Source organism: Spea bombifrons, chromosome 3 (genome assembly GCF_027358695.1).
Source record: "Spea bombifrons isolate aSpeBom1 chromosome 3, aSpeBom1.2.pri, whole genome shotgun sequence".
Taxonomy (NCBI): Eukaryota; Metazoa; Chordata; class Amphibia; order Anura; family Pelobatidae; genus Spea; species Spea bombifrons.
In genome coordinates, this window is record NC_071089.1 from 6,627,207 (window position 1) to 6,743,408 (window position 116,202).

General features: G+C 40.9%; 3 protein-coding genes across 3 annotated transcripts; 2 read left to right on the forward strand and 1 right to left on the reverse strand.

The window, feature by feature from the left end:
* Positions 1-2,471: 2,471 nt before the first annotated feature.
* On the reverse strand, positions 2,472-4,101 carry CCDC185 (coiled-coil domain containing 185). The gene has a single exon (XM_053460021.1). The coding sequence runs from the start codon at positions 4,099-4,101 to the stop codon at positions 2,476-2,478; it is 1,626 nt and encodes a 541-aa protein (XP_053315996.1). The 3' UTR covers positions 2,472-2,475.
* An 8,354-nt stretch (positions 4,102-12,455) lies between these two features.
* On the forward strand, positions 12,456-73,901 carry SUSD4 (sushi domain containing 4). The gene is made up of 9 exons (XM_053460022.1): positions 12,456-12,651; positions 13,169-13,317; positions 44,272-44,484; positions 53,850-54,029; positions 59,434-59,622; positions 67,356-67,547; positions 67,906-68,050; positions 68,524-68,882; positions 73,731-73,901. The coding sequence occupies exons 2-9, from the start codon at positions 13,203-13,205 to the stop codon at positions 73,766-73,768; spliced, it is 1,431 nt and encodes a 476-aa protein (XP_053315997.1). The 5' UTR covers positions 12,456-12,651; positions 13,169-13,202; the 3' UTR covers positions 73,769-73,901.
* Positions 73,902-93,969: 20,068 nt separating this feature from the next.
* Positions 93,970-100,012, forward strand: TLR5 (toll like receptor 5). The gene is made up of 2 exons (XM_053459144.1): positions 93,970-94,046; positions 97,399-100,012. Exons 1-2 carry the CDS (start codon positions 93,970-93,972, stop codon positions 100,007-100,009), a joined length of 2,688 nt encoding a protein of 895 aa, XP_053315119.1. The 3' UTR covers positions 100,010-100,012.
* Positions 100,013-116,202: the final 16,190 nt, after the last annotated feature.

The following is a 116,202-nucleotide window of genomic DNA, read 5'->3' on the forward strand; positions in this document are numbered from 1 at the left end:
CTTTACATACAGCCCATGCTATTTAAGACTAGATTATAACGCACACCTCCGCTCTAACCCGTTGTACAGTGCTGCGGAATATGGTGGCGCTATATATATATCTATATATATATATCTATATATATATAACAATAAATAATAACTGTCCTATAAAAGGAAAAAATACTTTCAATTCACATATCTTCAACCTCTATGTTAAAAGAATATATATATATTAAATTAAGGTTCCTTTGCGTTAAATCCGCCCTCCCTGTGCTATGGATCGGTTGCCCCCTTAAAAGCAGCACAATGTTGAATTCACTTCATTGCTTTTTCAGAATCATTTTCAATCATGTAAAATATCAACTTAGTGGTAGGGGAAAAATTCACACAACAAATTAAAATGTGTCCTATCTGTACAAAATACAATGCTTCCAAGAGTATCATTCATTCATTATTTTAACAATTAACAGGACAGTATTTTATAAAAAAAAAATAAAAAATTAAGGTGCAACGGAAATATGCGCGGGACCCTGTCCTGATGTACTCAAAAAATAAGAGAAGAAATATAAGAAGCTTTTGTGACTCAAAGATATAATTTAGGTTCTAAGAACAAGAAGGAAGTAAGAAATTTTTTTTACATTGTAAAGGAATCTTAAAAACGTCCAACTTGTCAACGCTGGTTATATAGAAGTTTCAAAGTGTCAATGAACATTTGTTTTTACACTTAAGGAAATGATCTAGCAAACTTTACTTTTATTAAAGAAAGCGTTGCACAACCGTTCCCTTAAGTGGCTAGGAGACAAAAACCCCTCTTGCCGAAGCTCACTTTTGCCTGAAGTCATGGCCGGCCCTACAATGGAGCAGAGTGGGGCAATTGCCCCAGGCGGCACTTTTGAAGGGGCAGCACTTTGCCGCCCCAAGCGCTTTTTTTTTTAAGCGGAGGAGAGAGAGGGGCGCCGAGTGGTTTTCGCTTACCCGTTCGGCGCCCCTCTCTCTCTCTCTCCTCTGCGGCGAGTCTCCCTGTTCGGTCCCGGTGCCGGCTTGTAATGCAGAGCGCCGGAAGTGACGTCAATTTCCGGCGCTCAGCATTACAAGCCGGCACCGTGGCAGAGCAGGGAAACTCGCCGCAGGACTGTTTAAAGGTAAGTAGAAAGGGAAGGGGAGGGTAAGGGTAAATAATGCCGTCAGCGAAGTTTAAATCTTTGGCCGGCCCTGCCTGAAGTCTTAAGGGAACAACTTCGACGTGAGTAAAGATGGTCATTGTTTTCTTAAGCGTGAAAAAAAGTTACGCCACTTTGACAACTAGAGGGGTGAAAAAGAACGCATTGCTTTAGCTGTTTGGCACTGGAATAGCACACAGGGCTGGATGATCAGATTGCCCATTTCCCCAGAGAACCCATAGAGCTTACATGTTGCTGATGTGCATGTGTAATGTGCTGCCCCCTGCAGTATGCGGTTGGTATAAACCCACATTAAGGAATTACTTACTCGCTTATGCCCCCCATATACTGCAGGGGCAGAAACAGGTACAATTTATACATGTAATGGGGAGAGAGAGGGGTTTATTTACTAAAGATTGAGAGTCTGAAGGAGAGTTGGCGGGAGAGCTGTAGTTTTAATTCCCTCGCTTCACTATTAAAGGGCAACACTGGTTAATTTCTCCAGAAACGGTGGCTCAGCTGGCCCTGTGTAAAGTATAATTCAATGCGTAACGAGACTGAGGAAATCCCACTGATTTAGTTATACATTATACATGGCCAGCCAAGCTCTTCCTGCAGCAGAAGCTCACTGGGGTTGGCCCTTCATAATGCACAGGAGTTAAAACTACAACTCTCCTGACAACATTCCCTTTTAGTGAATAAACCTCGGGACGTGTGTCGCACACAAGCAGAATTCAGAAAGGATAGCCTCAAAAATTAAAAAAGGGCATCACGAGGTATCATGTGTCTCTCTGCGGGCTTCATGAACAAAGAAAGTTCTTTCAAAAATAGCTGCTGGGAATGTTTAACCCCTTAAGGACAATGGGCGGTCCCTAAACCCATTGAAAACAATGCATTAATTGTCATTAAGGGGTTAAAAAAAGACAACAAACAAACAAAACCATTTTAGGCTTCAAAAAGTTCCACCACAACATGAAGTTGGTTTCTTGTTACAAATCTGCAACGATCTTGCTCTGGGTTGATACCATTTTAACGGTATTTTATGTCTTTTTAGGTACCGCTAATTTACGTGCTTTAGAAAAAAAAACCAAAAAAAAACAGTAACCAACATTAAAACCCAAAATAACTGTAAATCATGATGAGTACCTTAGCAGAAAGCTGCTGCTGTAATGCATTTGTGCAACTTTCTGATAGCCGTAAATCAAGGACCCATCCTAACAAATAATACTAAGCCATCCAAAAAAATGTAAAATACCGCGACTTTCCATGACAAGCATGATATTGCCACGGCCTGGGAAGCATCGTAACCCTTCAGCTGGAAATCAGGCCTCCCTCACAGAGTAAATTTGACGAGACTCGCGTTTAGCTGAGCCTGGAGGGCCATCTGGTCAAAGGTTCTACTTTTCGTCTTCTCTCTTATCGCCTCTCTCATGTGAAAAGAAGCCCTCGCAATCCTCTTCCCTTCTTCAATGGTGGCTTCTCTTTCCATGAGCAATTTGTCGCTCTTCCTATCTTTAATTCTTATCTGTTGTTCTACGGCTTTTCTGTGAATTTCTTCTTCTTCATTCACCTTTTGTTTCAAAAACTGGTGAGTCTTCTCCTTGATGATGTTCAATTCTCTTGTTCTTTCAGCTTTGTACTTAATGTTCTTCTCTTGCGAGTCTTTGGCATGGCGGATCTTCCGGTTGGTTTCCAGAACCAGCATCTTCTTGTGTTTCATTTGCTCTTTCTTTTGCCTTTCTGCCCGGATCTTTGCCAGTAGTATTTGCTCCTCTTCCCTGGAAGCTCTCTCCTTCAGTTCTTGGTTCCGTTGCTCAAGCATATGCCCATGCAGTTCCTGAGCTTTCTCCTCTTTCTGCTGGATGGACATCTTCTTAAAAAGCTCCTCGGCTTTTGCTTGGTTATCGACCTTCTCTTTCCTTTGGGAGTGTCTTAGCATTTCATACTGATTTTTCATCCTAATATTTTCCTTACTTTGCAGTTCCCTGATCATTTTGGTCTTTAATGCTTGAATTACCTTCTCCTCAGGAAGCAGTGAGGGTGTTTCTCTCTCCGAGTTATGCGTTCTCTCCGTTTCATTTCCGGCTTTTACAAGTCCCTTTTTCAACTGCGTCTTGTGAGCGCTCAGATTTAAGAGGGCATCAATGTCTCTGTCGTCCTTCAAGCTCTTATTGATCATCTTCTTTGTTTTGTAGTCCAACTTTTCATATTGGTTCAGAACATCCTTGAAACTTCTCTCCTGAGTCTTGACCTCCTCCCAGGCTTGCTCTGCCTCCAATTTCCTTTGCTTTGACATCTCTTTCTCCTTGTGTCTCAGTAACATCAGAGCTGCAATCTTCTTATCCCTCTCAGACACCGACACCCTGCATTCCCTTTCTAATTTCCTGGCCAGTTGCCTGACCTGTAGCTCCGGCTGTTTCAGATCTTCCAGGCTTCTACTTTTCTTGAGGCTGTTGGGCTGGACTGCTCTCCTGGCTTGGGGGATCTCCTTGTGCTTGGTCTTTGTATGGTCCAAGCAATCAGTGGGTTTCATGGTGGTGGGATCACCACCTGTTCTGGCTTGGGAGGCCCCCCTGTGTCTGTTCTGGGCATCTTCCCACCAGTCAGTGGGTGTGATGGTGGAGGTGAGTGGGTGGGTGACCGTACCAGACTCTCTCTGCTTCCTCTCCATCTCCTCATCCTCAATCAGCTGGGTCCTCAGCTCTCTGCACATCAGCACCCTCATGCGTCTCTCCTTCTCATGGGATCGGTGCATATCGGCCACCATCTTCATGGAGGCCCCGGGGAACTCCTCCATTACCTCCTCCCGGGACTTGTGCAGCAGATCCACAGGCCTGATACCGAGCCGTGCACACGCTTCCAATGATCGGGGGCTGGTGAGCACGTAGCGGCTTCCTTGGCCGTCCTCAAAGTTATTGAGGTCCAGGTGAAGAGTGGGAGATCGGGACCCTTCCTCCATACTCCTTGGCTACCGATTTTCCGTTTTTCCCCGCGGCCTGTGCAAGGTGTCGGTACAGCTGACAGTTTGACGCGTCTCTCGGTTGCTATGGGTGATCTGGCAGCATAGAGGGCGTGGAGGTCGGGGAAGCGGATAGACCATCCCGATGCTTCAGTGAGCAACGCGCGCCCTCTGGCGACACGGCGGGGAGTGATCATGGCGTGCGAAGGGTCGCTTGCATTCTTGCGCATGCGCCCTAAGATGGCACTCCCCTGTCATATTGCTACATTGTTTCGTGATCAAATAACAATAAAAAGAATATAACACAGTTACGACATTTCTGTGCATTGGGGATAATGAATTATATTATCATTCCAACTGTCATATGTGCCAAATATCATACAAGCTTATACATTTTATAGACCAAAACCCTGTATAAATATACATTTAGATTTAAAATTCCAAATAATAAATTACCTTATCACCTATATCTCTATAGGTAACAAAGGGCGTATATTAAAACTAAAAGGTCATCTGTGCATATATAATCGGTTTTTAGACAAATATTACATGGGGCATCACCAGCAGATCACCAGCTTTTTCATTAACGAAAGTGGCTTCAATTATCCGCTAAATAAATGAAATCAATAAAACACTCTGCCAGCATGGTGCTTACTCATAACTAATTATTTGCGGTTATTTGCCTTTTGCTGTGCTTGGCGCTTTGTATAGGATTACGCGGCGTGGCATGCGCAACACAGCTGGGTGCTCCCTTTCCTTAATTACCAGCAGAGATGCCGTTATTCTTCTTGGGGCTCCTTGTGGTTCCTTGTTGTTTCTAGTTGACACCGTTGTCGTAACGCCGCGTGTCACATGCTTATGGTCACTGCAATAATCCTCTGCTTTATATCTTACGGAATGATGTATAACATATGACACTGGAGCAGCCATCTTTCTTACTATTTGCATGGTTATTCCTCCTCATTTGGTTATCCCTCATTTTTTTTTAACATAGAAACTGAATCTGCCGGCAGATCCGGCCCATTTGGCCCCATCTATTCTGCCAGTTTTCCCCGACTCAAACCTATATGCCTATCCCACCCATGTTTAAAATCCCTCACTTTATTAGCCACTCTCCAGCTGCAGCTTCTCCCTAAGGTAAGTACATTTTTTAAGTTCTTTCATGTTTATTGATTGTTTAGGTGGCTCCCTGGTATGCTGGTGTCCCTTTATGGGCAATAAACTGTGCTCTCTCTCCAATGGGTAAACATTTAAAATGAAACATACTCAAGTATGCACCAAAAAAAGGGTAACCTCAATAACAAGCCAAGAATGTATATATTTAGTGCTTTCCCAGTCTAATGAGCTTTCAGTTCTCTAAGGGTTAAATCGATGAAAACTGCTGTTCTGGGCTCCAGGTCAAGCAAACGACTCCAGGTGACAAGTAAAGTAACAACCAAAATACACAGCATTTCGGACACCGAGCTAAAAGGTTTAAGAAGGTCTGCGGGGTATTGGCCTAGGGAAGCGGCCCCCAGTCGGCCCCTCTGCAACCCCCATCTTCACTTCAGGGCGCCAAGATATGACATCACATCCCATTCCTTCCAACTTAAGAAATCGGGACACTGGGGGGGCGGAGTTTGGGAGATGGCGTGTCACTCAAACTGCAGTCAGGACCATGGGATTGTGGCCCCGAATAACGCTGCCCCACCGAGCTCGGCCCCGTCCGGAAAAGCAGGCCCTGTCCGGAAAAGAGGTCCAGAAAAGCAACAGGTCCGGCCCAGTGGCCCCAGGCCAGCATATGTCGCTGGAATGGACTATCCTCCCCACAACTGGCCCTTCAACTGTGAGGCCCCCGGGATGCAGAGGCATCAGTTTCAACCCCATTGCTTCTTTAATAAAGCAAACGATTTATTGCACAACTTCCTGTGTTGTTTTTTTTAATTTCATTTTTTTCTAAAAGCGTGTTTAATTAAGATAAGAGGCTTGGCATAAAGCATAAAGTTGATAATAATATTCATTTCATGTGGAAACATCATAAGGTGGAATCATTTTATATTCACTTACTGTCCTTATCTTTGTTCTTTGGAAAAACTCCAACATTTTGAAAGCTCCGTAAAATCCCAGAGCTTGACTTTTCTTCCCTTTGGAACAAGGAAAGAAAACCAATGGAAAAGTGTTTATTTTTCTTATTGAAGGGAAAGTCCAAAGAATTTTTTTTTCTTCTTCAGCATAACCCCCCAGCGCTGTATAAAGTAATATAACCCCCCAGCGCTGTATAAAGTAATATAACCCCCCAGCGCTGTATACAGTAATATAACCCCCAGCGCTGTATACAGTAATATAACCCCCAAGTGCTGTATACAGTAATATAACCCCCAAGTGCTGTATACAGTAATATCACCCCCCAGTGCTGTATACAGTAATATAACCCCCCAGCGCTGTATACAGTAATATAACCCCCCAGCGCAGTATACAGTAATATAACCCCCCAGCACTGTATGCAGTAATAACCCCCAGCGCTGTATACAGTAATATAACCCCCAAGTGCTGTATACAGTAATATAACCCCCAAGTGCTGTATACAGTAATATAACCCCCAAGTGCTGTATACAGTAATATAACCCCCAGCGCTGTATACAGTAATATAACCCCCAAGTGCTGTATACAGTAATATAACCCCCAAGTGCTGTATACAGTAATATAACCAACCAGCGCTGTATACAGTAATATAACCCCCAGTGCTGTATACAGTAATATAACCCCCAAGTGCTGTATACAGTAATATAACGCCCCAGCGCTGTATACAGTAATATAACCCCCAGCGCTGTATACAGTAATATAACCCCCAGTGCTGTATACAGTAATATAACCCCCAAGTGCTGTATACAGTAATATAACCCCCCAGCGCTGTATACAGTAATATAACCTCCCAGCGCTGTATACAGTAATATAACCCCCCAGCACTGTATGCAGTAATAACCCCCAGCGCTGTATACAGTAATATAACCCCCAGTGCTGTATACAGTAATATAACCCCCAGTGCTGTATACAGTAATATAACCCCCAGCGCTGTATACAGTAATATAACCCCCAAGTGCTGTATACAGTAATATATCCCCCAGCGCTGTATACAGTAATATAACTCCTCAGCGCTGTATACAGTAATATAACCCCCAGCGCTGTATACAGTAATATAACCTCCCAGCGCTGTATACAGTAATATAACCCCCCAGCACTGTATGCAGTAATAACCCCCAGCGCTGTATACAGTAATATAACCCCCAGCGCTGTATACAGTAATATAACCCCCAGCGCTGTATACAGTAATATAACCCCCAGCACTGTATACAGTAATATAACCCCCCAGCGCAGTATACAGTAATATAACCCCCAGCGCTGTATATAGTAATATAACCCCCAGTTAAAAAAAAGTGTATTAGATTTACATTATGTTTCTTTACCAAACAAATATTGCCATGAATATACATAAAGCATTTTTAGGATTACATTCTGATGTAGCAGCAGAGACTATTTGTATTTGAAACCATTTATTTAAAAAAAAATATATATATATAATGTGTGTATATCTACTGTATATAGGTGTGTATATATATATATTTTTTTTTTAAATTTATTTTATTGATTTATATTTTTAATAAAAGATGTATTTGATTTCCCCCTCTTTCTGTTTTATTCCTATGAGAAAAGGATTGTCTCGCGGAATATATTTTGTTGCTCTGCTCCCCAGCGGTGGAGTTTATTGGTGGCATTGACCGGTGGATATACCGCTTTATACTATTATGTTTTTTCTTCTTTATGTTAGTACCTTGGTAGTTTGTTTATCTTGCTTTAAACCCATTTTGGTGGCGCCCACAATAGACAGTTTACTTTCTATTCGTCTTTCTATCTCCCAAAGGGAACTTTTTCTACGATTTCCTAACCATTTTGAAATTCTACTTTTTTTGTATAAAAACATCCATCCCTGTTCCGGTCTTCACACATCGCCTTCTATTGTTTTACTGTGATTCCTAATAACTAGTTTGTATTTTTTTTCAAGCGCGGCTAATCACACATGTATGGATTTAATCATAGCAATTAATTCTAACGGAGCCATAATAGAGCCAGGGTTTTATTTTATAGCCCCAGGCCAACTGAAGAAAAAAAAAAGAGAGCTGTCAATCACACGTACTGAAAATAATTTAAATATCAGCGGTTTTAGGTTGAGCGCGGTTCTACTGGTAATGTAATAGGTGACAACCCACCCAGGCTTGGTGGGATCGTAGAGAAGAACCTGAAGAGCTCTGTCCACCACAACGGCCAACCACTGGACAACCAAAGTGAAGGTCCAAGGAGCCACCTGATCACTGAAGGTCATCTCATTGAAAAATGAAGTTTCTATTGTTTGGAAATAAAGTATTCTTTGGTTCCTGAGAATAAAATTTTGCTTTGGGGGGGAAAAAAAAGCTAGCAACACAATAAAAGCAGCAGTAAAGTAAAAAACCAATGTGGGCTGGTGAACGTCAAGAGATAAAACTGAGCCGAAGAAGTTCTAAGAGAATATATTCCAATCCTTTGCGTTCCATTGGAAGTATAATGAGGTCAATAAAGCAAAACAGATGGAATCAATTACATTTTACTATGGCTGCCTGTCGGTTATTGTATGGCTGCGAGTCAGGATGCAGACGAGTAAATCTGCTACAAAATAGCAATCTCTATTATATGAATACATATTACCCAACCACAAAGGTGCTGCAAAACAATTCTGCTAGGATGGCGCTGATGGCGGTAATAAAGAGTAGCAGCACAATGGAATTATCTGTATATATGTCTGTGTATATATCTCTAAAAAAAGAATGTTACCTGAATTGATTGTATGGAAAAGTATTTTTTTCTGAATTTGGGTCCTTTCTTAACCTCGTCACACCTTAACTCACAAACACAGGAATAACGTAAAGGTTATGATGGAAATGCCAGATAGCATTTGATGATGATGATGATGGTGATGATGATGATGGTGATGATGATAATATTTGCCTTTTGCGTGGCCCATGGTGTACGGTTAATTACCATCTTATAAAGCTACATCGTGAGGTTCTCCACACACCCCTGATGTGCCAGATCCATGGGGGCATCAGTCATTGAAAAAGCCATGAAAGTAACTCATTTGTCACTAGCGTGGTGACACTTTCCTCTGACGCCACGCAGCGTGGAATGTATGATTGATAAATCTCGCTGTATAAATTGTGTCTTTTTGTAGCAGTGTGATTGATGTTTCACTGTGTAGTTTGTGCAGCACTGGATATACTGTATATATACACCCCATGCGTATATACTGTATATATACAGTACAGTATGCTCTATGTAACATGTAATATTTAATGATCGTACTAAACAAACGAAGTAAGATTTGAATTACTTGTTACTTTTTTAGCAGTAATTTTTTTATAGTTTTCATCCAGTAGAGCGTTTGTGAGGTCAGGCGCTGATGTTGGAGAGGCTTGCATGCAGCTGCTTAGCCATGGAAACCCTGAAGCGCCCGCCGCACAGTTTTTAAAGTCTTCAGCTATAGAATCAGCAGAGGGTTGTCGACTTGTATGCACCACGCGCCTCGGCACTCGGTGACCCCGCTCTGTGACTTTACGTGGTCTTCCGCTTGGTGGAGTTGGTGCTGTTCCAGTAATACCCGTGACAGCTGACCGTGGAATATCTAGCGGGGCTGACATTTCATGAACTGACTTACTACAAAAGTGGCATCCTATTCCAGCGACACACATCCCATCCCAGCGCCACGCGTCCCATCCCAGAGCCACATGTCTCATCCCAGAGCCACGCGTCTCATCCCAGCGACACGCGTCCCATCCCAGAGCCACGCGTCCCATCCCAGCGACACGCGTCTCATCCCAGCGCCATGCGTCCCATTCAAAAGACATCCCTCCCATCCCAGCACCACGCATCCCATCCCAGCGCCACGCGTCCCATCCCAGAGCCACGCGTCTCATCCCAGAGCCACGTATCTCATCCCAGAGCCACGCATCCCATCCCAGCGGCACACATCTCATCCCAGAGCCACATGTCTCATCCCAGAGCCACACGTCCCATCCCAGCGACACGCGTCCCATCCCAGCGACACGCGACCCATCCCAGCGACACGCATCCCATCCCAGAGCCACGCATCCCATCCCAGAGCCACGCGTCCCATCCCAGAGCCACGCGTCCCATCCCAGAGCCACGCGTCCCATCCCAACACGATGTGTCCCATCCCAACACCATGCATCCCATCGCAGAGCCATGCGGCCCATCCCAGTGCCACTAATCGTATCCGAGCGCCACTAATCCTATCCCAGCGCCACGCGTCCCATTGCAGCGCCACACTTAAATTCACTGAGCTCTTTAGGCTGCATGGCTAGAGGCCTGATTTTATACACCTGTGGCAATAGGAGTGAAACACCTGAATTCAATACTTACGAGGCGTGTCCCAATACTTTTGTCCAGATTGTGTAGAATTTACTGGCAGATCAGCCCCCGTCTAGTCGCCCGTTTCTCCTGCTGTAAAGACTCAAACTTTAATCAGTCGTCGGTCTCGTCTTAGATTCAGGAGCCGTATGTCTATCCCGCGCATGTTTAAATCCCCCGACTGTAGTAACCTCTACCACCTCTGCTGGGAAGCAAAGCTTTTTTCGCAGGAATTTCCAGCAATCTTCAGATGTTGTCCAAATTGTTTGCCCAGCTCTTCAAAACATACTCCATGACTTCAGAAGACGTATTCATATACACGGGAACATAATACGATGCCTTATCTCAGGTAGCAGGTCTCTTCGTCATTACCGCAGGAAGAGTAGTGATGGGATACAGGGAATAGATAGACAATATTTTTCCTCCCCTGCAAGCAATATCTCTAAAAAGGCACATATTATGTCCTACCCCTTAGAATGTATCTGCCATTTTGCAGTTCGGAGCGCAAAATAAACCGGGGGAATGGTGATTATCGATTAAAATAGTAGCACAATCCTCCTTTTGTGTATGCCATGGGATTTGGGTGATTATTCCTCCCCATTAAGTTAATTCTCCCCTGTAGTTAGGTTACAGTTTCTTTGTGCAAGATGATTGCTTTTGTAACAAGAGAAGAATGGGAGGGAATTCAAGACCGAAAACTGCTATACATAGAAACCTAGAATTTGCCAGCAGATAAAACCCATGCAGTCCGTCTACTCCAACGGTACTTTATTTCCTGCTGTAACGACTCAAAACTTAATCAGTCGTTGGTCTTGTCTTAGATTCAGGAGCCGTGTGTCTATCCCATCACTACCCTCACTATATTAGCCTCTACCACTGCTAATGGGAGGCTGTTCCACTTATCTACCACCCTCTCAGTAAAGGAAAACATTTCTTAAATTCCAGTTAAGCCTCTGAGCCTCTAGTTTTAGGTTATAGAAAGACAGATAGACAAACAAAATAGATAGATAATAATGATGACGATAATGATGACAATAGATAAGTATATATATATATATATATATAGATAGATAAATAGATGGATAATAGAAAGATAGATAGATAGATAGATAGATAATAAAAAGATAGATAGATAGATAGATAGATAGATAATAGATAGATAATAGATAGATAATAGAAAGATAATAGAAAGATGATAGATAGATAGATAGATAGATAGATAGATAGATAGATAGATAGATAGATAGATAGATAGATAATAGATAGATGCTGAGAATGATGACAATAGATAATAGATAGATGGATGATGATAGATATAGATATGTAAATAGATAGATAATGAGGATGGTGACGATAACAATAGATAGATATGATGATGAAGAAAGAAAGACAGGATGATAAAGGTAGACAGATAAATAGATATTATGATGAAGATACACAGACAGACAGACAGCCTGCCTGCCAGACAGATGATGGCAATAGAAAGATACGATGAGGAAGACAGACAGAGTCCACCAGCTCTTGGTTCAGGACCCTGGAGAGCGCCAAGCACGCGCGCTCTCGAGTTCATTGGAAAGCGTGGCCGCGCTTGTCAGGTAAGCGGCGAGCGGGAGCGCGCTGGCTGGTCTCCGAGCCAAGGAAGAGCTCGCGCGATCCCCGGGGAATCCCAGGCACGCGCGTCGGCTGCAGGTAAAGCGCATCCTAATGGCGGTGAAGGGGGGGGGGGTTGGGGGAAGGTGATTTAACCCGTTACTTGCTGCAAAGAACATGCAGTGTTCAGGATGCATCATCTGCACCAGAGGTGTTTCAAAGCGCGAGCCACGGAGGGGGGGGGGCATATTTAATATGTTCCCTGTGACCTTATGAGGAAGCACGGGAGGGGGTGGGAGGGCACAGGCATACATGTCTGATGAGGGAAGAGGAGGGCACGCAGTCTCCCTGAGCATGGAGCGGGGCTGCTGACAAGCACAACCTGTCAACGAATCAGTGAATGGGAGGCAGCAGAGAGGGGTCTCGCTCCCCGGTACGGCTGGGCACAAAGACGAGCTCGGGAAGGAGGCAATGCACCCCCGCCTGCCCCGCCAGGACCGCGCACAGCCCACGGACCACCACTAAGTGAGTGCAGTATCGTGAGCTAGGCATTCACGGATATTGTGTCTATAGTCAAGGGCTGGCAACCTGGGGCCACCCAGCTGCTTTTGGGCAACAACTCCCATCATTCCTAAAATGAAGGGAATTATAGTGAAAAAGTCCCAGGATGAGCACAGGATAGTGCCCCCCCCCTGGATAGTGTCAGGGTAGGGGGCCAGGGGGGGGTGGCTCTGGGCTGACCAGATTTAAAGATTTTGTGTTTTCTAGCATTCCCATAGTAGTCACCAGCCTGTCTAGTGTAGTCTCTGTGGTGTTTCCTTGCTGACTGGATCCTTTCATGGATTTTCTATACATTCTCCTTCTGTGAAAGTGTTTTGATAAGCATGGGCGATGCACACAGATCTTTATTGTTGCCCCCCGTGTCTGAACGTTGCCAGTCTGCCCCTGCATGGTGTAAATGCCTCCAGGAGCGTTGGGCTATTGTAGTACGAGTTAACCCATTGGTGCCGGGCTGTACGGTTTACACCTCTCTGTTGTGCAGGGCTGGCTGTGCGGATGCCTCTGCTTGAAGAAAGATGTGTCATGGAATAAGAGGCAGGAGGCCAGCGCTGCTTCTAGGTCAGCCTCTCCTGGCCCTTCTCCTCTGGGTCCGGCTCTCCGTCTGCTTTGGTCCAGTGCAGCTCTCTGTGGGTAAGTCAGTGACGCTCTATTGTCTCCAGCAATGAATAGGTTAACACAATGTAAGCATGCACTTTTTTTGCTTGGAGTGGCTTTTGATGAATTATCCGGTGTTTCCCAAACATCACAGAGAATCTCCATCCCTTTCTTCTTTGTCTCTCGCTTTCATTCCTGTTCTCTATTAGGATCTCCTCCAATTTGTGCCGCTCTATTCCGTCTTCTCTCCTTCTGGATCTGTCTTTCCTTTCCTTGCCCCCTATACAGATGTCTCTTCCATTCGGTTATAGTTTTTGTTCTTTGCTACTTCTTTACCTCTGTCTCATTCATGTGTTATTCCTTTGTTTCCTCCAAGACTCTGGGGCTTTATTCACTAAAGGGAGACTTGTCGGGGGTGTTGTGGATTATGGTTATAGATAGATATGATGATTATAATAGATGATAGATAGATGGATGGATAGATAGATAGATGGATAGGTAGATATATGGATATATAGATATGAGAGACAGGTAGATTAATGTATAGGCATCAAGACAGATGGACAGATAGATAATGCATGGATACATCTATAGATTATATCAAATAAAAATAGCCGAGAACGCTGCCAAACAAGTCTCGGTTCAGGACCCTGGAGAGGGCAAACCCCGCACGCTCTTGAGTTCAGCCCGTCCGGTAAGTGCTGCTACTTCTTTACCGCTGTCTCATTCACTGGCTATTCCACTGTTACCTCCGAGACTCTGGGCTTTATTCACTAAAGGGGCGAGTTGTGGTGTAAACTCCCTCACATCAGTATTCATTCTAAACGGCCAACACGGACACATTTCTCCAGCATGAAGTGCTGAGCTGGCCCTGTTTAATGCACGATCCAATGCGCAAGGAGACGCTTTAATAAATCTTGCTGATTTAACTATACATTATACAGGGCCAGTGACGCTCTGCCTGCACGCGGAAGGTAACGGGCTGGTTCATAACGTATAGTGAGCTGAAAGAGAACTCTTTAGTGAACGAACCCCTTTATCTCCATTCCACTTTCCCTCTCTCCTTTTTGTACGATCTCACGCTCTTCTTCCAAGGCAGGGCTAGAGCTGACCGTACTGCATAAAAGGCCAACATTAACCCTTCGTTGCGCATAGAATTATAGGAACAAACCCATAACTCACCGTTTAATTAATCAGCGCCACTCGGCTCGCTGGCTCTCTCTTTTTTTTGGCTCTTTTCCCTCTCTCTTTCCCCCCTTTCTGTTTCAGACTATAATGCACTTTACAGAACCGCAATCTCCCGGCACACACTCTAATATATTAAACATTTAAATATATATTTAGTTCTGTAAGATCGGGATTTCTTTGTGCGGGTATTAATAGGATTTGCAGCGTGCTTGCTTCTGCCCTGGGCTTTAACACTAGCTACAGCCTGATAATATTATTACGGCTTCAAAAGTGTGGAATTTAATAAGACGTGCGGGGTTTTATACAAAGAGCGTTAGACTATCTGCTCCGCTCTCCGCTGTTCCACAAGCCAGAAAATCTGATTTCTTTATTGAATGCTTCACGACGTATAAAAAAAAATTGAAAGGCCAAAAAAATTATGATAAATGCCTTTTATTTTTCTAAGTCAGCGGCCGGGAAATGAATGGAATGTATTTCGGGTTACGGTATCGATATTTTGGGGCTTTGATTTTATGCAAACGGCGTCATCTCGCCGAGAGACGTACACCTACTCGTTCGGCCGTAAATAAAAAGAACAATTCTAAGGCGAAGTTCTAATTGTGGAGCAGTCGCCATGCCAACTAATGGAATATTCCTGCTGATGACTCCGCTTTTGGCACTTTGGAACAGAATTATTCGTTATAAATATGTGTTCCAGGTTATTACCGGAATAATGTTAACACTTCTGCTGCCAGAGAGGTTGTGTTCTACATTCTGCGGGCATCATAAAGGGTAAAAGATATTGCAATATGTTTTATAGACAGTGAAATAATTATTCATTGAGAACTTAAAGGAAGCCCTGGCTGTCCATGGGACCATCTTGGCAAATGCCACATGGGCCAGTGCCCAATGACACCTCTTACCTACCTTTATTGTTGCTTGTATTGACATGGCCTGTCTTTTAGTGTGTGGCCCTTGGATGCCTCAGATCGGCCCCAAGCTGCAAATGTCTAAGAGCGTATGGTGCAGCTGTGTATATCCAGCAGGCGTCCACACGTGGGTCACTTATTTGGCCGTTGTCTAGGGTGACCGCATCGGCCACGTTTTCCAGGACACATATAATTTATACACATTGCTGACCAGCCCAGATAAAATGCTGCCCTGCAGTATGTGGGATGTATAGACGTATGGAAGGGAACCAATTAGTCAGTTATACATCCTCCATACCGCGGGGCTGCACTTTATCTGGGCTGGTCAGCAATATGTAAAATGTTTGTGTGTCCTGAAAAACATGGTCGATGTGGTCACCCTACCGTTGGCCTTAGAATGCCAGGGGCAATTATATTCCCCAGCCCATCCCTGGCGGAAAGAACAGCTCTATGGAAAGCGTCCGGATGTAGAACTAACCAGTTAAGGTAACATCACAGCTTTTAGCAGAACTAAAGTTAACCTATTAACTATTAATTAGAATAACTATTAATTATAATGACTTAATTATAAGCTATATTGCTGGGCAGGCAGGATTATTGTTTTGTATATATTTGATATAAAAGTGGGGGACTCTTTTATCTCAGGTGGCAAAAGGTGGCAATAGAGCATAATGTATGTCTTAGTCTTTCGATTCTAGTCTTGTCATACCCCTTGAATGTATATATTGTAAGAAGGGCTGCATAAATTGTAGGAGCTATATAAATAAAAGATAATAATAATTAATTTCCAATCCTCAAGGTCTTTCACTTCTCTTGTCTGAAGCAATGGAGGGGGATGTAGCTTAAGGGGGATCAAAAATGATTCCTATTCTGGGAAAAGAGTGTTAGGGTGACTGCTCCCCGGTATATAAGGCGTGTTCCTATTATATATGTTACTTATTTTTTTTTTTATATTACTTATTTTTTTTAATCTATAAACACAATTACAATATCTACGCTGATTTCATCTATAGAACTGCAGCATGTAGGGTGAAGCCACGCTAGCCTGTGTTTGGAGAGCTTGCAATTATGTTAAGTATCGGATTCGTTCCTTTCGGAGGGGGTACCAACGTGAAGACATTTTGCCGTATAATGGTAGTCTGCCAAATCTGTGCCTTATAAACTATCGAAAATTACAGGATATCAGCAATCAGCAGTTTTAAGGAAGATATGTAATCACAGCGTCTGATTGTTTTTAACGTTATCATCATAAAATCTTACGTTATGAGCAAGGTGATAAATTCTTATCGGGGAAAGAATTTCATTTGCTTAAGAAATAAATAAGATTTTGTATCATCTTTAGCTGCATGCTTCCGATATTGTAAGCAACCCACGTTCTGGTTCCTAGGGTATGTAGGGCCATGTGTGTACTAAAAAACAGGGCAGTTTATGTTACTTACCCCATAGAAAGAGTGGAGGAGGCAGTCGAATCAGTGTATGGTGGCATTGGTGCTGAATTACGAGCCTCTTGGCCTCTAGGCACATGCTCCCACAATCACCCACTCTCACGTATTTTGTCGGGTGCCTGGCTCCACTTCTTGAGCTTGGTGGAAGCTGCCATCGCCAACCTCCCACCTCCCAGCTATAGTAGTCTGGACACCCAACTGCCGCTGAGCGGCTGGATTATCCAGCAAAGCGCTGGGAGTCACAAGAGCCTGAGGCCCCTAGGCACATGGTTAACGTGCCGAATATTGTGCACTAATGCCCTGACTAGTGCACTGACTGCTCAGCGAGGTGCGGGGTCTCCTTAAAGAGACGTTCCACCCATCATAGACACTTTAATATATATGATAGCTGATGGGGTCCCTTTAAATTTACATGGCGGCCCCTCTTGCAGATGCATTGGGGGTATTCTGCATAATCCACCCATATGCATTTGCCCCTTACCCCCAGCCGTTTTCCGTGCGTTTGGCTGAAGCGGTCTAGATTTCTGTTATAAATGGAGCTCGGTATTTATCACGCACAGGCCTTTTTTTTATTCGTTTACAGAAACTAAAGGGGTTTTATGTTGAATTAGTTGTTTACAATGATACGACCATATTTTAATGAATCCTTTCTAATTATCTAAAATCTACTTCACAAGCTTTATCAGCTACACAGACGCATTGCTGGAACGGTATATCATGGAGATTAATGGTGCCACGATTAAAGACCATAACTGCTTGTACATTGTTATATGTACCCATCCTGTGTGTCTAATTAGATGTGTTCTAATTATTTTTTTTATTGGAAACCTATAATTTTTCAGTGGGTTACAATGTTGCTTTTGTTCAATTGTGTTAAGTGAATTCCGTACCCAGAGGACCCATCGCTTTGGCTGTGCACACCTTGAGCATATTAACTTAGCGCTGGTTGGCAGGTAGACATACATTGATTCTCACCATTATGTCGCGTAAGTGATTGCCCAATCCTGAGAAGATTGGGAAACAAATCGATAATTGTTTACAGTGCTTCGGGGTAATAAGAAGTGCCTTCCTGACTCCTGTTTTGAAGGACAGTCATTGTGATACCACCACATTACACATACGTTTGTCTGTGTATATATATATATATATACATATACATACAGATCTACATATATATATATAATATTATTGATATATATATATATATACGGTATATATATATATATTATTTTTATATTTTATATTATTTTTTTTTTTATATAATGTTATATAATTACCAATAAAATACCCAAAGTGCATCAAAAGCAAGAAACTTTTTTTTTTTTTTACAAATATCCTAACAAAACTGATTTGGTTTAAAATGGAGATATTTCTTCTCGTTTCACAAAACCTCTGATTGTTGCCCTTTTCACAAATATATATAAGAAACAGGTATTCTATCATTTAATACTATTTTCATTACTAGAAATCCCATTGAATCAACATAATAACAGAGGACAAGTAAGAAAGCGTTCAGAAACCAGTGCAGTCACCACGTTGTGTGACATTCTCTCCCTGCGGCATTCATTCCTCTAATAACCTTAGGCTTATTAATTCAAGTTAGGCTTTCTGTTTCCTAGGATAATTAGGTGCAGCTTTAACATCATTCTTACTTGATACTGAAAAAACCCTTATGGGAATAGTAAGGCATATATATATTTAACTTAAAAATAATAATGAATCGCCCTACTACATAGAAACTCTGTGCTTAATGACTAGACTGTTCTCACTTGCTAAACCTAGCTCTTAAGTCTTTGCCATGGACAGGGTGATGCTGCATTTACTGCTGAACTTGGCCATGATGGAGAATGTACACGGTGAACATATGTATATGCATGTGCGGACACGCGGCGCTACTGAGCAGGTCCGCCATCATGGAAGTAAAAATGGTACCGGGCAAGCATGGGGACCTGGCCTTCCAGATTTATCACAAGCCCCCCCATTTGCCTTAGTGGTCTGCTACCTGGGACTGGGACCTCATGGCCTGCTACCCATGTCTGGTGGCCATAGCTGGGTAAACTCCAGGTTCTTAGGAGGTGGCGTTGCATCAGGCCCCATTCCCCCTCGAACAATGGCGTGTGTCGCACTACATCAGCAGGACCGTCCACTGATGTCAGCGGGATTGCCCACCAACATTGGCAGGACCTGCTACAGGGGAAGGTTCCGGGTAACTGGGGGCACAAAGTTACCAGGTATGCTGGTTGCCCCTTTCTGGACTATGGGGCCTGGTGGCCCAATTGCAAGCTTTAGGGCCTGGTGCGAAAATGGGGTGAAGCAGTAATAGGACCGGGTGGCAGGAGAAGCATGGGGCGGGGCAGGGCACGTGGCCCCTGCCTTTAGGTTTGTACAGGGCCCCAAGATTTATGGTGGCGGCCCTGCTTCTGAGTTATAGAGCACGGTGCCCCTTTAACACGTGAGAATAATTACATGGAAAAATATATAGATTTACAGAAATTACCAAGAAATAAAAAAAACATGTGGCTTGGGATTTAAACTGTATATTAATTTTAAATGACTGCTTAACAATATAAAAAAATGAAAAGGAAATGTATACGGTCATTTAAGAATCCTGCCATGGTGTGCTGGAACAGTAAAGTTTATTACATGTTCTTTTTTAAGCTTCAAGGATGCAGGGGAAAGAAGGTCAGCCGGGACACATAAGCGGCACAAACGCTGTCAAGCATGAAAGAAAGCCGGTGTTCGGGGCTGGGAAATGCTGCTTGTGATGAGATGCACAATTAAGGCGACAACACTGGGCCAGATTAACTAGAGCGAGGCTGGATTCACAAGGGCCAGGGGGCCGCCATTCCTAAAGCGTTTCACCTGGAAGCCATTATTTTTTGGGGGGGCATATTTGCAAAGTTATTTCCAAAAACACCTGCTTTCTCGTAACCCTAAAAAAGCAGCTTCTTGGAAGATATAGTACCTGTTACTTATATCTGTAGACTCCTAAGAAACATGACATTAACCCTTTAAATTCCAGTTAAGGGACTAGTAAGCACAGGGTTAAGAGCATAAAGATATAGCAAAGGTCTTATAACATATCGGAGAGACCTTTGGTGTCAAGAAATCCTCCATAGGAAAAAAGATTTCAGAAAATGCGAAATAGTAATATCTATCCCCCCCCCCAAAGAATAAAGTAGAAACTTTGATGTAACCTTCTCTGTCAATAACCATAGACATGACATCTCCCAAGTGTCCCTGTTTAAGCGGGACAGTCCCTCTTTGGGACCCAAGTCACTTTTGTCCCTCTTACCTTCCCATGATGCTCCTCTTTTCTAGGAACCAGGTGTATCACATTGTTCTGGAATAATAAAACACGTTATTGTTTGATTAAACAGCAATGAATGCATCTATTAATTAGTTTCAACAAAACCCATTGATACAGAAATGTAGCCTCAAAAAGTCCCCATAAAGCCCCACTGTGCCTCTTTTGCCGTTTAAACAATAGCCTAATTGTTTCAGGAGTTAAACGTTACTCTTTTTTGTAAATGTTAGTTTTTTGAGAATTTAGTTTGTTGGATACAAGATCTATAACATACAATACATGTATCATGCTTATGTGAACATCTAGGTCTGTACATTTATTTCTGCCCCATAGAGATTTACTTTGCATAAGACTATTACAGTGGATCTGGGGGGTGATAATATGAAACCAAGTTTAACAAAATAACATTAATATAATTAATTCGTATCTAGAACTCAATCTGCTGGGATTATTCTATTTATTTCTGCGATATGGAAATTAAATTACTTCCGCTGCAACGATAAATATGCACGGGGATTAATCTGGAATAATGTGACCTACTAACACTACAAGCACGAGTTTTGCTGTGTATTAAATGAAGGGTATAAGGGTATTTCCCTCTTGTATTTGAGGTCTGAGAGAGGTGTAAACTTTGGGGTTTTATGTCTTCATAGTCATTAAATCACAGTGTGAATACAGTCATTTCATCAAATTTAAATATCCAAATATTTTTGACATTATTATTTTTATTAATTATATAAATTATGTCATTTATTTCAATTTATCGTATCAACCTAGTTAAAAATTATACTTCACCGTTCGTGACAGCCCCACTAAGAAAGAAGGTATATTAGAGCACTCTAAGAGTGCTTTAATATGCATTATATCAAAGAAGAATAACAAGTGAATCTGCAGCCCTGCAGCTGCCCTTCTCCTCTGTGGTCTGACAGTTCTTGCCACTGATTGGCTGCTCAGTGGGAGCGCGTTCCCCACATACGTACTGGGACTGTATTTATACGATGGCTGGAGTGTCTCTTTAAGAGTCTCCTGCGTCTAACCATGACATCCCTCCATCCTTCTTTCAATGCCCTCCAATTTATCAATGTCTTTGCGGAAATAACTTCTTCCCGGTGATCCAGCGTTTAGAAATATATCAGATTCTGGGCGCACCACCTTGAAATTCTTCTACCAAGATAGAAACTGCTTTCATTACTGACCTGCAACCTTTGCTGTAAAAAAACACATTTATGGTGGAAAGACATCAACGGATATATTCTCAAATGTTATATTATTCGTGCAACATCACAACATCGGCAAGTTATGAGATTGATATCTTCAAGTTTTTTTTATTACCAGCATCAGATTAAAAATAAATTTTCAAAAAGAATTCTTCTATTAAAAAAAAAAATAGCTTCAGTGTTTCCATAATAGCATAATGTTTCTAGCTAGCCGCATATTAGGCATTTGTATGAGTTCTCACTCTGTTATGTGAGACCCAATCTACTAGACACCCTGATTCCTTATCATACTGCCTTGGGTAAACAGTAGAATGGCTCAGTCCCAATCACCCTGTCTGACACCATGACTATTGAGAGGACTTCATTAGCATTGCCATAAAGCATCAGCTCAGTGTATTACTACTGTATACAGCACTGGGGGTCAAATTACTGTATACAGCGCTGGGGGTTATATTACTGTATACAGCACTGGGGGTCAAATTACTGTATACAGCGCTGGGGGTTATATTACTGTATACAGCACTGGGGGTCAAATTACTGTATACAGCGCTGGGGGTTATATTACTGTATACAGCGCTGGGGGGTTATATTACTGTATACAGTGCTGGGGTTATATTACTGTATACAGCACTGGGGGTCAAATTACTGTATACAGCGCTGGGGGTTATATTGCTGTATACAGCGCTGGGGGTTATATTACTGTATACAGCGCTGGGGGGTATATTACTGTATACAGCGCTGGGGGGGTTATTACTGTATACAGCGCTGGGGGTTATATTACTGTATACAGTGCTGGGGGGTTATATTACTGTATACAGCGCTGGGGGTTATATTACTGTATACAGTGCTGGGGTTATATTACTGTATACAGCGCTGGGGGGTTATATTACTGTATACAGCGCTGGGGGTTATATTACTGTATACAGCGCTGGGGGTTATATTACTGTATACAGCGCTGGGGGGTTATTACTGTATACAGCGCTGGGGGTTATATTACTGTATACAGCGCTGGGGGTTATATTACTGTATACAGCGCTGGGGGTTATATTACTGTATACAGCGCTGGGGGTTATATTACTGTATACAGCGCTGGGGGGTATATTACTGTATACAGCACTGGGGGTTATATTACTGTATACAGCGCTGGGGGTTATATTACTGTATACAGCGCTGGGGGGTTATATTACTGTATACAGCGCTGGGGGTTATATTACTGTATACAGCGCTGGGGGTTATATTACTGTATGCAGCACTGGGGGGTTATTACTGTATACAGCGATGGGGGTTATATTACTGTATACAGCGCTGGGGTTATATTACTGTATACAGCGCTGGGGGTTATATTACTGTATACAGCGATGGGGGTTATATTACTGTATACAGCGCTGGGGTTATATTACTGTATACAGCGCTGGGGGTTATATTACTGTATACAGCACTGGGGGGTTATTAGTGTATACAGTGATGGGGGTATATTATTGTATACCACCCTGGGGTTTATACTCAAAATAAATATTTTTTCTCCATGCCTGACATGTTTTTTGTATGTCAGACATGTCAGGTGTGAGTAACCACTTCAATATTCAGCTATTTCTGACTTTAAACTCTGATATTGAACCTTCTGTTAACTCCTTGGAAGTCACGCGCGTTCTAGGAAACAAATACAAAAAACTGTCATTGTCACCATAAACCGAGCTTACATTCTTAGCACAGCAAATCAACGCATTTGCTGAATAAAGTAAATATTTGCGTCTGCTAAATTGATGTTAAGTGTTTATCCAGTTCAAACACATTTAACCAGAACCGTTGAATGGTTTCTAAGTCGCTTACATTAATGTTCTTCGGAGTGGGTAGAGAAGGCGGATGCTTTAATGTGAAAATTCGCACAGCGGTTGTCTCTCTTTTTTATCTGAATTGCATAAGTATAGGTATAACATTTCTATACTAAGTAGCTCTTAACAGCCCTTTTCCTTTCTTTAGTCTTACATGAAAGAGTGAATTCTGGGAAGTATAAATTTGGCTATTTTTGTCATTCTTGCATGATTACACCTATTTTGGATGTACATTAAGTTGTCGAGGGAGTGTATTTTTTAGATGTTTTGGAGGCAGTTAGATTTGTTAACTCTTTATCGTGAATATTTTGACTTTACGGCAAGGGTGGTAGATACATGGAATAGCCTCCAATCTGAAGTGGAAGAGGGGATTTAAACATGCATAGGATGGGCTTAAAGCTACACTAAATCTAAATTTCTACATCAGGGAAATGGGCAGACTAGATGGGACCAAATGATTCTTATCTGCTGTCAAATTCTATGTTTCTAATATATTTATTTGCATTAATTTCATTTGTCTTATAATCTTGTATGATAAATGGGCTGCAGCCTATACGCTTGAAATGATTAAATTTGATTGTTTCGTTAAATATTAATCTAAATATCTCATCAACTGAAACAGGAATAATCCAACAATCATTTCCATTATTATCACTATTATTTTTTTTTACATTTTAGTGACTGCTACAGCCTACTTTACATATTTACTTTACTTATTCAAAGGCAAATGGGAAAAAAAACTATTGAATAAAAGCAATACAAATAAAATATATTGGATGTAACATACAACTGAGCGGCTTGTAAAACTGATGGGGGAGAAAAATAACCCAAACCTCTACAAGTCAAGTTCTGCTGAATATATACTCCATGCGTACTAGGTTTATGACAAATATATTAAAGTATAAAGTACAGTATACATAATTATAAAAAAGTGAAATTATAAAACTATACAGATATAAAAACACTAAAAACTTTTTTAAACCCTATCCATTAAGAAAGTTTATAACTTATTCCTTAATACCTCTTAACTTGTGTTCCAGATTTAGACGACCCCCCCCTGCTCAAATATCTTTAGGAGATTGATGTATTTCCATTTGATCACCTTCAACCTCCTAAAATAATATTAGTTCACAAAAGAAGACCCCCTGTGCCACTATGATTTCTGTTTATTTTGGTTACTGCATTTTGTATTGTTCCTAGAATGTGAAGACTCCCTCAGATCTATTCACTAGGAAGTCGAGTGGTTAGTTGGAGTGCTCAAGAGTTAACTTGACTCACCAGACTTGACTGAGGTTGCATGCCCTCTCGTTTTAACACTCACAAAGAGCGTGCATATTGGCTAAAAGATGTGTTTTTTTCAACTTTTCATTTGTTTTTAGTTTCAGTTGAGGATATGCGAGTGCATTCAACGTTACATTTTTCTAGGTTCAGGTGAGGACATGCAAGTTGATTCAAACCTTGCATGTCCACACCTTTGACTCATAGAATATAGTGCAAAAAACTCCCCCAATAAATAATAAAAAAGAGACAAAAGACACCCCATGTAGAGTGGGGCAGAGAGGTAATTAAATCAAACAGGAGGTATATTCTCCAATTGCCCCATGTCCAGTCCCACACAGGCTGTGGCCCTGCCCCGAGCTGTCTTTCTGATCTTGAACCATTTTTATCCCCTGCCTAACTTACTGTGAGCTCTTGTGTCCTGCTCTGGCCATGCGTCAGCGAGCTACCAGAATCCGGCAAGTTCTGTTTTAAACATTTCTGCAAGCTGCTCAACATGGAGAAAAATATGTGTTTGAGTTAAAACGCTATTAGTTGAGCACAAAGCCAAAACTGTACGGCTCAAACTCATATCAGACTGAGAAAAAAACAAGTGTGCATTATGAGCGATGCCTGACGCGTTTCACACATGCTCTTATTTAATGGTTTAATGAGGTTTGTTCCACAGGGACTAGTTGCAGGTACTGGAAATGTGGAACACCTGTCCCTCTGTCAATTAGGTGAAAATTAGCAACAATTAGAAGGAAATAATGGAAGTGAAAAAGCTGTTAGCGCTCTTAATCATAAAAGCAGCAATGCGGAAATTTAATTGAAACACGTTCATATATTTGTGTTAATGTAAAGCAATTATGTAGTACAATGAACACAATGTTTTGCACAACTAAAGGACCCAGTATTAAGATTTAATACATTTTAAACACTGTGGTTTTCAAAGGTTCTTACGTCTGGTTCTTGAGAGCAGTGAGTATCAGTAGTTAATGTCTCGGGGGGGGGGTATTAAATGAGTTAAGGAGTTTGCCCTATTGGGCGATCGGGCTCCCTGTCGCAACACTTATGCTTGTGCCGTTTGGGGATATCAGGGACCTCGAGTACACTATGGAGCACTGTGCCCAAGCGACACAGCCTCTATAGTAACCATGCAGCACATGCGTGTCCTGCATATGTATATCCTGATGTGATGTCAGGATATGACATCATATCCCATCCTAAGCATGGTGGACAGCTGCCTTGGAAAGTTTCTGCTGTCTAAAGCCTCCTCTTAAGAAATGGACGAGGTGACTGAAGTGGTACCTGGGGATTTTTTTGACATCAGCAAGATTAAAGTGATTTTCTGTTGTACAACTTGCCTGATGATCTCTACCTCTGGGAAAGAGCCTACATGGTCCAACATAGGAAAAGATTTTGAGTCACAGTAGCTTGTGGGAACCCAGATGTATTCCGAAAAGCTTACATACCTCTGCATCTATTTCTATGGTGGCCCAATCAATGGTATCATCTCCCACTAAAGACTCAATCTTTAAAGGAAACGTTTCTGGAAAATGGTGGCCAGCGAAATGTGGACATGAAAACATCATCAGGTTTCCACTAGAACCCAACAGAGCTATAGACAGAGTTCTTCTTTCCTACAGAATGAGGCTTATTAAATGAGGAGGTAAGAAATCTTGTTGCATTAACTATACGTGATGAAGGCCAGCGATTGGGAGATTCTCCTGTTTAAAGGGCTAAGCTGGCACTCCATTATGAATATGTTAGAACGAAAAGATATTTTTTGCAGCTCAGTTTCATCTGCACCTCCTTTTTCAAAATACCAAGGTTTTCTTACCCGCCCCTTTTTAACTCTATAAGTACCAGAAAGGGAAAATGCTTACATGATATAGTTCAAGAGCTCACTATATACTACTGATGAGACGTAAAGCAAAGTATTCAAAGTTAATACACCCCCTCCTCTTTATCTTAACCAAACCTCTGTCTTACTTCATTTAACCCTTCATTTTCTTGTTTAATGTTTTGCCGACCCGTTACATAAGCTTCCCTCCTTACAATTGCCCGGTTGCTCTCTCTTAATTGTGCCTATGGAAGCACAGAAATCCATCAGTCTGATGTGTGTAGAAGGTGGAAGCTTCATCCTCTGTAGTGACATATGTTAAAGATTCTAAAGATGCTTCAGAATTGGCGCAATCCCATGGCATAAATTAACCCTTCCTACATTTAGTGAGCATTGTATATTTGTATAGCTTAACCAAAGACGCTAACGTGCGTTCGGTTGAAATAGGTTTCTAGAGATCCCCCGCATCAATCTAAATAAAAGAGCAAGTAGGAGAATGAAGATACAATCGTATCAATGACTCATCAGCAAATGATAACCATCTGATAAGCTCCCGAAGGCTGATATTTGACGGCTCTTTGAGAATATTGATTATTAGCTTGGAAAGAAATAACTAAACTCGTTGGGTCTCATATCATTCTCCGCATTCACCTTCTCTGGCTTATAACAACATTCAGGGCACGCGCTGTTAATGATAACGAGTTATTGAATGAAAGCAAAAAAAAGATTTACACGAGTAGCCAAACGCAGAACGGTCTGCGGAGTATGTTTCCTACATGTAGGTTGATTGATAAACACCTCATTTATAAAACAGACCCACATTTTAAAGGAGAACTTACATGTTTGGAATCAATGTATCATTTATGATATTTTGGTGAAAGCGTTGATGTGGATAGGCAATAAATCCTATAAAGCAGCACATCTTGAAGACACATTTTTGTTTATAGGGTAAGTTACTGTGTCTTGTATTCTTGTTTTCGGCATTCCTGCGGCTTTTTAAATGCGTTGGCCCAACGTTTACGCAAAGATTGGCTGCAGCAGGCAATAGAATAGGTTTCACGTTAAAGTTCTTGTCAACTACAACTCCCATAATGCTGTGGTCAACCAGAAATACCCCGCATTTTAAGGATGCTGGCAAAGCCTAATGGGAGCTATTAACCCTTAGGTGGCATTGCAGTTCTTTGAGCGGTCTACTGGCTGAAAGGGTAATTATTCCTAAGCCATCACAGGGCTATGTTTTTGTTTGAAACACAAATTAACATGTTTCTAAATCCCTAGTTTTGATGCGTGTTTTTCACAGCTAAATTCTGGCATTCCGGCTCCAGCGATACATATTAATGTTTATGTTTCCGTATCAGAATGCACAACTTCACCATATGGTGTCTTGGCATATTTATGATTATTATTTGGGAGTGCTGATTCGCTTTGGGACTTTTAATAAAGAAACAGATGCCTTTATTGGATTCTTTTTTTTTAGTTTTTTTTGCTACAAAAATTGTTAACCACTTCTGTGTACTTACTGGAATGATTTTTGTTCCCCTATTCTCCCCATTTATCGCTCACTTAGCTGATCATTAATACACAGACAGAAACAAGAAGAAATACAAGGACTAGAAGCCATATAACATAACAGGGTTATACGTGATGTAAAAAGGCTGTTTCCCTAAGTGGATTTTTTACCTTACCTAGAGGTTTGGTAGATGAATGAAGCAGCCGCTCATGAGAAGTGGTAAAATAGGCAAATAGAGTGAGGGCATTTATTCGTGTATAGGTAAAGCATATGGCTACTGAATCTAAGACGAGACCAACGACTGATTGAGCTCTGAGTCTTCACATCAAGAAAAATGAGCAGAGTGGATGAGGCCAAATAGTCAATTTCAATGCTTCTGCGTTTTTTCTGGATAGTGAATTGGTAGAATATCAGAAATGGTAGAGGTATTGGGTAGACATACGGCTATCCCGAACAAAAGACAAGACCAAGGATCAAGTAGGGTTTACGCTCTTAAAGTAGGTAGGAAAGTGGGCAGACTAGATGGGCCAAACAGCTCTAATCTGCTGACAAATTCTATATTTCATAGCAATTCCATTCACTAGCCATTCACTACCTGTGAGGACCAAACTTATATGCCTGGCCACTAGCTTCATGAGCATAACGTAACAAGCGGCTGTGCATATCCAGCGGCCCGCCACACTTACATCATCAGGTGGCCACTGGCCTTAAAGTGCTAGTCCAGTCCTGGCTGCTTAAGTCACCTGGCACTAAGTGTAATTCCAAAATCCGGTGGCATTTTTGAATTACACTTTTTTGCCATCTCCCCATGTTGTTAAACCAGTACTATTCATTTTTTTATCATTTTCGAAACCATACTAGTTACACCCAAGTGTTTTGTGGCTAGTATAATTGTCAGTTTAATTAATCTGTACATTTAGAACCATAATGGGCCATGTTTATAAGGAATATATTCTGCTATATTGTGGAGCAATCGTTATGGAAACCAGCAAAAGCTTTCTGCTGATTGATCTTCGTTTTGACCTTTTCAACGTAATTGTTCTTCATAAATATGACCCGATGTTACTTTCTTCTTCTCATTAGATTTTTTTTTCTTCCCTTTTTGAATCTGACGGTTCCATTTATCTTGTACATTTCAGATGTAAGGCGGAGGGGTGGAAACACTCACGCCATATTATTCCCTTGTATTATGACCTTGCAGCGGGAACGGAACAGTAATGGGCTCTGCTGGAAAGAGAATAAACACCAGAAACATGAAAAAGAAATGATCTTCCTAGAAAAAAAAACAGTTACCCTAAAAACAGAGTAATTTGGTTAAAAGCTTTTGTCTAGAGTGAAAACATTAAGGAATGACAGCAATGCTTTCAGACGATATACAGTACTTACTAGAATTGTTAAATTAAAGGTTGTCCACTTAAACTACTTCTTGGGCGGCCGACGTTACAGAACATTTCTCAGTTTTTTAATTACCAGCACACTAAAACAGTAATCGCATGTAGAACAGATGACTGCAATTGTATATAGCGGAAGTATCGGTAATATTAACCCCTTAAGGACAATGGGCGGTCCCTAAACCCATTGAAAACAATGCATTAAGGGGTTAATGCTGTGCATTAGGGAATAAAGTGGGAATAGCTTGTTCCCTGTCTTTTCGCATCTTTCCACTCCTGTCTGTTATACCGTCTGTCTAGTTTGCCCGCTATCCATGCATACTGCTCTTCATCACTGCCCTTCTCTTTATCTCTCTCTAATCTGTCACCGTTCTCTCCTTCTCTCCAATCTGCCTCTTCTCCATTCACGCTGCACCTTGTCTGCGTCTTCATTTCTGTCTTGCTCCAGTCTACCCCAAACCTTTCTCTCAATCCCCAATCTGCAGCCAATCTGCACTCCATTTATCCTGTGTTTAATCACTGCCCTTATAGCTGCTATATATATATATATATATATATATATATATATATATATATACACATACATACTGTGACAAGCCTCCCTTTTCCTTGGGACTTTTGTCAAGGATCTTGGCTGTAACCACAGTCTTCTAGGGTAAATGAAGTCCAGGACACATCCAGCTCAGCTTCAATGTTTATTTTCAAGGAACAAACAGCAGCAGTTGTAAGCAGAATAACAGTCTTCGCTTAGAACAAAACAGGTCACAATTTACCATCAATGTGGCTTTGCAGAGAGAAACCACCCCTCAGTTTATCAGCTCTCCTAGCTGGCATAACAGTGGCTTCCTCTCTGAATCAGGCTCAAACCCTTTTACCTTCTGCCTGCTAATTAATCAGCCACAGGTGAGCTGCTACTTACCCCACACCTGTGGAGCTCCTGTCCAGAACGCAGGCTCTGGACTGGACCAATACAGCAATTAGTGCTGTTGGAGCACTGGCCCACCCTGCTCTTCCAGATGCTCCGCCCCAGGGACCCTTACCATGTTTTGCAAACTGCCAGTAGTGCAGTTTGTAGTCAAACATCTTTCCCTGGGACATATTTTAAGGCAGACTACTATTGACCAAGGCTGGTCTAATATACCTGCCATCTACCACTTTACCAGACCTTGTGTCACAATACATATATATATATATATATATATGCACTGTATATGAGTCGGAAACCTTACCAGTCCATGGTCCCCTTCCAGCAGTCTTTATCTCTCACGTCCCCTACTCTTGCATAATACTTTTAATGACTTTTATGTCTTTTCCTCTTCGCTCCAGTATGATTCCTTTCTACTTGTCCCTTTCTCTTATTGCTACCCTTCAATATGCTTTAAACTCCATTGAACCCTAATGCTGCAGACTCAAGTGCATTCTGTTGGGCCAGTCCTAGACTGAGTGCCCCTCCCCCCAGGGAAGAATACCCCAAAACCTTCTGATCTCTTAGAAAGCTGGAGCACCATAGTAGGAAAGAGTGGCTCAGGGATTTCCCCTAGTAAAGTCCCCCAGAAGCCGCTACCACCTCAGACCTGTATCTCTAGAAAGACTATACTACTACTCGGCACCCCCACATACTGCCAGGGACACTCTTAGCCCCAGGCATCTCAGGTAGTTGCCTGGGGCTAAGAGTGTCCCTGGCAGTATGTGAATCTTTGACCATGTCATGGACATCCACTGATCAGTCATTTGCAGGAGACAATACAATTGCACTTTACAATTATCCTTCTGAATCTCACGCCAACTTTATACAAGGTGGGACCAACCACCGGCATATGAAAATCCACCAACGTAGTAGTTTACTCTTTAGAGGTTAACCTGTGTCCCATTTTAATAACTAACCCAACATACAAGTAGTAGGGGCTTGGCCCCCATCTAATGGGCAGCAGTCACCTGCAATCCACAGCTTGGTGCAGATAAATTTAGGAAGCTATGGAGAAACAAGTTCTAGAACTTCTAGAATACAAAGCAATAAGTATGTGACACCCACTTAGGCTCAGGTTTAAATACCAAATGTCAGCATTGTCTTCATATTTTTTTTGCAGGACCTGGTTATGAAAGGATTAAACACCAGCGGTCATAGATTAAACATTGTGTCATAGATTAAATTCCTACTGCTGTACAAAGGACAAAGTCATTGTAGATCAAATTATTGTGTCCTTTTTCTGCCCTTGGCTAAGCTAGACAATGAATGGGCAAAACGCTTTAGGAAGTCATTTGTGACACGGTGACACTTCTACTGTCAGGTGATGCATCTGTGATTACAAATAATTCTTAATCATTTTAATTGTTCAACTCAATAAATGTATCAAAGGATTATTCTCAGTGATGCCACTGTTCCTGGACTCCTGGTCCTAAAGGATCTCGTGAGCCAGAACAATCCCCTAGTAGCCTAGAACCAGACTTCTTCTGGCTTGAGGCTTATGATAAATGCAATTTGTAGCACCCATGAACCGTATTAATAAAGAGCAAGGAATAATACTTCTCCTGCCTCCTTAAGATTCAGAACCTCTGATCATTATCATTGTCTCCGTGCTGATGGTTTACTGGGTTACTGCATGTTCTAGGTGCTGGAATGCCGAACTTCAATGGAATAATATGTAAGATCTTCTGGTTTTTGTTTTGACGTGGACTTCTCCCCACAAATTTTCTTTCTTTTTATTTATCTTTTTCTAAAGAAAAAGACTAGCACCGTGAGTGGAGAGTTTTTTTGTATGGTCTGCTGATTCAATTAAAGCTTTTTCCAGGTGGTGGGTCCAATGTAGCTATTAAACAGCTTGCACATAATCAAAAAGAGAGACGGAGAATATAGCTGTTTCACCAAAGCGTAGCCTGTGACCGGAATTAGTTTTTCTTTCTGTAATAACTAAATCTTTGGTCTGGCTTTGTAGCGCAAACTTTATTTTTTTAACCACACTAAGTTCACCATTTCCTATCTACTTAAGGTAAGGCTAAATAAAGTGTCTGGGTCTTAAGCCAGCTTCCCAAGGCCCGTTGCACAGGTCTGAATTATCTGTTAATTGCCTCTGGTTTGAGTCGAAAGATTTGCTAATCCAAGCAAGGTATTTTTTTTCCTGTTATGATTAAAAAGACAGACATACTGTTCTCCATTAATCTTCTGGTCCACCATGAAAAGATCCTTCTGAAAGTCATAGGAGAGCATCATTAAGGGAGTAGATCTACAGTATTTTGATTAAAAGTTAAAAACTTTTCATTTTTCGTACAGCCTCTACCTTTTATAATTTATTTATAACTTTTTATCTGTCAATAGCGCTTATAATAGAAACCTTCCTTGAATGATCCCTTTTTTTTCGGCAAAAGTCTACAATCCTGATATTGCTGAGAAGAAGGATCAATACAAAGAACGGATAGATTGGGTAAGGAGGGCACTTAACGCTATACCTTTAAAAAATAAAGTCAGGAATAATGTACAGGAATCTCATTGTACAGAATATTGAGTGGGAAAAGAACATTATCCTTTAAACTATTGCAGAAAAATAACTGCATTGAAAGGTGAAATACAGTGACGTTGCATAGCAACCAATATCATGTTACTAAAAAAAAAACATACAAAATATAAGCAGCTTTTGTTTAAAACGTAACAGCTGGTGAAATATATATAAAAAAAAAACAAAAGAAGAACAAACAAAAAAAGGTTACAGAAGATGACAAATAATATGATTATGTGGCGTCCTCATCTGATTATCAGACATAGAAGTTGTATTAATCTTTCACCTAAAACTATTTTATATTATCCAATGGATAAAACTTTTAGCCAAATGTAATATTCTGTTGGTTGCTACGGTGATAAGAATAATTAGCACCGGAAGCGTTTTTGTTTTTTTATACATAACCCCTACATAACATCTTATCTATACTGATCAATCAATCAGGAAGAGGATGTTGGGTGCATGCTGGTAAATATTATGGCACGGTGCCATATTTTTATTTATATTTACTATAATATCCTCTTTTACCGATATGGCTTCCATCCAGCCAATAGTAAAGCCGCTGGTACGGTGGGGACGCATGCGCAAAAGGCCAAGGCATAAAACTGGTTTGACCTGGAGTCTTAGGGTGAAGCTTGGCTTCCCTGAGTCTCTGTGTCATTTTCTTCTTTTTCCAGTGACCACGCCCACTCCCCGCCTCTTCTCCACCCACTTCCACCAAAGCCACTCCTCCTACCTCCAGGTAGCGTACCATGATACAATAGACTTTTCTCAGTGCATACAGACTAGAAGGTTAAATCAAACCTTATAATAACCAATTCACCCGAAGCTAGTGGGCGCTTAACACGTCTTCTGTCATTTAATATACGCCATCTCAGATTCCTGTTTATTTAATTACTAAAACAAAATGCTCATTTTTGCCTGAGAACATTTCTAAGAAGGTCACTGTGTTACGGAGAGCGAAATGTTTTTCAAGCATAATCAAAGTAATTAAAACTTGAGATGCAAAATGTTTAATTACTTTTTCAAAACCCTTCTTCAAATGCTTCAGTGACTTTTAAGAGGAGAACTGCAGGAAATTTAAGAAAATAATCATGTATGGTCATTAAGTAGTTCTTGTATCATTTGCTAATTTGCTAAAGTATTACATCATGATTCACTGTTCCATTACAAAATGTTTTCCCAATCACAAGGAGAAAAAAAAGTCATATTTTTTATTTTTAACAGATCATTACAGCTGATTAAACTGGTTTAAATAATAATTATTATATGTACATTATGCCTCGTACTGGTTATCTCTTTTAAATATATCAAACACTGTTTCGTGATTGCTGCTAACAATTTAAATCCATCATTATTAAAAAAACATTAAAGCGGACGGTCTAGTGTACCATATAACTCCACGGATGTGGAGACTTAATGTAAATGTTTTTTAAATAAAACGCCAATTAGAAAATGTCAGTATTTTTAATTTATGAAATGTGCCTGATTGCGAGATACGGGGGTTTAATAGATGCTGCTCACTAGAGAGATCCCTCTTACCCACGATTACCGGTAAATGTATCGGAAAATTTAGAAAAAAATTTTTTTTTAGGTAAGTAAATTATTTATGGGACCGATTTAGAAATGTAATGGCACCAGCAGTGATATTTCTGTGTATGTAGTTTTTTTTAGGTATAAAAGTGTTCAAATTCAATATCTTCTTTGATGAAACGATCAGATGAACATCTATGCTGTCTATGCGAGCCCTTCATGACCAGCTCCTTCAATCACTGATGTGTCTAGTAGGGGCATCGGGAGATCTGTGCCTCCATGACACTGATATAGCGTCTTATTCTAACTCCATTACTAAGGGCACAAAGCAAGGGAGAGAGATCAGTGCCAGGAAACCCATGGACACCTGGCAAGAGATCATGTCCCTTAGCATGAGCAATAGATTCCTTCTTGGTCTTTGTTGAGAGATCTTTGTGCAGAGAGTCATAGACAGACTGTACCTGGGAACTCATTGGGTTTGACCGAGAATCTGTGGATGAAGCCCTGCTTCCCTGGGTCTCTGTGTCATTTTCATCTTTCTCCAGATAGGGAAATGGTGTTTCTGGAAAAATTTAGGGACTACCCTTTTATACCATTCACTGGGCAAACTTTAGACTCAAAAAGCCATTTCTTATAGCAGTTAGTAAGATCCTTACCAACCTCAATAATTCTGTTTCCACTCACTCTCTGTCCTCATCAGCCAGCCCTGGTTTTCTAAAATCAAAAGGGACCAAGTCACCTAACTTTGGGCTGTCACTCAGCATTGCGTATGCTTAAATTCCCACACTTGTTCACTGATGTCCCCTCCCTTAGACATGAGCTTCAAGCCGCTGATGTGGGGCTGCAGATATATTTTAAACCAAACACGTGACCACATACCACAATGTACTTTAAAGCTTGCTTATAAACCTCTGTAATTGGGTAGAATAGAAGGGGTATGCATTAGGTCTGTGGTTCCAATAAACCTTTTAGACTTTAAGAGTATATTTAGAGGCAGGTTGACAGCCGGCTTACTGGGTTCCTTGGAGCACCGCGTACTGACCAACCTGGTTGTCACTGACCCATTTGCACTATGGAGATCTGTGCCTAACCAGCTTCTGTAATACTCTTCCCCTTCAGAGTCCTTCAGAGTCCTACATGTCCTTCAGAGTCGGAGTACCAGGACCCAAAGACCAGAGTCTACCAGACACTCGTAGTTGGAGCCACCACCTTAAACACACCACTGAATATGATACTATACTTATTACATTATGTTCTTGTAGTAAAGGAAACATGTTCTTCCTTCTAACTAATGTTATTATTTTTCTGATGTTGACTATCCTCTGTATTATTATATATTGCTAACGCAGTTACTGCTTTTAATCTAATCCAGTTTGTATCTTTTGTGTGTTACTGAGACAGTGATTCTCAACCCAGTCCTCAAGGCAAACTAACAGGGCAGCAAGAGTATATAAGAGGGGAATTCACTATGGTGTACCTTGGGAGCCACTGTTACAGACTTTATTCAGCCAACAATGTTAAACAGTTTATAGAGAACCGTGGAGTGTAGAACAGAGACAGAATAATGTATCCAACCGTCGGAATGCCAGAAGACTTACTAGGCAACGCAACCCACGACGTGAAACAAATATAATGGACTAATGTCTGTGATGCTGCACATTAACACAACCTCAAGATTCAAATGGAGTACGGCATCCTAGCTGCTGTTATACATTAAGATCTCATCTGTGGGAACCAGCAGTGTTTTATGTCTGAGTTTCCCAGAATGTCTTCATAGATTGCACCGCAGATATCTGAGCAGAAATCTGACAGGTTTAGCAGGTTGGTGAATTTGTAGCTAACCTTCCAGTTCTGTTGGCTTTTATTGTCATTGCCTGTCACAGATGCCAATTTGGACTTGTAACAACATGATAAATCTCCCCTATTTACTCACCGAAACTTACGGTGGTTACCAAAATTTACCTAAAAAGGTTGTTGAGATTTTTTTAAAATGTTGGTTTGCATAATTAAAAACGTCCATAATTTAGACTTTCTGAATGAGCTGACCCTGAGACTCTTGAAATATAACGCTTTTATAGCCCATCGTGAAGATTCTATGTAGTCACTTGGCAAATATGTTACTCAAATGGCTCTTATACCTGATTTCCTCATGGAAACCTTGACTTGCCATTATTTAAAGAGACACTTAATTGAGTCACCTGTATTCTAGCAGGGATATCAGCCATAACATACCTGGTAGAAAAAACACCAGTTGTGAGTCTTATATATGATCACAGTAGTGTAGATTAGGAAGGAGTCGGCTCCAGACTGTGTGACCTAGGAATCTGCCCCTTCACCCTGAGATTGGGGCAAAAACCGTGAGACTCTGGGGCAAACCCTGAGAGTTCCCAGACATGAAGATTTCCCTTTAAAACAGGTGCTGTTAGCCAAGCACACCAAGGGTTGTCCTATAGTAGGGTGAAATGTAATTAGATTAAGTTGGGGACTGGAGAATGTTAGTCCTTTCCCCATAACTTGTAGTAATGTATCAATGTACATTCAGCACAGATAACATTAACTTCTACTAATGTGGTCGTGTTCTATAAGAGAATCCTGGCAAATGAGTGCCTCTTATTTTCTCCCCCTTCTTATGACTTTATAAAGATCTGGCAAGTTTTAGGGTGACATAAACCTGCTTGATTAATCATCTTAGTGAAGGGCAGACACTTTGATCATCAAGCGTCTCTGTTTTTGAAGCAGCCATATTTTTAAAAATATAACAAAACATTTTTATAGCGCATTCACACAATGAAAAATAGGCAGGTCATAACCTGGTTTTGATTTCAGCAGATTATACCCAAAATCGTGTTCTTAATCCTATGAGTGCCGGTATTGCTGGGGTTTCATAGTTTTGCTATATTTAGATTCATATTTTCTCACCTTTTGTAAATAGTATAGAAACATAGAATTGGTTAAGGTAATAATCATTCAGCTCGACTTCTCTGCCCATTGTTCCTGATGTAAATGCTCATGAGCTTATCCCATGGCTCAGGGCTGGTCTTTGTACCCGGTGGCCGAGGCAGCCGCCTGGGGCATTCCTTAATCACGGGGGCGCCCACCGCTAGAGGAGCATGATCAGCTGGGAAAATCATGGATATGCCTCTAAACGGCCCAAAATGAAGGGAGTGCAAGGTCTGTTCATAACGCCAGGTTCAGTGCTCCCTTGCCGGCGATTGCTGCCAATTACTGAAACAGAAAGAAGCTGTACGCAGTAGACCAATTATTCCCTGTGCCTGGGTGTGATTCACCGTATGTACCTGGCTCAGCGGCATAAGAAATAATCGTTCTGCACCTTATTCTGCAATGCTCGATCCCGCTAGGGTTTAAAAATATTGCCATCTATGTCAAAATGGGGGAGGAGGAGGCCAAGCCACTTATCTACTACTCTCTCAGTAAAGTAAAACAAGATTATGATCCCCTGTTCTAACATTTCTGCTTGTTTGAAATAAACTTCCCTCCTGTACTTTGTTAAATTCCTTTATATATTTAAATGTTTATATCTCTCCTCCAACCTATACATATAAAGAGCCCTTAGTCTTTCCTGATAACAATTACACCATTTGGTGGCAGAACCACCTCCCTTTCTTTCTGCTCCTAATGCCTCTGGCCATAAAACCCAGCCCCCCACTTCTGATGCTTTAATGCATTGTCTAATTACCTTTAAGTTCTCAGAAATAATTATTCCCGAGTCCCAAGCACAGAACCCTCAATGCTATATTTTTTGTCTTTGGCGTTTTATATGCCAAGTGCATCACTTTACATTTATCAACCTTAAACTCCAGCTGCTTTACCATTCTACTAATTTACTCGATCGATATATTTTTAGCCATTTGGCTTATTCCAAAAAAAAAAAAGACATACCTTACCTTGTTAACCCTTTGTAATCTCGCTAATAGAAATATTAAAAGGTGAGGGTCCCACGTTCTGACCCCTAGATACCCCACTAGTAACAAGACCTTCTTATATGAATCATTGGAACAAGTCACTGGTAAAGAAATGCTTTCACAAGTAACAGAGGAATGATTGATTTTTCTCATCCACAGCACAAAACTGCAGATCAATTAATCATTGCCCTCTTGGATGTAGGGAGGGAGAAGCTTAATAGCTTAATCATTGTCAGAGGCTGCAGCAAGCAAATGTCTAATTAGTAGCCCAGTATGCGTTGCCTGCCGTGGTCATCTTCTGGGCTAGAACTTGTCAGTTATGTTTCTTATCCAATATTGTTCATTATCATTTTGATAGAAGACCAAGATAACCTTTTTCTTACCAAAAAATGACAACCATTCATTCTCGCCTTCACATTCTTTTGATTTATGAAAAAATATTAACTTTGTGAGTGTGAGCTTGACCCATCCTTCTGGCACTCGTCTCTATCGCTTTGCCATCTGCTCCAGCGTCTGCTTATAACACCACCCATGATCCTGGTTATATCCAGGGGTCAGGTCCATACCTAGAGGTGAATTATGCACGATTTGCTTGGTCGCCAGGTATCCCCTGATAGGGTAGGACTTACAAGGTCCGATAATGAGAAGGTCTCATAGGGGGCGGCTTGAAAAAAAATGATGCTTTGTTTAAAAACAACAATATTTGCTAAGAAAAAGAAGACCCTATGAAATGATATTTGTCCTAGATTTTAATAATTATTTATATATTTTTTTTTATACTTTTCTTCTTGTGTCTGTGTTTTAGCATTAAGAGTGGTAAGTAGAATTGGCAAAGGGTTAGACAGCCCTGCTTTTATATACATAACTTCCAAAACAGGCCACCCATTTGTTTTTTGGACTACTGAAGATAAAATAAGCCATATATTCAGGCCACAATAGTATTATTTAGCTTTTTAGTATGACCATAAATATCACAAATATTGTTCTGGTTAATGTGTGGTCATAGATACATAGTAACCTCCATCTCTGCTCCCAGATGTCCACAGTTGAGCGCCTTGAGTTGGCTCTTCGAGTTAGGCGGCCCTGTATCTGCCCCCACTCACCCTATCTCTAGCCACACTCCCCAATACTGGTGTCCCCATTTGGACAACTGAAATATTGGGGACACGCAACTGACCCATCTAGCCTGCCCTAAAGAGGGGCTTTTGGGGTGGTAACTGAAAAGTAAAAATAGTTATAGGGGTATTAAGTATAATAAGAACATTGTTAAGTATTAACAATTAACATTTTTTTCTAATATGGAAAGAATAAGACTGATTCTGGGTTTAGTGGAAATAGCGGTTTTATGTTTTCACTTAAGATCCGCAGCTGTTTTGAGAGTTAACGGGAAGCATTATTCAGCGTGGAAAGGTACCAATCAGCAGATCAAAGCATCATTTCTCGCAGAAACCAAAGAGTTGGCAGGGCCAGCCGCGGAGCTGCCAGGGCATAGATCACCCAACAAAGTAAAATTCGCCTGCCCAACGGAAACTAGAATAACCCGTATAATACATAAAACTTTAAACTGCAGCCGCATGGACATCTTTAACCATTTCAGTGCTAGGGTCGGGATACAAAAACGGCGTTGCAGCACCAGCTGGCAGTGCGATGGTTAAAGAAACTAGAATTTCCGCAGATGTGTACGACCTTGAATTTTTGATGCAGTGATCGGAATATCTTTTATTTATGCCAACCTAGTACAATGGCCAAAGACTGATTACGGTTCATAATTATTTAATGAAAAAAAGACACAAAAAAAACAGCGCTATTCTGCATTACCAGTATTTCTGTAATAATGAATAATATAACTTATTTGGTGAAGCCTTGATGCGGCAGATCGTGCTGGGATCAGGTGGAAACGACGGTTTGCTGCAGCTGAGTCTACGGTTTCACCGCTGCGGGGATTAGTAATACAGAGAAGAAGACATTGCATATGCAAAACCCTACAGCGTTATGAGTTACTCTCCAAAATCCGTCCATTCTGACACATAGTTGCAGCGGAAAAAGGGAGCTCATGGGAGCACAGGCTGGTTATAGAGTCAGAGGGGAAATGTTGCAATTTTTTTGCAACAAATCATTTGCTCCAGGAGAATAGAGCCATGGGCGCTTGGGCCGACACTGTCACAGATCTGTCACTAAATATCTCCAAAACAATTCCATAGGGTGACATTGGGCAGAATGGACAGATCTCACTCTACAGGGGCAGAATGAACCTGGAATTAAATATTAAGGAATGGCTGCGGGATAATGCATGGAATGGAAATGAAATATATTGAGCCGTTTTTAGGGCCGGAGAACCCGGATCTCACTAAGAAGGCTTTAATCTGCTTGTAGATCAGAGCACGGTAGGATATGCAGAGTGTTGGCATCAGGTAAGGTAGCCTGTTGAGCTTAGAGCCAGCTGATAACTCGTATTACCAAAGGGCAGCCCTTAAGCCCTTAAATTAATGTGTCAGGGTAGTGAGAGCTTGGAATTAGCATTAAGGCGTCTGCTTGAGAGCATGGAAAGTTCCAGAGCCAGGGGTTCAGGGTAGGGGTATTTGGGGTAACTACAACTAAGGAAGAAATCAGTGCACGGCCAGCAAATACTATTTCAAAGCACCTATTTGAGACATAAATATCGGGCTATATGGCCAGATATTGCTTGTCCCGCCACTGAGTCCTATCTAATTTTTCACGGCTATGTTCCCTACCAAGAAGCTGAATCAGTGAGACTGAGCTGCGTTTTTAACCCCCTGAGACTCCCGTGCAACTTAAAGCATTCTTTTGAGCATGCGCTCCCCTTTCTGAATATTTTTTGTGCATATTTGCAGGCTCTGACCAAATCTTAGGGTTGAGCAGCCGCTCAGAGTACACAGGAGCCTCGTTAATGGTGTCCGGAGAAGGCTTTAAAATGCATGAGAGTCTCAGTGGGTTAAAATGCGGTGCAGTCCCACTGATTCAGCTCCTCGGCCGTGAAAAATGAAATAAGACTCTCCAAACCTGAGTGCTTTGACGTAGTGGCAGAATAAGCAATATATGGCCGTATAATGTGACGGAATCCCGGATATGAATGCTTTAGATAGATGTTGTTGAATAATATTTGCTGGATACGCGCTGATCTCTTAATGTGTATGCTTTTAGGGTGTGCTCCTATTTATATATATATTTTGTGGGTATTTAGGGTAACGCTCCGAGTCCTTCTTTTGTGTAAATGTTATTTAGGAACACTGACTTTGCAGGCAGAACTTTAGTCCAGCTTGGATGGGTTTGCTGCTGCAGTTTTTCCAGCTCGCATGCACTCGCCTTTTACTGAATAAACCAACTTCTGTCTTCTGTTTTTCAAACAGTGCAACTGGCTTTATAAATATTAAAAGTATTGGTTACTGGCTAATGTATGCCTTTGCATTACTTTTATTGCAAAAGCAGAACACGTCTGAGTCCTTAACTTACCTGTCCTCCTTCTGAAGCTGCAAAGACAATTAAGTTTCCATCATAGGGGTGAAATAAATTAAATAAAGCAGCGGGGGTGGTGGTGGGAGAAGTATAGTGTGTTTTTAAAGGAGTAAAGTGCTAAAATGAGAGCACCAGAAGCTTCAATCTAGTTATAGTTACTTTGGGTGGTAGATGCACCGAACAGCCATCCAGCAGATGTGGTAAGAGGATACAAGGAGGGATTTTCAGCACTCGTGGGATAGGCTTAAGGAAAGGACTGAAGTACGGTTCCCAATCTTACAGCATCCAAAAAACGAGAGGTTTAGATGGCCGTGATAGTTCTTGTCGCCCTTCCAATATTCTCTTTCTAATTCTTTCTTTGATGTTAGTAAATAACATTCAGCTGCATGCCTCCTGTCGCTGTAACATGTAATCTGGCATCTGTCTCTTTTCGAGCGTTCGTGCTGGTGCGTGTTTTTATACCAGTGCACGTCCAAGGGCAGACAAGGTTTATTTCATAAGTCGGGAACAATTCAGATCATTGCTTTAATGCGGCCGTTTCGTTCCACATTCTGTTATTTCGGCTGTGCTGCTTCTGCACCGAACCTCTTACACGGGGACAGCTATACTCCGGATAACGGTTATTGCTCACATAAGTGGCCACTTCATCTCTTTTGTGAACGTAAAATGTTTCATAGAAACCGATTGTCATACTAAGCAACAGGCGTCTAGACTTATTTCTGCCGCGCGCCCCTCCATAAACAGATTTTATTTTAAAACAAAAGCCAAAATTCCATTTAACAGAGGTTGTGCCTTTGGGCTCATTAAATAACGTATACATCCCAAGCAAATAGAAACATCAAAACAAGATGATTTTCTTTAGTCTGTTTCAAAACGGCCCCATGTGCAGATTAACCCATGATGTCATTGATACTTTGCAACCATATGGTGATTGGGGTTTTGTGTGTGTTTATTATTATTATTTTTTGGTATATATTACTTATGTCCTATCTATCCATTGTATAGCGCTATGGAATATGATGACGTTATATAAAATAATAATAATACACTTATACAGTCAATCAGATGCACTGATACAGTTAAATGACAAAGGCAATGTTCTCCTTCTCACTGTGATTGTGAGCTGAGAGACACAGAACACAGTAAGAAACAGTGACTCCTTGGTACCCAAGACCCAGGTTTAAAAACTTACATTTGAATTTCTTTATATGTGTTTTTAGTGTGGCGTGAAATTAGTTAGATAAGGGTAGGGTTAGATTTAGGGTTTAGAAAAATGCAACCTAAAACATGTAAATAAATAAAAGAAAAAATAGGAATATTCTGCATTTTTTCACATTTATACCAGCTGTGGGTAAATTCTTGACCTGTAAAACTGTAAATAAATGTGTTTTTTTTGTGAAAAAAAAAATAATGTCTTACACATATGGTTTTTAAAAAAAGCCCTACTTGTCCCAAATTAATATCTCTCTATATATAATTTGTGTGAGTTTGCTAAATGAGAAAAATAACGGTTGAAGAAGAGAGGGAAAAAAACTGCTCTGGTCCTGTAGTGTTAAAAAAACCCTGCTCATTAAAGGGTTAAAGAGCACTGCAAAAGGCACTTATTTTTTTTTCTTAAAGCCCAAACCTTTGTAAATAAATCCTTGTGTCCGACTGAATTTGATGAAGTGATAGTCTGTTGTGTGAAAAGTAACCGGGCTTTGTGCAGAAAGACACAGTTATAAATCTTGTCCCTTTTGTTTATTCTTTTGAATTTTGGTGTTTGAAGTAGTTGTTTACTATTGGTTAGTGTATTGAGTTTCTTTACATCTGATGTTCAGATTTCTTTCACTGTATATTATTGATTTTTCTATAAACGTTACATCAGATCGCAGCAGGATAACAATTCAGACCCATCTTAGCCATCATTTTACTTGGTCTTTAGTGTTACTTCAGTACTCCGCACTCATCTCTAATACGCAAACAACCACAAATATTGTTAACTGACCAGGATCGTAGCTTTTAAATACAACCCAGAACTACCTCGTAAACCAAGTAACTATCATGCAGGCAATGGGCCTTCAGGATCTTTATGAAGCTTGAGGGATCTCAGAATCTTTACGAAGCTTGATGGATCTCAGGATCTTTACGAAGCTTGAGGGATCTCAGGATCTTTACGAAGCTTGAGGGATCTCAGCATCTTCTATTTCTTGGTAGTGTAAAGATCACAAACCACTGTAGAGGCCTCTGTGCTGCATACAACATTCACTGCAAAGGTTGGCGGAAATAGCTTACCCTATAACAGAAAACAACTAATTTCTAATTCTAAAATCTTGAAAATACTTTAGTGTTAGATTTTGACAATAGCGTGGACTTACTCATGGTATAAGTGAAAAAGTGAAATGAAAACAGAAGTTTCAAAAAGTGGTTTAAAATCATTAAAACCTCTGGGTCTCCCTAATACAAGGAAATATATCTGGAATCTACCTATAAACCCAGAAGAGTCCATTGGTATCTCACACTATAAGTCCAATCCATTGAAACAATATTACATTTACCGATGTAGCCAATGGGAAATCTTTTCAGCAGCATTTTTGGTTCATCCGTAGGATTGACGTCAGTAGCTTAATTGTTAGGATGAAAAATAATAATTCAAGTACTGATCAGACTATGTATTATTTATTTTCAGATTTCGAAGATCTCAATACTTGCAGCGTTCCAGAGGTTCCAGAAAACGGATACAGGACGCAGAATATAGGGGTCTTCTTTGAAAATGCTGTTGTTCGATTCCACTGCCAGAATGGTTACAAACTCAAAGGTCCTTCAAAGAAGATGTGTGTTCAGCTGTATAATGGATCTCTTTCATGGAGGCCAAGCGAGACTCCAGTGTGCATACAAGAAGGTAGGCTGTCATTTTGTTATCCATTCCGTTTAATGTATGTCTACTATGTGGGGAGATGTTCTACTGTGTGATCAATCAGCCTTTAGTGTCCCGTTACTGAAGCCTAAACTCCACCTAGAGTCAACAGGTGATCCACTGCCTACTCCAAGGTTCATGCTTAGTACCTTCGATCTCCAGACGGGGAGAACTGTGTTTAATCAGCATACCTGGGAACTCTCGGGTTTGACCAGGAGAACTCTGGGAGAAGCCCCCGAATCATCCGTGTTGGAGGAGCGGGGTCTTGACACAACCCATCCCCTTTCCATTACCCCTTTAAATGGGGGTGTTTCCCACGATGTCAGTGGGAACGCCCACCGACATCAGCGGGACCGCCCACCGACATCAGCGGGACCACCCACCGACGTCAAAAGACAGTCATGGCCGCATCCCGCCAGGGTAGGCTCCGCGTAGCCGGAACTCAGAAGTTCCCAGGTATGTTAATCAGTGCCTGTCCAGGTTCCATCCATCTGCTTATCCTTCTGTCTTTTGAAGTCAAACTGGGGCTAGCCCTAACCATGATTCTAGTTATATCCCTATGAAGGGGGACAGCTGTCGGGAACCAACCTTAGGAAGTTCTCAGTGACTCCTTCTACAGAGTGTTTCACATTTAAATGCTCTGCAACGAGTACAATGAACTTTAATTTGTACTCAAAAGGAAAACTTGCATGAAAAATAAAATTACTATTCATTTAAAGCCATAAATGAGCCCCTTTAATTGACTTGGGGGAACTCTGCTGCCCCTCATTGCTCTAGAACACCTTCCTTCAGTTTGTCCCTTTTTCTCTCTTTATAAAGAGGGGAAAAGTTTTTGCAACTTTCTATAATTTTTATATAAATGCAAAAACAATGCGGACAGAATATGATGAATTATTTTATCAGACAGTTATCAGGCAGATAAAGGGGGGACTAAGATTTTGTTTTTCCAGTCCTGAATATATTTCAGGCATTGTGCAAAGGAATACATTACAGGATAAGACATCCTGACCTTGCGCAACAGTTTGAATAAATCTACAGTCTTTCATGTAAATATCCCATAAATAATCATTAGGACTTCAAATGACAGTAACAACAAAGCTGCCTTTTCTTTGCTTTTTTACTTGGAAAAGTATATTTTGATAATGCAAGGTCAGATGCGGCATATTAGCTACCTCCGCAGCAAAATAAGATACATTTATGTGCTTCATAGTTAGTTTTTCTAGTTAATTTTTTAATTTTAAAATTAAAGGATTCTATATGTGGCTGCTCAATGTAATGCACTAAAAACCTGCTTTAATATACAAATGCTATCCTAGCTGCTATGTGTATTTTTTTATATATATACAGAATATTATTTGTGAATATATATATATATATATATATATATATATATATATATATATATATATATATATATATATATATACTGGCAATGAAAAGAAGCCAGCTGCTGGCAATAAAGTGTGTCCTAAAAATGGTCAAAGAATAAAAATAGCCTCCGTACGCATATCAGACCTTTTTTTTTTTTGCTAACCATGTACCTTGGCGCTCAAAGGGTTAAAGATGCTATCCTACAGGTGATATTTGTACATGATTAAATTATTATTTTTGGTAAAGGTCTGTGTATTCAACAAAACTAGGATCGAAGATTTGAATACTGTTACAAAAGTATTACATTCAGCAGAGTAAATGGGACAGCAGCTTTAAAACAAGGATCGGCGGAAAACATTCCGTGCGCTTTTTATCTAAAGTTTCCCTTTTACCGGCGATAATGTATCATATTAAAGGATTTGTGTCCTCGCGTGTCGGCCCAAACTAAGCATATGCCCTTCAAACCGCACAACAATACACCCTGGAAGATGTGTAATTTGTTAATCATATAATTACATGCCGGGATCCTCTAATCAGAAAGCTATACATATGCATCATTCCGGTCGACATCTGTTACAGACGGCTCCAAAACACAAATCAGATCTGCCGTTTGTTTCGCGGAAAATGATAGTTTAGTTTACTTGTTGCCAAAAAAATTTACTAAACATAGAAAAAAAGCGATCAATGCCTACACTTCCTTTAATAAGCACATACTTGTCATTCATGTCATTCATAACTTCCCGACCTTTATTAACAAGAGATATTTTGGGGCCAGCTACTCCCCTGGACTTCTAGCCAACTCATTGCTCATTGTAAGTTCAATAAACTTGTAGAAAAAGAAATAACCTTTTACCCTTAGGGGAAGCTGCAGCTCCAAAGTTGCAGAATCTCTCCTTGCATTTGAAAAGGGGGGGCAAACATGGCTATCATATGCATTAAAGTGCCTATGAAGGCTGAAGTATCCCTTATTATTGATACATTTTTATTGATTATTGATAATTATTGATTAAATAAACCTTTCTGGGAAGGATTTTGATGTTTAAACAGTACAAGGAATTTGCGTCGGATATAAGGCGCAGCAGGTGTGTTACTACTACGCATTTATTAATCAAATCGATCGTCGTCAAATCAAAGGAGAAATCAAAATCAAATTAAATCCCCACCCATACTACCCAACCACCATACTGCAATATATCTCACAACAGACCTTTAACAGCATACAGTTAATACAATTATTATGAACTATTTTATTTATATGACGCCAACAATTTACGCAGATCTTCTTACAATACAGATAGATTCAAGGGGTCCGACAAGGCGAGGATTGACAGACTAAGACAAACCGATACATTAGGCCCGCAAGCTTACAATCTTAAGGATTAATCTTATTGATGAAAAACCAACAAAGATAAGCAAATGCCCATAAATACTTTAATTATTTTAATGATAGAAAATAAAAGTACATTTTATCATTCTTTCTTGTTTTTTTTTTTTAATTTTGGCCATTATGTTGTGTGATGTGATGCACGATTTGAATTAGCCTTACCATTTAGGTAAAGTACAGCTATTTTTTTTTTTTTATTATAAATTATCACCTAAATATTAAATACTGTATTATTGCGCAATAATAACACTCACAAGGCAGATGAATGCATTTGTGCTAAAAGCCCGAGGGGTCAACAGTTTCTCTTTAACAAAACCGACAGAATCAAAAATACTTTCTGCTGAAAATACAAGAGTGTATTTTAGATTTTAACGACTTGTGACGGAAACATTGCTGCAGCGGTTGTTAATGTCATGTCTGCAAGAAGACACATCGCATCATCCGACACAGACCCAGGGCTTTTTAACACGTTCCTAAAGGTCACCTTTACCAAATGTTCCTTTTGAAGGTGAAAATCTTGCTCACGTGAGATTTTTATTACCCTTTGATGAAAAATGTTTAGAAGTCCCTTTATTCTTGGTTTATCGGATTTGCTTAAATCTTGCACCGCAATTAAAAGCAGCTCAATTATCCTCCGCAGACGCTCCTGCTAATGAAGGTATCGTTCGCCATTCGTGTACAAAGGTTTTGGTGTCGTCTGTTGAAATTAATATAATTAAGGATTAATATAATTTATATTTTAAGAAGATTAAATCATTTTAAATTAAGTATTAAATATTTCAAATGTGAAACAGTTATGTGTGTCATTGGCATTTGACCCGAAGGCTCCCAGTAAAGCCCTACTTCCCTTTGTGAGATTCTCCATTTACCAAGGAGGTAAATTCTCCAGTGGATTCTTTTTCTTGAAAATAAAATCACTTGCTGTACACAGTAATGTAGGTCGGCATTGGCAAAACCTGGTTTCATCTTGTTTTGCTCCAATAAACACCTTTTATCTGCAGACCTGGAGGCCGCCATTGTTGTCAGTCATGCGATACTGCGGGTGACTTTCCCGGCTCAAACACCACACTGAGCTGATGCTTTATGGCGATGCTAATGAAGTCCGTTCCTCCATTGACTTTTATTTCTCGATGTGGGTGGTTAGGATCAGTATATTCTGTTGTTTACCACAGGTGGTATAAGGAGTGAGTTAGGATTCCCCTTCAACCCCTTCAAGACCGGGACGTACCTGGTACTTCTGGGTCAAAGGTCACCGGCAGGCCGGGACGTACCAGGTCGCTCAATTCCGTGCACGTGATCGCTTTGCAGCGAATCACAAGCACGGAATTTAAATATTAAAAAAAAAACTGCGGGCTTCAAGGCAAGACGCAGTTTGCCAACGCCGGTCCTGAAGGGGTTAAGCATCACACGCACATGCTTCAGACATTTAGCCCTCATGAAAAATGCCCAGTCAGGGCATGCGATGTTTCTTTAAGTAGAGGGGTTAAGGGGGACCCTTAGCCCAAAACTATAATTGCCATGGTTAAAGCCCAGTACTTTAGTATGATATTCACCGTGGTTATCTTAAGAGAGAAATTTTGCCTTCACAGCGTTTAGTATAGGCACATTTATTTATTTATTAAAACCCCCTAAAGCTTGTACTTTTTGTTAAGTAAACAATGATTTTTTTTAGAGATATTTTATTTTAAAGTTAAGGGAGCCTTGGCGACCTAAAGTTCTTTTCTTTCTTCGTATCTGTCCTTTTAAAGACTGTAACGTAACAACAGGGGGGGATAGACTTAATGGGGAGGAATAATCATGCAGATCCTTAGAACAGGAAGCTAAGATGGAATCTCCCATTCAATACTAACGGGGGGGGGCTTTTTAATAAATATATATAGCTTATTTAAATTTGTAGATACCATTACATGGGTTTATTTAAACTGAATGATTTGGGAAAACGGGAAGATTTGTCTGAAGTATCAGTGTAACATATCCCATGACTGTAGTCCTCAATAAAAAGGAACATTTCTCTTCCTACTAAATAAGTATTAGGTGCTTCTTTGAAAACTGGTATGGTGCAACTAATCATGCAGATATTCTGTTTCTATTGCTGATTTTAATCCGGAATCACCATTATATATGTTCCATACCATGCAATTTGGGGAGAGAGATCCACTTTGTTATATGTGTGTATGCATACAGGGCTGGACATGGGGCTTCGGGGGTCATAGGCACCAAACACCAAAGCATGCGGCATCCCTGGTACAGGCTCAAAATGCATTGTTTTCAATGGGTTTAGGGACCGCCCATTGTCCTTAAGGGGTTAAAAAAAGTGCAAGGGAGTGAAAAGAAGACCATACTGACACAGATCTTCACAACAGCTCTCCCTCGTACCGTGGGTTGGCCGGTGATGCTGAACCGGCATCCCATGCGCAGACATCTTTCCAATCCCTCGCAATTTTTAAGTGCTGCAGGGATATCATGCATCTTCCAACGGGCCCTGCTCCCTAGGGGCACCTTCCAGCTACTTAGCACCCTAAGCAATTGTCTACACTTCCTTTATGGTGGGGCTGACCCTAAGGGGGTATAAAATATCATTTTTTTTTCTTACCCATACATCTCAATAATAAATATGTAGCACATCCTCATTCCAACGTATTTAGCATATGTCTGGGTAACCTAAATTGATAACCACCTGCGCATAATCTTATGAAATCTTATTGCTGCTATCAGAACCTGTAATAAGCAGTGAAACGTTCGCCGCAGTCTCTGCGGAGAAACCGCTCACCGCATTGGCTGCTCGCTGAAGCTCTGATTGCCGATCGGTCTCTAGCGTCTTACCCAATTAAAGCCGGCTCACAACACTCAGGTTCATGTTCAAAACACGCAGTTGTTTCATTTAGATTCATACGCTTATAGAATTACATGCACAACACACACAACACACACACAGTCACGCATGGGAATTCTCTATATTTGCGCTGGACACTCAGCGGGACTCCAGGTTCTTTGATACTTTTCTGCACAGAGGTGAGGCTTAGGATTCCTATCGCTGGTAGACTAGCATAATAAGGTTAGAAAAAGTCATACGTCCATCATTTTTCAACCCAAACAAGAAATCAGATGGAAAAAATAATTCTTAAAGCAATCCTTCAAGACTCCACAGGCAGTGAGAATATTCCTTGGATCAACAAAATACTTGATGCCAGATTTCTTTCTTTTTATCATGAATGCTGTCAGTGATTGAGGACATCAGAATATCCGCCTTCACCGTCAGGACATAGAAGAAAGATCTGAGCTATTTGAGGAAGAGGACTTCTCTTGTGCAGACAAACAAACGGAAGGTACTCAGGAGGTCCGACATTAAAGGGCACATAGGCGGGCCACTACTCCAACCCTACTAACTATAACCAGTGAGAAAGGATCCAGATTAAACAAACGTAGGGGGATAACTTTACACTATAAGTACCTTTTTTCCTACTACTCATTAGTCAGTACATTGTGGTCACAAAGCAAAAAAAGGTTAAACGCTAATTCACATACTCGTTGACGACAAGGACTGGTACAGGCAACATGTATAGATAAGTCGTACTTTTGCTGTTCTCACTGGTGAGTGTGCCGCACACAAATGGTAAAATCCTACATTACTGAGGGTGTTTGTGGGTACATGCGCAGCTCGCCTGATGGCTTTACTTGTGTATTTAGGACACAGGTATAGTAGCTGAAAATCTTTAGCCACCCAGACTTTCCACCTATACCTTTGCTAGCAAAGCAGCGTATGGGCAAATTGACTGCTTGCGGGGGATAAAAGATGTTCCTTGAAAACTTCCCATTTATAATATGAAGGTCTGTGCCGACCTCCAAAGCATCTTTTACCGGTGACCTCATTTGTAGCTTCACACAAGACGACCAACGGTATAGATGAGGAATACTAAAGTAGGACTAGAGTGTGCGTCCCAAAAGGGTAGTAAATCCCATAAATAAATCACCGGCCGGTCCGTTGTGACTTAAGACATTTATTTTTAATTATACTAAACATTTCAGCTTGTGGTTGGCACATCTTTGTTATTGCAGACTTATCCTGTAATACTTGACTTGAATAATTCATGATTGATTCCGGTCCCAGTAAAATGTTATTACAGGAGGGACCGACCACCACATCCCCGGGTAACTGTAGGATTTGAGATAGTTTAAGTCAGTGGAGCCAATATTGAGCTGTGCTATTTAAGCACTTTTACTTAAACACTATGTAGTACCATTTTATGTGATATAAAAAAAGAGAGAAATGAGGCTCAGAATCCGTGGAGATTGCATCTTGCGGTTATCAAGTTTATTAATTCTGGCTCGGATTCCAAAGCCTTTTATCAGATGCAGTCGTCTTCCTCCCAAGATGCTGCGTGTGATTAGCCAGAGCCTCTAAATCAGAGACAGAGAAAACTGCCAAATGAGACAACTGCTGAGTTTGTTTTCATGCGAGGACACAATATTCTTACAAGACTATCCAGAAAAATAAAATACTGTATAACCACGTTGCATTGTGCCAACTTCTTAGAATTGTATTGATTCATCGCTGAAACGTCTAATGCAGGCTCTGATTCATGCACAGCCCGTGCAGAGACATTCATTCGCTGGATGATTAATTGGTGGTTTACTTAAGCCGTCCAGAACACTTTGCAACTGGTAGCCGGGATGAAATCTCAAGTTATATGAAGGCCACGGGAATGCAAACACCAATAAAAAAATAACATTAATGTAAAAATACAGAGAATTTCATTTTTGTGTGTTTTACAATATGAGAGTAGGAATAAGTTTGGCAAGACCTATGATTTTTGGTGCCCTAGGTGCTAATTGACAGAGGGTGCAAAAAAAAAGCCCTATGGCACGTAAAAAAGGGGAAAGCGAATGAAAAGTCTTCTCTGCAGTGCATGAGGCCACTTAACTCTGATGCATCGTATCGCTCCATTGGTGCATTTAAGCAGAAGAGTACAATTCCATTTGAAATGTCAATAAAAAAAAGCTAATAAAGAAAAATTGATAATATTTAAAAGAAACTACAATTACATCATAAATACTATATTTTAATACATTCTCTTCCAATTATAACTTAGTCCAAAGACATTTGGGTCTATTCTCCCAGTGGTCACTAAAGTTAAGGGCTAACTCGAACTACCAGACTCTACTCGCATGCAAACGGACGAAAAACAACCCGCAGATTCACTAATCAGAGTTGCTTGTGATGATTTGCATCTTTATGTTTTGCAAGTTACAGGTAAGGGCGTGCAAGTTCAATGTGAACACGTACACCCTCATCTGTAACTCGGAAAATCATCAGAGGGACCCCCTGTTAACCAAAAGGGGGTGAAATTGCCGTCTTCCCCCACTTAACAAATAATATCCTGCAGCTGCCTCCCTCCTCCATGGTCTGACGATTCTTGCGACTGATTGGCTGGTGAAAGCAATGGAAAATGTAAATGGACCACGCAGCTATCATATGCATTAACGTGCAAATGACATCTGGAGTGTGCCTTTAATGGTGACCCTAGGTCCTTTCAATAGATGAATTCACTTGTGATAAGCTGTAATGATGAAAGACCCCCTTTAGGATATGCAACATTGTAATGGTTAATTGTTAAAAACACATCCAAAACGCATCTCTGTGCAAATCACATTTATCGAACATTTGTTCTCAGAAATACACCCAAGACAGCTTTAGCTCTGCATTTGTTCCATCGCATCATGCGAGGCCGCATAAATAAATGTAGGACATCAGCACAAAGTTACCAATTATAAACTTAGCATTGATTTCGTTTGTTGGCCCTCCTGAGCTCATGTTGTTCATAAGTATTAATGCAGCAATCCATCTTGTGTTCACCTATAATTGAAAACGCAAGGTTCCTTCTCGGTAATCTCTGCACCCATTTATTTTGCTCAAACTAGTCATTTCTGCAGGAGACTTGTCAAACAATAAAGGGCAAAAGTAAAAGCCTTTGCCCCTTGTTTATCGACTCTTTGAGAAGACATGCTCATGTTTATCATTCATCAACATTTACACTTCATGCATGGAGAAGACTTCTACGTTTTTTCAGGTCACTCTTGAATGTAGACCTCTGGCCACCATGTAGTCTCTGAAGCAATTTCGCCTTTCCCTTTCTGGAGCACTTCTCCTGGGAGCGCTCACTGTCCTATCCTGATGATCCCGTGAGGAACGAGGCTGTTAAGCAAAACCCGTCCGCCACTCAACCCTGAATCGTGACTTCCCAGAGGTCACCTTTGGCCTTGGCTCAGGCTGCCACACACGCTAGGTCTCCAAACTAATCCAATGCAGCCTTCAGGTGTTAAGCTGGAGATGTTGGCTACCTCCGCAGCAGGTCGATTAGCTGAAAATGGGCACTTTAGGTTTTTGTGATTACAGGTACAAGTGGCAGGGAAGGCTTTAACCCCTGAACAGCTGCATGCCAAACTGATAGAGTCAGTGGGTCAGACGTGTGATTAGGTCAAGAAAATACTACTCTTTTCACTAGAATTATTATATTAATTACAGTTCCAAAAAGATTTCCTGTATACCGGTTTGTGAGGTTTTTTTTTTAAATGCAGTTATATTTTCTTTATGAAGTCACAGATTGCTCTGCTCCGTACATCGAAGACGCAGATACACTTAACAGAACGTATAGAAACGGAGACAAGTTAACAATAAGATGCAGAGAAGGGTTCCAGACTCGCTATCCTGATGTAGACAACATGGCTTCAATATGTCAAGATGACGGAACATGGGACAATCTCCCTATGTGTCAAGGTTAGTACGAACGCTCAAGTGTACTGTGTTAGCATGGAGAGAACTACTTACATTTACTTTACACTCACAGAGTGTCTGTAGATTCAGTGGCATTACGATAATCAGAGAAACGGTGAAAATTAACAATAACTGTATACAATTTAACAATATCATTAACACGCATTAAGGCGTATGGATACAGGAGGAGTAGAGGGTCGTGTGCTTGTGATTTATTTATTAGATTATATGGATAAAAACAAAAATATATTCACCACAATTGCTCTTTATACATAACCCATAAAACGGATCATTATAATTATATTAGGAATTATATTTACATTAATGATTGATTTTAACTGTGTGTTAATTTATCTGGATAAAAACAAAGCAATCTATAACGAATCATGACTTTGATTACCTTTTAATCTGAATAAGGATCTAACTAAATAATGCATGATATGGCCAATATTATTTACCGTATTTGCTCGATTATAAGACGACCCTGATTATAAGACGACCCCCCAAAATCTAAATATTAATTTAGGAAAAAAACAAAAAGCCTGAATATAAGACTACCCTATAGGAAAAAAAGGTTTACTAGTAAATATTAATTCATGTAAACATTTTTTTCCTATTTAATAAAAGCTATGATTGAGAAAAATATATATTTTCTTCATTTCCTTTTATTTGCCAACCTGCCCCCAGGGTTGCCACTCTCCCCCCAGAAATGCCTTATACCCCCTATTTGCCACTATGCCCCATGATGTGCCTTTTAACCCTTTATATGCCAGAGTGGTATATAGGGGGTTAAAAGGCATATCAGGGGGCAGAGTGGCATATAGGGGGTTAAAAGGCATTTCTGGAGGTATATTTATAACTGCTAACAGCAATCACACTCCTATCAAGCCAAGGCAGCCAGTACATGCTGGAACCTGTGGATGATAGGAGTGTAAGTACAGCCTCCCTATGCCATGCTACCCCCCCCCTTACACATCCATGCTATCACACACACACTCATTCACAAACATTTAAATACTCATTCATTCCATTAAGCACACATACACACACATTAATCACACAAACCCTCCCCCACCCCCTTACCTGAACTGCAGATCTCTCACTCGCAGACTTCTGCAGGGGCCCGGCTGTGCGAGCAACTTCTCTGGCCCCGCCCCCAGAGGAAGGAGGGGGGAGGCAGAATTACCGTATGTGACTCTCTGCTAGCTTCCTGTTCTCCTGCTTCTAGCAGAAGAGACGCTGCTCGCGACCAAAGTACCGGTAAGCAGCCTGGCAACCTAATCGAGGTCTGATTAGAAGACGACCTCGATTATAAGACGAGGGGTATTTTTCAGGGCATTTGCTCTGAAAAAAACCTCGTCTTAGAATCGAGCAAATACGGTACGCATCGGTAATTTATCCCTCTACCGAAATCAGTAACAAGCAATCTAAGATGCAGAATTCATTGGATGCCACCGCCCGGATCACTACTCCCAAATAGTCATCTAACTCCCAGGGCTGGCTTCTGGAAGTCAGAGGAGATGGAAGTTCTGACCCAGCGGGTCAACAAACTACTTCTCCCTGCAACCGCAGCCAACTCACCGCAGACTATGATAGAATAGGATACTCCCGACGTGTGATTACGGGTTCCTGATCAGTAACTGCTTGGCGACCAGTCTGGCTCCCTTTGTTTTGTTGAAGGAAGGTAATTACCAGAAATCGTATGATGAGAGTAAAATAGCAGAAAGATCAGGTAAAGGATTAATCAGAAGAAGGAAGAGTTTTCTTTTAAGTTGTTATTTTAACAGACAAGAAATGTCTGTTGTCGTGCGTTGGCCAAATGCTTGAGAAAATAATAAAACAAAAGTATGTAGATATTCCAATTACATAAGTCATGGTGAGTAAAGGTGATGGAAAATTAGGGGGTAGTAGAAGCATTATTAAACACTCATCTACAGACACCAGACAGGCCAGAAGGCTTGTTTTTCTCTCAGAAATCTCATGGTGCTGCCACAACCACAAGGGATTCTGGGTAGGCACATGCAAATAAGGTCAACAATTATCAAAAAGGTGATAATTGTTGACCTTATTTGCATGCACCTACCCAGAATCCTTTAGTCTTCAGATGAGTGTTTAATAATACCAAGAGTAATGCAAATGACTAAATCGCTTATTCCTGTTATTCTCCTCTTTTATAGCTTTATAATCTTGTTGTTTGCCTATTTTAAAATGGGAAGATTTTGGTTAGGTTTTTACTAATAATATTATGCCCAAATAATATATATATCCGGTAAAATCAAATGGAAATTCCAAATACCAGCATATTAATGAAGTAGTCTCTCTTAATCACTTATATGATCATACAATTCGGATAACCACTTCTAAACCAGAAAAATAAATGTCTGAAGTTCTAAAAAAATTACTTGTCATCTTGAATACGTCATGGGAAAAAAAAAACACCAACTAGTATATTTCCAGAATGTTTCTCAGTTGAGTTCTTACTTACACAATATATATTAAAACGTAAATACGAAAATATATGTATATATAGTATTAAACATAGGTTAGTAAACCTGTAATCTATATAAATAAATAAAAAGTACCATTGATGCCTAAAGTAAATGTTACTCTATATAAAAACCTTCAAAGCAGTAAAAATTATAGACGTTTTTAACTGCAGTTTCTTCAGAATTCAGAGTGAAGGCTTTTATTCTTCTCTTGACTTTATACACTACACAATGGTCTCTTTTTCCTGTCATTTCCTATTACATGACCCAAAACATCTATATTTTTATTGTTTTCTGGTTGTTCGGTCGCACGCTGTGCCAACGGCGGAGTATATTGCTTTTCTCAATAAACGTCCACATGTTTGTTTTCATCATTAGATCTGCTATGTTAAAGCTCGGTACAGAGGCAGAACACTATGAGCGTTCACAGAAAGGAACATTGGTCACGCGATGACCTCTTTAATGGTTTAAGTAGGCCTCGGAAGACCCTCGTTCCTTCAAGACATATGGGCTTCTGTGGCACAGTGTCCACATTTTCTTTTTATGTTATTTCAGTTGTAATAAGAAAAATAGGATTCATTTTGGCCGATGCATTGAACAGTAGGTTTTTTATTATTATTATTATTATTAGTCTCCTGTTACTAAGGTCAAGTAGAAATATCATCCTTTGTTCTTTAGAATTTTCATATTTCTCAAGGATTTATTTTTACTTGTCTGTAATATTTCACAAAAATAAGCCGTGTTTGGACTTAGCCGTATACTTAGTTGGCTTTAGTATTGCCCAGGACTTAGGGTTCATTCTTCCTTGGGTACGGTATTGATGTATGCTATGTGCATGAGTATGCAGTCTGGAAAGTAAGAATGACATTTTTTGAAGGGTAGTTTGGGAGATTTTAACAAAATGTGTCAGCTTTGTTATTTGGAATCAGCTTTGTACTTGCTAGAATTACTCAACATTGACCCAAAAGTACCCATAGAGCAGGTCTTCAAGATCAAGAGCTGTTGTCGCAGTTTGGCCCTTGTTGCTCAGATCCTTACGCTTGGCCATTTTTCCTGCTTCTAACATCAACTTTAAAGGAAAAAAATGCCATCATAGCAAAATTCCCAAAAACACTCAACATTGATCCAACAAAGCCTAATTTTCAGAGATCCGAGGAGATCTTCAAATCTAGAACCGGTGGAAGTTTCGAAAGAACCAACATTGAGTCTACCGTTATTATATTATTGTAGCCTTAAACTAGAAAAGTGGTGTTTAACCTAAATCTCCCGTGAGCATTAGGCATAAACCAAATAATGTTTGATAGAATTATACAATTTATACCACAAAAGCTGTGGCCTGAGAAAAGGAAGCAATTTAAGTACAAATGTAAACGTTTAAAAGGCAAGGCTTCATTCCGGCTGAATTATTTTACAAGAGGGAACATTCAAGCTATAAAAATCAAGACAAATTAAAATAGAATAAGTTAGATATAAAAAAATAAAACAACGGACAAGCATGAATCTTGCTTACGAAGACGGCTTCAAGGTTTAATAAGATGTATTTATGGAGAGATTATGCAGTTTCGCAAATTATGGTGAGCCTGGAATAGATCAATTATCCAATTATATGACAACTACATTGGCGTTCACTTCCGTAATTCTCTGTTATATGTTTAACTATCTAATGGTCATAGTACAAACTAGATAAAAACATGATGTTATCAGATGAGTATATTTAAATAAATCCAAAATCAGTTACCAGATAGTACGTGAAAAGAGTTCAAAAGCATAAAATCTTAAGTGAAATTTCGCAAACACGGGATAGTGACGGAGTCCGGTTTACATTGTAGATCCCTCTGGAGGACCAGTAGGTGTTTTGGGTGAGGTGCAGGTTGGAATCTGGTAAGGAATTCCAGGGACTAGTAGTTTGTGTTAAGGATGGGTTGTTGCAGGGTCATCGATGGTTGGATTTCTGCTTGAACAGGAACCAAAGCATGGAAAATATCATCTACTTTTTAAAGGTTAGACTGTTTATTAGAGCTGAAATTAACGATTTTCATAATCAATTAGTTAGCTGATTATTTTTTGATTAATCAGATTTAAAAAATGATATTTTTTTTGTTTATTTAAAATAATTTAATGACCAAACGGAGTGTTACAAAAAAACGTAGAATAAAAAAAAATTAATTTGGAGAACAGAGGGTGTTAATGAGGGGAACAGGGGACCGGATCAGACCGAAGGGTGGGGGTGGGGGAGTTACAGGGAGTTTATTTTATTTGCAGACCGGAGGGTGGGAGGGGGTTAATGAAGGGACTGGCGGAGTTAATGATAGGATAAGAGAGAGAGAGAGAGACTGGGGACTGGATCAGACTGAAGGGTGGGATGGAGTTAATACATACCTTACGTCTTATCTTTTACTTTAATACAACAGTGCGGGCTGTACCCAGAACAACTAATTGAACAACCAACCAATCAATAACGAAAATCGTTGACGATTTTCCTTATCGATTATTATCGATTATGCTAATTCACAGTTATAATAAAAAAACCCTTAGAATTGCAGAATTCTAATCCAGTTTTCTCAGAATATCTGTTCCATGGGCTAACAAAACATATCGCATACAGCAAATATGGGGTAAGCATAACAGATCCTGCTAACCCACCAGACACGGGCTTAATAGGGCCGATATGTGTGCAGAACGAGGCTGTATATATAGATATACAGATAAATACATCTCAACAATGCATCCACGGAATATCTCTACAATTGCCACTTTAAAAGCCGGCATATCTCCATTTGAGCAGATAAAATATTGTAATATAATAAACCCCTGCTGGGGTACAAACGTGTTAGCTCTATATAAAGGAGCTTATACAGAAGGCTTGTGCTCAGTTCCAGCTTTAATTTAATTTCGTGTTTTATGTGTCCGTGTCTTTGCAGGCTGCCTGAGACCGCTGGTACTTCCTCACAGTTACGTTAACATCTCAGAATTTGATTCTTCCTTTCCCGTGGGACGCGTTGTGTATTATCAGTGCTTTCCCGGGCATAAGCTGGAAGGAGCGGAATATCTAGAATGCATGTACAATCTCATCTGGTCGGATGAGCCTCCGAGGTGCATCGATGTAGAAGGTAAGAAGACTTTCTTCAGCTCCATGTCTAATGAAGAATACGTCACTTTAATGCAGCTGAGCTTGTGATGCTAGTCTGTAGGGGAAGATACATTATATCCACAGCCGTTTGCTCCGAATGTCTCATTGGGACCCACTCTTTACACGAAGTATCCTGGTGGGTCTGGAGAAGATGCTCACACAAGGGCTCATATGTTTGAGTTATTACATTCATTTTACAAGGTCTCCGACACGAATTGTTGTTCATTACTACCCACCATCTGAGGAACCTTAATCGCCGGCCAACTGGCACACGCGCTTAATACAAATACCCAAGGCTTTGTAATGCAGCAATCAGAATATCCAAATAATACATGCCAGAGATCCAAAAGCACAATAAGAACAAGCGCCTTTAGCAACAATTACAAAATAAAATAGTCAAACTACGTGACTTTTTACCAGTTTTATAACTATAGGCGTCCCCGTGGCTTTGACTGGGCTTAGAATCACTAGGTGCCCCGAAATATACAAACACTTTACCGCTAAAATAAACTTTAACTACCTGCTACCCAAAGCTTTTATATCTTGGTTTTCAAATTAGTATGAAGATAATTACTCTATGCTGAGAGTGGTGGCAGTCTGTGGCAGAGTCAGCATTCTCAAATCAATTTCCTACCCTGAAGTTCTCCCCCTTCTCCTCAACCCTCCCTGTCGTGTATCTGGTTTAAAAGCAAAGGACTATTTGACTTCATTAAAACTGATTCCAGTGGTAGTTTATAGCAAACCCTGTATAATGTCCTCCGCATTGAATTGTTCTCCCCACTACACCATCCTCCCTGTAAAGCTGCTGAACCAACCGGTTCCCACCAAGGGGAAGTATGGCTCATCCATGTGGAACATAGGTATGGCTTTGCATCATTCTGTAGAGGTGTAAAAACAAGGTAATTGACAAATGGACTGTATTTCTGAGGACCGATTTGATGGAAAAGTTCCAAATGTGAAGCCGCCACCATATAAACCAACGCAATGTTTGGAATTATGAGCCAACTTATGATACGCAACGCATAAGGAAGTCATTTATATTATGAATGGGCTGCTATGCTGTGATTTTCATTTGCATAGGAATCGTCAGTATGATTTGCATATAAATAAGAAACGCTCAGATCAGTGGCACACGGTAAGTATGATTATAGTCTCAGGTCCTGGTTATCGAAGAGATCTCAGCAGAGACGTAACGGTCTGGTCCTGAAACATCCCAAAGCCGTGTTTGCTAATTTCACAGCTTTCCCTTCGATCCATACGCTCCCTGGTTTAACGCACCATAAAGATTTACAAGCAAACATTGCACTCCCCTTACCCCGGCTTCTTCTCTTCTAATCCTACACATCTCAACGTGGCGCGCTCAGATAATCTGTTTTATGGAGGTTACCAGATGTCTGCTTTTAAACCAGGCATGTCTTCTGCCTGAAAAGCGTTAAAATGCTTGGCCAAGCTTTCTGGATCGCTGTCAGCCTCTGCTGCGGATCCGTCCTCCTCTCTTTGAAGAGGGTAGAAGTAATGAGGGTAGGATCGTGTGGGAATATCCAATTTGGCAAAGGAAATAGAGTTGGCATGGGCCAGAGGCATCATTAGAGCTAAATCACCTCTAAATGAACGTTGGCCCAGACAGCCCCCTGCCCGGTCGCTCCCTGGCAGACATTGCAAACAAATGGTCCATGTCTAAAAACACAAGAACAAAGATGGCACTGCGGCGTCACGAACGTTATTCCAGATTACTAGACCAGGAAGCTTCTCATGGGTTTGAGGGTAAATTGTTACTAAGGAATTGCCAGCTAACAAGCGTTTGGCATTAGAACATAAGAGAACTTGTCTTGTTTTCAGTATCTGTGTCATTTGTTTTCCCTTCTTAAGCTATTCTTATGATTTTCATATTAAATGACTATTGGGCCCCAACGCATTTTACCGCATGCAAATTTGTACACCTCTAGAGTTAGAAAATGAGACTTTTGTCTCATTTAACTCCTTCCAACTACTTCTTCTGCATGAAGCGGAAAGCCTACTCAAGTGCTGCAAGTATTGTCCCCTCTTTGATCAGATGATCCTCTCCGGCGACTTAAAAGTAATCCGACCATTACAACTAGACGATGTCCGAACCTTCTTGACTAGTCCGCAGTGATCTTAGTAGGCCGCAGAAAAGCCCCTTTGTTTTCAACCATTAGGCGATGTTACCGTTGTGGAACATGCTGTGCTTGCAAATAAATTAGTCCCTGGTTGAATAATAGAGATCAGATATGTATTAGAATCTTTTCAAATATATCAACATATGTAATAGACATTATACACGAGGAATGAATCCCATTCCCTGTCTATTTACTAATAAAAAGGCTATTTTATAGCTGGAACTGACATGATTACATTTTGGTTACCTTATTTAGAATCCGATAAATCAAACTGAACAACACAGCTCATTCTAATCAGATAATCTAGATCTCCCGACAGACTTGCCGACATGTATCCGACAAAGTAATTTCAAGGTGAAAATGTATATAGCCAATAAACACGAGGAATGAATCGCATATCCAGTTAATAAATAGGTTTTGTTATCTTAATGTAACAGACATTGAATCTAAATCTGGTCGATACACGTAGCAAACAATACAATTTTGGTTACGTCATTTAGGATCATATAATACAGTTGATTGTAATCAGATAGCCTAAATGTAATAATAGAATGGTACGGATGAGGCTGGATATCTTGTATCATTCGAGCTTTCAATAACAATTTAATAATTACCTATAATGGTATAGGTGAGACCATAAACAAACTGAGGCAGGATACTTTGTATTATTATAGGTTATTACAGAAATACATACATATAGTATTAAGTGTTGCTCATAAGACCTTTCTTTGGTTTCTTTGGTGTTTTGAGGCAAAAACAGTAAACAGAGAACTTGTAGAAGTTCTAGATTGTCTACTTTGAATTTTTGCTCAACATCCTTGGTTCCATTATGGGGGTTTGATGCTTTTGATAAAATACATTGGTGATTTTTTTAAAACTTTTTAAGAATGGGGATTGAACTGGAACATTTTCAACCCCCCCCCCCCCGATGATGCCGCGTACGGGTGGTTCATTGGGGTATTTTCTTTACTCCACGACTGATGACCTAATTTTTTTCACTGGTCCTTAACATTCTATATTTGAGCCGGGATCATTCATTTATATAGCTAGACTCGCACTCTGATATATATATATATATTTCTTTTGGTCCAGGGTTTACCTTCCTTCAGATATCAGAGTATAGTTCTTATGGTTTTTTTAAGGACCACTAAAAGTTATATGTAAAGTTATGTTTAGGGGATAGGGATTTTGTGTATTGTTACATAGATCAGGGGGATTTAATATCCAGGAACTCTATCTCCACTATTCACCTTAAATAGTTCATAGGTTTGTTTTGTTCTTCCCAGCATTTATATTTGAATGAATATTAAATGATTATATATACCGTATTTATCGGTGTATAACATGCACTTTTATATCTAAAAAAATAAGTTTAAACCCTACCTGCGTGTTATACGCCGATAACTTTCTGTGCTGCACGATCTGCAGCCGCGTCTCCCGCACTTCCGGTTCCGGTGAGGGTTCGTGTTATACGCCGGTGCGTGTAATACGCCGGTAAGTACGGTATATATATATATATATATATATATATAATCCATAACGGCTGAGACAGTGGTGCTTGCAGGTCCAAATGATCCACAGCTGTAAATAGGGTTAATACATGGATTTCTCTTTTTTAGTCTGTAAACACCATTGCACAGGTTTAGTTACTGTGTAGGGCTGTAAAATGTTAGATTTGGGAAAGTGGAAGAATCTCTGTAAAGGCATCCCAAGTCATTAATCCCAGCCTAAGTTTCAATTAAACCAACATAAAGGAAGGATCGCATTACCTGTGAAATAATTAGCTGCGCTATCACATTGAGCAAGGCGTATAAAAGTCTTTTTAGTGACAGTCCCATCGGCAAAATAGTGAATGTGTTGGTTACTTCCCATTTATCAGGGGAACACTGATGTCTTTGCGTTATATATCCTCAGACTGTTCTCTAGTAGCAGCCAAGCCTTCGAGCGACAGAGTAACGTCTGCCCAGGGTGTACATCTAAACACAGAATGACGAATTTCAGAGCAGGTTGAAAGTGTTTATCAGCGAGTTTCTAACGGAATACACTTAGTGATAGAGAAAAAGTTGATTTTAATTTATCTTTATTGTTTTAACGGCTGCCGAGTGTATCCAGGCAATACAAGGCCGAGACTCTGGAGGGTTAATACAATAACACAGGGTTATTAGGAAAAAAACACAATTAGTGTCAAGAACTGGAACATTTGTACTGTCTTCATCATGTATAGAGAAGGGAAAGTGCTGAAACACAACTCTCCCTTTAGTGAATAAACCCCACTAACCCAACGCATCATCACAGTCTTACTAGTCATTTTCTGTAATGATTCAACTGATTGGAAACCCGATGGTTTCATATGTTTATATATCTATATATCTCTCTCTCTATATATATACACACACACACCAAAAATACCACCATAATTTAAATTTAATATATATATAATATATATGGTATATGTTATATATAATATATATATATATTATATATATAATATATATATAATATATAATATTATATATATAATATATATTACTATATATTATATACAGTATATGTCATATATATATGAGCCCATCATATAAGATAAGCTGGATCAGAAGTGGCATGTCAAATTAAATATTTTTCTTTAACATGATGTTCATGGAAACTATCATAGAAAAGCCAATATCTATATAAACTGGTGCCGACAATCTATTTGGAGCAACAATATTGACCTGGCAAGACCTCTCTTGCTCAAGGAGCACAATCGCTCGTAACCCCTTTGCTGCGGGGAATGATTTGAAGCTCCAATTACTTCTGGCTTTTCTTACCATTGACCTCTACGCTATGGTTTTCTTCTTTAGATTGAACTAATTTGAACTGCTTCAGCGCAGCCGTCACAAACCTAATGAACACATACGTTAAAGGTGCCGTTCCACAAAACAAAAACAAAACGCACACAAAATTATAGTAAGCAAATAAAGCTTCACAGGGTCAGTAATCTTAGAACCTTTTAATTTTTTTATGGAAACAACTTAACCGTTCTTATTTTGAGTCACATAACAATTAAGTTTCCACAATGAAAGGATTATATAGCTTGGCATAAAGTCAAAAGTGACCCCACAATGAGAAGAACAACATACATAACAAAAATAATTAAAATAAAAAAACAAATGTTCTCGGCATTAATCTAAGTACATATCAGCAATATTCTGTGCCAAAAGAGCAAAAACTCCCATCTACCCTGCATTCATTCTTACAAGGTTAGTGGCCCCCCAGTCCAAATGGATATCACAGGTGTTCCACTAAAGGTGTCCGCTACTGATCTCTAGAAAGTGCACAAACTACGTACAGGTATTTATTTAATTTTGATTTGCTACTAGTTCATATTTTCTTATCTGGTCATTATTCCAAAAGAGAGAGATAAAACAATTTCAAATATTTCAAACAGTGAGAATAAAAGCAAATTAGAGATAACAAGAGATAAAGATTATCTAAGGGGATTGATGAAGAAAATACCACGACGAACAGCAGCTCAGTGAAGGCCATACCTGGGATATCTCCAGGTTTGATGTTGAGTCTGTGGATAAAGCCCCGGGTCACCAGGTGAGTTTCTTCCTTCTCTGGGCTGGGGAGCGATGGTTGGCCGCCGGCCCTACCCTTTCACAAAGCTGCTCCCCCAGAAAAGAAGAAGTCATGGATATCATACAATTAAACTTCCCAGGGTGGGCTGATAGCAAGTCCTAAATCCTACTATGTCTCTTAGGTAAATTAAATTAGTCGGAATCCTGATGCTCTTATCCAGCAGCACTCTTATGTGTGCCCGTCAATTCTGATCTTCCTGCTTTGGTGACATTTGAGTGAGCTTGTCTTGGGTTGTCTAAAATTTTAGAGCCAGATGTAAAAAAATGATCAAAAAGCATCAACAAGGTGCAGGTATTTGGAGTGAAGAGCCAAGATTGGAGATTTAAATGTCAACCGCCCTGGTCAGCCGTGGACTCTTCACTTAAAATGTGTAACCCAACCTTGAGACCTGAAGACATACTTTGGGTCATTGTTTAACTCACCTGGAAGTCACTGGCAGAGACTGAGAAAGTGATATAGTTCCATTCGAGGCTTAGACATTATTGGCTGACATCCAGCGCAGCCTCCAGCTGTCTTAAATCTCCCAGTCCCAAACATGTATAACAACCAGAGCATTAAAGGGATGTTAGGATGCCCCAGTCTGGTCTTGTTGCAGCCAACTCAACCATTGAGGGTAATGGAACCCATGAGAAACAGTTTTGAGGACAATGAGACTCCAGAGAAAGACATTTAAATTTGGGACATCAGATGTACTCTTTGGAAAAAAATAGATTGGAACAATAGATTTCCTAGGAGATAAATAATTGGAAAATGAGAAAAAATTGAATTATTCCATGGGGGAAACACATCGGCTTCCAACCATGGCTCCGTAAAATAGATTTAGTAGCTGCTACTAAATTTGACCAAAGAATATTTTCTCCTCCATAAAAGTGATCTTTACAGCGTTGGGCACTCAAAGCTCTAGAAAAATGTAGATTTCTATAGAAGGTATAGTCATCGCTGCAAAAACGCACACACTTTACTCCATTGTCACTGCGTCCTTAGTACTTATTCATAATCTTAAACAAGCAAACACAGGAACGTAAGAGGGTTTCGTAGAAAAAAAATGTAATTAAATATATATGTTTGGAAATGTCCTTGATCTGTTCCAAATATTGTACTCCTTGTGCTTGGAGTATTGTTGTAAATGGAAAGGAACAAAGAATGTTCTGGGCTTCTTTGCAAGTAGGGAAGGCATGTAGCTAAAATAATTATCAGAATGAATAATAAAGGCAGAGAATATTGGTTCAATATTGTTTGTGAAGATAATTAGTTACATCTGAAAGCTACAAGAGGATTGTTATTGCTGCTCCTTTTTCCCCAAATAATACCTTGTGTGGCCGGGGATATTTCCATTTTTAAAGTGCAATTCATTTTTTTTAACCCTTAAGAAAATTATTAAGCAAAGCTTAAATTAAATAGAAGCTTTAGAATTTCCAGTTATCGCAGTTGATGTCGTCTGCTTTCCCCGGGTCCCTGTAGGCAAAGCCATTGATTGGCAATCTCCTTTTACACTGCGGGTTCTTACTTCCAATATGAGTTCTGAATACTACCGGCGCTGTTAGCAACCGGCTCTGCTCGAAGAAACCCAAAGCCAGCAAGTGTCAAGAAGTAATCGCAGTGGGTAACGAAGGCTTGATTTTTATCCAAACTGTCGATGTAACCCCGGTTCGTTAGGGCGTTCTGCCTCAGACCTCCATTGATTGTACAAGTCAGAGGATCACCCGAATCGGCCCATGATATCCAGTGCCTCCAAAAGCCGATCGTGCTCCAAAACATGGACTGTCCTGCGGAAGACAGGGCAGCTTGAAAGATCTATGTATATATTATATACGGTATTTTTTTAATACGGATATCCCAGACAATCTCCAAATGCCAATAATAATCAGCTATTACCCGCTCTGTGTGCTCGATGCAGTTAGTTTGTTATTTAGGGTAAAATAAATCTTTCAATTCCCTTTCTTTTTTTTGTCAGTTTGTCCACTTCCTCCGATGGTGATACACGGGGATTACACTTGCCACCCGCAGCCGTGTGAAAGCTACAACCATGGAACGGTGATCGAATTTTATTGTGACCCGGGTTATACTCTTGCCAATGATTACAAGTACTTCACCTGCCAGTCTGGTGAATGGTTTCCATCTTTCCCAGTGTCCTGCGTCAAAACGGGTGAGTAACAAATACATTCAATATCAAATACGTTTACAATCTGGTCTTTCATATGAAGAAGTGTCACGAAGAAGGGCGGCAGTCGGTGCCAGCATGATATCTCTTCCACTTTTTGCTTTATAAAAATTGAAAATCGCTTTCCTTCTAGGTGTCAGTGAAGCAAAAAATGCTTGCTTCACTGATGTCCTCAGTAAAAGTCCTCTAGTATAGCGTCTTGTATTGTTGCTTGTTTTTCAGAGGTTTGGCAGCTTTGTGATTCTCTACTTTTTTTTGGTTTTCAATGTCATTTAATGCAGCTATAAAAAAATATTCAAATAGTCCAATTTTATTCTCTTTCCAAATTTTTAACCCGGACCAGAGAAATTGTGGCCGAATACACAGGACACTCTCCTAACAACATGGAAGATTGTGGCTTTTACAGCAAGCAGTGTTCTCCTCGTCCTGTTGCTCGTCATTATCGCCAGGAACTTCCAGACAAAATTTAAGACGCATTTGCTTCAGAGGTTCGTTGATTTCTTTTTACTTAATTTGTAGAGAATGGAAGAGATGCGGTTGCTCTTCCTAAAAATAATATTTTCTATTTTGGTATAGGGGGAAAATTGTATTAAGTATTGTCAGGTACTAATCTCTAAAGAAAGAATTTCTCAGTTGCTTGAATCTGTAGAAGGAGGATTAGCCTATATTTTAGGCTATAATAGCGGTAATAGAATCCATAAATTTATTTTCTCTTTATTTCGAAGTCCTTGTGCCGTCACTAAAGTCGTGGTGTCAAAAAACAGAACTCTGATGTGTCCCTAATCTTACGTAAAAGTGCAGTTTTTTTGTAAGCGGTTAATTTTATAAGATATATAGTTAAGAAAAAACACAGCATTCTGCATAGGATAAAGTAAGAACAAGTCAAAATGAAGTGAGCCAAAATAGAACATTCCTGGAACTGAGCCAACACGCACTTCCATTTTTATTTTATATTTTGCAGGAGTCCACAGGACAACTCGGACGAGCCAGACTTTGTAGTGGTGGATGGGGTTCTAGTTATGCTGCCCTCTTATGATGAGGCTGTAAGCAATGGCCTTAATGTTACGCCACCCGGCTACCCATCCTCTGCTGGCCAGAGGAGTCCCACCCAGACCGATGATTCCTACCCTCCAGCATATCCGGGTAACCCCAACACCGACAGCCTGTGTGAAGAATCGGAAACCTTCGACAGCATGTTGGATTCCTCGGACCTTCTTCAAACGCTACAATCCTCCTCGATATCGCGCACGAGGCCACGCAGTACTCAGATTAACAGCGGCGAGGCGGCATCTACCAGTCCAAGCATTGATATTGCCGATGGTAATGATGGTTTATTAGATGCATTCAATGCTCAAGAAACTAGCAGTACCCGCAATGTTAAACTAGCAACCAGGTTAAATGTAAACAGCAGAAGTGTTAATAAATATATATAAAAATGCAAACTTAAATTTACACCAAACTTATTTGGTTAACACTTTGAAATCACTTAGGGTTCTATGGTATGTAAATATATGCTAAATTATCATTTTTTTATCCTGCAAAAAATGCATCAGGAAAGACTAAGAGATCTCAATATATAGTAGACTTGGCAAATTTCGTTAAAATCCATACAAATGTCTGAAAAAAAAGGAGGGACCCCCACGAACAAGCAGAGTACATTTGCATTACTTTGTGTGTTCGCTCACACTCTCTCAATGTCTTCCTTCTTTCCTCTGCTGACTCCTTTGGTGTCTCCTATTTTCTTTGCAGCAGCACTGCTTGTCTTGTCGTTTCATGTTCTTCTGTCTTCTTTCTTGGTCCGCTTCTCCCCAGGAACTGGCCCCGTAGCCAGGAGTCCCGGAGCGATTCTGCACAAGGGTAGAGCCTCCACGCACTCCCTCTCTCATGCTTGAAGGAACAAGGGAGAGGCTTTCCACATGGGGTGTGCCGTGGCTCGGCCCTTTTGCAGAAATACTCCAAGAGGACAAAATACTACAGACAGATTCCTGGAGAAACAGAAGCGTTTCTGCACCTCTCCTCTGTGAATCTGCCTGCTAAAGGGCAGAGCCACGGCACATCCAATAGGGTCAGCTTTCCCCCAGTTTCTCCAATTAGGGTAGAGGTTGTGCACTGCGGCTCCGCCTTTTTGCAGAAACACTCCAGGAGCAGCGGAGTCTATCAGCCCAGCCAGGGAAGCCAGGGTCTCAAGCTACCAAAACCAAATCGTAACGCAGAAGGCAAAGTCAAGAAACAGACCACGTCAAAACCAAGTCGTCACGCCAAATCAGAGGAGCAGGAGACAAGGTCAAAAAACAAGCTGGGTCAGGAATACAAGATCAAGGAATCACTGGACCGCAGGAATGTTGCACCAACAAAATGAAGACATGGTGTTAATTTAGGCCATCGAGCAGCAGAACGAGACTATCCTAGGTGATAAAAGGGTCAGCTGGGACAACATGAGGTCACACATCTGCATCTGCCTGACGCACGATTACGTGATTGGGCATTACTGCCGCAAAGCCAGCGATGTGGAAGAGGTAGCGCTTAAGTGCTGGTGCGCCCCACTACTTCAGAGAATCCATCGGGCAGGAGGAGGTGAAGGGGCTTCCTGGAGTCGGCCCACAATGTCCCTGTTAGAGGAACGGACTATCAAGGAGCAAGTTGTAGGACACCCATGTGACCATGAAGGTAAGTCCTTAAAGAGTAAAAGAGAGCGAATGAAAGAGCGCGATTTTATGGCAACAAATTTTGTTTCCGAATAGAAAAAGCTCTCCAAATTTAGTCTGAACCAAAAGGGCAGGAAACAAAATGTGTTGTCCAAAAGCAACCAAAATAAAAAAAATCAGAATGGTCCATTAGCACAAGTAAAATGTATAGCTTGGGAGAAAGAAGAGAGAGAAGAGATATGATAGAAACATTTAATGACTTAAAAGGATTTAAGAAAATACAAGAGGGAAGTTTATTTCAGAGGGGAAACGTTAGAACAAGAGGTCGTGGAGTAAAACTGTTTTAAAGCTATGCTGAATCTGACAGAACAAAAAACTGATTAGGGTCAGAGTCTCTACAGACCAGACCGATGGTTACCTGCCGTCAATTGCTTTTCTTCTATTATATGACCAGACAAATGTCTTATCTACCTACTATACTTCTCAGGTAACTCATTAAGAATTACTCTCATATTCTCTATACACATAATCGCTATACAAGCGTCTGTCATAATACACAACAGCCGGCTCCGGTAGAACAGAGCGGAAAAGGCTGATTGTCTGGGACAGCCACTGAATGAGAGATAATCGCTGGCTTGATTATGATCTAGCATTACTTTAATACCCATTCTTCCAACAAAAAACGTATTTAACCTTCCTGACGCTGAGTTTGCAACCATGGTGCCAAATCATGTTTCTTACTCAATTATCTGACATTACTTGCCACTGATTGGCTGCTTAAGCTGTCAATCAGTGGTAGAAAAGCACTTGAAACCAATGAAATTAATAGGAATTCATCTTACGAAGCTAATCCGCGGCGGGAAAGACTTTACTCATGTGTGTTGGGGTCCAAACAGACTCCTGCATACAGCGGTCACCAGAGCCAGCACCAGATCTGACTGGAGGAGAGTCCATCATGAGCAGAAGACGCATTTGGCCAAATGCATCTCATGAAGGGTATTTAGCTGGGGATGGGGAAAAGGACAAATGCATTTGGCAGATCCCCCCCCCCATAAATTTACAAACCAGATCACACTAAAAAATAAACTGATCACACACCTATCGTGTGCGTTACACTCACAGTGCATATTATGGCTTAAGCGTCCCTTTAATCTTGATGTTTGAAGCCTACTAGTAAGTTCTATGCAAATATATTTATTCATTCAGTGGAGACACGTTGCAGAGAGATATGAACTCTCCAAGGAGCAAAACAGAGAACGGGCAATAAACATTTAGGTTATAATAAACCAAATTTTACAAAAACAAGGAATGCTTGATTATTCAAAATGTAAGGACCATAAGAAAGTGGTCTTTAAAGGTGATGTCCTGGGTTTAATGATTTGCCCAGAATCCCATGATTCTGGAAAAACAAAGACATAATCGCACAAAAGATGCATGATGATATGCTGGTCATATACCATTGCCATTGCCTCGGTGTTTCATGTATTCCCTAAGAGCCATGAAGGTTCGTGGAAAGCGGCTGGGAGGTCAATAGAATGCAGGGACAGAATTTCTTGGAAATATCTGAGCACTTTTTGTACAGAAATGTCAGGCATTAAAAACATCGCACAGTTTGGCTTAAACAATTTTCATTTCTTGCTTTATGAGGAGTCATCTTAGATAGCATATATCTTCTAATATCAACTCTAGACCAAGAAAGATTTTTCTACAAATGGAAATAACACCATCTGTACGCTTGGTCGAGTAAATGTACAGATTCATAAAATGTGACTTTTTAATCAATATTCAACAATATCCCTTTGGTTGCACCCCATCTTCTTTTTTTCATTCTATCGCTCTGTTCATTCTCTCTGGACATTAAAATGCACTAGAATTAAAATAGTACTAATACACATCTGAGCCTATACTATACAGCTTATACTACAACATGAGCATTGGATCTGAGTGAAGAAATTAACAATATGGGAGACTGTTTTTTATTTTTCCCATGATATATTTTGCAGTTTGCAGCGTGATTCACTTTGAAAATTATATTTCGCAGTCAAGTTCTTTATTCAGGAGGTATAGATTATCTTCTGTCAGCGAGAATGACCTAAAGTTCCTGTTGGATCTGCTTGTCGTATGAATGGATAGGACGCCACAGTTTGGAGTAGTGACTGACATCTGGGGACATTAAATGTTGAAAATGACTCAATAGACCTGCAGAAATAATGAAAATGTCCTAAAAGAAACAAACTATTTATTTGGAAACCAAAGCTCATGTATTCAAGAGAGAAATAACCAGAGACATTTATCAGCATGTAGAACTTCATTGGCGACCACGTCCACTTGCAGCAGGTAACAAACCATGTCTAGCACATGATGAACTCCATCACCATCAGAAATGTGACCACTAGAACATTCCAGAAGACAAAAAGAAAATCTTTTCCCCTCATAACTGGTCAAGTGAGGCAAACCTGGCAGGACGAGGCTGTAGGCCTTTCGGGGCAAAGGGGCAGGAGTGTTTTGTGTCCTTGCTTGGCTCTCATCACGTCCAACTCAATTAAGGAAAGTGTTATGCAGATGTTGTCATGGTTATGGATGTTGACATGGTTATGTCATGGTTAGCAACTTCCAGTGGTACCGAGGGGCCATGATGTAGACGAAGAGGCAGGCAGATAGGGGTTCAGTGTGTTCTGAACTTCAGGCATGATGCCGACTTCCACCGGCTTGATGCTCTTGCTGGAGGTTATGAATTCATGAAACAACTGTCACGTTAAACTCAAGCTTGTACTTGATGTAGCATATTAATGATGGGGATTTTCCACATACATTCGGACATATTTCTGTAAATACTTTGGCAGGAGGCAAAGGATGGTAACCGTTTTAGCCAGTCCACACAGCCATTTGAAGGCATCCACGATGTAGCATACGAAGGACATGGACACAGATGAACGCCGGAAATTCTCCAAAAGCGTTAGCATCAAGTCCCTGTAAGGCCAACAAGAAGGCAACCAGGCGCACAATGGTGTTCCCCTCAACTGAGAACAGAGGAGGATGCACCATGGAAGACACGATACAGTACGCCAGGTTATAGTTCTTTATGAACAGGATGATGGCCATGGTGGTAAGAAGAACCAACCTGAAGGTGAAGGTGCCACAGCTCCTCAGAGATTTCACCGTGTTGTCTTTTCGGAGTTGTGGTCTGACCTCCATTTTCTCCTTGCTAATGTAGTCCTTGGTGCTCACTTCCTCGACCTTGACTTCATGAGGGCACAGGTGGGTCAAGCAGTCTCGGGGGCAGTTGCAGGTACTCTGGCATGGGCCAGAAAAGAGTAGAGAACCGGCAGCCAGTGACCCCCTGCACTACCACTCAACGTGTAATGTTTTCTACATGTAATGTAAACATTTATGATATTGATCATATTAAATTCACTATAAAATTAAAAGAAAAAAAGGTGGATAACACTTTTTAATCGTATCAAATCTATTTTAGTTTTTATGTAAAAACAATAACACTATTCCCTTTGTGTTTGTTTTTCAGAAATTCAACTAATGGGAGAAGACCAGCTCGGATTTTAGTACAAATTAAAAAAAAAAGAGATTCGTTTACCAGCAGCTGCTGTTTATTTTATGGACATGTTTGGTAAATCGAAAGAAGAAGTGACTGTCAGACATTTTAGGACAATTTCATCTGGATGTATTAACAATAAAACCAGGATTCCAAGAAAAATGGGGGGGGGTCAGATGACAGGCGGATCTGTTTTCAAGACCCTAATGACTGTCCATGGAATCGGGAAGAAACAGAGCCCATCAATACCCACAACGGAAAGCATCCTATAAACACTATAGAGTTATATAGGTCGATTTGGGTCTAGATAGATATTTTTTTCTTCATTTTTTTGACATAAAGGCAATAAGAACCTATTTATTAGGAAAATGATCATTGTGTTATTAATAGCCAAGAGAAGAAATACAAAATATGGATTTAACTAATCTAGCTCCATTTTTTTTTACATAGCTCACCTGTCCCATAGCTACATATGTGCCTTCCTTGTAGGATCCTCTTCAACCCAGCCATACATTTATCCTGCTGAATTTGCTGTTGCCACCTTGCAAATAAATATCACAGTCTGGTTAAAATGATAAAACTCTGATTTTTGTAGGAGTTCTGTGTTTTGAATGGGTCGGATGTTGCAAGAGTTAAGCGTACAGGTCAATAAACGCACAAACGGAGTGTGTCCGGTAGATAATGTATCATCTGCAAATCCACGTCGGCTTCGGCATATCATCTTGTATTGCACCACACTAAAGGCTAAATATTTATACACTATGTGCCTTAGCCATCCCAGGAGATTAATGGTGAAAAGTTATAGTAGTATTGAAAAAATGTAAACTGTGATCCTTTTTGGATAGTTTTGAGTTTTTTAATAGTTTTGGCCGTCACCCACATGCTTTCTAAGATTTCTGTTTTTAAGCAAGGTATAATTGGCAGCCTCCTCTTCTAAGTTGTAATAAGCTTTTTGGGTCATGTAGCAATGTGGATACATCAGTCGCTTTAGTGAGGCTGGCAACCTGTTCTCAGATATTACTCATGTGTAGACATCTGATCCTGTGACTATCCTTACTCCTCCAACGAGTTCTTACACCCAATATTTACTTCTAAATAAATCAGCATGCAGTTCCGGCTACCACCATCTAGAGGGCGCTCGTGCAAGAACATGGTTTATATTTCTGATGCGGGCAATTACTTTCAAGGGATCCATGTATAAAGTGGATATAGAGGCAAAGGTGATAATTGTTAACCTTATTTGCATGTGCCTACCCAGAATCCCTTGTGGTTGTGGAAGCACCATGAGATTTCTGAGGGAAAAACAAGCCTTCTGGCTTGTCTGGTGTCTGTAGATGAGTGTTTATATACTTCTACTACCCCTTAAATTTAAGTGGAAGGGTTTCCATCACCTTTACCCACCATAACTTATGTAATGATGTGACAATGAAACACAAAAAGGCCCACAAGCTTCTGCGTAGGGATAATAATTTTAAGACAATATTTAATATCGTGTCACTGTCTAATTTTGGTCACCTCTCGGCCTTTTGGCTAAGATCAAGTGTAGTCTCTCTTGTGGTGGGGAGGGATGACACTGATCCTCTGGCCTTAGGGTTCGGGAAAGCAATGGAACCCGAGGTGAAATTGCCCTGGCAGAAATGCTGGAGTCACCGTGTGTGGTATTGCACGCCACTGCACACGGTGAGCGCACGTTTCCACTGGCGGCCTTCCAGCACTACTCGCCCCCATGTACCATCAGGTCTTGGGGATGAGAATTATTTTTGAATCCGGCAGGCCAGAAATGGCCTGCCCTTAAATTATTTTTCTTTAATTTATATAATTCACTTCGTTTTTGCACGAGTGCCTATTAATTTATTTCCCCTTGATTCACGGTTTTGAAATTCACGGCTCGGCCCCCACTACTCTACGGCACACGTTTTGTAACCACGTTTTGGACACTGTTTTTCTTTTTAGGAGGCAGTGAAGTCTGGACTTTGCTGGAGGAGGATTGGAGCCTTCTGGCCCCTTCCTCTCTTCAAGAAGGCCAGCAAGGAGTCTCACTCTTCGGGGTGAGACTCAAGATCCGACCCTCCCATGGGGGGGTTGGAATTTGTCCGAGTTCTCCGTGAGGGAACTCGGTATCGTAGTCTGGCTTCTGCTGCCTTGTGCACAGAATGCGGCACGCACGGCACGCACCTCGGGCTTCCAAAAAAAAAAAAACACGTCACTGTATAATTTTGGTCACTGCTATAAATATTAAGCGTCAATAAGTACTGTGACAGGATGAATGCGGGCTTTTACATTAGTAGATTGGAAAGGGCAGTGTTTCCCTGTGACTAAGGGGTTAACAAAGTCCAATTAGTACAGCTTTGTCTGGTGTAATTAATCTCTGAGCGTTATATACAAGGCTTACTAAAACAGGCTGTCTCATTTTGAGCAACCGTGATCCTGGGTGGAAGTGGAAAGAACAGAGCTGCCGGATTTAGTGTTTAAAAGTTCTTAGTGTTTTGACTGGAAAAACAGCTTTCTGGCCGGGCCATTAGCCAGGGGAAAAGCTACAATTTAGTCAGTACCGTCTCCTAATTCTGTGGTCCAGGCATTGCTTAAAATTTGGAAGATTATAAAAAGGAAGTCTTACAACAATGGAGTAACACGGATGAAATTATGTATATCAAAGGTATTAAATCCATTTCTAGAAAAAGGAAAGATTTCAGATGTCCTAAAAGATAAAGATTTATAGGTTCCGGGATAAACTCTACTCCATCACGGCCGTCCGAATACTTGGATGGAATACTACAGCCTTTTGTTAAAGCGTGTCCCTCGTATTTATAAAAGACGTATTAAATCTTTATAGAGAGTCCCTGTTTATTTTTACCTAATGGTTGCATGAAAAATGTCAGAACACCCCATATTATGTATCGGTTCTTATCTCTCCACAAAAAAAAGGAGTTTTATTAAGCGGCTGCTCATTTTTTCAAGAGATTTGGACATCAGTGAGAACTAGAAAATCCTAGTCTAAAGCGTAATTTATATATGGTTGCATTAAAGGCGCTGCTCCACCTAGAGGGCCTCTTAAAATATCACCAAATAATTTCTGCATCATGCAGAGAGAATTTTAAGAAACTTGTCTTTAAACCTTTATTGAAAAAATAACCTAAAAACACTTGTCATTCCTCTAAAGCCCGTTCTCGCCTGCTCTTTCATACTCGTGCATATGAAACAGCAACGTTATAGTAGTGTTATCACTTGGGGGGGGTGCGGAGTGCACCGTGTGACATCATCAACAGGGGTAACACCTGTTTTGTTTTTATCACCCACATTGGCAGAGCTTGCTTTTCTCCTTCCAGGCCACCGTCCCGGAATCGGAGGTCCAAGCTCCCCCTCTACTTTTTCGTTTGGAGGGGAGGTCACATAGAAAGAAGAGGAAAGAAAGAGGACCGAAGAAAGACGAAGATTTAAAAAAGGCATCAGCGGCAGCCGATGAGGGGGAGTAACTTTTAGTTTCAAACATGAATGTAACACACGCTGATATTTTAGTTTGCTCTGATTGAAGGGTATCTAATGATCCGTGTGGGGGCAGAAAGGCCCTTATGGAGTTAGGTATTTGTTTTATACCAAACCAACCATATTTTAATCCATCGACAGAATGATCTAATTATACCTAATCAAATAATGTAGCCAAGAGCCTTCCTTTATCAGGGCTCTGCCATGTTCTACCATTTTGCTTTACTAAGCATTGAAGATGGATCCACTCACTCACTAAAATAAGTTCTACCTTACTCATCACCTACTGAAATGCTTCGCTCCACGTGTGCGCAGACACTAAAAAAAAAATATTATGGTTCAATAAAACAGCCTTTTCTCCTAACCACCCAAGGTCGCCCAAGTACATCAAGCTGCGACCAGCCGCTCCTCTCCGGTGCCTAAATTACCCTGCTGCCCTCTCACCAGTTCCCTGTCCCCACGTATGTGTCTCTGTCTGTCCGGGATCCCTACCCACAATGACTTTGAGGTAAGAAATAGAATATATAAACCACCAGAACTGAACATTTTCTATGACGACATATCCGAGACTGCGCTTTTAATAGAAATGCCAAGTCTGAGGAGGCACCTGAAAGCACCAGAGATTTATCCGTTAGAAGCCAAAGATTGGGCAATATTAGCTATTTTGACCTTCGTAGAATCTGAATGGGACTTCATAGAATCTGCCAAACCTTTCACTAAGCCTAAAATGATTTGAAGATCTGAGTGTCTGTGGCTTCATGCCAGATGAGTTTTTGGCAGGCAAGCCTTTCCTGATCTTGTGAAGCTGGCGAAAGATATTGATTCACAAGTTTGCATTTTTGAAAAGGCCAGGAAATATTCAATATGAGTATATTTTCCATATGCATTTCTCTACAACTTCTACATCATTGGGGCTGTTATTGATTTTCACTTCAACCAGAAGAGACAGTACAGTAAGTGTAAATACATGTCGGCTGTGTGATTTTAATTATTACGTTAATACAATAATCGTGTGAGCTGTTTGGCCCCAACAATCTTTATTTTCTAAAATATAAATAACTCGTGCTAAAATATGGCAACAGGTATCTGCCTCCTTCTTGCTGAGATAATGTATTCGAAAGCATACCTTGTTTCATTAAATTGAGCAGCAGAAGGATTAAACGGGATGATGAGGGATTAAAGGATTAAATCAATGCATGAGACCAAGCCGCCAAAAGGTACCGAGCCTTACAGAAAGACTCTGGAAACAAGTGAGACGTGACAAGCGGGCTCCAAAACCCCCATTATATGCTTTTGATTGGGTTATACTACATGATTAATAGCATTATCCCATTTTGTCTACTGTATGGACTGATATTAAGCATTGTGTGTGATATTGGCTAATAACTGTGATCCCTGCAGTTTAGAATGTAGCGAGTGAATGATAGTTAGGTGCTTGGCACCCAGATCCCCCCTAATGGCTCCTGTCTTAGCCAAGCATACCTTTGGGTAGCCTGAACAAAAGGGCCAGCACACACTATGAGAAGTTTAGGCAGATTTGGAGGGGGATTAGGATCATTACATGACTATTTAAGTAACTCCTTGGCTGTTTTGCAGATCAGAAGTTTAAGAGGACCTTATGGGCACCAACATTTTCTCTGCTGGACCTATGGACGACTCCAGATCAAGAATGACCACCAGGAGGACTTTGCGGAAGATTCTCCTTGAAGTTCTTGATGATCCGATAAATGGTTGATTTAGGTGCAATCTCACGAGCAGCAATTTCCTTGCCTGTGAAGCCCTTTTTGTGCAAAGCAATGATAAAAGTATGTGTTTCCTTGCAGGTAACCATGGTTAACAGAGGAAGAACAATGATGTCAAGAACCACACTCCTTTTAAAGCTTCCAGTCCGTTATTCTAAGTCAATCAGCATAACAGAGCGATCTCCAGCCTGGTCCATGTCCACACTCTCACCGGTGTTACCGAGAGGATCACTGACATGATGTCAGACGGTCCTTTTGGGGCTGAAATGCGGTGGAAATGTTTTTTTTGTGGGATTAAGCTCAACAACGTTAAATTGAAGAGCAGCGGCTTCCTCCGTGGGGTCCTGCCATGGACTCCGTGCCTGGCCAATGTTTTTTCTTTTATTACCTCATTGAGCATTCTGCGTAGTGACCGTGGAGTCATCTTGGCTGGACACCAACTTCTCGGAGAGCAGCCACAGTACTAAATCTTTCTGTTTGTCCGACTGCAGACTGATTCATTTGTAAACTCTTTGCGATTACTTTGTAACCCTTTTCGAGTTCAAGCTGCTGCAGCACCAATCAAAAGCGGGCTGATGATCAGATCACTTCTGGCCAATAGGAGTGATCTGATCATTATGGGAGCCCCTGGATGACCCTGCCCTAGAAAGAGAGAGGGGTCTTCTAATGTAATAATAATAATAAAAAAAAATGATTAATAAAAAATATAATACATAATTATTACCTGATCACTTGTCAGTTACGTTTTAGGTCACTGATTATTGATCGGTCTTTCTGATCAATGTCAGCGGCCTAAACCTGTCACTTACAAATGATCTGACAGCTATACATATAAAAATACAATATATATTTAACCTAATAAAATGCTATGTGACCATTGGCTACTGACTTTTTTGGTGAAACTGCAAAATGGATGTGAAAAATGTTTCCTTTTTTTTGTTAGACAAAATTTGGAAGACGCTGATCTGTCAAAATTCCATGTTTGAAAACTGTAATGCGCATGTTCTAATTTTGAACCCGCAGTGCCGGAGAGACATGCCCTACCCGTGTATATGGGGTATTCCTGTACTCGGGGGTTGTTTCTGAATATAAATCACAAGTTGTTTTAGTAACTTCATGTACCCAGGAAAAATACTGAAATACTGTGTTTTGATAGAATGGGTTTGTTAAAAATAAAAAAATGAAATTTTACTGCAACGTTTAAGACAGATTAGCACTAAAATGGTTAAATAAAAAGTGTTAAAATGCCCCTAGTAAAATACTTTGGGACGTCAACTTTAAAAAAATCTATACTTTTGCTCAGCAGTTTTTCTTTTTCTGGCCGCTATTTAAAAAAAATCTTGTTTAGAAACAGTGATGTGTGTGTCATTCATATTTAACCCTTTAATTAACTGCCCAAATAAATGAAAATACCAGGCACATGAGGTGTTTCCAAAAACAGGCTAAATACCTAAATACATTTTTGGAGTTTTATTTCCCATTTGCACTGTCTATATATAGTTTTTTTAGGTGAAACTGAAAATTGTGCCTTTTTTCCCTAATTTTCCCCACATTTTTAGATATTTTTCATACTAATTTGTGCTGAAAAAAACAAACAATATATATTTTATGTCTCAGCATATATAAGCAGCGAGCTCGATGAACATGCCTCTCTTTGGATTACGATGATACTTTTAAAATGCAGGTGGATACTAAATGACACGCAACGATATATTTTCCCTCTGTTATTGTATTAATGATGGGGTGACTTTTATGAAACCTGGGAGCATTTGAATATGTATGGTAATAAATGGAATTCTACAAACAGGGCCAATGATTCCAGAATGCTGCCGGTTGCTCAAACTATGGGGCAGCCAGGCAGCTGCTGAATACTCTGGGGATTTGGGGCAAAGTATGGACCCTGGGATCTATGCACAGAAAAAAATCTGTGCCCATATAGCCAGCCTTTAAAAAACCATTTGTAACAGAGATCAGAGGTCAGTGAAAAAGAATGCCTATTTCAAACCTAATGGATTATATGTAGTGACAGGCAATGAACAGCAGGTGGCAGGCAAGATCCATGAATCCCACGCAGAGACTTCATAAACTGGAACCCTTTATTCATGAACAACATAATAAACTAACAATGAATGAATAAAAAATGAATGAAATAAGCAAAACTTCATTAGCATTGCCATAAAGCATCAGCTCAGTGTGGTGTCTGTGCAGGGAAAGTCACCCAAAATATCACATGACTGACAACAATGGCAGCCTCCAGGTCTGCAGATAAAGGGAGTTTATTGGAGCAAAATGAGATTAAAACCAGGTTTTCCTAAATCCAATCTCCAGTACTGTACAAAACACTATTTAATGTTCAAAGAACATGATACTTTGCCTTTAAGCAATTTTCTAATCTATTCCTGAAAGGGTACAGCGTTTAAATATATAAAAGGTAATTTATCAAGAAACTTCTTGTGAGGCTGCTGTGATAATCAGAAGATGTTTATTCGTCATACACGGCAGCTGCCGAAAGCAAGTACTTCTGACAAACTTTACAAAATCACATACGAGAGATGCCTTATACCGTTATACGCCTTTAGAAGTTGTTCTAAAGGTCAGATCTGCTGTTTGAAGAGTAATAAGTATATACCTTTTTGCCCTGAAGTTGTACCCTAGCCCACTCTATGGTTCCGGTGCCTTAACCCCTTAAGGACCACAGGTTGACCTTAAAGCCTTTAAAAACAATGCAGTGTGAGCCCGTACATGTAGGGGCTTTGTCATGAAGGGGTTAAAACCAGTTTAAGCCTGCTAAATATTAACCTATGCATTCTTTACATTGTTTATTGTAGCTTCTGAAGGGGTCTGCCAGGCATCCAGCTTATCTCACCCAATGCATTTAACCTCTTACGTCCTGTCCTCCTACATCCCAATATTATACAACGTACTTGGCAGAGGTATTTATCTAGAATTGTTTAACTCATAAAGTGAATTTCCCGATTTATCACTTATCCCGTTTGTTTTGATCTATCAAAATCGGCTTAGAAACCTAAAAACATTTAATGGTCAAAGCCACTTGTAATGTAAATACGTTTTCCATTGCTTTTGTGGTGAGACTATTATGTTTTTTTCTCCTTTTTTTTATCGCGTCAGCATTTCCTGCAGTGTTTTTCGTACCACACATACATTCAAAGGCTCTGACAAAACCAGGACAAAAAGAGGACTCGGCTCACAAGCTTACAATCTAGAGGGATGGGGATGTACATTCAAGTAAGCTGCATAAAATGACCAAATTCATTGACCTGGTGGGGAGATTCCCTTAAATTATCCCCATTGGGATTTGGATTCCTTTTTATGAAATTGAGCATTTTACGCAGAAGACACTTTCCAGAAAAAGCACTTTAGAGAGATTTGGCGCCTTATGAAATCTCCTGAGCTGCCAGGGGATGACTTTTCTCTTCGCCTACCTGCCCATTCTGGACAATGTGCTCAGCGGCCCGTAAGGGCATTGGATTTTAATCGTATTATTCTACTTTAGATACCGCGCCGTTGCTCTTTTCCTGATGTTGCCTTTTTTGGAATCCATGGAATGAAAACAATTAAATCTGCTATATTTCCCTCTCACTAGGACATCATTTAAAAGGATTTTAGCACTTGATTCATAATGTCTTCACTGATACACTTTCACTATATATATATAAATATATATGTATATACATTCGCAATCTATTAACGTCGGGTACATTTAATGTTTCGGGGTAGTTAGATCTTGCCGAGTATTATGTTTTACAGCCCGGGAGCTGCTGGAGTGGATGGGAAATCATTAGGATACAAAGTAATAGTTTCAGGAGAAGGGGTGTCCCCCCCCCCAGATATACCTGGTTCCAAGTGCTATCAGTGCTGGCAGGGGGTCCCTGAGGGCCGGCGTCCGCGGAATTAAGGGGAAGTCATGGCGGTGGCGATGTCAGTAATCTCGTAGACCCCAGACAGTCATCAAGATCACATCGGTTTAATCTAAAATGTTTCAACAGTTTATTTGTATGTTTATTACAGCTGGCCTTGAAATAAATTCACATTGTTCAATACATTGTGACCGTTTTCACCCCGGCTCTGTGTCTGGCTGGTTATTTTTTATATTTAATGGCCATATTGTACCAGTCTCTATGATGTAAGCGCCCAAGGCCTTAGCAGGGGTTCTCCGGAGCCGCCTGTTCCCGCACACAGTCCTCCCAACGAGCAGAGTGCGTTTCAGCGCAGAGACAGCCGCTGACCTCCGCTCCGGCCTTCTACGCGTCCGTTAGACCGGTTATGGAGTATTAGTGACCGATCTCTGTCGTTTAGCCTCGGTCCCCATGGAGAAGTTTAATATATTCTCCTCGGCCATTTAGACGTCATTACCCAACTCCGCAAGATATTGTCTGTCATTAAAGCGACGCAGCGAAATTCTACACAAACGCGACACATTGTGATAACTTAACGAGGTCAGCGCTGTACCGTTCCATTCCATCGTCCCGATTGTCCTCTAATGGAGATAACCTAAGGGGAAATGCGGATCGCATAAATTATAGCCATCCGGTAACAATAGCTTATTGTCTATTCTTTTAGTAATCTGGGCATTTTTTTGTTTATCCGGAGCAAACTTCTCGTCGTCGGGGGGGAAAAAAGGTTAAGTTATCCGATGCTGGATATTTTTTTTTCTTTGGGCAGGTGGTGGGGGGAGAAGGCTGGATTGGGGCGGAATAATTCCATCGGACTTCGGCGGGGGGGGATATTTAGAAAAAAGGAAACTGACGCGTTTTTCTTTCTGATTCTGCGATTCTGGATCTCTTCTCCGCATGGCAGGTCTGTAAAAAAGGCTCCTAGCGAACTCGTCGACACGCCGGCCGCTCTCCCTGCCAGGAAACGGGGAGGAATTCATTCCTGGAAGGGAGGAGAGCGAATATAATTCCTTCATGGGGAGGAACTCCGATACAAGGAGTCTTTCACGACACTTAACAGTTTGGGCGATAGATTTCGACACACACCCCCCCCCTACTCATCTAACCGGATAGAAACGGATATGGCGAGAGTTGGGACTTCTGCTCCGCAGAGAGAGAGCTGTCACGGTTCACCGCGCGCGGTATCTGCGTGTTAAACCCGAAGGTATGTACGGTGCTGTGCACGTCTGCATGAAATTCTCGGAGAACGTGCCTCCCAGTCGGGGGCCAGGGAATCGGTTCTTCCATACTTTTTGTATTGATATGTTGACGCAGTGGACGCCTCCTGGTTCTCCGCGTCCTTCTTGCCGAACGGCTCGGCAGGATATCAGCTCGACCTACGAGGGTTTTGTCTTCTGCTTGGGTGAGTGTTTGGCAGGATACACCGTCAGGAGACGAGAGAAAAATGTCGTAATCTATAAACTAAAGGCTGAGATGTATGAAGTTTACTATACTAGGTGGGTGGTAGATAAGTGGAACAGCCTCCCAGCAGAAACGGTAGAGGCTAATAGTACAGGAATTCAAACATACATGGGATAGACGTATGGCTCGTGAATCTAAGACGAGACCAACGGCTGATTAAGGTTCGAGTCTTTACAGCAGGAAAAAATTGAGTAGATGGGGACGATTGGGTCTGATGCTCTCAATTGCTATGAATTATTTTCATTCATTCTACCTAAATACATTTTTATTCATTCCAGTAGGTTTTTTGTATTTCCGGCCCTACTACATATATATATATAGTTATATTTATAATTTTAATGCATAATAAAGTGGGCTCATTCTGGAAAAAAAAAGATTAACACTGAAATAGAAATCACATATTGCTTTTAAGACTGAAATAAGAGAGAGACTGAATAGAATACTGTCCCATTCTCATCAATTTATTCATGAATAATTACTATGAAACTACTTGAAAGCGTGGGATTTCAGGCAAATGTTTGATTTCTGTATTGTGCTCGGAGTTTATATGTTTGTGATCGTTGTGATAGAATAGACACACATTACCCGCTGGCTCCGGACACGGAATGCGCCTGTATTATATTTAAATTATCTTTATTATCAGTTTTTTGGGGGGTTTTTTTGATCAAGGCACAGACTGATGAGTTTGTGTTGTACAAATCCCACTGGTATACAGAAAAAAGTAAAGGTTAACCCCTTTCTGGCAAAGCCCATACATATACGGGCTCACAACGCATTGACGTTAATGGGTTTAAGGACCACCGGTTGTCCTTAAGGGGTTAATCTTTAGTTTGGCAGAGAACACTCAATACTTGCCATGATAATGAGATTATATACCTTAAGTCTTAGTTTTAGGTTTGGGCCCCAAAGCAAACATTCATTCTTTTCCCTGGAGTGTTAAGCAAATAAGCATTAGCAGACGTGTGACTTCATTCTTTCCTGCGATGGGTTAATTTCCACGGTTTTCCGTCACTTGATGAGTTCCCGGCAAAAAAAATATGAATGACAGAAAAATGTAAAGAATTGTCCGGGGAGGGTCTGGACGTAGCGGTACGCGGAGTGATGTTTGTAAAGGTAGTATATACCGTGTTTGCTCGAATATAAGATGAGAGTTTTTTGCAGAGCAGAGTCTTATATTCGAGATCGTCTTATAATCCAACCTCAAATAGAGACTAAGATCCGGTGGACGTCTGCGATGACCTTCCGCACTCCATCATAGAAGCCCCGGCGAAAGTGCCAGGCAGCAGCAGATGTTGTCTACGTTCATCACGCAGACGTCCACTCCCGGCCCTTACTGGAGCATGGGGGGGGGGTCTAGGGATGCACTGGTACGTCTGGGAGGGCAGAGTAGTATATAGGGGGTATAAGGGATAACTGGGGGAAGATGTGCATAACTGGGGGGGGGCAAGTTGGCAAATAAAAGGAAATAAAATAGCATTTTTCTTAATCATAGTTTTTATTCAATATGAAAAAAATTATGTGAATTAATGTGAAATCAATGTGAATTAATATTTACTAGCAAAACATTTTTCCTATAGGGTCGTCTTATATTCAGCCTTTTTCTTTTTTTCTTAAATCAATATTAAAATTTGGGGGGGTCGTCTTATAATGAGGTATTATAAAAGCTTATGAGCCGGGCCCTCTAGCTAATATATCGGTTAGTCTCCCAATTGTAGTTTTCGTAGACCCTTTAAATGTATGGACTGTAAGAAACACATTAAATTGTAAATTTTTGGTGCTGTATAGATAAGATATATGTGTGTATATATATATATAACCAGTATGTACTATATATATATGTATATATATGTATGTATATATGTATTATATATATATATATATGACTTTCCACGCCGTCACCGCAATGTATACAATGTAGGAATTTAGTTTTTATGGTTAACGCTGGAATATTGTTGGCGCTCCTACCATTAAATTATTATTATTATTGATTGATATACAGGTTTTTAGTATTTTCAGTAGGTTTTTAGTATTTTCAGTAGGTTTTTAGTATATTCAGCACTGAACAGAAGATAAACAAGACATGAAAATAAGTGCATCAAATAATTGGGATTTTACAGAAACAAAAATAAGGAGGATCCTACTTAAAAGTTAAAAGTTCCCACTCAGACATCGGGGGCCCTGAAATAATCGTCACGGTTACGTATATTTGCAATTAAATTGAAGATGAAATATAAGAACGGAAGCTCATACTATAACTTTGAGAAAATACACGGAATAACCCCCTTTATTACGAATATCGTCTTTTTAAGATTAGTATTACTTTGTGTGTTTGCATCATGGAAATCAGTAATAGTCTTTTTTTTAAATAATTTTCTTTTACTCAAATGGTTAAAGAAAGCATTTAAGGTATTGTTCACCTGAACCCTCTTTTTTTACAAGCCTGGCGCAAATAAATGTACTAATAAAAAAAAGGACAATAAATTCTGCCTTGCATTCTCTTATAAATCTTTTACATTTTATTATTTGTTTTATATCGCGCCAGCATATTCCGCAGCTCCGCTCCATGTATTCTGGCGCCGGCTTCCATGTGGAATATTCGCAATGTGTAATATGTAAAAGCTCTGTCGTTTTGGGACAGTTACTTACATCTTTTATATTTTGATAGACTAGCATTCCCATCATCCAGACGGGGTTATTATTATCATAGATCTAGACCAGCAGTGGTAGGGATGGCCGTTCTCCGGATGCCTGTATGAATGAACCCGCAGTCTGGGGTATATTGAGGCCGCCTATTGTATGGAAATAACACATTTTAATCAGATTTACAGCCGTGCTGTAGTTTTTATTGATTTTCTGTTTCTGTGTGGGGGATGGGTGGTACAGGTATGCGTCAGCGCTTGTAAATAGCCTTTCCAAGTTTATAATTTGGGTGGATTCACCGGCCTCGGACATCTGATGTTCCGTCCCGCACACAGAGGCTTTATTCTTTATGTCCTACACGGAGTTACTGCGTGGTTCAGTTATTCTTTAAGGGGCGGTTAAGTGTCCCAGAAAGCCTCGGAAAAGACGAATTTATATTAGCGTACGCTGCGTACTTTCATAGACATCATTTAATAAGATTAAAAAAAATGACATGCCTTAAGGAGAAGCTGCAGCTCCTTAGCGGTTGGGCTTTTCTTGCGTCACTCAAACCCAATAATCAAAGACAAAAGAGGGGACTGTAAGGAGGAAAAAGACTTGGGATGGATTTGTGTCCCAAAGAAGGACTGAAAAGCCGGCAGATATGCCCATACGCTAAGTAAAATAAACCGCCCCCCCTGTAAGTAAATGAGTTTGGCAAACAGGTAGCTGAACATGAAGGGTTAAATGGCGACTGTATTAAAGGCTTAATGAGCCAGCGCTGGGTGACATTTTACCTGGTTGTATTCTGCTTTATGTTTGGCCTTTTTGTGCCGCCGTACCCGACGGTTACCTGCGTCAGAGTTTGGGGATTTGTAACAAAAGCATTGGGAGCTGAGGTCTGCGGCGTTAGATCGGACTCAATGAAGCCGAGTGTTTAGCTGACATTTCCCTTTTTTTTTTATTTAGTTACATTTCGAGGGGGTCGGAAGTCGTCGGAATCCCGCGCCTGACACACCAGGGAGGCACCAGAAACATCTCCCAAAACAAAAACAAAGGACCTGAATAGGACTGCGACATTCAGGCTCCTTTATAAAAGACCATGAAGGACTCGGGGAGGTAGGCACGCATTTTGTCAACTTATCCAAGGAGCAAATTAGTGACGAGAAAGTTGTCTGCGCAGAGACCTTCGCCCGGCGCGTTCGTCGAGCCAGTGCTGGGGGTGAGTATATGATCCGTGTGGAGATGTGTTTAGCCGATCGCCTGCTCGGTAAATAGGGGGGTAGGTAAATAGGGCAAATGCATATGGGGTTTTTGCAGAATCCCTCCACATATTAGCAAGGCAGAGACTATGAGAGTTTAAAGGGACCTCGGAGCTGTCGTATGCATTGTAAACGCTTGGGCATGGAGGGTGCAGCCACAATTAACACTTCTCAATGAGTCTTAGTAAAAGTTCTGTTCTGCATAAGGGGTGGCAGCTGAGACCCTATGCCATGGACCCTATGCCATGGACCCTGTGCCATGGAAGAATTCTAGCCTCCCCTGCTGCTTGCCGCGTGGGCATGGAGCTGGGAGATTTGGCCTTCTGCCCACTCTGTATAAGTGAAGTGAGATCTATACCAGCAAACCACTGCTAACCACTTGGACCCCTAGGAATAGTGTATGTAGAGGAGCTGCCGTACTCAATTGCCCCCCCCCCCGTTACATATAAATACGTTCCACTGATAAAATCACTGTTAGAAAGTGTTAATTGCAGTCCTACCTCTAGAAAGTCTCAGTTAAATATGTTTAGCTGACTCGGGAAAATATGTCCCTCCAGCTGCTGCAGGACTACATCTCCCATCCTCCTCTGCCAGGTCCCTAGCTGAAAGAGCATTATGGGAGATGTAGTACTGCAGCAGCTGGAGGGCCGCAGCTGGAGGACCCCTGCAATAACTGATCCTAACAACCTCACTACAGGGTGGATTCCCAGGAATCTGCTGTCACGAGAACTTCACTTTTATTTATCGTTGTGAGTTTGTTTCGGTTTGTTTCAAAATCTAGGTTATAACATTTTATTGAATTGAGTTTAGTTATTAGTAAAGGAATTAAAAACGAATGAATGAATGAATGAATGCATTGTTGATGTACCTGACAATCCAGAGGTTTGAAGGCCTCATGAATGAATGTAGTGGGGACATGCTATAAAATGAACAAAAAAAATAGTATTTTGTAAGTCATTACATGCGTTAACAGACAATATAAGACGAACAATAAAATTCCTTGTTAAAGCCACGTAAAAGCAATTTTTTCCATTTTATAGATCCACAAGGATTCCCCTCGTAAAAGTTTTGCCGTTTAGGTTCCTTTTTCTGGGACTAAGTGATAAATCATTGATTCTAAACAATGCGGTTTATGTCATTGTGTTTTGTCACGTCTAGAAACAGATGTCTAGAAATAATATGTTCTGAAATGTCCCTTCTGAAGGTTTACCGATATATAGGATTTCACTCTAGCACATAAGATATACAGCGGAATAAGTTCACTTTATATTGAATGTTTGTCCAGTGGAGTTGCTGGTGAATAGTTGGTTTCATGAATTGGCACCATTTATAACCACACACCCCATACTGGGTTGGCGCCAAGTCTTTTTTCGGTTGTTGTTGATAATGGCCGTGTACCAAAAAAATATTAAGATTACGGCCCGTTTTGCTGTAATAGAGGCCTGTGATGGTAAAATTCCATCTAGATAAGGATTGCTTCGTAAGATGGGCCAAAACCATTAAAAAAAAATGTTTGGATAAAATACTGTACTAAAGCCTCATGGTTATTGCGACGGGAACCAGGGTGACCACTCTATCCCCGTCTTCCTCTAACTAGTCCTGAGATGGGTAGCCGGTCTGGTCCTCGGAGTAAATACGTTACTTTATGAGCGATCTCCATACCACGCAGGGCTTTAAGAACAGACAAAGGACATGAAGATAGGTAAGCGTTCTAACTGAACGGTACTAAGGGATTTACTAGGAACGGGACCAGTGAGGGGGACCACTAGCCCCCCAACTCGTAATTAAATACTCTGCAGGAATGTACTTATTGAAATGATCAAAAGGTTTGCCGTGGAAGAACAGGAGGAAAGTATAGTTAAGATGATACCCTTTACTGGCTAACCGAGAGTTTAATTGCAAGCTTTCAAGACCAGGCTAAGTCCCGTCCTCAGGAATGTACATAGGCAGCTTGATTAACCCCTTAGGGCCCGCGGCTGCCCAATGCTTTCCTGGTTATTTCAAATATATATATATATATATATATGCTTTTTTTACTGTAAATAGAGCAGCTAGAACATTATGGGAAAAGTCCATATGTATATATTTTTATAAACAGGACTCAGTTCGTATTACATCACCCTTTTCATTAAAAAAAAAACAGATCATTTAGGATTATTTATATTTAAAAAAAGACTTTTTACTTGGCTATTTTAAACTTTTTTAATTGTAGGCAGACTTGATCGGGGGGGCAAAGACTGAAGAAGACGAACACAATTAAATGACATATTTAAATATATTTATATATATTTAAATGAGGTTTTAACATGAAACATTAGCTGTATCTAACGGAAAGGGTTAATGTTGATAAGGCACTTGTGATACAAAATTTTGAAGTAAAGTTTCGAAACCTCTAGCCCTTGGGAAATACCACAATGCGGACTTTATCCAGCCTCTACAGTTTGGCGATCCTAATTTTCAGGACTTTCCTGGCAAATCTAGACCTGCCGGCAGCTATTCTATTATTTTTTTTTTTAAGATAACTTGATTTTATTCCACTACACACTACCGTAGTTTTTTTCAGTGCAAATGCTCTGAAAAATATCCCTCATCTTACATTCGAGGTCGTCTTATAATCCAACCTCAAATAGAGGTCTGACTACAAGACTAAGATCCATTTCCCCCGCAGCGCTGCAGGAACCTGCATCCTCCTGTCTAGCAGCCGATGCCTTTTTATTTGCGTTCTTGTCTTTATCTGTTAAGCACTTTAATGCGTATGATAGCTGGGTGGTCCCTTTAAATATCCATGCTGCCCCCTTGCAAATGCATGGATAGATTCTGCAAAATCCCCCCAAATGCATTTGCCCCCCGGCTATTTTCCGTGCTTCACACATCTCCATACAAGTGATATGCTAACCAGTGAGCTCCAGCACTGGTCCAATGAAAGATGGGGGCCGGGGTTCTGCTCAGAAGCTGCAGCTTCTTCCTCAAATAAATGCTTTTTTCCCCCATTATGGGACACTGTGTGTTAAAGTGCTGACGGAGGGTTATGGTTCTAGAGCAGGAGTGTTCCGCTGGTGTGAGATTTCTAGGTCGGATTTGGTGATTGTTTCTCTGAATGTTTTTCGTAACCTGCTGATTAGATGTTTTTCATTTCGTCTCGGGTTTTGCTCTCCAGGCAGAGATACGGCTTCCTGATTTTGCGTTTTGTGTTGAAATATCCTGTAACGCCGTGCATCCGGAGCCGTACGTTCTTGCTTGACCTTTGTCAGTATATCCATAAACAACTGTCCAGAAACTTCTTTCCTTAATTTGTCCCCAACTCAATTATTAAGAGATCTCCAAGGACAACCATCACAACACAACCAAAACAAATGTATTAAAGCTACCAATAATTTGTCTTTTTTTTATTTATTAGTTTATTTTTTTAATATATTTTTAAAATGTTGTAGGATATAGACGTTGGAATCATAGTATATATATATATATATATATATATATATATAATGTAAAAACATGCATCTGAAGGCATACTGTGAGCGTACCTGGGAACCTCTATGCAGGGCCGGCCGAAGACTTAACGCCGCCTGGGGCGAAGTTTAAAACGCTGCCCCCCCCGCCGACGCCGGGGGGGGCGGCATTTTAAACTTCGCCGACGCCATAATCTACGATCCCCCCCCCGGTACTTAACTTTAAACAGTCCTGCGGCGAGTCTCCCTGCTCTGCCACGGTGCCGGCTTGTAATGCTGAGCGCCGGAAATTGACGTCACTTCCGGCGCTCTGCATTACAAGCCGGCACCGGGACCGAACAGGGAGACTCGCCGCAGAGGAGAGAGAGAGAGGGGCGCCGAGCGGGTAAGCGAAAACCACTAGGCGCCCCTCTCTCTCTCCTCCGCTTCAAAAAAAAAAACAAAAAAAAAAGCGCTTGGGGCGGCAAAGTGCCGCCCCTTCTAAAGTGCCGCCTGGGGCATTTGCCCCAGTCTGCCCCATTATAGGGCCGGCCCTGCCTCTATGGGTAACTCTACTGGTTACATGGAGAAACGTTGGGTTGCGGGAGAAATGTTGTTTCCTAGTAGAGTTCCATGGTCATCGCCAAATGGAGTCTAATGTTGTCCTGACTGGATATTGGGAAGTAAGTTAACCTGCGAGCACATTTGCTGAAACGGGGTGAGTCTTCTCACATCCATCTTTAGGGTCAGGTTTAGAATTGGTCTTTGGCACTTTAAGGCCAGCAGGTGATAAAAGCGCGTGGCTATGTATATCCAGTTGGTGGATGAACATGTGAAGCCACGTTTGAGATAGTTACAGGCGGACTGCGGCTCGTCACAGGGCCGTGTGTTCTTCCAAACCAGCAGTTCCACGGATCCTTCACTATTCCTGAATCACACATGGCGGTTACTGATACAACTCTGGCCTTATTAACAACATTGTATCTTTTGACACAACTTTGGCAATTATATGTGCAATATGTATTTGCTGTATTTCATGTGTCCATTCTCAATAAAAAAAAGTTTTATAACAATTATGGCCGTATACGTGTATTAAAATCCTACCTTATGTCCAGGAGGCTTCCTGAATGTACACTATAGCACGTTTACAGAGATCCTGGCTCCTTATATAGCAAATCTCTCTCATTTTTATTTTGAATCTAGATGAATTATTATTATCTTTTATTTATATAGCGCCAACAATTTACGCAGCGCTTAATACAATACATAAATTCAAGGGGTCTGACGAGAAGAGAATCGACAGACTAAGACAAGCCGACACATTAGGTGGAGAGGCTCGGCTCGCAAGCTTACAATCTTGAGGGAATGGGGTGACAAACATAACGCACAGAGAAGGGGTGAGAGGTAGTCGACACCGGAGTCACTATCAGCTCTGATCGCAGTCTGGGAAAGCTACTGATGCATGTCCTAATTACCGACCAATCTCCATATTATATATTATATATTATACAGGTTTAAAGCTTTATGCAAAAATCAGAGCCAATAGACGGGCATCCCATCCACACAAAGACCAGGTTAGGTTTATTTAATGAAGCCAGGCTTCAGACCCTACAAGGAAGATGATCAATATTTTACATATTACTCAGAGAAAACTCAGATACCAGTCTTGTCCCTTGATGCAGAAAAGGCATTCGACCAACTAAATTGGACGTATTAAATAGAAGCGCTTAATAGATTTGGTTTACCCGCCTCACTGGCTAAAGCAATAATGGCAATGTAGAAAAGCCCAAAGGCATTAGTTATGAATGCCGGCTTTGTCTTGTACCCTTTCAGTATCTCCAATGGGACCAGACAGGGTACACTAGCCCTGGAGCCTGGGGCAATACTGATTAGGGATTCATTATTTAATATTTAATACTCTTCACTTTCTAGTGGTTTTCTATATGCCGGGTGACAACGTACGATGGAGTACACATGTGGCCCAGAGCTTCCCCCCCTAACTAGGGTACATTTTTTTGTTTTAATTAAACTAGTAGAAAATGCATACTTAAAGGTTAAATATTTTGCTAAAAAAATAGTAGTATTAAAAGAGTTGAAGGTAGCCACAAGTGAATGGGAAATTAAAGATGGCTGGGGAGGAAAGATATGATATACTCATGGCAGGAGAGGGGTTTGACAACAGATATATAGAAGAAACCTTTTGAAAGGGTTAATGTTAGTGCAGGATAATGTTAAGGAGCAGATGAAAAAAATGTACAAGAGAGAAAAAGATGAACACACAGGAAAAAGACTAGAAAGGGGAAATGAGAGTAAATGTGGCCAAGCCGATCCACGCTGGTCAGTTTGTGGCTTGGATCTCATCTTCTCGAATGAGGAGAAAGTTAGTTGAAGAAAGATCGGCTCATCGCTAAAGTAAATGTGGAAAGTGTTACTTTGAGTAGCACACAAGCTCTTCACGAGTTAATCCCCAAATGTCAAGGAACCAGGAGCGTATTGAAGATAAAAGGTAAAATTCAATTCATTTTAGCTGTTCATTAACTAGCGAATTGTGATGTTTCGTCATACTTCGTTTCATTCATTCGTAAAGTTTAAAGGATCGGGTAAGGCTCTAAGGAAATCGCCAGACCAAAGAGAAGGAAGCCAGCTGCAGAGCTGCAGCTTCTACATCAGTCAACTGTACAGTTGCTGGCATTTCAGCTTTTAATTCATTGAAACAGATGATGTCTTAGGAAATAAGAATAGTTCTTCTACTTCATTCTTCACATATATAAACTTATTGAATTTCACTGGTCAACAAACATTGTTTGAGATACCATTTAAATGCATTTAATATAATATACAAACCGGAATGTTTTTTCCATCGCATCATGGCACCCAATATCACGTTAAAATATATACAACCGGAGCCAGGTCTTTCCTCTTCTATCTCCTACATCCCCCCTGTAATATCCTCCTCCGTACTTGCGACCCATCTTGAATTGTTTCTCATATCCTTTCTCCGCCTATCAAGTGTACCTTTTCAGAAGGGTCGTCCATCCTTCCGGGCCCGGATCCCTGCGTCTTTCTTCTCTCGATGTCCTTCTTTTCTGGCTCGGAATGTTTGGAGGGTAACACAGGGTTCTACAGCCTTATAAATTGTTTGGAACAGTGTACTATTCTTCTAAATACTCAGTAGGTCCCAACAAGTTCACTTACAAAGTCTTGGTAAAGCTTCACTCCCTCTCTATGTCTCAAACCATGCGTTGTAGACCAAGTGGCCCTCTGGCCATTTGAGGTTTTGGGAAGTTTGGCTTTGGTGGTTCCCAGGTTGCTCTTTTCTTTAAACTTATCAAAGTCTGAGTGACTTCTTTTAAGGTGGAAGCTTGTAGGCCGTGAACTTATAAATGAGTTTATTTTCTGGCTGTGAGCTCCTGCACTTAATTGGGTCATGTCTGACCTAAGCGAGCACCCCAGTACACCTTGGAATCTATTATAAAACAAATACAATGTTCCAAGGGGTGTGAAAGAAACCCTTTAAGATGTCAGGGGGTTGAGTAAAAATATTTGGAAGTTTATATTCAGCCCGGGCAGCGATGAGGTTAATCCACGGCAAACGTCTCGTGGATTAAAAAAAATATCAGACCAAGCCCATCTGACCCCTGGCAGACGCCGTTTCATGTCGTAACCAACGGGTTCGTATTGCAGTTGTGACATTGTGTTATGTTGTAATTCTTTGTGGTCGGGATTTAAAGTCAGAAAAATAAGAAACGAAGTATCACAAAAAGCCCAATTAGTTTCTTAGGATTCGTTTGCAGAATAATCCTTGGGAATCTCTCATTCATGAGGATTAATGATCAGAACTGTAAACACTGTAAATGAATCACTTGTATTAGAATAACAATACACTATTTCCCCGCCAAGCAATAGACGGCATTTTGCTTTAACCGAAAAACAAAGAGGCGCTTCATTCGGATTTGCATGCTGGGGTTTGCGCGTTTTTAACCATTTCACTACACATTGCTGGCACTCAAATGGTTAATTTGCCAAGCGACCCCTTATCCTCGTCATCTTTATACTTAACGTGTATATTGGTTGTGGTTGTTGTTTTATGTTTGTAGTGCATCTGCCTTCAAAGGGTTAACAGACAGAAGACTTCTTTAAGTTCAGTCGATCATTCACTTGTCCTAGAGGTGGAGATACGGATAAAAAAGCTGGTGATTTTAATCATCTTAACATAAATCACCTCTTTTGGTTTGCGCTGTGCCTTTTAAGATCTGATAATATATGTTTGTGATTATTATTCCCGGAGAGGGTGGTAAATAAGTGGAGCAGCCTTCCAGTGGTGGAGGTAAATACAGCGAGGGGATTTAAACACGCATGGGATAGGCATGCGGCTCCTGAATCTAAGACGAGACCAACGACTGATTAAGTAGATGTCCCAAATGGTTCTTATCTGCTGCCAAATTCTGTGTTTCTAAAATCGTTTACCGTTTTACTCGCTTTTTTCACTCATTTTTCATTTTTCTTTCCCGCAAAACGCAGACAATTCTGAGAAACGTCAATGAACACTTAGGGGGGAGAAGATGAATATACGGTATGTCCTTTCATCTGCTGGTTATGGTTCATATGATAACCCATCGTGGGGTTTACGTTGGCAGCGTGGTCGTGGTTACAACGCTCCAGCCCCAGTGAGGTTTTGCTGGAATAAGTCTGGATATTACTGTTTCTTTAATAATTTCATATGATTGAATAATGGAATAATATTAATACTATTAAATGACTTGGTTTTTCTTTTATTGTCTCGATAACTGTCACGTCGTGTAGCAGTAAGATCAGTACCGGGGGGCCGAAGCTACAAATTAGTAGCAGGAAAGATTACCTATCGTTGTTCTCCATCAGCGGTCAGACGCATTTTAACCAGGATGGACGTACAATGAGATCACTGATACTCTGTTATTTTGGATGTTTGACAAAGTAAATTGGCAGGAGGTGCAGGCCATGGGTAAGCGAGACGGAAATGCACAAAACAGAACAAAAAAAAATAAAAAGGCGACTGGTTTAGGAATGGCTTGTTCTTTCCTCAAAAGGGAAGGACGCATAAAACAGATATTCTAAAGCCAGCGACAAAAATAATCTGGAAACAACAAGATGACTGACTGGAATAGGAAGGTATTGTTGGGGGGCGTTGGGATAAAGGGCAAGTGACTAAGGTGACATTTTCGTGAGTAGAATGGGCATACGCAAGCTCCAGGTGGTGTCGGCGTTCTAGAATGTTATAATGGCGCCCAATCTCTTATCTGATAACCCGTCACTATTACACGGAAATCCTGAGAAACAGGGGAGCCCAGCCATCATAGGTGGCTGCCTATGGGCCTGAGCAGGCAGGGGGCGCCACTGCAACATTTCCTCCACTCTTTGCAAGCAACTGCATGCAGGAAAGAGCAGAGGGTACTGACACCCAAACATTCTGACACTTTACTAGCTAAGTCAGGGGCGTCCAACGTGCGGCCCTCCAGCTGCTGCAGGACTACATCTCCCATACTCCTCAGCCAGCCCCTTAGCTGAAAGAGCATTGTGGGAGATGTAGTCCTGCAGCAGCTGGAGGGCCGCACGTTGGACTCCCCTGAGCTAAGCGTACGGCTAACTGTACGAGTGGAGTGTTAATCTGATAAAATGTCAACACATATGTGGTCGTAGACATATTGGCTGATCATTTCTGTTTCTAAAATATATATTTTTGTCTTTCCTTCCAGGGGGATCAGGATATACCACCTGGTATTTGTCGTCCAAGGGTTGGTATCGGTCCGTAGTGACAAAGCAAAATGTCAGACAATGGACAAAGTGGGCTTCTTCAGTTCCTGTAACCTCACGGAAATCCCTCTCGTCCCGACGAATGCTGAAGTACTCCAGTTAAGCTTTAACTACATTCTGGAATTAAATTCAACATCTTTCCCTGCCCTGGAGAACTTGCTTTTGTTGTACCTCGACTCCCAGAAGACAGAAAAACTAACAATACGGAACCACAGCTTTCGAAACGTACCCAGACTTGTTGTGTTGGATGTGTCGTTTAACAGAATGCTCGTACTGGATCCGGAAGCCTTCGCCGGCTTGTCACAATTACAAACGCTTTCCATGTACTACAACAATTTAAACGGTTCGATTCTGGAAAACGACTACTTTAAGGATTTGATATCTCTGGAATTACTTGACCTTTCTAGCAACGACATAACGTATCTGAAACCCCATCCGCTGTTTTACTATCTCTACAATTTTCATCTCCTGGACTTAAAACACAACAAGATTTCGAGTATCTGTGAAGGCAACCTTCACAGCTTTGAGAGGAAATACTTTGTGGTTATGGATATCACAAACAATCACCTCTACAAGTCAGACTCAACGGACTGGGAGAGCTGTGGAAAACCCTTCCGAAACGTTGCGTTCGACACCCTCATCCTCTCCAACAATGGACTCACTGTAGAACTGGCGCAACATATCTGCAATTCTCTGAACGGGACCAAAATCATGCATTTAAAATTAAGTTCTCACATAATGGGCTCTGATTTCGGCTTTCACAACTTTAAAAACCCGGATAACGCTACATTTGTCGGCTTGGCAAACAGCGACCTCCAGATCCTTGATTTATCCAACGGCCGCATATTCTCGTTGAACCCGTACGTATTTGCAAACCTCACTAAGCTCCTGTTGCTTAACCTCGCCGAAAATAAAATAAACCTCATCGCGCAATATGCTTTCCACGGCCTTAATAACCTTCAGCACCTTAACCTGTCAAATAACCTAATTGGCGAAATTTACGACCGCTCGTTCGATGGACTCGAGAACGTGTTGAGACTCGAGCTGCAGCAAAATCACATCGGGCCGATACAGCGCCACGCTTTTCAAAACCTCAAGCATTTGCAGTTCTTGGACCTCCGGGAAAATGCCATTAAAACCATGACGTTTTGCGAACGGATGCCCTTCGTCACGTACATCTTGCTCGGAGGCAATAAGCTGAAACGCGTGGACAGCACCGGTCTTCAAACGTCCTTCCTTGATTTGTCCGGTAACTTTTTGCTAGACCTCGGTGACCTGTATAAAATATTACAATCCATCCAGGTCGATACCGTCACCCTAAAGCTGAACAGATTGTCCGTCTGCTACCCTTTTTTCAATATTACCCAAAATAATTCGCTGACCTTCCTGGATCTTTCTGAAAACATGATCCATTTGATATGGGATGGAGGACAATGTCTAAATGTGTTCCATCAGCTTTCTAAGCTACAAGTTCTAAAGCTTAATAACAATCATCTGAGTTTCCTTCCGGAGGGAATATTTCATGGGTTGTCGTCTCTAGAAAAGCTTAACCTGTCTTCCAACTTTCTGGTTCATCTGTCGCCCGACTTGCTCCCTTCAAATTTGGAAATCCTAGACGTGTCTCACAACCGGCTGCTTTCGCCTAATCCTGACACGTTCCTCTCGCTCAGATACCTGAACATAACACACAATAATTTCATCTGTGACTGCAGACTTGTGAGCTTCATATTGTGGTTAAACCAAACAAACACCACCGAACTGGAATCTCCGGATGACATTTACTGCTTGTCTCCTCGACACCTCCTTTATAGTCCTCTTCATGTTCTAATAGTAGATGATTGCGACGAGGACCTTGTGCTGATGCCGCTCAGGTTCACGTTGTTCGTCCTGACGACTTTAATCGTCGTGACGTTTATGACATCAGTGGTCATCTACAGGCACCTCCGATGGTTTTGTTTTGGCCTGTACAAGATGTCTGTAAACGGGATACTGGACGCGCCAGGGCCTGAAGGCACGGGTGATATGTGCCAATATGACGCTTATTTGTGTTACAACAAGAAAGACTTCCAGTGGGTCCAAAGTGCTTTCCTTGAGAACCTCGATTCTCAGTATTGCGAAAAGAATCGCCTCCACTTCTGCTTTGAGGAACGGGACTTCATTCCAGGCGAAGATCACATCACCAACATCCGTCAAGCCATTTGGACCAGCAGGAAGACTATTTGCATAGTGACGAAGAACTTTCTAAAGGACGGCTGGTGCTTAGAAGCGTTTAACCACGCTCAAAGCCGATACTTCACAGATCTGAAAGACGTGCTGATCATGGTGGTGGTGGGCAGGCTGTCCCCGTTCCAGCTGAAGAGATACGAGCCCATCAGAGCGTTCGTACAAAGGTCTCCGTATCTAAAATGGCCGGAAGACAGCCAAGATGTAGACTGGTTTCTCGGCAGGCTTACTTATAAAGTTTTAAGAGAAGAAAAAGTGGCAAAAAAGGACACCAAAGCAGCAAAGGAAACGCCAACGCTGGAATTACAGAATATAGCCACCATCTCATAGGCCACGCATTAGAGGTGCACATCTCCAGCATTTTGGGTTCGAAACGGTCAAAATGATGATTGAACTTTTGAAACTCGTTTCCAATTGTAGTTCGGGTACGTCCTTGTCTGGTAATAGCGGAAGATATTACAAAGAGGGATTTTTTTGGGAGAGGGGGGGGTCTGAAAATGTTAACCCTGTGTTTGCCAAATATTTTATGTATCTATAATTATTAAGAATATTAAGTCAATGATCTTAGCAACCCGAAAGCTCGCTCGCCTTCCAAGATGCTCACATTACTGGGGGCTTCCATCATGAACTGATCATGTCTTCTAACTCAGTATTAAAATAATGTTTTTTACTTTTTTTAACGCATAAATTAGCCTTTTATGAGATTTAATGCATACTGGCAATTTCGCTAAAGAACTCTTTTAGTGTGTTTTAGTGGACCAACGTTAATAGAGCCTAAAATGCTAACATGTAGCTGAAAGTCTGATTTTTTTATAGCAATTTTTGGCAGCTGATGTCACTCTTGAAATAATTCACAATACCTCATCAGTTTTTTTGTTTTTATTTTTTTATTTTTTTTTAGTGTGCAAGTAATAACTGGATTAGTACATTACTGACAGATGTGAGATTTCTAATTCTTTCCCAAGACTACGGATAAAATATCCTAATTGCGAATAAGCTGTGTGAATGAATGAAGCACTATTGGAACAGACCAAAACATTTTTTTTAAAAAAAGTTTATTTTTCTATTAATATTATAAGAAAATAATTGTTGATCAACTAAAGAAAATAAGAATAACCTCAAGTGGTTTGTATTTTCCTTAATTTTGGGTAGCATTTACCAATGAACTTTGATCTGCCATATGTCTCGCTCACATGGCCTCAATCAATTGCAACGAATGCGGCTGGGAACAAGGATCGTAAATATTAAATGATGTCAACATTGAAGGAGACCTTATGTTTATTATTCCGGTTAATTAAGTGAATCGCAGCGCGGGGAGCTGTTCCTGGTGCTGGAGAGATGTTTTTTATTTGGTCAACGGCTAAAGACCGTGATAACGGGAAAAGAGAAATGCGTCAGAACACCACACCATTATGTTAGGTGGCTTAAGATAACTCTGTGTTCCAACGGCGCATTTCAGATGATCCAAGTGAAGTAGAACTTGTATATGTGAAAAAAATGAATTTATATATAAAGTATATATGGATTTTTCTTTAGTTTTGCCTACCTCTTACAAATACTATTAACTTTGGGTTAGAGAGATGTAGCTTCGCTGGGCGCTACCCTAGGCTTGACCCAGAACAGCCCCCCCATCATTCCCCCACCACTAACCTCCATGGCCAGCATCTATGATGTCCCATATCCCAGCGCACAGCATGCGCGGCACCGAGTGAGGTCACTATGGTGGCTGTGCTGGCTAGACAGCTCTCCATGGTGTATGTGGGCCGGTTACAAGAGAGAGAGATGAGATGAGATCTCCCCAACTGGCACACCATGGAACCTGATCGCTCAATGGGGTGATCTGCCCCCCAAAAGGGCTGCCTCCCCACTGGAAATGTCACCCCAGGTCTCGTCGCCATAGGCAAGAATACATTATAACTTTACGTAGCCCGTTTACTGTCGGTTACTTTCAACCCGGTGTACAAGTGCAACCAAGTAGTCCATTACCCATTGTACAGCGCTACGGAATTTGATGCCGCTATATAAAACAATAAATAATAATAATAACTGTAAGAAAAGCACTAGTTGGGAGGCTTGGATATCATTAAATCAGAGTAAAATATTTACTGAAGCCTTTGTGGTCCCTGAGAATCTGTTATTTTTTTGTTTGTTTTTGTTTTTTATATAAAGAGCAGTTTTGTTAATGCTTTAATAAAGTGCAAATTTGGCGATGCAATCACCGTAGCAACAAGGAATGTTCCTTTTAGGTTAATTGGGCAAAACAGGTTCTATGACACCAGTGAAGTAGAGTTGCGATGGCGCGTACCTTGCTCTTAAAAACTGCTAAAAAATATCATTTTATTTAAAAAAAAAGTGATTTGGTCACAATAAACCACATTGTCTATCTAAACAACGGCTGGTTTACGAGTCATGGACCTTTACATAATTTATCAAATAATTCTCTATTTTTTCATAAATTCTTGCTGTTCTTGGATTTGTAAAAGCAAACAAGAGTTCCTTAGCGTGTTAGATACATGTTAATGTTACGTGTCAGTAACTGGAATACTGTATATTAAAGGCTTTTAACCATAGATTTTTTATGGTAAGATAAAGGGCTCTTATATGTGAAGTAGATGCCTCGAAGAGCTTATTATTGCACTGTAACGAGAAATGTTTTATATTTGTGCGTTTCGGTAAAATTGAATAAAATGTATTTTTATATTTCCAAATGGTTTCGTTTCAGATTGTTGCCGTGACGATGTAAAAAGTGGTATTATCCACACCGTTTATATAGTGTTGAGCTGCAATCGGATAAGGATATAAGGGTATTATTTCTAAAAAAAAACATGTATATGAGCCAAATAAAAGATCTTTGATCTCCTCACCCAGCCCATGAAGTAATGTCGGGTCTGACCACCTAATACGACGCTATGCCCCCGGGACATGTTACATGAAACCATCAATCGATTACTTTTTGTTTGACGATGCACCGATTTTCAGGAATTTTATTTTAAAAACATATAAAAACGATATATCAGAATTAAATTTTTAGTGTTTTTTCCCAGCAAAAAATTATTACAGAATGTTCATGGTCTCCTGTTTAACTTTTTATGGAAGATACTGCCGCCAAGTGGCCAAAGACATCTAAACCCCAAAGAATGAGATGGAAGAGAATCATTCGGCCCCCGTCTGGTTTTGGATACCCCTGACCCAGGAAGAAAGTATATTTCAAAGTAGAGCAACAAGGTCAAGGACCATGTAAAAGGTGTGAGGTTTCACAACAGGTAGAATAGCCGCACAAGATGGACCTGAGCCATACATGAGCTTATGGAGCCGGGACACCTCCCTGTAGCTTTTAACCCCTTACGGACAATGGGCGGTCCCTAAACCCATTGAAATGAAGGGGTTAATTGAGCCTGTTGGGCCTTTAATCTATACAAAAGCTATCCCCGCAGTTCTAAGAGACCCTGGTCAGTATAAGGTTAATAATACAGTCTCAGCATTAGCGATTTAGGAGAGTAAGCCTCGGTATTTTCTGCCCGTTATTCGGACCCCATGCAGGCTAACGCAATGTGTAATCACTTTTCATCTGATTAGCTCCCTGAGATGTTGGAAATAATTATCTTTGATTTCGTCTAATTAGCAGCCAAGTTCTGGCAAGTCGGGCTAATTAATGTGTAAATCCTCTATTACTGCAATTTTTTTGTCACACCTGCATGATCCGTATTATTATTTACCATCATTTCCTGAAGGATTCCACTTAATCCTTGGAAATACAGAATTTGTGAGGAGCAGGTAAAATAGGAATCTTAAAATGCAGTTTCCAGGGCTCGCCATAGTAAAAAGTGAACTTTGATGTACGCTACATGACAACAAGTATGGTGGAACACGGCCATCACACCTATGTGAGCTTGTTGACCATCCCGTTACAAACCCCTGGGCATTAATATAGAGTCGCCTCCACTCTAATGGGAAAGGTTTCCACAATATTTTGGGGAGTTTCTGTGGGAATCTGAGTCCATTCATCCCTTAGAGCATTTGTGAGGTCCGGCGCTAATGTTGGACAAGAAGGCCTGGCCCGCAATTGGCGTTACAATTCTTCCCACAATTCACTGGGGTTAAGATCCTCCATATCTCATTTGTCTTTATGAACCTTGTTTTGTGCACTGGCGTACAGTCAGGGGAAGGCTGGCATATTCTGGCCTGGGGGGGCAAATAAAGCCAAGTGGCACCATCAGCCCCCCAACATCCGCACTGGCACACACTGGCACACGCATGTATACACTTATACACAAACGTACACGTATGCATGCTAACACATACACATGCTTAGACATACTTTCACCAACACATTTACTCATACTCATGAACAAACACTTCCTCTCCACTAACACATACACATTCATGCTCACATACTTACACACTCGTGCTAACACACTCTACGGATACACATCCATGTTATCACACAAACACTGACACGTACATGCTCACACACATTTATGTTAACACACACACTTATACATACATACAGTTCATAGTATACTCCCTCCCTTACTCTCACTTGCTCCATCCCTCCTTCTAGTATCCCCCTTACCTCACGGCAGCCTTGCCTTCACTGCAGGGTCACGTAACCTAACTGCATTCCTGCCTCCCTGTGCCGGTCCAAAACTGTTCACAAAGGGCTGGACCGGGTCCGACCAGCCCTTTGTGAACAATTTTGCATATATGGTCATATAACGTAGTTTGGTGCTGTGCTATGTTTGGGAGATTTAAGCCATACTAAAAGGCACCAATCATTAAAAAAAATGACAAGATGTTACTTTATTAGGGGGTAACCTTTCACAATTTTATTTGGAAATGCATCTAAAGTTTGCAATGGAAACTATTGGAAATCCACTGTTACACAAAACCAAAATTATGCTGAAGCCCACTAGAGGGCGCCCATTAATCGAGTTTGAAAGAAAGAAGAACTTATTCAGGCAAACTTGTATAATGTATTTTACTGAATTTATTTTATAAACCCCTTTTCTGGTGTTGATATAAACATTGTTGTGGCCTTTTGGGCTATAGGATACCGCAGGACACCATATTACCCTTATTTCCACTAAACATTGCAACCTAGAAAAGAGGGACATTGGGGGAGAATAAAGAGAGACAGTGGGATTCGGATCCCGAAGGTCGGGGTATTCAGGGTATCAGAGCGGATAAGCACATTTACTAACAAGTTATAAGAATTTATGGTGAAGTATTCACAGGAAGTATTCCACAACATTCCACGCAGCGGAGATTTACTAACTGATGGAAATTTGAAAATTCCATCATTTGACCCAGAATCTCTTTGACTTCTCGTCAACCTCGGGCCGAGCGTCCAGGAAGCCAAAACACGGTCTCCGCGTATCACCCCTAATCCCCCTCAGCTGAATTTGTTAAGGAGATGGAGCGGAACAGATGTTTGTCATAATGGAATCAGAGGAAAAATCCTTTTTGAGGTCTAATAATCACAGCTGTGTTTTTCTTCAAACTACTACTTTAATGTGACATTAACCCTTTGTGCCGAGCCGCCCCTCCCCCCTGCGGTAGTCGACGAGTTAAAAAAAACTTTCTTAGCTCATTTGCTGCATAAATTTCTTTACATATTTAGGGCCCTCTGAGGAGAGTGAGATTAACGGCCACTCACGGCACCTAATAAATACTGTTGGGTTTAGAGAGGGAATGCAGTTAGGTTCTTAAATAATCTTCCCGGGGTTTATTTATTTATAGCAGCCTTCTTAAGAGATCTGCGATAAGAAGGCAGAATTCCTTACCAGAAAAAGTCATCGCTCATTAATGTAATGAGGTTTCTGGCCTCTTGGGAGAGCCAAAGTTCGACTCGGCCAAGCGAGCCTGCAGATAAATGTAAACCACGTGCGAATGGCTATTATTAATTTTTATAAATGCCCTTCGTCTATGTAGTTTAAAAGTAAATGAGGTGTAATGAAAAGGAATGTGGGAATTTACTGGTTAAATTATCTGCATTGGGTATCTAGGTTCTTCCAGCTCTTGTGTTCCTAGCATGAAGGTACCAGGAGATATGTTCCTCCATTCACCTTTACACAAAGCAACGCAGAGGAGATGTGCGTTTGACGTCAAATCACGTCATATGATTTTTTTCCCATTATTTCCTTTCTATTATCCGATAAACATGTTGTTTAGTAACATGGGGTCTTCCAAGCTAAGTTAAGTCCCATGTGGACCATTCTTGATCTGGACTTAGGGGGAGATCTCTGGTAACTCTCCTACAAGCAATCAGTTGCACGTAACGTTGGACCACCGAAGAGGACCTCTGAAGCTTCTCCTAAACACAATTATTATTAATATTTTAAGGTGTCATGAATATGTATAAAAATAATTAAAAGAGTGACCCTTTAGGTCATTTTCAAAGTCTATATCAAGGGACAGTCTGTAGGACCGGAGACTTCTGGTGTGTTTTCTGAGTAGAAACACAATAAAAAGTAATTTATAAACCAAAAGTAAAGAGGCATGCAAATCTGCGGAATCCTACGGAAATATGTTTCAAAGCTGTAGCCAGCTTTGACCCAAAATAACTCATTGGAGTAAGTGTCCGTGCTTCATGGTCAGGAATACCATGAAATCGAGAGGAAACTGTGATATATTCATGTCCTAATTATATATATCTGTCTTCTATCTTTAAAATAAATTTCCACTTCCTTCGAAACACAAATATTTTCTGCCTGATCTATATGTAGCGGTTTAAAGAACGTAAAAACAACCTCCCTAATCTAAGGAGGCTATTGAAATGCTCGGACTTTTCCTTCCGATGCTATTGTTTTGCTGAGCGGCTGTTGGAGACAGAACGTACGCTCACAGGAAGCCATGATTCTTTATGGCAGAGAAGGATGCGTTGGACACTTCCATTAGATAATCATCTGGGTCTGGCATGCAACAGGGTCCAAAAGTCTGAGTTCACATCACATCACTGTTTTTGGTCAACGAATTCCATTTGCCCATTCGTTTTGGACAAAAATCTGGGGGGCTTTTTAAATTTGGAAACGAAATTAATTGTCTGATACCCACATTCATACTCACACTCTCATTCACTCACTCTCACTGAATGTTTCCCTTCCATCTCCAACGACCACTTCTTCCGTGTCTCACAGCTCCGCTTCTTCTTTCTTCACCCGCTTCTCCACTGACATGATCTCCTGGAGCACTTCACCGGAAGTTCTATAATTTACTCTCTCTGAGATGCTTATAATGTGGATTATTACATTCTGCACACACTTCTAGAATGAATGCCAGTTTAGGTCATTAAGACAAATTGTGGTCATGCCAAATACAAAAAATGTTGGATTTTCATCATGAACAAACACGTTTTTTTTACTTTTATTAGTAAAAACTATGTTTAAAAATTTGAGAAATACTGTTTATTTTGTCAAATTTGTTTTTCGGAAATGCTGAAATAGCAGATTGTTAAAGATTGTTAGATCTTATTGTACATTTAGTTATGATGGGGTCTTTGGGGACTGTCCACTAATATAATAATCAAATAAAAGCCTATATAAGAATTTGGTGTTCTGCTTTCAACTAAAATCCTTTTATTATTTTTAGATTTTTCTATTAAATTGTGTTTTACAGATTTGGAGATACGTTATACAGGGTCATGTATTCACTAAACCATAGGGTTTAGCTACAAAGGTTCGTTGGCCCGTGACAGCTGTAACATCAGAGGCTGCCTGTCCCTGAGATCAGTATGGAAGCCAACGCAGCTGTTATTGCACCGGATGTCATGAAGAAGTCGACCATGTGACTAGCCTCTCATAAAAGTAATCTGTTCCGGAATTCACTGGAATGGGGAGCACTCCATTTTTCTTTTATCACATTGCATAAAAATATCCAAAAACAAATACATTTGTTTGAGTGTTACTTCAGCTCAGTGTGGTGATTGAGCAGGAAAGTCATCCACAATATCACATGACTGACAACAATGGCGGCCTCCAGGTCGTGGTTGAAACAGAATGTAAAAATATTGATGCGGCATCATTTTGTGTCATGCTCTACCCACATTATTTAATAAAAAAGCAGGATAGATGGCAGTTATTAGACATGTGGGCCAAAAAAACATTTGGGCAAAATGTTTGGTTTGTTTTTGGCCCATTTGTTTCACTTGGTGACGTCTTCTTCCCAGTTGGAGGATCCGGGAGGAGGACGTCACGGAAAGTGTCGCCATTTTGGCGGAAGTTCTTCCAGGTTATGTCCGCGGAGATGTGAACGAAGACAGAAGGCGAAGAAGTTAGGGAAAAGATAAGAGAGCTTAAGAGAATGAGAGTGTGAGTGAAAGGGCCCACAAATTTAGAACAAAAACTAACAGCTTTTTGCTTAGTTTTCGTCCGGTTCGTGGGGGCGTCTGGATTTCGTGGATTTGTACCAATCAAATTTTCCATAATTCGGTACACTTGCAATTCTCTTGAATCCGAATGAACACGTCTAGCAGTTATCTTTAACTCCATTGCGAGAAAGGACCTTCTATACTGTCCTCTAAAGACTCGCCCTTCACGATCCAACACAAGAGCCGTCACACAGTTTAAATCTGATTTCACACCGGATCAAGAAGCTATAACTATTAATGTCCGGTACTTCGTACACTCATTTCTGAACAGGTGAAGTAAGGGCTGGTAGCTTTCAATCTGAGGGGCAACTCCAGCTAAGGATTCAGAAACGTAATGACCCAAATCACAATTTGCAGCAAACGCACCCAATCCAGCCTTCTCCAAAAAGCATTTCCCAAAGGGATTTGCGTAGAACATAGAGGAACGTATAAGGAACACAGAAAGAATCCAGTTATGGTGTAAATTCTTCCTTAATTTAGGCTCCATATCAGGAATCCCATGGGTAGCCTACTAATAAGTCTAGTAGTGGCCCAAAGTTTTTAAATCAAAGAAACCCATGCCCACTGACCCAGTTGCCATTCCTCCCCTGATCTAATTGAAACGAGTTGGCCAAACTCAATTAAAGTAGCCAATCAGTTCTATTTTTATATATATATATATTTTTTAAGATTCACCAAGGTGAAGAAAGTTCGTCCTTTAAGCTGAAGAAGCTCTTTCATGAGTGTGTTTTGCGGTATTTGTTTTGCTCGCCCTCCTTCTTTGTGAAATCAAATTCTTGCCAAATTGGCAACTTTTTAAAGTTCACATGGAAAAGTTGTTTCCAGACCAGCCCTATTCTAAGACCTGTTTATGGAAAAATTCAGAAATTATTAGAGACTTTGTGGTCATCACTTTTGAGGCACTTTATATGTGTTATTTCTCCCCGTGATTAATGGATTTCGCAGGGATGGGGATTACATATGTGGATTTATTATGGGTGGCACTTAATGAGCTTGCGTTTTTATAAGGCTGTTTTATAGGAAGGAATAAGTTAGAACGTAACGGTTTAATAAATTATTTTAGCTCTCGGAGAGAACGGAGTCAAATGCATGAGCTAAGGAATGAAACTAAAAAAAACCACTTATTTTGTGAATTATGCATTCAAGAGTTTTCCACAGGGTTTATACTCATTGCATAAATGTAAATTATGAAATTATAGTCTTGGCAGTATCTTAACCTTCTTAATCGGAACGTCACGCTCCACCCATATAATGTGGTGGCTTCGCAGAGCCAAGTTCTTCTCGTATTACATGGCAGCATTTTAATGTCAGGTCACACTCGGGACGTTGGCCAAGACGACGCGTCTATTAGAGGTGCCACAGGGACTGCCCAGAAAAATTGGGGAACTGTTGCCAGCACAGCTTTTAGTATTATTAAATTAATCTATTAAATCTACCTGGAGCTTATGTTTTTTTTTGTTCAAACAGTGTAATTGTTGTGTAGATGCTTGCTTTAAAAGTAAGGGACTAATTTTATTTCATTGAAGGTGAGATATGTGGCAAAATGCGGTAAAACTGCCAAATTGGGGTTTTTTTGCTCGGTTTTCCATTCCGAAGCCTGCCTGAACCAATCAGGAACAACCAGCATCTTAACAAACTGGAAGAGATTACTTCTCCCCATTATCATGCAAATCCAGAAAGCAGGAAGGTAAAGTGGTTGCTCCTGTGATAGAAGATGTCTGTTGACATGAGTTTTTAATACATATACACTATGCCACCTTTTGCCACAAGTAAGTTTGTGAAATCGCTGCCCAGGTCCACTGCAAGTGGTACTATTGTGAAATTGAAGCATCTAGGAGCAACAACAGCTCAGCCATGAAGTGATAGACCACGCACACTCACTCAGAGTGAGGCTAAAATACATAAAATCTCCTGTCCCCTGTAGCCTCACTCCTTACATAGATCCAAGTTGCCTCTGGAAACAACGTCAGCACAAGCACTTTGTGTCGGGAGCTTCATGAAATGGGTTTTCATAGACAAGCAGCTGCACATAAGCCGAAGATCACTGTGCACAATGCCAAGCATCAGCTGGAAAGGGGTAAAGCACACCGCCAACGGCATCTGGAGCAGTGGAGAGGCATTCTCTCACGCTTCATCTGGAAGTCTGATGGACAAACCTGAGTTTGGCAAATGCCAGGAGAACACTACCCAAGGGATAGCATGGAGGAGGGATAATTGTCTCCAATTATACACAGTTTAGTAAACAATCCAATTTGTTACGCCCTCTCGCCCCGTATCCTGCGAGCAAGTTGTATGTCTTTTGGCATAATGGTCAGGGAACACAACGTGCCATTGGAGCACAGGAGTGATGGGAGTGATAAAGGGCCATTGGAGCACAGGAGTGATGGGAGTGATAAAGGGCCATTGGAGCACAGGAGTGATGGGAGTGATAAAGGGCCATTGGAACACAGAAGTGATGGGAGTGATAAAGGGCCATTGGAACACAGGCGTGATGGGAGTGATAAAGGGCCATTGGAACACAGGAGTGATGGGAGTGATAAAGGGCCATTGGAGCACAGGCGTGATGGGAGTGATAAAGGGCCATTGGAACACAGGAGTGATGGGAGTGATAAAGGGCCATTGGAACACAGGAGTGATGGGAGTGATAAAGGGCCATTGGAACACAGGAGTGATGGGAGTGATAAAGGGCCTCTGTACGCCTATGAAGAGATTCCATAAAAAATCAGCCTTTTCCAGCTACAATAATCATTTACAACATTAACCCCGTCTGCGCTGGATTTCTGATCCATTTCATGTTATTTCAAATGGACAAAATCTGCCTTTCTTTCAAAAACAAGGAAATTTCTAAGTGAGCCCAATCTTTTGAATGGTAATGTATATGTATAGACAGGGGAAATTTGACAAGTTGCCCCGACAGTTGTGTACTGGATACAGTGTTAGATTTATGTTGCCATAGGCATTAGTGATGTGCCATGCTATAAAATAAAGTTTTATGGGTGAGCGTATGCTGCAACTGGGTGGCAATGTTTCAGAGAGGATGGAACATAACCATACCCGAGAACTCGCTGGGTTGACCCTTCTTCTTCGTCTCTCTTGGTCGGTTTCTTCTTCCTCTGGGATGAGGAGCAGAAAGCTCCAGGTAGCCTGCCCAGGGAAGTTCCCAGATATGAACATAGCCAGAAATAGGTAAAACATATGTGTGAGTGGCAGGAATACTGATAAACCGCTCCCCGCTTGTCTTGTAAGGACCCCCCAACCCATGTGAGCTTCTAGAATCTGCCTAATTTGTCCCATTGCTGACTGGTGTCCTACTATTACTTCTCCAGTCTCATGAAAGGTATCCAGACCTCCTCCTCTCAAGAGGACTCAAACTTATTGGAAAAGCGGTCGAGAAAAAGACTTTGCGGTGACTCGGTTGTTTTTCTACAGCCCGAAAGTTACCTGGATTATGTTTATATTTCCCCCACGTCCTGTTTACAGGCTTTTTACAGAAATGGAATATTTTTTGCATCCTTAGCTCCTCGCCTCGGGTCTTTACATGTATGAATTAGTGGTGTTCAGTGAACTTTTGCACCACACTGAGGTCTCTTGTGCTTAAAAAGTTAGATCGCCTCTTTCTTTTCCTTAAAGGACAAGAGGTTTCAGTCTGCGAGTGGTGACTTAAAGATCTGTTTGGTTTGTTTAACCATCTTCGGCGGTTAACGGCCAAACTCCGAACGGTCGGGGTGAGAGCTTGCTTTCATTCTGCCGTATAGGACTTTTCCTTTCTGGCTTCGGTATAATGAAAGAGCAATCATTTGCGAACGGAGATCAAAATCCGCCTTGTTCTAAATTTATTTCGACCATTAACCTTTTATTTCAAAAGCTTTCACAAAAATAACTTTATTGCCAAACTGGAAAATATACACGATGCTTGTTGGGATGTTTGTTGCAAGTAAATATTCAATGAAAAGGGCTTAGCGTTCTGTTTTTACTTTTTGCTTGTTTAAATATGGAAACACGTACGGCACATATGTGGTAAGAATCTACTTATAGTGCTTGTGAAGACCTTTTGTCCCACAGAACGAGAGGGGGTAACTATCACTAGACCAGGGTAAGTTCCTGTAGGCCAAAGCTTGGTGTGACCCACATATTCAGACACGGCGGCTGGCGTAAGTATACATACACTATATGGACAAAAGTATTGGGACACCCGACCATTACACCAACAGGGACTTTGATGACGTCCCCTATATGAGTTGTTCTCCTCTGACAGCTTCCACTCTCCCAGGAAGGCTTTTCTTGAGGGTTTCTGTGGGAATTTTTGCCCGTCCATCCAGTAGAGCGTTTGTGAGGTAAGGCTATGATGTTGGACGGCTCGCAATCTCCGTTCCAGTTCATCCCAAAGGTGTTGGATGCGGTTGAGGTCAGGGCTCTGTACGGCCGGTCAAGTTCCTCCCCACCAAACTCGTCCAACCATGGCTTTATGGCCCTTGCTTTGTGCACCACTATATGGACAAAAGTATTGGGACACACCTTAATTATTGAAATCACGGTTTGGGCCCCTAACTTCCGGTGAAGGGAAATCGTAATGCTTCGGCATCCCAGGACATTTTGGACAATGCTCTGCTTCCAACTTTGTGGGAACAGTTTTGGCGAAGTCTCTTTTCTACAGTGTACAGTGTTAGGCTAGATTTCCACTTGTTTTTTTTTTGCTAAAAATGCCCATAAAAACGCCAATAGCGCCACCTGGTGTTTTTTTTTTGAAAAACGGCTGCAGCCAGATGTTAGCTGTTCTTCAATAGGAAATTGCAAAATGCCATTTCCACTTGGCGTTTTTCTGTTTGGCGTTTTTTCAGTCCTCTTTGGCGTTTTTCTGCTTTTTTGGGCTCTGTGGCAGTTTTTCAAAATCGCAGCATGTTGACACTCTGGCGTTTTTTGCAAGAAATCTTGGCGTTTTTCTCCAATAGAAGTCTATGGGAGAGAAAAAACGCCATGAAAAAGCCATGTGGGTTTATTGCCTTGGCGTTTTTTATGGCGTTTTTTCCACAGTTACAATGCAGAGGATGGACCCAGTATCTGTGTGTCCTACGAGAAATAGGCTGAAAACAAACAGTTTCACACAAAACAAAGTCCTGGACTGGTTCATATTGAATTTTACACCATTTGGAACAAACATGCCATTACAAACAAACATACGCGACCGGATCCTGCGTGCCAAAAGCAACAGCAAACAATTTGCACCATCATTTGGGGCCAATCTTCCCAGAGGAGCAGACATTCGAAATAAAGCATGCCTTACAAACCACAGAAAAGAGACAAAAGGGTCTACCAAGTAAATGACATCAGGAGAGGGCAGATACTTGCCATTTATCCTAATCCCTTTTAGCTGGGTGAAACTTCTAACTTGTAAAGGCTGGAAAAACTGCCTAAGGTAAAAAAAAAGCAATTTCCACTGAAAGGCTAAAACGCCAGAAAAAACTCCAGAAAAAACGCCAAAACGCAGGTAAATGCAGTGGCAGTTTTCTTGGCGTTTTTCCTGGCGTTTTTCATCAAGAAAAAAACGCCGGACAAAAACCCAAGTGGAAACCTAGCCTAAGAGTGATTTTTGCGTGTTAGTATGTGTGCATGGGTTACATATGGAGTGGGGGATCGTGAAGAACAACTGCACCCAGGGGCCACGTACCCTACTCTCATGCCCGCATTGATATATTATTTAACCTGACATTTTCCACATTTTTATTCTGCTATAAAACAGGTTCATTTTCATGGAATTATCAGGTTACATACGTTTATATATGTGCAATTTATGGTACAGCCGATCTACAGAGAATTCTATGCACCGTATGTTATACATATGTAGTTCACCTAGGGACATCACTGGCTGGTATTGGATTACATTGAAAGCGAGTCTCCTTCGGTCTTCCTAAACATGCGTGCGTCTATATCCATTTATAATACTTTTTTTCGTTTTAGAAAAATATATATACCCAGGGCACAGAAAAAACAAAAAGTACTCCAGCAGCCATAAAATGTGTGGGATTAAAAATACACCCATTAGCTGTTTGTCCTCCCTACATTCCTTTCGGACAGATCTTACACAGCGTGAGATGATCCATTTTACTGACTTTTGAGAAAATGCATGAAAAGGTTTTGTACCGTGTTAGCCGTTGAGAAAACAGGAGAAAAGTATAGTTAAAATGATACCATTTATTGGCTAACTGAGAGTTTGATTGCGAGCTTTCGAGACCAAGTTGTTAGGTCCCTTCCTCAGGCATTAATGAAGCTAACACAGACTTATCTAAATACAAAAGCACAATTCACACATTAACAAAGACATTAGATAAACACAGAGAAAATGCATGCGAATAAGTTGTTTTAAAGTGATATTGAACTGAGCGTGACCTCAGCCCCCACTGAGCCATGAAAATTTATATTCTGAGACATAACTCTAATCAAATGACTAATGATTCCTTACAAAAAACGACAGCCTGAAGCTTTATAACATATGTGTCCTTCTTGCACTTAAATGGGAAGTGTTGCAGTCACAGCCAGGCCCGGACTGGCCATCGGGCTAATGCCACGGCAGATCGAGTGCTGCAGTGCACGCCCATAGGCATTGCATATCCAGCCATCCGACGCACTTACGTCACCAGGCTGCCGCTGGCTTTAAAGGACCAGGGCCGCCTCGTCATGTCCAGTCTGGCCCCGGTCACAGCTTTTAGCATTACCAGACTAATATGTTGAAATATACAGTGAGCTTTTTGTTTGCCAAGCAATAGAATTGTTTTGCAGACCTCCCGACATTTGTTGTTGTGACATTGTTCATATGCATATTATGTTTTAGGGCTCAGTGAAGGGCTGGCACCTTCTGGCTTGGGGGACCCTATCGGCCCCTTGCATCTCCTCCTTAACTAACATACACAATGGCACACATATATACACACACTTTCCCCTAACACATACTTACACAAACACACACCGTGACATTCAGTTACACACATGCCAACACACACATGTACACACATACATACTCATGCTAACACACAAACTTACACGTATGGACTCATGCTAACACACTTACACACTCATGCTATCAAACTTGCACATACACATTCATGCTTACACATTCACTCTAACACACATTCACTCTAACACACATTCACTCTAACACACATACATACTTCCTGCCTTATCATCTCTCTCATCCTCATTCCTTCACCTTCCTGGAGGCATATATATCATGTTAGCTAATTCCATCGGAGAATCCAGAGCCAGATTATTAACTAATAAAAGCTCACTCACCACATGTCCATACCTGGGAACTCTCATGGTCTGAGAGGTTTTGCTCCAGTCTCAGGGTAAAAGGTGAAGGGGCAGATTATCGGGGTCACACAGTCTGAAGATGACTCCTAATACCTAAGACTCCTGATTAATGCTTTTGCTATCCCTGTCTGAATGTATGTTGCTTAATGAAATATATCTTCAAATAATGACAAGTCAAGGCTTCCACGAGGAGCGGTATTACAGCCATCGGTGCTCCATACTCTTCTGATCCAGAGTGCAGTGTGCGGCCAAGGGCAGATCAGGCGCTGCAGTGTGCGGCCAGGGGCAGATCAGGTGCTGCAGTGTGTGGCCAGGGGCAGATCAGGCGCTGCAGCGTACGACCAGGGGCAGATCAGGCGCTGCAGTGTGCGGCCAGGGGCAGATCAGGTGCTGCAGTGTGCAACCAGGGGCAGATCAGGCGCTGCAGTGTGTGGCCAGGGGCTGCATATGCCCCGCAGCATTCTACGCAACCACAAAAAAGTGGCATGCGGCTAAGCATATTCATCAGATGGCCACTGGATTTTAAAAAAATTCATTGTAGTATCCAAAAAACAAATTTTGTTTTGTTTTTAGTATTCTGAATACTGGTCGCGTGCACTTATGTTTTTATTTTTCCATATATCGCCACCCCCTTATCTATCTGCCTTATATGTTATTCATCCATACCCCATACTTCTAAAGAACTGTCGTCTGTAAATCCCTTCCCATTAATTGCCTCTCGTGTTTGGAATGCACTGGCTTTTCCCATCTGTCAAGAATGTGCGTTAACCCCCTGTGGTAGCCGAATGCCACGGGAGTATGAACATTAATTACAACCTTTTACTGGCACTAAAAGGATTAAGACCCCCTTCTA

Bases quoted from the DNA above. Each gene is read 5' to 3' on its own strand.
- CCDC185 (XM_053460021.1), bottom strand. From the start codon at position 4,101: ATGGAGGAAGGGTCCCGATCTCCCACTCTTCACCTGGACCTCAATAAC.
- TLR5 (XM_053459144.1), top strand. From the start codon at position 93,970: ATGAGAGTAAATGTGGCCAAGCCGATCCACGCTGGTCAGTTTGTGGCT. The intron at 94,047-97,398 runs GTTAGTTGAAGA...CTTTCCTTCCAG, and splicing joins TCTTCTCGAATGAGGAGAAA to GGGGATCAGGATATACCACC.
- SUSD4 (XM_053460022.1), top strand. From the start codon at position 13,203: ATGTGTCATGGAATAAGAGGCAGGAGGCCAGCGCTGCTTCTAGGTCAG. The intron at 44,485-53,849 runs GTAGGCTGTCAT...TTCTTTATGAAG, and splicing joins TCCAGTGTGCATACAAGAAG to TCACAGATTGCTCTGCTCCG. The intron at 54,030-59,433 runs GTTAGTACGAAC...GTGTCTTTGCAG, and splicing joins CAATCTCCCTATGTGTCAAG to GCTGCCTGAGACCGCTGGTA.